The following is a 141,004-nucleotide window of genomic DNA, read 5'->3' as shown; positions in this document are numbered from 1 at the left end:
GTGTCAATCTATGTGCAACCACTTAATGTTCTCATGGAGTATTGCTGAGAAATAAAAACTTGTAATTCAACAATAGCCAAAATGTTTTTTTGTTTGTTTGTTTTTTCATTCAATGTCTGTTGTACAGATTGTTTGTGTAAGAACAAAATGCAAGAACAAATGTTGAAAATAATCAGTTCACGGGTCCAATGTTAAAATAAAATATTCAAGTATAATTATGAATTCTTTCCTTTACAATTACAAACAAATCCAGTGAATTAAATGCATGTATAAAACACATTCATTTATTCACATTATATTAAAAACGTGGAGATTAGCAGAAATAAATTAATGCAACCTCTTATTTACATGAGGTAAACAAAGCTGCTTGGTTTATATTTTTATGTATGTAATTGTAGACCTATACATATTTTAAAGTTGTATTGCATACATGACCCATTTCAAATGTTTACATGCTTTTCTTCTTTTTGTTGTTAACAGCTCCCACTCACTGTGGTGGAGCAGATATGGAATATTGTTCTTGTAAATACTTTCCAGCATTTCAATATTTTTTTTCAGTAATAAATATGCATGCAAATTACAGCAAAAGTGCAACAGTTACTGTACTGTGTTTGGCAGTGGTCAAAAAGGAATTAAACAGTGAATATTCAATCAATTGCTTCTTCTAATCTAAGAGATGTGGATTTGGACAGCAATTAAATCACCACACAAGGGATTTTTACACGGGTGGTGGGAAAAACACTGAAATTCTGAAATTATTACATCCTCATGAGAACCAATTACTGTCCGAATCTGGCTATTGGGTGGAACCAAACATACACCATTTTTCATACATCTCCATTTTTGCATCCAGGCCTTTTGTAATTACAGACTGGGCAGCATCAGATGCATCTTCAGTGTTAGCTGCTCTGATTTATTCAGTTTTCTGCCAGCTCCTCCAGGTAACTGAAGAATAAAATAAAAGATCAATCAATAATACAGAAATTGTGTACTGATTTAAAAATGTACTTGACTAAAACTAGTAAAAATTTTAGTTTTATTTTTTAGGTTAAAACTAGGGAATGGAAAGCATAAATGCCTCAGCTACACATAATTGCTTCATCACCAGCCGCCATCTTGCACAACTCATATGTATGCATGACTTTTCATTGGTCAGCTTTGATTTCATACGTAATATATGCGTAAGTGACTGTGGAGAATTTGAACGGACAAAAGGGGCTTGGTGTTAGACAGTCTTTGACCATCCCATTTAATTATTCAATTAAATCACATTTCATTTGAAGCTTGGAGACTGTAAATAGTAATTAAGTTTTATTTTTGATATTTGTTGTCTTCTTACAAACAGCTGCAAGTTTGTGGTTTTACGCATCAAATCCTTTGTGCCAGTCTCCTATGGAAATGGCGGAGAACAAAAAGGAATAGATCACCATTACAATTATAATTAATATTATGTAATTTAAAAATAATAATAATAATAATATTTAAACATTACTATTACATAAACACAAAGTGCTCGTCCCCAGTCCGGCTCTGTGTCGATCTATCCAGAGCCACTAAAAAAAATCTGCCTAAACACAACATGTGCTAAAATGCTATCAACACTATCATATTATATTATGTTAAATAATCAAATAATAGCAAATGCATGTCTCTCTCTCTGTGTGTGTATAGAAACCTTTTAAATCACACTAAGATTGTATTTTTTACTTGTAAATCACATTTGTCACTGTTTATTAATTAACTGTTTTTAATACTAGTATAATGGTTTCTACACCCAAATACATTAAAGTTTCTGTCTTTATTTGTAATTCTTAATATTTTCACCACACCATTGGACAACATTTATTTAAATATGTATTTCACCAAGAAATCAACTCTGAACTCCTCTGGCATTTACATTTTCTGTGCACTTCTGTATATTTTAGACAGCAGCGTGATGACAAGACTTTTATTTTGGTTTAGTGCTATGATGTCATAAGACCGCGCCACTCTTCTGCATCTTTTGTGGTTCAGCTGAAGAAAGGTTTGTGTTTTTAAGCATTTAACGTGTTTAAATCAATGCAAAAAAGTTCGGGCAATTTCATAGTTTTACAAACAATGTAAAATGGCTTAATTATGTATGAAGTAAACATTGTGATACTTTATCTAACATGAATAAACGTTATTTTTATGAGTAAACAGTACTCACACATGAATAACAGAGAAGCTGTGTCTCATTTTGCTCCCTATGTAGTCAATCAGTTTATCATAAAGACATAAGTTCGCTCACTGGCAAGTAGTGATGAGAGAAACTGAGTTTTATGAAATTTAATTAAATTAATTGAATCGATTGCTTCGCAAAATGATTCATTGATTCGAAGCACAAATACAACAAATGCGATGATGACTGTTACAAACCAGTAGACTTTGTTTTGGTGAAAACGTAATCTATTAAATATAATAGTATTAAATGAGCAGACATTAATAAAAATAATAATAATAACAACAACAACAATTAGTACGCTTCAAATAATGTGAACTTCAAGCATCAACAGAACACAGCATATAGACTAAAAATCTTGATTACAAAAAGCCAGAGTATTGGTTATAAATGAAAATTGTTAACAATATTTTTTAATGTCCACACATGTTTGTGCACGAAATATACCAGGGATAGGCAGCGTTGGTCCTGGAGAGCTGCTACCCTGCAGAGTTTAGCTCCAATCCTAATCAAACACACCAGAACATGCCAATCAAGGTCTTCAGAATTACTAGGGCAACAGTCATGGGAATTTTTTATTAAAAAAAAAAAAATGTTTAGGGTTGGCGCTAAACTCTGCCAGACATTGGCACTCGAGGACCGATGATGCCTATCCCTGAAATAGACACGGCTTTTCTGCACTTTTATTTTGCACGTCAACTCTGGTGTTCGGCGGAGATGAGGACTGTTTTTCCCCTAAAACTTTGATGCGCATCTTCTAAGATGTCAACATAAAACATGTTATTGCAAAACAATAAGGAAAAAAAGCATTACATGCAAAATTTTAAATCATAACGTAAATTTATGTAGTCACCAGTGGCAATCTCAGCAAAAACTTCACTTGCAAGATTTTTGTTCGCAAGTGTGACCATTTTAGTCACAGTTTGGTGCCCTGTACGGGGAATGTTCTTATTTGGTTCCAAATAAGACTTTTCTTTGCTCACAGACTTGTTCCACTTTGGTCACAGCTGATTGGTCCAGTTTTGGTTTGCGATCTCTAATCCAGGATAAAACCTGCTCCAGAGCAGGGTAGCCGTGTAGCCTAAGTTACCATGGTGACGAAACCAGCTCAAAACCAACCAATCTTCTTGAGCCCAAAAACTCAAGTTTGCTCAAACTAAATGCAGATTTACCTGGATAAAAACTGAAACCAGCTTCGTGTTACAGGCCACTGGTCATTTAAGGCTATTAACTACCACTCTGACTGGCTCACATTGCAGTGCAGTAACTAGGGAGCAGATTGAGACGCACCCAGAAATTGTTTGCATTTATTTTTTTGTTTGCTTAATTTTTCTCATCTTAAATTATGGAAGCCCGTTTCCGCCACTGATTAAAAATAAAAATTTAAAAAAAAGGTTACTGTGACTTTTCTCACAATTCTGACTTTTTCCCCACAGAATTGTGAGATATAAACTCGCAATTGCGAGTTATAAAGTCAGAATTATGATTTATAAAGTCACAGTTGCGAGATAAAAACTCAGTTAAATAGAGTTTATTGCAAGACTGATATGTTCTCAGAATTGCGAGTTTATATCACGCAATTATGAGAAAAAAAGTCATAATTGTGAGATAAAAAGTCGCAATTACCTTTTTTTATTTATTATTCAGTAGCGGAAACGGGCTTCCATATTAAACAGGACAAAGTGTTCAAACACAGAAAAACTCCTGCTGAAGTGACTGATCCATGTGACAAACTATTATAAAAATGGCATTTATTAAAGAGGAGAGTGAAGACGTGAAGATTGAAGAAACATTCAGAGTCAAACATGAAGATACTGACGAACAAACAGGTTGGTTTTTATTCTGAAAACTGAACTCACTCATTTGGTCCTTATGAAAATGTCCAGCTCTACAGAAATTAATGATATTTCTGAAGAATGTCATGAGCGTCCTAATTGAAGTTGTTATATTGGAGTGGGTCCTCATGCTGACCAGACAAATAGGCCTTTCTCACACTTCCGCGTTTGAAGAGCGGAAGTTTAAAATAGTAGCTTAAAAAAAATCTTCTGCTGCAGCGTCGATCAATGGCTGTGCCCATAGCACGGGATTGTTGTGATTTATTTATGTGAAATTCAGCACAGATACATCTTCTAAAAACACCAAACAATCATTAATTGAGTATTGTGAAACCAAGCCAGATGGTTTCATGATATTCCGATGTATATTTCGTGACGCAAGCCATACTGTATGTGAACGCGCAATACTTTAGAGTCTGAGCACTTTATTTTATTACAGAACTGCTAGAAAACAATACAAACAGCATATCACATTATAGAGCATTTCAATTAACCGAACCTTAAAATATTTATTACGACTAAAGACTGTTTTAAATTATTAAATTTAAAGGTTTTGGTGAAACGTATTGCATTAAACAATTATACTTACATATTTCATGCACTTACTTTACGATGCAATCCTCAATAATTACATAAAATTAAAGCCGTTCAAATAAAAGGAATATTTCCAGGCCATAGAGTATTATTCAAAATAAGTACATTGATTATCTTTAATAACAACTCATATCCTGCGTGGTTGAGTGCAATGATTGAACACCATTATACTGTATACAAAACGGGAGGTTAAATCACAATAAAAATATTGCGAGAATAAACATAATATTAAAAATAAATTTAAATCAGCCCGATTATTCCTCTAGGAGTAATTTGAGTAGTATACTGCTATTCATTAATGTCTTGTAAGAATTACAGAACTTCAGACACTTTAATATTCTGAACGGACAATACACACAACGCATATTCAAATACAGACCTCTGTTTCCACATCTCAATCAATCGTGTGGATCTTACAGTCTGATGGATCTGATCTGTGGATCTGATGACAGGCAACAGCGCTGACAATCACATTGATCAGATAATGTTAAACATTAAATTGAAGGATGACCTACAAGGTAGGGCAGAAGTATAAATGAATTGATGAAATATTGACCTTTATTGCTAAATCCAACTAAATTAGATTAGTTTTCTTCACAAAACCAGCATCTGTCTATTGACAATAGTGCAGGTGGAAATTCCTTTACGCTAATAATCAGAGCATATACAGTGGGTACAGAAAGTATTCAGACCCCCTTCAATTTTTCACTTTTTTTATATTGCAGCCATTTGCTAAAATCATTTAAGTTCTTTTTTTTTTTTTCCTCAATGTACACACAGCACCCCATATTGACAGAAAAACACAATTGTTGACATTTTTACAGATTTATTAAAAAAAGAAAAACTGAAATATCACATGGTCCTAAGTATTCAGACCCTTTGCTCAGTATTTAGTAGAAGCACCCTTTTGATCTAATACAGCCATGAGTCTTTTTGGGAAAGATGCAACAAGTTTTTCACACCTGGATTTGGGGATCCTCTGCCATTCCTCCTTGCAGATCCTCTCCAGTTCTGTCAGGTTGGATGGTAAACATTGGTGGACAGCTTTAGGTCTCTCCAGAGATGCTCAATTGGGTTTAAGTCAGGACTCTGGCTGGGCCATTCAAGAACAGTCACGGAGTTGTTGTGAAGCCACTCCTTCGTTATTTTAGCTGTGTGCTTAGGGTCATTGTCTTGTTGGAAGATAAACCTTCGGCCCAGTCTGAGGTCCTGAGCACTCTGGAGAAGTTTTTGTCCAGGATATTCCTGTACTTGGCCGCATTCATCTTTCCCTCGATTGCAACCAGTCGCCCTGTCCCTGCAGCTGAAAAACACCCCGACAGCATGATGCTGCCACCACCATGCTTCACTGTTGGGACTGTATTGGACAGGTGATGAGCAGTGCCTGGTTTTCTCCACAAATACCGCTTAGAATTAAGGCCAAAAAGTTCTATTTTGGTCTCATCAGACCAGAGAATCTTATTTCTCACCATCTTGGAGTCCTCCATGCGGGCTTTCATGTGTCTTGCACTGAGGAGAGGCTTCCGTCGGGCCACTCTGCCATAAAGCCCCGACTGGTGGAGGGCTGCAGTGATGGTTGACTTTCTACAACTTTCTCCCATCTCCCGACTGCATCTCTGGAGCTCAGCCACAGTGATCTTTGGGTTCTTCTTTACCTCTCTCACCAAGGCTCTTCTCCCCGATAGCTCAGTTTGGCGGACGGCCAGCTCTAGGAAGGGTTCTGGTCGTCCCAAACGTCTTCCATTTAAGGATTATGGAGGCCACTGTGCTCTTAGGAACCTTAAGTGCAGCAGAAATTTTTTTGTAACCTTGGCCAGATCTGTGCCTTGCCACAATTCTGTCTCTGAGCTCTTCAGGCAGTTCCTTTGACCTCATGATTCTCATTTGCTCTGACATGCACTGTGAGCTGTAAGGTTTTATATAGACAGGTGTGTGGCTTTCCTAATCAAGTCCAATCAGTATAATCAAACACAGCTGGACTCAAATGAAGGTGTAGAACCATCTCAAGGATGATCAGAAGAAATGGACAGCACCTGAGTTAAATATATGAGTGTCACAGCAAAGGTTCTGAATACTTAGGACCATGTGATATTTCAGTTTTTCTTTTTAAATAAATCTGCAAAAATGTCAACAATTCTGTTTTTCTGTCAATATGGGGTGCTGTGTGTACATTAATGAGGGAAAAAAATGATTTTAGCAAATGGCTGCAATATAACAAAGAGTGAAACATAAAAAATACTTTCTGAATACTTTCCGTACCCCCTGTAATTGGTCATATAATCTAATTTATAATAATCTAATATAATTTCACAACAACAAAATAATACCTGATACGGTACACAGAACTCAAGGAGAATTAATAAAAAGTCTTGGAACAGTAGTTAGTTGTTCTCAGAGTAATGTCTCTGCCGAACTGCAGAACTAGACAGCTTATATCTCCAATCACAAGATTGCGAGGGCGAATCAGCAGATGAAGATTCTCATAGGCGCTGATTATCAACAGGTGGCACTCTTTACTCATCCTAAGAGAGCGGGAACACAATAGAGACAAGAAGCAAGTGCACAGCGAGTACAATAATACACACAATACATGTTAAGTCGTAACATTATGTTAGGATTGTTGTAAGTCCACACTTTTCCAAAGCCTATTAAATGTAAAAAAATTATGACTAATGTTGAACGGCTATAATTAATGACTAAAATAGGGGGAAATGTATTTAACCCTTGTGTTCAAATCCCTAAAACACTTGTGGTGTTCTCAGTAAAAAAGAACCAGCCTACAAAAAAAATTGCTTATATATCTGTTGTTATTCTATATTATTACCAAATATTGGTATCAATCTTTTTGTCAACTTGTTTTCTTTCAATTACGACTGGTTTTGTATTTGTTTTTGGAACTGATCATAGGCCTCATTAATCTGAGCATATGTACTGAAGTTTTTCAGTGAAAAAAACATTAAAAAGCACTATAAAAATATTATTTGGACAGTTTTACATTTAGTCATTTTGCAGACGCTTTTATCCAAAGCGACTTACAATTGGGGAATACATAGAGTGATTCATCTTGAAGAGGCAATCCAACAAACGAAGTGCTTGTAACACCAAGTCTCAGGCATTGTTTAAATAAGTACAAGCTAGCAAGGGAAGGAATAAATAAAGAGAAAGAGATGGGTTTTTTTAAATGTAGGATGAAGTCGAGTAGTAAAGAGAGGTGTTTTGTCATGAAATGTAAAAATAGATAGAGCTCTAATGATAATGTCCCTCATGGTCAGCATGTACTCGGAGAAAAGCAGGGGACCTAATACTGAGCCCTGATGCACTCCATACTATTATTTGCAGTTGGATAGATTTAAGACCTAAACTGTGCTAGTGCTTATCGACAAATTTAAAGCTGCAGTCTGTAACTTTTGGTGCTTTAGCTGTTAATAAACAGAACTACATGTGTCTTGCGGAAGAACATTGTAGCCGCAGCTACTTCTCTCTGTTTATGTCTATGACGAGTCACACAGGTACTGGGCTACTCGGCAGCGGTTCCTATCAGAACCAGTCTAAAATAGTCTGAATATAAAAGCTTATTATAGGTGTGCTGTAGTGATTCAGGATAAGCCAAAAACATGGTTTGGAAAATGGCTTCATGATATAGTCACTTATTATATAATTTTTGTAAATCATAAATACAAAAATAATAATACAGTAATAATAATTCATTTCTGGTCCTGTGGACCCACCGCTCTGCACATTTTGTATGTCTCCCTTGTCTGATACACTGAGTTCATGGAGCTCTCACCTAATGAACTGGAGATCTGAGTCAGGTGTATCAAAATGGAGACAGAGTGGTTGGTTCCAAAGACCAGAAGTGACTGAAGTATAATAACCTAGTCTTGTTGGAAAATCAAAAATTTATCTTGGCTTTGAAGTCTGTTGCTTTAAACCAGTAAACTGCCACTAACTTGTATTTGTCCTTTTTTTTTTTTTTTGCTTTAGACCTGATGGCACCGAAGGAAGAGATGCAAGAACTTACAAAGATAGAAGAGAAAGTTGAATATGAAAGACTTGATTTCATGATTGCGGGAAAATCCATACAGACTGAAACAACTTCATCACCAAAAAAAGTTCAGAGGACCGAATCTAACATTTACTTCACCTGCCATCAGTGTGGAAAGAGTTTCAACAAAAAATATAACCTTCAAATACACATGAATGTTCACATTGGAGAGAAGCCTTTCACATGCCATCAGTGTGGACAGAGATTCGCACGTAAACAAAACCTTCAACGCCACATAAATAGTCACACTGGAGAGAAGCCGTTCACATGTGATCAGTGTGGAAAGAGTTTCAGACAGAAAGTATCCCTTCATTTACACACAAAGAGAGAACACTCAGGAGAGAATGCTTTTAAATGTCATCGGTGTGGAGAGAGTTTCACTTGTAAAGTAAACCTCAAAACTCATATGAGACTTCACACTCCAGAGAAGCCTTTTACCTGCAAACTGTGTGGGAATAGCTTCTCATGCAAAGCGTCTCTTAAGATTCACATGGTCGTTCACACTGGAGAGAAATTGTTTCCATGTGATCAGTGTGGAAAGTGTTTCAGACATAAATCAACCCTTAATTCTCACATGAAAGGTCACACTGGACAGAGTCCTTACACCTGCAAACTGTGTGGGAAGAGCATCTCAAATAAATCAACCCTTAATGATCACATGAGAAGTCACACAGGAGAGAAGCCCTTCACCTGCAAACTGTGTGGGAAGAGCTTCTCACAAAAAGGAAATCTTACGGCTCACATGAAATCTCACACAGGAGAGAAGCCTTTTGTGTGTGCTCAGTGTGGAAAATGTTTTACACGTGAAACATCCCTTGCTAATCACATGAGGCTTCATTCAACAGAGAACTCTTTTAATGGTCATCAGTGTGAACAGAGATTCCCAGACAAGAGACGCCTTAACTGGAATGAAAAAATTCATTCTCGAGAGTCATCTTTCACGTGCCATGACTGTGGAAAGAGTTTCAGATTGAAAGGAAACCTCAAGGTTCACATGAGAATCCACACTGGAGAGAAACCTTTCACCTGCACTCACTGCGGAAAGAGTTTCAGTCAGAACGTAAGCCTGCAGATTCACAGGAGGCTTCACACTGGAGAGAAACCTTTTACCTGCAATGTGTGTGGGAAGAGCTTCACATATAAAGCACACTATAATTCCCACATGAGAAGTCACACTGGAGAGAAGCCTTTTACCTGCAAACTGTGTGGGAATAGCTTCACACGCAAAGAATCTCTCAAGAGTCACATGGTCATTCACACTGGAGAGAAGCCGTTTCCATGTGATCAGTGTGGAAAGTGTTTCAGACGTAAAGCAACCCTTGATTCACACATGAAAGGTCACACTGGAGAGAGTCCTTAAGGCCCCAATATGCATCAAACAAAATTCGTTTTTCGTTTGGGGGCAAAAAGAAGTTCAAAAAGGCTGAGCGATGGTATACTGTTTTTGAACATTCCAACACCCCCGCGCTGCTGGAGGCGGAGTTCAGAGTCAATTATCATGTTTGCAATACAAGAGAACCATTCCATTTTCCATAATCAGTCCTTTAAGTGCGAGTGGCTCATAGCCTGAAAACTTTAGCATGATGTGCAAAAAAATATGAGTCATCTCAATAACACAATCCTGTTTGTTACTTTATTTTATTAGTGTTCATTAATTTGATTAAACTGGATAAATTATTACACCTTTTTATATTTTATGTGGTGTCATGATTTGATAAAAACACTCGTTTTTTGGCATTTCATTTATTGTATACCTTTTAAATTTGCTTATTGAAAGAACAGCAGTAGCAGTATTGTGTAACATTTATTTGAAACACATGTATTTGGTACTTGCTACCTCTTTTCGTGGTTTTGGAAAACTTGTCTCAGATGTTTCTCTACGTTGCTTTTTGCATAACTGGGTCGTCGACACCAAGCTTCGTTGCAATTTCTTTCTAGGAATTAAATGCTTTCTCTGAATCTTTAAAGTCCGTCCGCGAGTGATCGTACAGGTGTGGATGTATCTGTGGCAGCTCAGCTATTCAACACGGTGTATTTATGTTGCTAGTGACTTGGAGATGTTGTTCTCCTGCTTGACCTCCGTTGAATGAGAAATGAACCGTCGCACGTCAAAGGCGGCGGAGTTCCAGAACACACCCACCGACTGCGTAATCGCCACGGACCAATGCTAGCTCAAAGGTGTTTTGGAGCCAAAACGAACTCCCCCAGAATGTTCGCTTTGGTGAGCTGTTTCGAACTGCCGAAACTAACTCTAAACAAAATTCGTTTCAGCCCGATTTTGTTCGGAATTAAGTCATATAAGTTCGTTCTTCAATTTCGTTTGACACCTGCAAACTGTGGGAAGAGCTTCTCAAATAAATCAACCCTTAATGCCCACATGAGTATTCAATCAGGAGAGAAGCCCTTCAACTGCAAACTGTGTGAAAACTCGTATAGGAGAGAAGCTTTTTGTGTGTGTTCAGTGTGTGAAACAGGCCTTACTAACCACATGGGGTTTCATTCAAGAGAGAACTGTTTTAATTGTCATCAGTGTGTGGACAGAGATTCCCAGACAAGAGACACCTTACCTGGCATGAAAGAATTCATTCTCGAAAGACTTTCACGTGCCATGACTGTGGAAAAAGTTTCAGATTTAAAGGAAAGTTTAATGTTCACATGAGAATCCACACTGGAGAGAAACCCTTCACCTGCACTCACTGTGGAAAGAGTTTCAGTCAGAAGATAACTCTTCAGATTCATTCGAGGCTTCACACTGGAGAGAAACCTTTCACGTGTCTTCAGTGTAAGAGGAGCTTCACATATAAAAGAGACCTGAACCGTCATTTGCAAACACATGGAAAGAAACTGCAGTGCTCTGCGAGTAGAAAGAGGCCTAGAAAAAGGAGCAGTTTGAAAAATCAAAAGCATGTTCGCTCTGGAGGAAGGCAGTTTAATTGTGATCAGTGTAATAAAACATTTCTTTTGCGTTTTAAATGGCTCTGCAGTAGGGGTGGGCGATATGGCAAAAATATCATATCACGATTTTTTTTACTTTTTTTTTTAAATATCACGATTTTATCACGATTCATTGTCATGTTGGTTTTACTATTTTGTCTGAGCAGTACGGCCAAACTAATTTCCCTATTATAAAGTCAAGGTAACAAAATAAAAGAATGGAGGATATTTAGGCCAAAGTGGGCGAAGATAAAAATCTTTGTCATTATTTTATATTTGTTATTACAAAAATAAGAACAAAGATACACATAATACACAAATAAAGTAAACAGTGTTTTATTTTCAGGTAAAATAGGTGTATTTAGCAGGAGCATTCAAGAAATTGAATGAAAAAATATAACAATAAAACATTATGTAGATTGATTTCTATTAAAGTAACTGTATTATTATTTTTTTTTCCGGTCAAGAGTAGCGAGGTTTTTTTTTCTCTCTTTGTGTTTTGTTGTTTTAACATTAAAAATAAAAATTCTGTCATCTGTCTGTCGATTCTGTCATAGTGTTTTATATTTATACCATCATTTACAAAATTAGTTTTAAACCTGAATGAGATTCTTCCTTCTGCTAAACATAAATGCTATTTTGAAGAGTGTGTAAAACCAAACAGTTGCTGGTCCACAGTGACTTCCACAGTATTTTTTTTTTCCTACTATCAAAGTCAATGTGGACCAGCAACTGTTTGGTTACCCACATTCTTCAAAATATTTTCTTTTGTGTTCAGCACTATTAATACAGGTTTGGGACAATGTGAGTGAGTAAATAATGACCCTTTAATGACAGTCCGGCTGCATGTTTAGTACTGTCCCTTTAAGTTTAAGACCTGCACGCATCTAATATACAGATGCGCATCCGTTTTCTCTCAACTGTTTACTTTCATTTTAGACATAACCATCTGAGTCTATATGTAAACCTTGTGTGTTTTGACAGTATTAGCTCAAAAGATAACTTGGTTGAGTAATCAGGTGCTGTTAGACAGGCTTTTTAGTTTGCGCGCTTTGGGTGTAACGTTGCAGGCTCAAAAAAAGGCACGTCAGACCAGCGCGCGAATGAAAAACTTAACCAGCAAGGCTTTAAAACACACGCAAATTATAGGGGTGTGCCATACTGCAAATTTTGGTATCGATCCGATACCAAGTAAATACAGGGCAAGTATCGTCGATACCGATACTTTTTCCTTTTTAATAACATACATTTAAATGACCAATTACACTTTGAAAATTAACAATAACTTATGCTGATATGACAAAAATATTACATTCACCTTAAAGCTATGTGGATATTATTTGTAATATAATTACAAATTATATTACAAATAATATAAATAATACAAATAATATATTATTTTTGCTGCTTGCTTGGTATTGCAAACTGGTGTTTCTTAACATATTATTTTAATGAATTGTCTTAATTATAAACACACACGGTGGATAGCACAAACTATTTTACCGTTTATTGCACTGTTATTTTTCTCATGATTTCCCTACCGTGCCTAATGAATTGGAAGTCTCGCACATTCAGTCTATGAAAAAAGCTTACTTCCACAATGAAAAAGGTGAATAAGTTTGGTGCTGTTGCCACAGTAGCGAATTTCTACCGTTCCATTTCTCGCTGTTGCCAATAATTTCCGCTTGCGCTTGGAGCCGCTGAGTCACGTAATGGCATAACAAAACACTAAAGCAGGGGAGGAGCAGTAATGTTTGCATAGGAGACGTGAAAAGAGCGTTATATAAACACACAGACATGTCTATTCTTTGTTGAATGTATTAGTTTTTTACAATCGCTATGACAATTTTTTCAATACTTTTAACAATTTTCCTAAACAATTGACACACAATTGACAAAACAGTTAATTTCATGCTCAAAATCACACATTGCAAACTAAACTCCAACACTAATTTTCAAATTACAATAATATACTAACACAATACATTACATCTACCAAAACACTGCAAACATGTCTCAAAATCGAATTATTAGTCCAAAACACTAACACATGTTCTCTTCCAACAGTAACATTTAATCAATCATAGCACAATATCATAAAAACACTAACATCAAATGGAATTACAGAAACTGCATTGTTTTAGGTGTCAGGTCTGACCATATACAATAGAGTATATTGCATTGATCATAGGTTGTGTTTTACAGTACAGTTTCTTTTTCTATTTGGGTTTATTTTGCTGCAGAAATTTTATACAAAAATTGAATGACCCAACTCAGAGTAGCTTTATAGAATTATAATTTTATAAATGGATTTATAGCTTTATAGAAACGGTTTATGTGGGAAAAAAGAGGCCGAAACAGAATTGCTGCAGTAAAGACTTTATTTGTATTAGAAAAACAAGAATGCAAGAAAACAAAATGTGCAAGATAGCTGTCATTTACTGTTTTATATGAATATACAAACAAAAAAACCCACCGAAGAATTAAAACATAATAATAATAATAAATGTAATCTAATCGGCCCGGTCTTCTGCGTTTGGCCACATGTTCTCATCCACATCACATCTGATATCTTCTCTGGCAAGGCATCTTGGGAATAATCTTTTGGTATGCCTTGTCCACCCCTGGCAGTGTTCAGCTGTGATGTCTTGGCATGCAGCATCCATTGCATCCAGGAGGGACATTTGGTCCTGTGGACGATGGTCGAAAACCTTCCATCTCCAGGCTGAGAAAAACTCCTCAATGGGGTTGAGGAAAGGGGAGTAAGGGGCAACGAAAAGGGACATCATCCTCAGATGGGTATCAAACCAGGCTGTGACTGCACGGGAATGGTGGAATGCCACATTGTCCCATGTGATCACATATATTGACAGGTCTCCCACCGGTCCCCTTTCTACCTCTGGCACAAGTCTATCGTGCAAGTCTTCTAAAAACAGGAGAAGGCGGTCGGTGTTGTATGGGCCAATCACACATTTATTCAGGAGTGCACCATTGATGGAGATTGCAGCGCACATGGTGATGTTGGCTCCTCTCTGGCCCGGCGCGGTAACTGTGGCCCTTTTGCCAATTATGTTTCTTCCACGCCGACGCCTTTTCGCCAAGTTGAAGCCAGCCTCATCGTAGATCATTTCATGAGGGACTTGATTGGCCTCCAACTCCATGACTCTCTGAAAGTAATCAGACACGGTGTGTAAATGATTTACTGTATGTCCTACTGTACTCCAGGTTTATAGAGAGGTTTACTGCAAAACACACCATGTAGTGTACAGTAATGACTGTATTGCATAACCTTACTTGGACGTATTGGCGACGGAGTTCTTTGATGCGCTCACTGTTCCTTTCAAAAGGAACTTTGATTAGTTGTTTCATTCGCACTCTGTGTTTAGCTAGAGTCCGAGAAATGGATGTTATGCTGATTACTGCAGTGTTCCCAAAGACAAGATTGTCTTCTACAACTCTCGATTGAATGTCCTTCAATTTAACTTCATTGTCAGCAATCACCATGTTGACAATTGCAAGTTCCTGTTCTTCATTTAGGAGCTTACCTCTGCCCCCTGAGGAAGGTAGACGTTGAAGACAGGAGGCATACAGTCACTGTAATACATGGTAAAATTTACACTTTGCAGTTGGAGAAGCTCTCATACAATATCCTACCTGTTGGTTTCTCGAAAAATCCAAACAATGGATGACACTGTGTCCCGGCTGAGATTTGGCTGTACTCGTTCACCAGCCTCTCTGTATGATAGCCCATGGTTTATGACATGATCTATTATAGTAGCTCTTATTTCATCAGTACTTGTCTTCCTCTCCCTTGTCCCACTCCTCTCCCTTGTCCTGGTATTCGTCTTCCTCTCCTTCGTGTGGGCATTTTTCTTTTTTTTGTGTGTTGCTCTGTATTGTTCCTTTTCCACACAAAATCAACCCAAAGTGATCCTCTTTTACTTTATACCATATGCCCATGTAATTGGAAGAACCTCAACACCTGAGTGTGTTTCCTGTATGGGAATCAGCTGTAATGTATATATTTGCATAACTTTCGATCAGCTGTTTCTCATTAACAATGAAATAAAATACAGGGGACATATTTGTATTTCAATTCACAATATGAACTGACTTTACCCTATAATTTAGTTTTAGAACATGATGTTATCTGTTCTGACATACAGTGTGAAAGCATTAGAAAATTTGCCAGTAAAATTACGTTGTTTTGGTCTTGGTTGAGCTTGTGTGTAAAAGAAATTCAAGCATTTTACATTTGTGTTAATTGTATGCATTTTGTGTCAAAGCAACAAGAAATGTGTTAATTGTATAGCCTACACAGACGGATGTTGTGCTAACGGTGTTAAGAGTTTAGGAAAATTGTTAAAAGTATTGGAAAAATTGTCATAGCGATTGTAAAAAACTGTAAGCAATATATTAAGTGTAGAGGAGAGAAAATTAACCTAAAGTATCGATCTAATCAGGCTAGTATCGATCCGATATCGATACCAACGTTGGTATCGATATTAGGATCGATCCACCCACCCCTAATTATGTACTTTAGGGATTGCGAATAAGTGCAGTGTTCCGTGAGTGTAACTCTACCGCTGAGTTAACACTGATGTGAATGTATGTCGCGCTGTACAGTATATTGATACGGCGGCGCCAGAACTGTAACTGATAGAATGCGTGCTGTAGCATGATACTACGATATTTCTTCAAAAGCAGATCATGGAGACATTTTTATCGTCCACGATCAAAAATCGTCATATCGCATACCCCTACACTGCAGTTTAAAATGGCACCAGAAAATATGTATCTGTGTACAATTAAAGCTATGTTCACACCGTAGCTCAATGTGGCCGAAATTGTCTACCTTCACCAATAGCATTTATCACCTCTTTATGTGTCTTTTTTTTCCCCCATCTTATACATATGAACTGCTGTCACACCTGACATCTGCTTTGTCATAGTTCAGTTGTTCTCAAAATTTTGGTTTGTCCCCAGACACACCTTTGTGAATATGAAATTCATCTTTGAAACTTTGCAGATTTTTACATTTACCAATTTCATCATTATAAGTGTTATTATTTTAAGATCAGTTGATGAATTGTAAAGTTCATTAGCTATGAAACTCAATTCATAAGAAAGCAGGGAAGGATAGCTGGGAAGGATTTGCATGAAGGTATGATATTCATTCTATTCAGGAGCAGTTTTCACATTTCATTAACAGTTCATGTTAGTATTGTATATTCACCATGGTAACTGTTGTTTCCATAACTCAAAAAACCATGTTATTTTCACTTTGTGTCATTTTGTATGGGTTTAAATGACTGTGGTGGCTCATACCAACTTAATTTTATTAACAAAAACTAGTTTGGGACTGCTATTTTATAGCCTTACCTTATAGGCTGTGTATTCAATATTAGTCATATTCTTAACAGTCTTAACTTAATTTTTGTGAAATAAATTTGCTTTGTTTTTTTTGTTTTTTTAACAAATATATATTTGATTATGTTTCCTTTGCAAGGAAGTGGAGCCTGATATTGGTGTAGCTGTCTGCAGTGTAGGCTACTTTAAAGGGATAGTTCACTCAAAAATGAAAATTTTATGTTTATCTTCTTCCCTTCAGGGCATCCAAGATGTAGGTGACTGTTTCTTCAGTAGAACACAAACAAAGATTTTTAACTCAAACCGTTGCAGTCTGTCAGGCATATAATGGCAGTCAATGGCACCCACGGCTTTGAGAGACAAAAAAAACATATACAGATGAAACCAAATTAAACCCTGCGGCTCATTACGATACATTGAGGTCTTAAGACACGAAACGATCGGTCTGTGCAAGAAACTGAACAGTATTTATATTGTTTTTTACCTCTGATCCCCCGCAATGTCCAACAGAGTGCGTTCACAACATCCGGCGCGTGACACGTCAAGTCAGTCAAATTATTTTTTACTTTGTTTATTGAGTTTTTCTTTTTCACCCAACGAACATAAAGATACTGATAAACACAGGGTATAAGACTCTGACTTTCTCCGTCTTCTTTGGAGCTCCTATGAAATAACAAGAGAGAAAATACTATCAAGTTCAACAGTATGATGAATAAATATTAATGGTAACACTTTACAATAAGATGTCATTTGTTAACATTAGTTAATGTATTAACTAACATAAATGAACAATGAACAATACATTTATTACACAATTTATTAATCTTTGTTAATGTTAGTTAATAAAAATAGTCGTTCATTGTTCATATTAGTTCACAGTGCATTAATGTTTACAAACACAACTTGTGATTTTAATAATTCATTAGTAAATGCTGAAATTAACATGAACTAAGATTAATAAATGCTGCAGAAGTATTGTTCGTTCTTATTTCATGTTAAGTAATGTAGTTAACTAATGAACCTTATTGTAAAGTATTGCCATATTAACATCTAAACTGATACTTTAACCTGTTAACTAGTATACCCGTATTTTAAGCTCTTTAACCTATAGTTGCGCCAGTGCCACTGAAGTCATGCAGTGTTAATGTGAGTGTTAATCTAGAACGGCTGCAGATGAGGCATTAAGTGCATGGCACTGCGACCAACTTACCATTTTACAGATTTTATTATAGCAATGTGGTCGCTCAGTTTTTCAAGATCAGTTTTAATCGTGTAACTGTTAATAACAGATTTGAACAAAGAAATGAAGTGTTACTACGCACAGGCCGTATTGATTGCAAATACAAAAATAAGACAAGTAAAGAAAACGCGGTACTTATTGAAATAATCACCCTTTACTTAAATATATGAACACAGAAAACCTCTGTTAACAGGTTAGTGTAACATTTCCCATTCTATGACTAATAAAATAATTTTAACTTACTCTGTATAAATGTACATGGCTTTCCTCAGAGTAGCTGCGTCTTCTTGTTTGACAGGTATCAGGGTTAAGGTGCAATAGTGCCACCTGGAGGTCAACCAGGTACTGGTGCTGGAGTATTTACATGTGGTGTTATCATAAAAGTCCTGTTCATTTTAAATATTGCGGTTATCGCCAATACCGCACTAAATTAACACAATATCGATAATTGTTGCTTTGAATATCACGGTTATCGTCAATACCGGTATATTGCGACACCCCCAGTGGATAGCCTGGCTTTGTCATGTCAATGAGGGTGTGTCCAAGCTCATCTTTGAACATGGACAGACTGGGAAGGCTTGGGATGTATGTTTCTGTGTTCTCTTCTGTTTCAGGCTGTGTGTTGCTTTGCCGAAATGGCAACATATCAGAAGGTGTAGCCTCCAGTACCACTGTGCTGTCCAGTGGGGAGCAGTTTCCACTGGTTTTGATGGCATGTCTCGCATGTCTTGCTACCATTCTTTTGAATGCTGTCTTAACCCCCTGGGGTCGACAAACGCATATATGCGTTTTGAGGCAGATTTTCCTGATAAGGCCGAAATGAGCTTGAATTACTCTGTCGTTTTTGATCGTACAGATAAGAGCAATACACCATTCGAATCTGTAAGGGGTCTACTTTTATTTGTATACACTCATAATAACAACTAAACTTTGTGCTTCTGAAGAATAAAGAAAACAAACAGGGTGCGCTCTCTGTCTTCTCCGTCTCCGCGAACTGTTTTTAGAAACGCGTCACTAAAATGAACTGTAACTCAGCAAATACTTCACACAGAGACATGGGAGTTATATCTATAGAAAGCTTGAAGTGTCTACTTTGAAATGAAGCAAGTCTTATCGAAAACAAACATTCTGTGATGAAGTAATCCTTATAAAACCAACACGATGTTCAGTCTGTCCCGTCTGACTCATTATCTCTAATGTGACCCCGCCCCCGCTGTTCATATGTAAATAGCCACGTGGTAAGTGCGCGCGTGCAAACGCCCAACACAAACAAAGAGGAGGTCCTTCATCGCGGCTACTGTTCGTTTCTGGAAGAAGACGCGCTGAGTAAAGGCAGGATTTCCCTCGAAAGAAGAACACGATTTCATATAGCAGAGGAGATGAGTAAGTAATGTTTATTTTTTACATTAGTTACCGTGTTATTGTGACATAAACTTGAACAGATCTACTAACATTTAGCTGGGTTTTCCCCCAAACGACAACATGATGAATGCTACGCCTCTAAGAATGATTAGACCATGTTTATTATTAATACTCTGTTCACAAATAGATTTTAATAGCGTGCTAAACAATAATAATTAGTTTCTCAGATATAAAATATAATTTTTTATAGTACAAAGTACATCCTTTTATTGTACAAAGCATGCTTGAGTCTGTGGCTACAGAATCATATCATAGGCTACTATAAAATCATACATACTAGACTATATGACTACAAAATCATAGTTGGGTTTTTTCCCAAACTATAATTCCTGACTACAATGTTTGAAATCGTGTAAAACATTTTGAATATGATAGGCAATTCATTGTATTTAAATTTCTTACAGCGCGATGATGTTTTCATGCTCTATATAAAACAATAAAAGTAATATGAGTGTACACTGTAACATGATGAATGCTACGAGTCTAAGTATGTTTAGTACATGTTTATTATTAATAGCCTACTCTGTTCAGAAATAGATTTGAATAACGTGCTAAACAATAATAATTAGTTTCTCAGATATAAGATTTCTTTCTCTTTTTTATGATAGTGATATATATGATATTTATGATATATATACAGATGTTCCTGATATTAACATGCTCACAAATGTTTTTTTTGTTTGTATTTTATTGAATCAGATACCAGCACCAGATGAATCCTGATGTCTCTTCAAACTGTTTTCCTCTGAGAGCGCTGCACCAACATCAGATGTTCAACTACACTGATATTCTATGTCAAAACAAGCTCCTTTTCTACTGATTGTTTTTTTTTTTCTTCTTGAATCCATGGAAAGAAGTAGAAACACTTAAATAACACACGTAAATATCAGGTATGATTTACTTGTTTCACTTGTTGAACAGAATCTGCTGCAGGAATGACTCAAAGTCTGTTCACATCTCTGTGGTTAGATCAGTGTGCACAATAATGTGTCTTTGACCTTCATTATGTATGTTTTGATTATACTGTGTTGTAAATAAAATACAAATAATTTAAAAAACCCTTTTTTTCAATCTCCTCACATTCTCTCTTACCTGCCTCACAGTCACACTGATGGGCCATTAGGGGCCATTAGGGGAGGGCCCTTTGTCCCTCAGGTGAGACTCACTTAATATTCATGGCCATTGCCACTCCCTCGCATATAGACCCTCGATCACAAAACATGTCTTGAAAATTTGAAATCAATATATTGTTTTCTGTGAATGAGTAAGCAGAATGATTTTCACATAATTTTGAAGTAAATATTCTAGCCTACAAGACTGATTACTCAAAAGTCTTGTTCAGGACTATTTAGTGTGGGTTTTATGGCCTTATTTCAGCTACATTTTTTTCCCCAAAACTTACAAACCACGCATAATGTTTTTTTTCTAAAAAATGCAAACATGTACATCCATCTTGGTCACATATTATTGTAGCACAGTTTGTGCTGAATACAAAAAAAATTACATGTTGGTCAATAGTATGTTTTAAGTAGCTGAAATAAGCACAAATATCAGGGCATGTCAAAACATCTCAAGGGCCCCAAAATGACCTCAGACCCCAGAGGGTTAAAGGAGCCAGGTATTAATGGATGACCCCTTGTGGCAACAGGCAATAAAACGTCCTTTCTTGGCTTTCTGGTGGCAATAAAGAGTTTCAAACAATTATATGACACATACGTGAGACCACCAACATCACAGTTACAGTACCTTGAGCTGTTTTTCGCTGCCATTCGCTCAACTAACGGATGTAAGAAAAGCAAGGCAGTTTAACCCTCTGGGGGTTAAACCAATATTGTAATTGTACGCTTCCATTGAGAAGGCCATGTTGGTTCGCTTATTAGCTTGCCTGAGTGGACTTTTAAATCCCTTGGCAATAGGATTTCTGGAGATCATCATATTAAAAAGCCGGTCAAAAATATCCAGGAATTTGCATGTTGGCTCACAGCCAGCAAACTGGGGGAGCTGCAGGTGTTGCTCACAGAGCCTGAGAGCATCTGCCACACTGGCGTTAATGGTCTGTGCAGCAAGTTTTACCATCATTTTTTGACTGTGCCAATCTATGTGAGCTGATCTAAGTTTGTTGCCTAGATGCAACCCTTCGTCTTTTTGCAGACTGTGTAAAGATTTGATATATTCCCATTTTATGCTGTTTCCACAGGGATCTACAATAATCCCACAGGGCCCCAAGGTGTTGCGTACCAGCTTCAGCATATGGCAGACATCCAAGATGACGTGAATCATTCGATGGCTATTTGATGGATCTGGGAAACTGGGGTTGAGTGTTGTGGGTTGGGTCTGCCCCAAGGTCCTTGAGCATAGAAAAATGTGTTGATGGACCATCACACGTAAGGGACACCACCCTGACACCCAGATCAGACAATCTGAGAATGCATTGGCGCACCATAGTAGCCCTTTCTGAACCAGTCGTTCTGTAGTCAGAAAATATGCCACTGGAGCTTTTGCAGTGGTCGTGAATGCAGACAGCCATTAATACCAGTACCTCTGTAGCTATTGGTATGTTGTCACTTTGTCACTTATTTTTTGTGCCAATGTCTACATAGCCAAGCATTCTCTTCCCATCCCACTCGATGTGCTTCATAATGGCCATTTCATCAATCATTAGAGCACAGAATGTCTCCTGTCCCTTGGCCTGTGCTGCAGAAGCTTTAATTTGGAGAGAGGCTAGTACCTCTTCACTGAATCCAGGATCTCCTCCGTTGCTACTGTACCATCTCCTTATCATAGATGGGTGACAGTGGAGTGCACAGACTCCGGAGGGGTAGGGGCGAAATGGCGTTACGAGGGCACAATCGCAGACCAGGGGGAGGGGGTGTATGGGTTTGTTCCCCCTCTGCAAGGGGTGGGAAATTTGGCAAAAATATCACGATTTTCGAAATATCACAATTTTATAACGATTCTTTGTCATGTTGGTTTTACTATTCTGCAAGTTGTCTGAGCAGTATAGCCAAACTAATTGACCTATTATAAAGACAAAGGCTTTCAAAGTAACAAAATATAAAAAAGTATGGCGGATATTTAGGCCAAAGTGGGTGAAGATAAAATTCTTTGTCATTATTTTATCTTTGTTATTAAAAAATGAAAAAAAAAAGATACACATTACAAATACAAATAATATACAAATAAAATAAAGTGTTTTATTTTCAGGTAGGCTACAATAGGTGTATTTAGCAGGAGCATTCAAGAAACTGTATGAAGAAATATAAAAATAAAACACTATATTGATCGTTTCCTATTAAAGCATCTGTATTAAAGTTTTTCAGTCAAGAGTAGTGAATGACTTTTCTCTTTGTGTTTGGTGTTTTATTAACATTAAAGTAATAATTCACCCAAAAATTAAAATAGGCTAGTGTTTTATTTTTATACCATCTATTACTCACTCAAAAGTTGTTGTAAACCTGAATGAGTTTCCTCCTCCTGCTAAACATAAATGCTATTTTGAAGAATGTGGAAAACCAAACAGTTGCTGGTCCACAGAGACTTCCATAGTATTTTTTTTTTTTCCCCTACTATCAAAGTCAGTGTGGACCAGCAACTGTTTGGTTACCCAGATTCTTCAAAATATCTTCTTTTGTGTTCAGCACAAGAAATAAATTAATACAGGTTTGGCAACATGTGAGTGAATAAATAATGACAGAAATTAAATTTTAGGGCGAACTTTCCTTTTAATTACAGTCGGCAGCATGTTTAGTAGCCTACTGTCCCTTTAAGACCTGCATGCATCTAATATACAGGCACGCATCCATGATGGGTGAGGCAACCCTAAGTCAAAGGTCTCCCTGACATAATTGTAGGCCTTGACTGAATAAAATTGCAGAGTAAGCGCAAATGATTTAAGGGCTGGATGGTATTTTGGGTGATTGCTTTTCTGTCTCTTTAGCATTTCAAATGGCACATCAGGGCAGTTTTCAAGCATAAATGCCCCATTCTCTGTCAAGAACTGGGATGCCTTGAGGGACTGAATGATACTCTGAAGGTTTGATTTTTTTTTTTTTTTTTTCATTTCTCCTGTTCTTTTGCTGGTACTGTCTAGATTTATTTTTTAAAGGGGTCATTGGATGCCCATTTTTCAAGTTGATATGATTCTTTAGGGCCTTAATGAAAAGTCTATAACATACTTTGGTTAAACTTTCTCAATGGTAGTGTAAAAAACACCTTTTTTACCCTATCAAAGTCCATGTTGCTTTAAATGCTAATGAGCTCTGCTGACCCCGCCCCTCTCTTCCATGGGGTGGATGAGCAGACTGTAAACTTCAGCCGCGAAACTGGCTAATTAGCACATTATTAGGAAAGGCAGTTTGCAAAGATAATGAAAGTTTACCTCTTAGTAGCGTGTGTGTATGTGTTTGCGTATAGCAGAGACAGCGCGCATCAGAGAGCGCACGTCAGAGAGATTAAAGTGATATTGGTCTCGGGTCGGCATGAATGTGTCAGGGGGAAATAGTAAGGAGATATTTGAATTATTTATTAATAAACTAGTGTTTTCTGAGTCGGTGTCGCAAGGATGAAGTTGCCGATTCCAACTTGCCATCTCCTCATTAGACGTGCCTTTAAGAAATGCATCTGTACGGATTGAGATTATAATGAAAGAGTTTTTGTTTTCGATATGTTTTATTTTGTTAAGTACTAATTTAAAGCTTTATATAGATATATTTATCATGTCTGTGAGGCATGTATTCGCTGAGTTTCGATTCATTTTTGTGAAGCGCTCCTGTTCAAGACGAGACGGCAGAAAGCGCATCATGTTTGTTTTCTTTATTTTATCAAATCACAACGTTTTGTTAATATTGTGAGTGAACACAAAAATAAAAGTAGAGCCTTTACAGTTATGAATGATTAGTTACTCTTACCTTTATGAGCAAAAATTATAGCGTATCCACTGAAAAAATAGCTGGCGCTTCCAATCTCCGCACAAACTATTGGATACAGCGCACATTTATCTAGGTTTAATGTTTAGACATTGTTATATGCTTGAACTATTTTAGTATATCTATAGATTTCATTCTAGGCAAGTTGTGGTGATTTGAGAAGGCTAAATTGATCAAATATAGGCTATGATCAGCTCACTGTCTGGCGCTTGCCGCTTGGTCGTTACTTTAAAAAACAAAAACGTATATTTAACGAACAAAAAATGCTCAAAACGTTTTTCGAAATTAACTTAAGAAAAAAATATAATCAATATATATAACAAAATATAATCACCTTGCCATTACATACAAAACTTAACTATTTTAATAGCTGAAACAGTAGTATAAGCTGTTTTGGGAGAAGTGGGGAAAAAAAGACGGGCTAGGGCCTGAGTGTCTCGGGCCAGGCTAGGGCCTAAATTTGAGACCTGTGCAGGGCTCTACTTTCAATATTAAATTAAAAAAAACGAGTGAACGAATGATACACGGATTGTACAGTTGATCACACAACAACTTTTCCCCATTTTAGATGTGTTTTTGAGGATTTCATGCTGTACACTAATGCTGCCAATGTCTCTTTGCCATGGGGGGCGGAGTCAAAAGTATCAATTATTATATTATATTATATTATATTATTATTATTATTATTGTATCATATTCATTTATTATATTAATTTAAACCAGGGGTGGGGAACGTTGATCCCTGCAGAGTTTAGCTCCAACCCTAATCAAACACACTTGAACAGCTATATCTTTAGAATTTTATAATTCATTATCTTTTTGTCAATCCACTGGTTCACATTTACAACTGCGTGTTTTCTGCCTAAAAATAAGAGTCGTTTTTGGCTTTGGTCTAAACAGAGCAGAAGGGCTTATTGAAAAATGCAAATTCATTCTCTGCCAGCAGGTGGCGCTTTTCACCAGGAATATAGCCGTTTCCCCAGTAACTGCAGTAAACAAAGCAGCGCAGCACCTGACTTTGAAACTTGCAGCGCTCATATTTAATCAATTAAACCATAGCCTTTTGAAGTGTAAGCTATTCTCAATTTACATGTATATTTAGTTTTTTTCACCGGAACACCACCTGAGTCTTGTCCTCCCGTTTCTACCAGTGATCCTTGTTTCAACAGCATCACTGGGTTGTAGGTTGCCAAGTTGAGGGGACAAATGGGTTGAAATTTGTATGTGTCGATTGCGTGAGAACGATGCGTTTCATACAAGATCTGGCAACCGGACAAGCTTGGAATATGTTGACATGATTCATATAATGAGGTTTGGGCCACACAAATTACGGGAGTTTTACTGAAGGCGAATGTGGCAAACATATAAAATACGCCCAGTGGGATTTTTTTTTATAGAAAGATTGAAAATATGGGAGAAATATGGGGAAATATTTAAACAGGATGATAGCGGGATAGAATGGTAAAATACGGGAGAATCCCGGGGGAAACGGGAGGGGTGGCAGGTATGCCATTGGTAACAAACATGAGCCCAAGAACATCCTCCCTACAGTCAAGCACGTTGGTGGAAACTGCTAATAATCTTAATTCAAAGGCTAAACAATATTATTTTTCTTGCCCCATTTACAGATATTTTTGCTTGTTTTAAGCAAAAACTAACAAAATTGTGAAGACATAATTCATCTTGATTCAAGAATTTTTAGATACAGTATTGGCTTTTCAGAAAGCTTCTTCTTTTCTTCTGCTCGCATAACATGCTGCATATGCTTTTATTTTTAACTTCTGAAGATTATTATACTTAGATTTTGACTATTCTCTCAGAGTTTTAGCAGAAAATATTCAGTTTGGATTTTGTATTAATTTGCAATCTTCTTTTAATTTTAATATCTGACATTTTAATCATCTGTAATTGTTACCACTTATGATTTATGATAATTGTTTTTAATAAAATATAATTTCAAGGAAAGACTGCTTGGATCTCTCTTGCATCATATTGTATAATCACTACTTGTATTTTCTAGCATACTTCCAAATGCATCTTTATTTTCTAGCTAAGGTATATCAATAAATTTGTTAATGCTTTTCCTTGGAAAAAAACAATTGGAAGACAGATTTGTTAACTTTCAGTTTTCATGAAAATGATGTTTGTAAATCAATTTCCAGAAATCTGAGAGCTTACTAGGTAACATTATAATCACATTTTAGCACATATTCTATATTGCAAATTGTAATAAAGATAATCTGAGGAAATGTAAATCACAATTCATTAACATTTACAAGAAATAGTTTTAATCATTTTAATAAAGGATTTTCATTCAGACAGAATGACAGATTTTCATTCATTCATTTCACATGTAAGTTTGAATACTTTGTAAGTGTGAAACGTTTGGAAGTTTTGGGCTTTTGATAGCTCTGCAATTTCATCACTTCAGTTCATCCTCTACCGTATTATATTTGTTTTCTAATGTGAAATGATATATATATATATATATATATATATATATTTATTAAAAAAAAAAAAAAAAAGACTTTTATTTTGGTGTGGCGGTGTGACTTCATAAGGCTGCGCCACGCGCCCGCATCTGCAATTCGGCTGAAGAAAGGTGTGTGTGTGCGCGTTTATAACTATTTACAGTGTTTAAATCAACTGAGCATGTTTAGAGAATTGTATATAAAACGGTGAAATTAATTATTAACTAGTGCAACATTGCTATGCTTTATCTACTGATATTAATGAAGGATAGACTATTTTATGCGTGTAAAACGCACGAGTAACAAACTGCGTTTCATTTCGCTCCCTCTGTAATGAATCAGTTTATTTTAAACACGAGGTTCGAGTCAACTGAATCAATTGCTTCGCAAAATGATTCACTGTTTTGAATCGCTCGAATCTTCTGCCCAAAACAGTGTAAATACAACGAGAACAATACACAGGTGTAATGACAGCTTTTACAAAACAACTGCAAATGTTTTCATGAAAGTGTAATCTAATTAAATATAAGTATAATATGTCGTTTCATTAAATTGAATGCTAGTTGTTTTTTGTCATAGCAGGTCATTTACTCTCACTCTCTTACTAGTGTGCTGACTACTGAACTAAGGAGCTGACTGAGACACGCTTGAGAGATTTAGTTTGCTTTTCTTTTGGCATTTGAAAATGCAGTTTGTATTTGATTTTTCTTTCTGTTTATTCTCGTCTTAAACACAGATAACCTCAGCTGAGATCCACGTGACACACTGTTATAAAGATGGCGTTTATTAAAGAGGAGAGTGAAGACGTGGAGATTGAGGAAACATTCAGAGTCAAACATGAAGATAGTGAGGAACAAACAAAGATGGTGTTTATTAAAGAGGAGAGTGAAGACGCATTCAGAGTCAAACATGAAGATACTGAGGAACAAACAGGTTGGTTTTCATTCTCAGAGCTGAACTCACTCCTTTGATCCTTATTAAAATGTCCAGCTCCACAGAAAACTACCCAGGTGAAAAACAAGTACACTTCCATAATGTACTTAAAGTGCTCATACTCACGGTGTCTCAAAATAGCACAGTTGAGTACACTTAGATAATCTTAAGAAGCACTAAAGGATCATTTTTAGTGTATTAAGTACAAAATTAATGCGCGAAAATAGAGCACTTTAAGTACATTATGGAAGTGTACTTGTTTTTCACCTGGGTAGTGTTAGTGGCAAGTGGCTTTGTTTCCCTATTATGTAAAATCCACTTTTACATGGTGTTTGGACATAAATGTGTTGGCAGTGTGTGAACACAACCACCCTTCATTGATAAAATTCCACCCACTCCTTATTTTTTCATCCACATTAAACCAAACCAGTCTCACTAGGCCTGGCGTTTTGATTCTCTAAGCAAGATGATAGGGCTTGGATGAGGATGAGGATGCAGCCTTCCGTTTGAGAAGCTACCATTCGCCTCCCTCATGGTAGCTAAAACCTGGAATTACGAGCGTTGTGAGATAAGAGATTATTCAAATTTTTATATCTTTATTACCATTCGCCTCTCTTATGCTCTAAAAGTGATTAGAAATCTGATTTGTTTCCTGATTCGTTCTTTCGGATGGATATACTTTTAATGAACCAGTTAAAAAAAATAAAAAATGATTCTGAGGTTATTTTACGGTGGAACTGTCTTATGTTGTTCACAATTTTGAGCGCTGCACGACAGAATAGACCATGACGTGATCGAGGGTCTTAATCTTATTTCCATCTAAAATATATTTTTTTAAACATTTCTATCAGCCAATGATAATTCTAAAAGAAAACGTCACGAGTATAGATCAGTGGTCGAGAGCGCATCTGATTGACGGATAAACCACGAGCTCTATCAGTGTTATTGTTAATGTTCTGCTTATTTTGTTTCAGTGTACAGTTTGTTAATTTTGTACAAAGCATACAGTTAAGTAAACTTCATCATTCAACTGAACTGTGCACGTTTATTTTAGACACTTCTTGTCTTGTTCAATTCATGCAATAAATGCATGTCCCTGCTGAGCTGTGGGCTATGACTAATTTCAAGGGCAAAGCAGACAAAATTACAATTTATGTATCGTCATTTTTTACAAATAAAGCTTCATATTATGAGAAGGATACTTTCTACGACCTTTTTATCCTGCAGTCATGGCAAGATTAGGTTCCTTCAATCTAAAAAACAAGAATCGAAAACAACCGTGAGGAATCAATACTTGGAATTGAATCCCATCGATTCCAGAACCAGGAATTAGAATCGGACTCAATTCCAAAAATTTCGGAATTGAACAGCCCTACAAGATGACATCACATTGCAAAGGACAGCCCTGCATTGCTATAGTTTCCGCCCTCAGCGATTGAACACTGTCCTCCATGTTCTCTGCGCTTGAGCAGCTGTAATATAAACAACGAACAGACTGAACATGAGTCTTAATTTTTTACCAACATCTGAGCTGCTGAGAACGCAGTGGATTAGTTCTATTTTTGAAGGTAATGAGCCTCAAAACCTACCTAAATACGTTTGTCTGCGCAAGTCATTTCACTCCGGACTGCTTTGTGAATGTCATGTCGTTATATGCTTAGCTAACGTTTTAGCTGTATTTGTGTGTACGTTTTCAAAGAGTTTTTATTGATCAGCTGTAACATTGCGCTGTTTTGCCCCCACTTTCGGTGTGTTTGGCTTCTCATGTGTACGACTGAACACCGGTGCCCTTGCTCTCAGTCATGTTGCTTCTACCTGCTGTTTATTGTTGTAGGTATGTAAAGCAGAGATGTATACGCAAACTTCTGGAGACGGGGCGGGAAGATGCAGCTCATTTGCATTTTAAAGAGATGCACACTAAAACAGCTATTTTGCAGACACGCCCCAAAAAGACATTTTCCAGATGTTATAAAAAATGATCTGTGGGGTATTTTGAGCTGAAACTTCACAGACACATTCTGGGGACACCCAAGACCAATATTACATCTTGTAAAAAGGAGCATAATAGGTGCCCTTTGATACAAGAAAACTGCTTAATATATTTAATATTTTTAAGAGACTCGTTTTCTTTTGAGAACTTCTTGCCAGGTTGTGGATAAATATAGAGCTGAGTTTCATCAGCATAATGACAGCGCCTTTCAAGGGAAGCATATACAAGGAGAAAAGAAGAGGAGTGAATACTGGTCAGATAGAGAGGAACTAAACTATGCTAATTCTTGTCCACAAATACCAGCATAACTTTCAAGCTCTTCAAGAAAAGTTTTGGTATATGAAAATCTAATAGCACTAGAATAAAGACGTGCTCATTTAAAATGAGGATTTCTGTGTTATGATGGGACTTTTTTATGCTGCCTTTATACAATATAAGTATATTCGTGATATCACAAACAGTGGAAAACAATGCTGTAGTCCAAATGAGCCGTTCGTTGTAGTTCTTGAAATGGGATTTAAAAAAAAAAACGAAATATCTCCCTTTGGAGTGGACTTTGAGATTTGTAACTTTGTAGATCTGTTTATGCCCAAACATACACACTACTGTACACACTGACTAAAATTCAAAAAGTGAAAAAGCATAATAGGACCCTTTTAAGGACTACCGTGGAGAGCTGAATCCTGAACTTTTTGATATGTGGCATTTTTACACAGAAATAACTGAACAGATCTCTGTTCAAAAGTTACGATGTCACAAACTTAATAAGGTTGACCCGACATTGATTCAGAGACCGTATCTTAGCCACACTTTGATCAATCGAAACGAAACTTGGCAAGCTTCATCAACACTATGATCTGAGGGTCCATGCCAAAGTGCGCCACCTACTGGTCATGAGATATTAAAAATTGACATTTTTGCTTGTAACTTTTGAACAATTAGTCAGACAATCATAATCTGATTGGTGATTGGCCATCATGCTATCATGATTTGTGTTTGTGGATTTCTTGGGTCATGCCAAATCCGGGAATATCAATTTTGCCAGGATTGGTTGAAACATGTCCGCCATTTTGAAATTTGTTATAAATTGCAATATCTTTTAAACCCTTTGACATATCGCCACAAAAATCGGTAGGCATCATCAACACCATGTACCAGAGGTACCTAAGAAGTTTGAACACAGCGCCACCTAGTGTTCCAGAGATAACAACTTTTGCTAAAACGTTTATAACTTTTGAAAAAATATTGTCAATTTTGTTATTTATATCCTTTCATTTCCTGGATTATGCTGATTCTGACTATCTCGTTTGTCATTTTCCATGAATGTCCCTGTCTGCCATATTTAAGTAAATGAAAAACAGTTTTTCCACTACTCCTCCAACAAATTTTGTCCAAAATCGAATCAGATGATCTTTGGACTACGCCACACCTGACTGAATGAATTTTTTAATTTAGCAACCGTTCTTGAGAAATACCACTCCGAAGTAGACGGTGCCTTTGTTTGATGACATGTTAGTTAGCTTAGCATGCTAAAAGCACTGAGCTAGAGGCTCATGCACATTCACCAGGCTGCTGCTGAGTAGAGGTTTCAATGTCTTACACCATGCATCCCAAACTCTTCATGTCATGGGTTTTGAAACTCAAGTGTGACACATGCCCAGACTGCAAGAGGTACTGTGGCGAGAAATGATGCAGAAGTTGGTTCTTTAATTAAAAATTATTAATTACTGAATTTATTCTCAAAAGCAAAAGGAGCCCCTACCACGTATTGAGTACATATACAGTAAATGAACATACTTTCCAGAAGGCCAACAATTCACTAAAAATGTTTTTTTTATTGGTCTTATGAAGTATTCTAATTTGTTGAGATGGGTTTTTGTTAAATGTGAGCCAAAATCATCACAATTAAAAGAACCAAAGACTTAAACTACTTCAGTCTGTGTGCATTTAATTTATTTAATACACAAAGTTTCACAATTTGAGTTGAGTTACTGAAATAAATTAACTTTTCCACAACATTCTAATTTGAGATGCACCTGTACATTTACAAATTATACTCTGTCAAGATTGTTTTAAGTTCACTATTTTTAATCCTTATAAATCCTTATAAATCTTTTTTAAGCCTAATAAATGTAAAAAATCATGGTTTTCAATTATACTTTAATGCTGAATGGCTATAATTAATGGATAAATTTGAAGGGAAAATGCATTTAATAAAGACACCAGTTGCTGTATTTGTATCAATGAAACTGGCCTTCATTATTAATAGGCTACTAGGTAAAGAGATACCATTAAACAATATATTTTAAATACACAAACTTTATTTCTAAATTATTTGGAGATTCAATGTGAAATCACAATGTAAATATGCAATTAATTACTGAAAATGTGCAATTCATTAATTTTTTGTAATTGATTGACAGCACTACTGTCAATTGGATGTCTGTTGCTTTGTGCCATTAAACTTGTATTTGTCTCTTTTCATCTCAGACCCGATGGCACTGAAAGAAGAGAGTCAAGAACTGAATGAAACCGAAGAGAAAGATCAAAATGAGAAACCGCATGATTTCAAACCTGGAGAAAAGTCAATTGATTGCTCACAGAATGAAAAGAATTCAACACCGACAAAATCTCAAAAAAAGCAAACTACAACCTTCAATTCCCACGAGAGACCTTACACCTGGCAACAGTGTGGAGAAATTTTCAATCGAAAAGAAAGCCTTAAAGTCCACATGAAAATTCACATTGAAAAGAAACCGCTCACATGCTCTCAGTGTGGAAGGAGTTTCACACGGAAAAGTCACCTTAGTATCCACATGAGAAGTCATACTGGAGAGAAACCTTATACCTGCAAACTGTGTGGGAAGAGTTTCAGACGAAATGGAGATCTTAAGACTCACATGACAGTACACACTGGAGAGAGACCTGTATGTATTCAGTGTGGAAAGAGTTTCACACAGAAAAAAAACCTTAAAGTTCACATGAGAATTCACACTGGAGAGAAGCCTTACACCTGCAAGCTGTGTGGAAAGAGTTTCATACGAAGTGGAGGTCTTAAGACTCACATGAGAGATCATACTGGAGTGAAGCCTCACACCTGCAAACTGTGTGGAAAGAGTTTCACACGTCAAGAAAACTTTAAGAGTCACATGAGAATTCACACTGGAGAGAGACCGTTCATATGTGTTCAGTGTGGAAAGAGTTTCATATATAAAGAAAGCCTTAATTATCACATGTGGATTCATTCAAGAGAAAAGAGTTTTAAATGTCAACAGTGTGAAAGGAGTTTCACAGACACAAATCACCTTCAGGATCATGTTAAAATTCACATCGGAGAGAAGCCGTTCATGTGCCATTACTGTGGAAAGAGTTTAAAAAACAATGCAAGACTTGAGAATCACATAAGAGTTCACACTGGAGAGAAACCTTTCACCTGCCCTCAGTGTGGAAAGTGCTTCACAGTAAAAAGGAACCTAAGGATTCATGAGAATTCTCACAGGAGAGAGATTCACATATCTAAACAAACTGAAACCTCATTTGCAAACTCATTCTGTTAAGAAATTGCAGTTTCGGAGTGACAAGTCGTTTGAAAAAAGGAGTGATTTCTTGGATTACCCCCTTCTCATTTCTTCAGAAATGTACAGGAATGGTATTACATTAAAAGTAATATCCCAATTTTGAAACTTATAAATCCCCTGAGCATCTTTATCTTTGTATGACATCTGAACTCAATTTGAAGGGTCTTATTTCTAGATTTGTTGTATATTTCAATAACGCAAGGGTTCCTCCTACACAACATTTGAAGATGTCCTGGGAGAAAGACCTCCAGCATAGATATTTCAGAAGACACTTGGACCGAGACCCTTCAAGGCATTAGGTCGTGTTCCATCAGCTCTTAACTTTCAGCTCAATAGGGCCCAAGCACCAGTGGTGCGAGGACCCTCTTGGAATTGCTGTTTCTTCTTCCTCTCCAAAGTGAATCACATTTTTGAGGGCCTAAATAAGCTCCGAAACTTTGCACACTGGCAGAAATTTACATCTGAAAGGTGTTTCAGAATTGGGAGTGGCAAAATGGCTCGATAGCGCCACCTATAAAATTTCAACGAAGTGCCCCTCTCGCTACGTTTCATGTATGTGTACGAAATTCGGTAAATACATGTAATGTCCCTACACCTACAGCGAAGTCCTAAACGCGAAAGAAAGTCAGCCATTTTGAATTTCCTCTATGATTTTTTTGAAGTTCTTGCCATTTTCAGGCCTCGTACTTTAACAAACTCCTCCTACAGCTTTAATCGGATCATCTTCAAATTTTGTGAGTGTGATCATAAGGCGTTTGCAATGTTAAATTGTGAAGATCTTGAGTTTTCGTCAAAGGTTGTGTCCCTGGCAGCCTGACAAATTTTGGTTTTTCGCCATGAAACAGGAAGTCGTTGTAACTCAGGCAAACAATGTCCAGTCTGCCCCAAACTTCACACGTTTGAGAAGAGTCCTGGCCTGAACACATCCCCATGCCCATATTAAGTTATAATCATAGCACCACATACTGGCAACAGGAAGTGACATGTTTAACACTGTTATGAACTCCTTGCAACATATTGAAAAGTGCCAGCAATTGTAAATAGGCTAGCAACATGCTAACACCTGTTAGCAACGCTTAGCTATTTTACTGTGCTGCTAATAGTGCATCACAGCGCTAAACATGTCGCTTCCTGTTGTCAGTAGGTGGTGCTATGACAAACCGAATATGAGCATGTAGATGTGTTCAGGCCAGGACTCTTATCAAACATGTTAAGTTTGGGGCAGATTAGAGATTGCATGCCTGAGTTACAGTAACTACCTCTTTCATTGTGTTAATGGCAGTGTTTTTTTAGTTCTGTTTATGCATTTTAAGTGCATTTTCTGTATGCGTGTGTATATAAATTTGTATGTGCAATGTGATCTCCTGAGAATTCATATGTATTTTATGTAAAATATGGTTCTATAAAACATACATTTACTTGTATGTTTTAGTGTCTGTGCAAACAGTACTGCCGTATTTACAGCATTAAACGTACATTACTGACATCACCAAAAATGTCAAGTTTTGTGTTCAACTTAGAAATGAATCCTTGTGCTTATTTGAATCATTAATGGAACTTCATTTAAGGTTACAACATTTCAGAAAACACTTTCCTGTCTGAAACAGTCCTCTCAGACCAAATCCTGTGTTTACACCCCATCTAGGGTGAAGGTGCATCATGAAAGAGAGTATGACACAAAAGCGATTGAGTAATATTTTACTGAACATCGTAGATTTACAGTGCAGTTGGGTAATCTAGATTCAGAGGCCCGTTTCAGAAAGGAGGTTAAGGGAAAACTCTTGAGTACGTTAACCCTGAAATGAGGGAAACTCTGGGTTTTTTATTTTTTATTAGTTTATTTAACAGGGACAATGTAAAGCAAGTAACATTGCTACAATTTCAAGCAGCCGATGCTCCACATATAGGCTTCTAGCCAAAGGCTAATTTGCAGCCCCAGTCCCTGGTTAGGCTTTTTTAACAACAGCAAAACAATAATCACACAAAAAAAAAAAAAAAAAACTGAGACTGTGTACGACCATCAGTGTTCACAAACCTGCTTTTGTTTGAACCACTTTTTCAAATTTCTTTGAAAAATGTTCAACTCTGTTTGCATTTTTAGTTCAGCTGGCAGGCTGTTCCAAAGCAGTATACCTTGAACTGAAAATGTGGATTGCACAAATTTAGTATTTCTCTTTGGTACTGTACAATTCTGATTAGTTGCACCTCTTGTAGTGATCCCCTTACTACTCTGTTTTGATATTAATTGGCATATAATTTTTGGAGCAAGATTATTTACACATTTAAAAACCATTTTCATAAGAGACAGTTTTATAAAATTTTCAAAACTAAGCAAACTATATTTTTGTAAAATATTACAATGATGCCATCTATTTGGTTTCTTATCCATAATTTTTAGTGTTTGTTTATAACAGGTTTTATAGTCAGTTGAGAAACCTGACTCCAAACAGTCACACAATAAGATAAATGTGAAAAGACCATTGCATGCATGTATAACTTTGCTGCTTTTAGAGATATATAGGGTCGAATCATGTAAAAACAATTCAAATTTGTTCTGATTGTACTACACAGCCTCTTTACATGCATATCAAATTTCAAATGAGAATCTAAAATAACACCTAAATATTTAAAATAGTTAACTGTCTCTATTGCCTTTTTATTGATCTTAATTATAAAACCACTCATTCCCTTCCTTCTAATTGAAAAACACATTGAGACAGTTTTTGAACAGCTCAAGGACAAACAGTTGTTTTGCAGCCAATGTGACACACCAGTCAATTCATCTGTTAATATTTCTGCAGCCAAGCGTGGAGTCTGTGCCGATACATAAATGACTGTGTCATCTGCATATAGCTGACATTTAGTTTGCTTGCAACAATTTGGTAAATCATTGACATATAAGGAAAACAACAATGGACCCAAAATTGACCCTTGAGGGAGACCCATCTCATTATTTTGTAAAGCTGATCTTGAATTATTTATTTTAACACACTGATCTCGAGATTCTAAATATGATCTAAACCAATTTATTGCCTGTGAATTTCATGATTCACAGTATCAAATGCATGTTTGAGATCTAAAAACACTGCGCCTACTACATTGCCATTATCTAAAGCTCCCTTAATAAATTCTGTGAGAAAGCAGTTTGCCATTTCTGTCGAATACTTAGGCCTAAAACCAAACTGTTTAGAGTGAAGTAGATCATGTTTTTCTAAATAGTTGATAAGTTGTTCAGCTACCAACTTTTCCAAAATTTTAGAGATTGCAGGAAGTATAGAAATTGGTCTATAATTCTGAACCTCATCAACTGATCCTGCCTTAAAAATTGGGGTTATAATAGAAGTTTTCCAATTTGAGGGGAATTTACTTTCTCTAATAGATAAATTTATCAAATTTACCAAGGGCTTTAGCAAACAAGCATTATATTTTTTAACGGATGCGGTTATTCTTTAATTATTCAATTGATTAATAATTTGAAATATCTTGTCTTCATCAACCTCAGAGATATAAAAGGATGAGGGTGTGTCATTTATTGCATTTTGAGGTAATTGTATAGGTTCAAAACATATAGCAAGCTCTTCCACAGACTGGGTAAAATATCTATTAAATTCATTGGCAATTTCAGTGCTATCGGTATTAGTCTTCCATTTATGTGCAGCTCCAACAATGGTCTTCTTTGTATGCCCTCTCGTTTAGAAAGTTTGTTAATGCACTTCCAGAGAGATGAGCTATTTCCTCCTGATTCTGCAATCAATTGCTCAAAATATGCAGTTTTCGCCTTCCTCATTTCACTAACTACTTTATTTCTTAACGATTTAAAACTTAAGATATCTGTCTGTGTTTTTGTAAGCAAAGACTTTTTCAAAGCAATATCTCTCTTTTTCATTAGTTGAAGAACATCTGAATTTAACCATGGCAGGGATGCACTATTTTGTCTACATTTTAACGGTTGTGTATACTTGTGAATAATTTTTTCAATGGTTCTCATCACAATTTCACAGTTTTTGTCCAGGTCGCCAATTTGTAATGCATCATCCCAATTAATATTTTTTACTTCATTTTTTACTTCAAGTTTGAAGAAAATTACTCTGCAAACGTTTCTTTGTTAATTTTCTAACAACCAGGATCATGTTATGGTCGGACAAACCTGTCAGAATATTATATGTTTTTATTATCCTTTCAGGTTGGACCTTTTATTAACTGGTTAAATTTATGTTTTGCTGTAATTGATTTCAATTTTTGCTTACTACGTTTGTCTAACCAATTTATGTTAAAATCTCCAAATAAAACTGTCAGTATGACAATTTAAAAACTTCAACATTTCCTCTAAATTATAATAAAAAGAAGTATCATGTGAGGGTGGATTATATAGAATCACAACATTAAAATACATTTTTGGGGACATTATAACATTTAACGCCAAACATTCTAATCCAGCAATATCTAGTTTTACCTCAGCACATTTAAAAGTATCCTTAATATAAACCATGACTCCCCCTCCTCTTCGTGATGGTCTATCCTTTCTATAACAACTATAACCAGGAACATCAAACATGCATGTTGGTGTATTGGTAGACAACCAAGTTTCACTCAATGCTAAAAAGTCCAGGTTTGAGTTCATAAGCAGATGCTCAACTTGATCCCTCTTTGATATAATACTTCGGATATTCAGCTGGCCCTCTAAAATACCCTTTGGTTTGAGTTTTGAATCCCAAATCACTCTGGCATGGTTCACAGTCTAAAATAATTTAAACTGTTTCTGTGCAGCATGGTTGATGGCTCTTTTTGTCTTTGAGTTTTCAAAAAGTACCTGTGGTTTGTTTGTTTGCTTTACTCCAGACGACACATTATATAGTTTACAGATAAGGGATGGTTTAAACTCACCAAAATACTCTGAATCAAGGACAGAACTATTACAGAGCTCTGATGTTTCAAGTATGGGCACATCCTGTAAGATAACATCTCCCAGCTTGCACCCTGAAGGTCCACTGATCTCTGCACCACGGTTCACACTCCAGCTTGGATTACACTCAGTCAATCCACTTACTGGTTCAGTTATATGTTGGTTTGTTGATGGTCCTGGGTTCATCTGTATATCACCGCTAAGCAGGAGAAGAATCAGAAGAACCTTTAGACTATACCATTTGCTTCTCTTGACATACTGATGACTTTCTTTTCCTTGATGATGATTATTTTGCCAGCAGATAGAATAAATAATGTGGTATCCTTGGCTGAAGAAGTTCAGTTTTGGTCTATCAACCATGGGCATGAGTTTAACAGATGTAATCTGTTTCATTTCCAGTAGCACTGACAGCAAAGCCACATGGACTTATCAGGAACCACAAACAGAGCAGCCATATGCAGCAAGACTCATTATCCCTCTTTCCAACGTTTAAAATCCATCCTTGGCTGAAGATTTCTTTAGTGTTGATGAGAAATTGTTGAAAAATAAAAAATGATTGCAGAAAAAGGTTACACAAAGGGGCAAGTGTGGAGCCTAACAAACCACCCCTGCACCCGGCAGCCATCTTGGATTTTGGCCTTTTTGGCCAATTAGAATTCTTGGATTTTGGCCTTTTTGGCCAATTAGAATTTTTGAATTTGGCCAAATTCAAGCCCGTTTCTAAAGAGAGGTAATTTATACACTGAGTCAGTTACCATGGTAACCTAACCTGGTTAGGAAGAGGTTTTCTTCATTACATCCAGTTTCTTTCGGTCTCCTACCCCTTTTTAAAGGGTAAGCAATGTTTAAAAGGGTCATGACAGTTCCTTGAGGATTACTTATGTTAATTAAGTTTTTTGCACACAAAAAAAAATGTGTGGGAAATGATTTTCAACCCTCATTCTGAACCTCTCTCTATAATTACCTGTTCCAAAAACACTCTAGGCTGTGTTTCCCAAAAGCATCATAAGCTTAAGTACACCGTAGACCCATTGAAACCAATGGAGCTATGGTTAACTTAGATTTACAGTATTGTTCAAAATAATAGCAGTACAATGTGACTAACCAGAATAATCAAGGTTTTTAGTATATTTTTTATTGCTACGTGGCAAACAAGTTACCAGTAGGTGCAGTAGATTCTCAGAAAACAAACAAGACCCAGCATTCATGATATGCACGCTCTTAAGGCTGTGCAATTGGGCAATTAGTTGAAAGGGGTGTGTTCAAAAAAATAGCAGTGTCTGCCTTTGACTGTACAAACTCAAAACTATTTTGTACAAACGTTTTTGTTTCTAGGATTTAGCAATCCTGTGAATCACTAAAGTAATATTTAGTTGTATGACCACAGTTTTTTAAAACTGCTTCACATCTGTGTGGCATGGAGTCATCCAACTTGTGGCACCTCTCAGCTGTTATTCCACTCCATGATTCTTTAACAACATTCCACAATTCATTCACATTTCTTGGTTTTGCTTCAGAAACAGCATTTTTGATATCACCCCACAAGTTCTCGATTGGATTAAGGTCCGGAGATTGGGCTGGCCACTCCAGAACATTAATTTTGTTGGTTTGGAACCAAGACTTTGCTCGTTTACTAGTGTGTTTGGGGTCATTGTCTTGTTGAAACAACCATTTCAAGGGCATGTCCTCTTCAGCATAGGGCAACATGACCTCTTCAAGTATTTTAACATATGCAAACTGATCCATGATCCTTGGTATGCGATAAATAGGCCCAACACCATAGTAGGAGAAACATGCCCATATCATGATGCTTGCACCACCATGCTTCACTGTCTTCACGGTGTACTGTGGCTTGAATTCAGAGTTTGGGGTCGTCTCACAAACTGCCTGTGGCCCTTGGACCCAAAAGAACAATTTTACTCTCATCAGTCCACAAAATGTTCCTCCATTTCTCTTTAGGCCAGTTGATGTGTTCTTTGGCAAATTGTAACCTCTTCTGCACATGCCTTTTTTAACAGAGGGACTTTGCGGGGGATTCTTGAAAATAGATTAGCTTCACACAGACGTCTTCTAACTGTCACAGTACTTACAGGTAACTCCAGACTGTCTTTGATCATCCTGGAGGTGATCATTGGCTGAGCCTTTGCCATTCTGGTTATTCTTGATCCATTTTGATGGTTGTCTTCCGTTTTCTTCCACGTTTCTCTGGTTTTGCTCTCCATTTTAAGGCATTGGAGATCATTTTAGCTGAACAGCCTATAAGTTTTGCACCTCTTTATAGGTTTTCCCTCTCCAATCAACTTTTTAATCAAAGTACGCTGTTCTTCTGAACAATGTCTTGAACGACCCATTTTCCTCAGGCTTTCAAATGCATGTTTAGCAAGTGCTGGCTTCATCCTTAAATAGGGGCCACCTGATTCACACCTGTTTCTTCACAAAATTGATGACCTCAGTGATTGAATGCCACACTGCTATTTTTTTGAACACACCCCTTTCAACTAATTCAACTAATTGCCCAATTGCACAGCCTTAAGAGGGTCCATATCATGAATGCTGGGTCTTGTTTGTTTTCTGAGAATCTACTGCACCTACTGGTAACTTGTTTGCCACGTAGCAATAAAAAATATACTAAAAACCTTGATTATTCTGGTTAGTCACATTGTACTGCTATTATTTTGAACAATACTGTACGATGCTTTTGGGAAATGCAGCCCAGGTTGCTGTTAAATATTAAACTTATTTAAAATTTTGTAATGTAATTGTTAAATTGATAGTTAACATAAAACTTTAAACTTTGCCATCATTCACTCACCCTAATGTTCCAAAGCCACGAGGCTTGCTTTCTTCCATGAACAACAAAATGGAGATATTACACATAATTATTGCTTTCAATACTACAATTGTCTGTGAATTATGCCAAACAATATAATGGTCGACAAATTTTCCTCTTTTACTCAGGTTTAATGGGAAAGAATGTGGATTTTGTGTCTCACAGGAAGACTTGGACCAGTTTTCCATTGAACCTACTCTTAGTACATGTGGTGATGAACAGCTTCAGGCAAACTTTGTGAACTACATGTACCTGGGAGACTGCTGTGGAGAGCCACAGTAGTCAACATTTGAAGTGGATCAAAAAAAGTTCATCAAAGTTGTCCTAAGACAAGTACGGGTATTGTTTTGGATTTAGGACAACTTTGATTAAAGGTTTTGATCCACTTCAAATGTTGACTACTGAAAGTGTCTGAATTCTACTATTCTTTGACCTTTGTGGGTTACTTCTAAATTCAGAGGCAGCTGAGAGATGAGCTCCTCAGTAGTTTCTTGAAAAAGCTCAGTCGATCCATTAAAATCACTTTTGAAGAAGAGCAGCTCCACATTGACGTTTGACACAATGATGACTATCTCCTCCACGGTGGTTGTTCAGTAACCTGGAACAGAATAAATAGGCTACAAATCAGTATCAGGCTACTATAGAAACAATTTAATTAAAGAGAGTCCATTTCACAAAGTCATATTTTGGTTGGCACTTTTTACACAGACTTCCTGCGCAACAAAGAATGCAGCTCTACTGAGTAAGCTAAAGGTATGACGGAAGAAATACATTTTCATGTTTAGAGGACTAGATGATTGTTCCTAGTTACTTATTTCACTGTAGTGTTATTATTGGTTGCTGTTCAAGATGTTCTGACTTGACATTAAAGGGGACAAAAAAATCACTTTTATAAGGTGTTTGAACCACAGCTGTGGGCTTGTTCAGTTCCTCTCTGTGCTTGTCACCAAGACGTTTTACGATTTGCGATAGAGGGTTCCTACCTGAGCATACTAACCTCTTCAGCTGGTGCAGGAAATTTTCAAAGGGAAAAGCACTACACTCATCTAGCCCACCATACACGTGTATCAGAAGCAAGATGAACCATAGAGTACACATTGTAAACAAGGAACTCATCCCCATACAACTTTCTTCCTTGCTCTACAAAGCGAACCAAAAGAAGCATACTCTTTCACAAGATGTGGGCACACTAGGATGGCCAATGCCACACTGAACAGCATGAAATGCTCGTACAGTTCATCAGAGAGAACACCTTTCAGCAATATTTTGCCTGTGTAAAGCGCAAACTGTCACAGTTCAGTAGCTTTCCACCGGTCAATTTCTTCTAGACCACATGGCTTCCTTGCAAAAAGGCCTGGCATGAATGATCTCAAACCAAGAAGCCTGGCACTGATCTCCCTCACTTGGCCTGATGCCAACCTTGTTCTAAGCTGTCCACGCAACCACAAAACAATCTGTTTTCGCATTACTCCAATACAGCACTGATGCATGTAATCTGCAGGAAATTGCTGAATAATGTCTATTTGAAGCATGCAAAAAGGAGACACCCCAGATGATCACAAAGTGATTCAGACCCCTGACTCTAGCAGTTCCCTTTACTTCAATTACAAAGGCTTCTTCACTATTGTTCTTCTTGCTGTTGTTGACGCTCAAAATCGGTTCCAGATAGTGGATGTTGAGGCTTATGGCCGCAGTAGTTATGGTGGTACATTGGCTGTTTCATCATTTGGAAGAGCTCACTGGTGCAGAACCTTTGGTGAAGCCTTTCCCCTCAGATTCCACATGATGTGTCCACATCCTGGTCAGAACAGTGGGAGAGAGAAAAGCCTGTATAACTACAGGCCTGCCCAGGCCAGGCGAATGGTGGAGTGCTTGTTTGGTATACTGGTGACACAATGGCGGCTGTACAGAAGAGTGCTAGGAGTGACTCTGGAAATGGCTACCTGAATCCTCCACAACCTTCTGAGGGTAGATCAGGCAGAGGACCATCCACAAGCACCATCATTAGAACCTGACTCCAGTGCGAGAGCAATGGGAGATCTCCACAGGATGAGCAGCAACAACTCCTCTTGAGAAGCTATCACCATCAGAGAGAAATTCACCAATACTTCTCATCCGCCGAGGGTGCAATGCCATGGCAGAACATTATTTGATGTTACATTATATGAAAAACCAAAGAATAAACTAAAATGTATTATGCTACTTAATAAACTAATTACATTCTAATACAACTTGCCTTATTTTTGAATTATAATTTTTTGATCAGATCAGATTTTTTGATTTGTTTTAAAAACATTCACATGTATTAATCAATATTATAAAAATGCACTTTACTGAAAACAAAGTAAAAATAACAATAGCACAATAATAATTAGAATAAGGACATGAGTTTGAGAGTTTTTCTGCAGAGAAAGTCTTTTAAATGTTGAAACGAGACTCAAGAAATCGAGTTCTTGAGGTATACTCAGGTTATTTAAAATGCTTTTCAGGAATTCAGAGGTCTGGCCTGTACTTCTCTTACTCTTCTGCAATGATGAGCTGCTCCTCCATTTTTCTGTGGAATGACCACAAGCCACTTTTCTGTCACATCATGTGAGGGTAGTGTAACAAAGTTAAAAGAGAAGTGGATCACAATGTTGCATCACATTCACAAAGCATGCCACAAAGAGGAAGGAAATATCTGAGTGCAGTACCATAACTTTGCTGAGACAAAGAGGTAGTGGTCACTACCCATTCTACCTTACCGCACAACATCACAAACAGACATCTTTATAACCAAAATATTTTCACAACATCAAAACACGCAAGATAGCCTAACTATATCAAACGTACCCTTCTTATAGTCAGCTCAGCTGCATCGTATTCATTAATTGTACAGTTCGTGTATGTGTGATTGTATTGAGGTTCTACTGCTAATCATTTGCATGCACTTTTCTGTGCATGCACTGTCTGGCTAACAGCTCACTATAAAATAAAACATATTATCAGATGCGAAGAAATGCAGAAAATTACACCATTTTTAAGAAAACAGACAGACACTGCCAAATCAAGGGGGAGATAGTGGGCTCGAGGTATGATATGACCCATGACAGACCAGTAAATGAGAAGTGGGTTAATTTATCAATATGTTGTTTTTTCTTTCACATTTCACATTCTTGTTTTATGTTACAAGTTGGTCACAGAGCTTCACAATTAATTTTTAAAAGATCATCTCGATTTAAACACCCACTCAATCTTATTTCTAGAAGACAATGATTTGTCTGTTAAATCATAACATAACATTTGCTTTTGTATTACTGCTACAGCTGTTTACTGTTGTTGTTTTTTTCCTTTACAGAACTAATCTGCAGATCATTTTAAAGAAACTTGTCAGCAAAGTGGACTTCGCTAGCTGTCCCACCAGCAATCAAATAAATGTGTGAATGGACAGAATTTTGAATGGGAGTATTCAAGCATTCAAGTGATGCTGATTTGACACTGGTGCAAAATTAGATATTGTTTTTGTTGACGATGAGGGTGTGTCTAAGGGGGCTGCAGATGACGGAGGACCTTCCATGGAATACTTCCAGTTACTAATGAAAGCCATACAGCATTCTAAAATCGTTGAAGGGCCTGAACAAAGTAGGCACTTGACCCTTGAGACACATGGTAAGTTTTTAAAAATTAAAATTGAGGATTATTGCTTACCAAAAAATATTATGCAGATTTGTATTTTGCGTATGTGTGTGTGAGAGTGTTTTCAGCTTTTCATACTGGGCTATATTCATTAATTGGTGTGATGATATCCGTCTGCATCATTCATGGTGGTGTTGGCCCACACTTCTTTTCCGAACGCCTTTTCATGCAGCTGTGTGGGGAAAAAACACAACCTGCTACCTTGGAAGAAGGTGGAGATTATTCCTTCAAAGAGAAACTAGCCAAGGTAATCTGTTAATTGAATTTCCTGTTTATTTACTCATCCAGCAGCAATCCAAGATGTTGCTCATCTTTCAAGAACTCGCTGGTCCTTCCCAGCGTTCATCTGTTATTGCAGTGCTAGAAAACTACAGTGCTGTCTTAACGTGTCTTGAGGAAATTGGAACACCTTTTGCAGTAGGCCTCAGGATGAAGTTGTGCAAGTTTTCTGTCAGCGACATTTCTTTTTCACAAGGCCAGGATCATTTGGATCTATTCTCACAACACCGCGTATAAACCGAACTTGGACAAGGTTTGAAAACTTTTATTTATTACTTTATGATGTTATTATTGCTCCTAGGAATTGTTGTATTGTATTGTTATGATTAACAGATTTAAATGGAAATTAAATACTGAGAATTTAGCAGATGTTGAATCTGTTTCCAAATTTCAGAGCAATAAATGTTGCAGAAGTGATAGATGGAAAACTAGTTTCCAAAAGCATTGTTGTTGTAAAGTTTTCTAAAGCTGAGGCCAATTTCCCGGGCATCGTTCAGAAACTTCAAGCTGACCCAAGGGCTTCAGAATCTCCTGTCCTGCTGGATTCCAACTGGAACGACATAATGCATTCAGAAGGAACACGAGATAACAAATGAACACTGATAATTTGTATTAAATTACAATGTCATTTGCTTAATAATTCTGTTACTAACATAGTAGACGCATGCGCAGAAACAAACTGTCACTCATTGTTTAGATCGCTTCCGCGCATCCGTCTTCTATGCCAGAGCATATTATCAACATGCTCAGGACAGTTGGACAGTGAGGTGGATCAGAGGTAAAAAATTATATGAATACTGTTCAGTTTCTTGCACAGACCAATTGTTTCGTGTCTTAAGACCTCAATATATTGTCACGAGCTGCAGGGTTTAATTTGGTTTTGTCTGTAAGTTTTTTTTTTGTTTTTTTTTACTCAAAGCCATGGGTCCCATTGACTGCCATTATACAGGTGCATCTCAATGAATTAGAATGTTGTGAAAAAATTCATTTTTTCTTGTAAGTTATTTCAAAAAGTGGAACTTTCATGTATTTTAGATTCATTGCATGTAAAGTAAAACATTTCAAAATAAAAAAAATTGTTTTAATTTTGATGATTAGAGCTTACAGCTCATGAAAGTAATAAATCAGTATCTCAAAATATTAGAATATTTACATTTGAGTTTCAATTAATGACCATCCCTACAGTATAAATTCTGGGTATCTCTTGTTCTTTGAAACCACAATAATGGAGAAGACTGCTGACTTGGCAATGATCCAGAAGACGAACACTGACGCCCTCCACAAAGAGAGTAAGTCACAGAGGGTCATTACTGAAAGGTGTGGCTGTTTACAGAGTGCTGTATCAAAGCATATTAAATGCAAAGTTGACTGGAAGGAAGAATTTGGGTAGAAAAAGGTGCACAAGCAACAGGGATGACTGCAAGCTTGAGAATGCTGTCAAGCAAAGCTGATTCAAACACTTGTGAGAGCTTCACAAGGAGAGAACTGAAGCTGGAGTCAGTGCATCAAGAGTCACCACGCTCAGACATCTTCAGGAAAAGGGCTACCAAGCCACTTCTGAACCAGAGACAACGTCAGAAGCCTCTTACCTGGGCTGTGGAGAAAAAGAACTGGACTGTTGCTCAGTGGTCCAAAGTCCTCATTCCAGATGAAAGTAAATTTTGCATTTCATTTGGAAATCAAAGTCCCAGAGTGTGAAGGAAGAGTGGAGAGGCACAGAATCCATGTTGCTTGAAGTCCAGTGTGAAGTTTCCACAGTCAGTGATGATTTGGGCTGCCATGTCATCTGCTGGTGTTGGTCCACTGTGTTTTCTGATGTCCACAGTCAACGCAGCCATCTACCAGGAAATTTTAGAGCACTTCATGCTTCCTTCTGTTGACAAGCTTTATGGAGATGCAAACTCACCTGACCTGAACCCCATAGAGAATCTATGGGGTATTGTCAAGAGGAAGATGAGAGACACAGTCCCAACAATGCAGATGAGCTGAAGGCCACTGCCAAAGAAACTTGGGCTTCCATACCACCTCAGCAGTGCCACAAACTGATCACCTCCATGACACGCCTCTACCAAGTATTGAGTACATATACAGTAAATGAACATACTTTCCAGAAGGCCAACAATTCACTAAAAATGTTTTTTTTATTGGTCTTATGAAGTATTCTAATTTGTTGAGATTTGTCTAATTTGGTGGGTTTTTGTTAAATGTGAGCCTAAATCATCACAATTAAAAGAACCAAAGACTTAAACTACTTCAGTCTGTGTGCATTGAATTTATTTAATACATGAGTTTCACAATTTGAGATGAATTACTGAAATAAATGAACTTTTCCACGACATTCTAATTTATTGAGATGCACCTGTATGAATGATAGACCGCAACGGTTTGAGTTAAAAATCTTTATGTTCTACTGAAGAAACAAAGTCACCTACATTTTGGATGCCCTGGGGGTAAGCAGACAAACATCAAATTTTCATTTTTGGGTGAACTATCCCTTTAAGATATGATTTTGTAAGATAGGATAAGAATCCCAAATCAAGTTAAGATTTGCTTCTGTTAATCGAATTTGCGAAAAATCCTAATTTAACACATCATATCTTAAGTTAAGACCTAAAAATTCTGTAATACGCCCCCTGGTGAGCAAATGAGAGGGTCCTCGCTGCAGCCTGCAGCAAGATGACGTACTGGATCAGATCCAATATGACACGCATGCTCAATGTTGTATATTGATGATGTTCTAACCTGTGTAGTAGTAGTACTAATGGATAGTAATAAGTAATGATTGGTTAATAAGTAATTATTTACACAAATGTGATGCTTAAGTTTTCCTAGTTTAACTAACAACTAACAATGTGTTTCTTGCAAAATAGTTAAAATTTCACATTTTAAATCACATGATTTTAGAGCTTTTAAACCTAAATTGGATGGATTGATAGCATAAGGTCATTGTCAAGTATTATTTTTAATGCGTGTATGTGGAACATTTTAAAATAAAGCCATTTTATTCTATTCAGGTCATATTTGCTGTTGAGTGGAAGCAAAAATGAGTCAAGTAAATGTCTCTATGTAATTTTAATCTTAAAGGTACAATACAATAAGGTCTGTAAACAAATTAAAATACCAGTACACATTCAAGGGAAAATGCAAAAATAATAACAGCACCAAGAAATCTTGTAAGATGTCAAAATAAAAAAAGTGTGCTTAATGATATTTTGTCTGGTAAGAATTTCTTCTTTAATGGCTATACTCATTTTTCTACAGTGATCTGTACATAGGGTTCCTCTTCAATTTACTGATCAGTGTCAGCAAGACGTACATACATGGAGAAAAAGAAAAAACCCACAACATTACACATGAATTTAAGTTCAGTATATAAACTGATCACAGCATTTAGATCAAGCAGTTGTCAGTCAAGTGACCATTTATATTTAAATATAGCACAACAAACTAGTTGTCCTTGGGGCTATAGTGATTGCCGTCACAGATGAAGCAGTCTGCTGAGCAGTAACCTTCAAACTCTTTGATCAAGTAAAATCCACGAAGGATTCCTTTCCTTGCATCTCCAATATAGCCTGGCGGGAAGTCTTTAAATAAGTCCCCACACCAAAGGCAATTGGTCAGTTTATATGGCACTCGATACATCTCCTTGTAGTCACTGGAGGATGCACTCCAGTTGACAACACCTATTGTAAGAAAGAGATTTAAAGTATGAAAAAGTTCTGAGCAAAGCTTAATGCATTTGCTGTTTAAACATAGTGTGTAATGTAGAATAAAAAACTGTCTATTTGTAAAAATATAAAAATAACTAAATGAAATAACTTACTGTCAAGCAGGCAAAATGAGCCTCTTTTCTGAATGATGCCTCGCAAACAACATCATGGAAAAGCCAGCACGTCAGATACAGAAAGCCACATCTTCTTTGACCACATTCATTAGGATATGCCTCAGGTGTCAGGTGGCATCTGTAGAAGAAAAAAAAGAAAAATAGTAATATTAGTCGATATAAAATACTTGTCAAAAAAAAGTATACATTAAACATCTTAAAAAAACCTAAAAAAAAAAGGTAAATATAGGGAATAGGGAAAAATCCCACCTTACTTACGTAATCTGGTTCTATTTCCAGTTCTCCTTAGAAAGAAAGAAAAAGAAACGTGCATCAATCATGGAATAATTATGGAAAAAGGAACTTAGATTATCATTAGATTAGTTGTTGCTGTCACAAATCCTGTCCATGAACTTCCATTCACCCTCCACCAGAAGTCACTTGCTCACCGTCCAGCTGCTCGTCCAGAGTCACAGCACGTCTCAGCTGTTCACGTCACAGCAGCACGTCACAGCTGTTCATCCAGAGTCACAGCAGCACGTCTCTGCTGACCTTCCAGAGTCGGGTCACGTCTCCGCTGACCTTCCAGAGTCACGTCACGTCTCCGCTGGCCGTCCAGAGTCTCGTCACGTCTCCGCTGGCCGTCCAGAGTCACAGCCCGTCACGGCTGATCTCCAGAGTCAAACTCACTCACTCTAACCCCCCTGTTCTTATGCATATTCCCCTGTCCGAGGCACTTCCCCTGATGGGAATCGCTTTGTGTTGCGTTTGGGCTGCGTACACCACCGCAGAACTGCCCGAGGTGGCGGCGCCCGCTGTAGCTTCTCCAGAGGTGGCGGTCCATGCTGCAGAACCTCCAGAAGCGGCAGGGCTCACCTCAGCCCCTTGTATGGTGGTAGCGCCCAGTAATGTACTCTCAACCTGTTGTGTTGCGGTCGAAGAGACCATTACCATGTCCTGAGTTTACTGCTGTAGAACCTCCAGAGGTGGCGGCAACTGCTGCAGAACCTCCAGAGGTGGCGTTAACTGCTGCAGAACCTCCAGAGGTGTCAGTGGTATCCGTCTGTGAACTCTCGTTCTGTCCTGTCACGGCTATGGAGGCCGTCAATGAACTCTCGTTCTGTCCTGTCACGGCTATGGAGACTAATTACGAACTTCCTGTGTTCCCTGCCTCGGTCCTTGGGTTCGTGCATGTTCTCTCTCCTTTTTATGTCTCAGTTCTCCCTAGGTCCCAGGCTCTGCTGTGGGTTCCTGATCCGTCGTGGTGGGCTCCTGCTCTATCTGCTCCACCATGGTGCTCTTCAGGTCCGTCTGCTCCGCTCTGGTGGTCTTCTGCTCCACCTGTTCCGTCTGCTCCGCTGTGGTGGTCTGCTGTCTGGCTCTGGTGGTCTTCTGCTCTGCCCTGGTGGGCTCCTGCTCTGTCTGCACCGCCGTGGAGATTTTCTGCTCCGCCCTGGTGGGCTCCAGTCCCGTCGACTCCGCCCTGGTGGGCTCCAGTCCCATCTGCTCCGCCCTGGTGGGCTCCAGGCCCGGCCACTCCACCCTAGTGGGCTCTAGTTTCGTTGACGCCGCCCTGGCTTCCTGCTCTGCCGGCTCTGCTTTGGTCCCCGGCCACTCCACTTCCACATGGACCTGGCCCTCCGTCCCTCCCCCTGTTTCTCCTCCGCTCCACCACCCTCGGGGCTGGCTATGTCACGAATCCTGTCCATGAACTTCCATTCACCCTCCACCATTCACCACATCGACTCTTACACTGCACAGATAGTTACACTTACACTGAACTTCAGTTCCCACAATCCATTGCACTCATTACACTCAGCTGCAGCCAATCACATGCTTACACCCGAGTCTGATCACACAGCTGATTCCCATTTCACCCCCTACTTAAGCCATGGACTTTCTCTGCCTCACTGCCAAGTATTATATGCATTATCGCTGCCCTACAGAAACCTGTTATGGCGCTTTTCCACTGCGTGGTACGACTCGGCTCGGCACGGTTCAGATCGGCACGGCACGGCTCAGTTCGACTCAGTTTGCGTTTCCACTGCAGTTTAGTACCGCTTTAGAGTGGGCGGATTATTCACGTGTCGTTATAGTTGCACCGCCTCTACTGCTGTGACTCCTGAAAAACATTTTAATTCCGCATCGCTGGATCCGCTCGTCAGCTATCAACGAGAGGACAGTCTGTACTTCCCCAACAGACAACGAAACTGCCATTTTTTTGGTTGTTAAAAGAAAGGTGTGCTCATTCAAAACAGTTGTGTTCAATCCTTCGCTGGCTGCTGATTTAAATCTAGCGGGTCTGTTGTGTCTCGTGCCGCAAGTTCAATGACGCAGGCAGTGATCAGCAGAGTTTACACGTCACGTTTTGGTAACGGTACGGTTCGCTTGGAACCTCGGCCGAGGTGGGACTAAAAAAAGTACCAGGTACCAGGTACTGTTCCCAGTGGAAAACCCCCCAAAAGTGAGCCGTACTGAACCGTACCGTGCCGTACCATGCAGTGAAAAAGCGCCATTAGTTTTTCTAGCCTTGCCTAAGTCGGATTGTGTTTACCCCTGCCTGGACTATCACTTACGTTTGGATTACCTCTCGTCAAGCCCCTTTTGTGACTGTTCACTGTTGTATGACCCACGCCCGTTTTGGACTAGTCTTTGCATTACCTCTGATATACCTGTCTGCCATTGTTTGACCCTGCCTGTTATGACCACGTCTCTCTTCAATAAAAGCTTGCACATGGATCCACACATTTCACGTCTCGTCAGCCCCGTAACAGTTGCAAACCTATTTTAGTTAAAGTTACACCTGTGTTCCTTGTTTTGCGCCTTTTTCTGAGTAGCTGTCTTTCAGCATCTGATCTTCAATTATAAATAAATAAATAAAAACCGTGTAAACTACACAGACTGTCTAGAAAGAATTTACTCCACACAGGGAAAAACAAAATCACCATAAAATACCAAATACTGTGCAAATTATTCATCCTTGATCCCTTTGCGTCCAATCCACATTCTTTGCACAGCTTCCTCACTGCATCAACCAAAATGATCGCAAAACATAATTAGACATTGTAAATTTGTTCATACCTTAAGATTAAAGAGCTCATCACCTAACCTTTCCTCTGTGATGTCAAGATCTGGAACATCACAGGACTTTGTTTTTTGTAGTTTTGCATGCTCAGTGTTTAGAACAATGTCTGACTTTCGGGTATTAGGTCCAATCCACGGAGCCCAGCAATCATAACTTGGGCGAACTACAAAAGGATTTTTCCTTCCACCTTAAGAGAAATACAGAGTGTATAAGTACATTAAAGAAAATTAGTTCCTTTAGTTACACAGACCTAAATAATATTACACATGAAATAACTTAATCCCCGGCCAATCATCTCCATCGTTATGGATTCCCAAAAAGAGACAATGTTTGTATCGTTTACACCCCAAATCCTTTTTTGAACATGGATGGGAATTGATGGTGAACTGAAAGATTTTGCCACTGCAAAAATTCCATGCTTACTGTCAATGCACTGGCAAAGTAAATGTCGTTGTAATGTGATGGCCTCTTTAACCTTGGTGTGCTTTCTTTTAATGTGAACACATAAGTTATTTTTATTTAATTCCATATTACAGTAATCACATCTGATTCTGTTCTTCACTGGAGGATGATTTACTGTTGGTTGCTCTGGTGGAACATGGACAGAGGAAATAGTCGAAGATGGAAATACTTGGGTGGACGCAGAAAGAGAAAATGGAGCTTCGGAAAGAGGGCAAGTTGTCCCAGGCTGCAAAGGTTGACATAAGGGACTTGTCCAAGACTGTGTCGTTGGTGGAGACTGAAACACTGACGTAACTGTAGATGAAGACGTACGGATAGACATGGGGCATGACAGTGGAGGCACCTGTGTAATGACATGAGAAGTCTGTGCCGAAATAGTAGGAAGTGGAGCAGTGGAGATTGAACTTTCTGGCCAGGAATACCCAACTTTGTTTTACATTTTTGAAGATGAGTAATTAACTGCACTTTTCTTAGTACTGTAGCAGGACAGTAACAGCAGTGAAAATGTGCATTTTCTCTACAGTGTAAACTGCACTTAACAATCACAAAATCTGAAAGAAGAAAAAAAAGTAACAAAAGCATTTATAATCTGATCAAATTGTATAAAGCAACATAATATTAGTAGAGGTGAACTCATACTCACCATCATGGTGTACTGCCAATTTTAGATGATTCTCTACATGGTTATCAATGGACAGATGTGATGTGGTTTTGTACGTCTCACTAAAAGGACAGTGATACTGGTTACAGCACCGTGTGCACCTTGAGACTACTGGGCAACTGCCCTTTTTAAAGACATTCATCTAAAACAAGACAATAGCAAATAAGTATTCATTAGCCTAGCAAAATCAGGTTAATTTTACATTAGCCCCACAGTCTGTCCACATGTTATTATGTACTGAAGTATACGATTAAAATGAGAATCCCTGTGCGCAACATAAAAGTCATGTCAGCTAAACACTAAGCGGCACGTTTATACCGCTTCGGATAACACTACATACTATAAATGTTGAAACAACAAAACAGTAAATAAAGATTCCAAAGATTAATTACCTACCGACATACAATCACTGTCGTTAATTAATCCATCGTTTTTCTGCAAATTCTTCTCGGAAGACCAAAGAACGTGTGATCGTTCACCAACTCTCTACTGCGAATGCGTCTATGACGTCACCAAAACACACCACCGCGCATGCACGTAACAACGTCCAGTACCTATTGGATCTGATCCAGTACGTCATCAGCGAAAACATGGCGAATGAGAAGAAAAGTGGACACGGAAAATCGATGATTCAAATGTGAATGGACTCAACAGTTTTGAGCGAGTGAGTGAGTGATACTATCTTTGTTATGGAGTACACGTGTTGATTCGCAGTGAGTTCACAGTTTTAACATACAAGTTTGCTTTAATTTATTTTCAAGATCTGAAGTAAAATATCTACTGTTGCTTTCACTATGGCTATAAACCTCAGGCAAAATAATATTCAAACTCCCATTAGACACTTTTAACATTGAATAAAGCACATAATCATTACCTGAGATTATCACTGTCATATTTTGTATGCTATTCCTGCCGCGACATCGTAGAAATAAAAACTTCGAATTTCATGTTGCTTATTGTCATGTGTCGCTGTCGAGGGGCGTTAGGACAAAGGTTACATAGAAAATATATTTTTTATTCGCGTTGCGTCTGGTTGGGACACATGGTGTTACAATTTGATCCCCCCGACCCAGCCAGTGTCTCTTATTGTCAGTGTCTCAATACAATTCAGCCAGTCAGGCAAACTTAGAACGATTTTTAGGTTTGTGGCAAAATCTACATCTGGCTACTGTACATTACTGAAGCCTTTGCATCCAACAAGATGGACAGTGTGTACACCAGCCATCAATTCTGTCCTCACTCACCCAGTATGAGGCTGTCTTGAGGAAATAGCATCATCCAGCACACATGACACTGCCTCCAGAGCTAATGACCTTCGTGAGCGTTCCCAGAAAGGAAAAACTGTCCTTGGACTGCTGTTTGCACAGCACATCATGACAGGACTGGAAAACCTGAACACCTCACTGCCAAGAAGCATGCTGTGTGCAGTTGAGTGTGTGAAACAGCTTTCTGCACTAAAGAATAGATTAATGTTTCATACAGACATCTACAGGCATCTGAAGTAGTAACATCACTGGACCTAGAGGCGATAACACTGCCACATTTAAGAAGACTTCTTAATACAGCTGAAAAGAGTAATACTATGTGCAGTTTTTTTTCAGGTTCTTGATACAGTGACGATACCGTTGACACATTGATTTAGACAGGAGTGTCTGCACAACCTTGTCATGCTTGAAAATGTTCTACTCTACACACAAGTCAACAACATTGTTGGACTGTACCTTAAGCTGCAATCTCGGTCCCTATAGGTGCAGCTGACCATGTTACATGCAAATTATAAATACCAAAGTTGTGCAGAAGTGGTCAGTATTTTGAAGAACAGGGTCCCTGAGGCCGAGGCTCTTCAAGCAAGTGGAGACTCTGGTCAGCTTACTCCTTGTGGTTCCTGCATCATCAGCAGGCAGAGTGGTGAAGTCACGCAGTCCATGATGGACAGATCATTAAAGGTTGGTCTATGTGGTAATTCAGTACATCCAAACCCTCACTTATCATTCATCAACTTTACATGGCCACTCAATCTAATGTTGACCTAGAAAAACGTGCACTATTATAGTGTCTGCAGAGTGTGGAATCTGAATTGTAGCGTGCTCACTGCATGACAGATGGAGGCACTGGTGCAGTCACTTGCTCTTAAAATACTCCCTAATTTTTGGTCACACAAATAAGAGTACAGTCTTTACAGATTCATTGTTTATCCCGTTTTAGAGCATAGGTTCTGGTTGGCGCAAAATAAGTTTGTTGCATGTATGAATTAGATGAAGAATGACGATTTGTAGATCATGTTTTTCATTTAAAGCATCCTTTCTGCAAGTTATTTTCAATTACTTTCAAAAAGTGATAGGGACAGTATCAACCCTGGCAAAAAGTGGTGGGGACATACCCCACCCGCAAATTACACCCGCAAATTGTCTGAATGAAAGTTTGGAGGCACATCTGTGTGTTGCAGCATTAGATCACTACAGTAATGTGAACAGAGAGGCAGCTAAAATAAGGTGAGTAGCAACATAAACACCAATACTCCAAGGCTGCTCAGCAGTATGTGGTGACCCCACTGAAGGTGGACAAGGATGATAGATTCAGGAGGAACAATAGGTGTAAGTTAACATCCAAGTTAAACAGAGCAACACCCCGAGCTAAGATAATATCTAATTGGTCAACACACCAGTTGGGATGTGTTAGATCCTTCAAGGTATCTTGGAGAGGTGAGGTATCCAAGTTGCAATCTCTAGCTACTGGGGTGCCTCAGGGCTCAGTTCTTGGACCACTTCTCTTCTCTGTCTACATGGCAACACTAGGTTCTGTCATTCAGAAACATGGCTTTTCATATCACTGCTATGCTGATGACACTCAAATCTACTTCTCATTCTATCCTGATGGTCCTTCATCCAGCAAGAAATGTCTGTTAGGATCATCACCTTCAACTCAACCAAGCTAAGACAGAATTGCTTGTAGTTTCAGCAAACCTATCACTTCATCACAATTTCACCTTCCAGTTAGGCTCATCAACCATAACTCCTTAAAAACAGCCAGAATATTGGGAAGATCAGGCCCTTTCTTTCGGAACGTGCAACACAACTCCTTGTTCAAGCTCTTGTTCTGTCCAGACTTGACTATTGCAATGCTCTCTTGGCAGGTCTTCCAGCCAATTCCATGAAACCTCTACAATTAATCCAAAATGCAGCTGCAAGATTAATCTTTAATGAGCCGAAAAGAACACACATCACACCAATTTGCACTGGCTACCAATAGATGCTCGCATTAAATTCAAGGCATTAATGTTTGCCTACAAAACCACCACTAGCTCTGCACCGCTTTACCTAAATTCATTACTTCAGACTTATGTGCCCTCTAGAAGCTTGCGTTCTGCAAGTGAACGACGCATCGTACCACAAAATCACTTTCACTGACTTTTTCATTAACTCTTCCCTCCTGGTGGAATGACCTGCCCAACTCAATCCTAGCAGCTGAGTCCTTAGTCTTCTTCAAGAAACGGCTAAAAACACATCTCTTCCATCTACATTTGACCCTCCAACTCTAGCACTCTCTATTATAATTCTATTTTATCGATCTGTCGTCTTTTTATTTAAAAAAACACACACACTTGACCCTCTATCAATTGCATATTTATTCTCTAACTGCTAGCTTTTCTTGAAAATCTAACAGTAGCTTTCTTTTTTCTATTCTATCTACTTGTTTCTTTAAAAAACAAAAAAAAATCACTGTTTCTTTTTCTATATTCTATCTGCTTGTTTTCTTAAAAAAAAAAAAAAAAATCATTGCTACGTGTACTGCGTTAGGCTAACCGAGACTTGTCATAACACCTGCATGTTGTTGCTCTTTTGTTGGTTTTGATTGCTTCTATTGTCCTTATTTGTAAGTCACTTTGGATAAAAGTGTCTGCTAAATTACTAAATATAAATGTAATGTGATGTAAATTGATACATTTTTATAGGAAGTAATTTGAGGATGTGTCACCATCACCACCTACCAACAAAACCTCATTCACACCGTGAGCATGATATCATGTTATTGACGGAAGTAGAAGTTATCTATTTATTAGAATATACTTATAATATACTTTTTAAATAGGCCATTATAATAATGTAACTAAATTAATATTAAGTGTATAATAATTTTAGCATTTGTATTGTTTGTCAAGTATGTCTTGTCTTGTGTCCCCACTCATGGCCTGTGTAGCCAAGGTTTAAATCCCAGACTAAAATACGTTTAAACTGTTTTAACTGAAAGCAACTTGCACTGTTACCTTAAAATATGTCAGTCCCATTGTGCAAAATGCACACCAGTAATGTTATTTTTCAAAGGCATGTTTATAAAATCTACTTAAATGCTCTAATTTAGCTAAAGCCTAATCCTGGCTTAATCTAAGCCCTGTCTGTAAAACCTGCCATAGGTTGGCAGGACAGATCTCACTTAAAAGGATACTCCACCCCAAAATGAAAATTTTGTCATTAATCACTTACCCCCATGTCGTTCCAAACCCGTAAAAGCTTAATTCGTCTTCGGAACACAATTTAAAATATTTTGGATGAAAACCAGGAGGCTTGTGACTGTCCCATTGACTGCCAAGTAAATAACACTGTCAAGGCACAGAAAAGTATAAGTTTCATAATGCAATTGATGACCCCTTCAGAATTTCATGTATTAACATATAGTTCATCTTCGTATGATGCCATATACAATTTTGGGTGTTTCATTTTTAATTTTATGAAAGCTTCAAGTGCAGTTAAATATTTGTCATGCTATACGTGCAAACAGACGACGGTGTTGTTGGAGCCATGCTTGTTTGCCGTCAAACGGCTGACCACTGCCGTGTGTGTATCCTGTCGCAAAATGTAGCAAAAAGTCCTACAGGAATAGTGTGATTAAGGTGTGTACATACTATACTGCACTTTAATATTGCAACTAAAATAGAATACTCCACATGTCTTAATTCGATTTGTGTTTACTTCGAGTATGACTTTAACCGGATTAAGGTAATCAAAAATCTCTGTTTACATGGTAGAATCTTAATCAGAGTACTGTCTTAATCATGTTAAAATCGGAATATTGTTGTCCATGTAAACGTATTCAGTGATCCCAATCACCCGAGTTTTAATCACCGGCACCTGTCCCTCGTCTACACACTCATCAGCACTAGTATAAATGCACACACTTCTCAGTCTCTAGTTGTCTGATCTTAACTAACTCCCACAATGAGGACTGTCTCAGAATCTGAGCATCATACAAACTCCCAACCATTCTGGCAAATACACTCCAAAACAATCGTTTTCGGTCTATAATTCCTTGCAGAATGATAGAATGCCAGACTTTTCTGTTGAAGTATTCAAAGTGCTACTATTTTGGGGCTAAAATGGGTATGTGTGACCCACCAGTGGTGCCAACAGACTGCGGAAGCTTCTGCTGGTCAGGAAAACAAATGTAAAGGAAAACTAAAAAGATGGCCAACTGTTGGTTGCTAGCTTTCATTGTGCAATGGTAACTCTTTTCCTCACACACACACTCTGAAGTGTGAATCCTTAAGCGATCACATCCCACTACTCATTTGAGCGGCTGAAAGTCCAAATGGTTGGTCTGCCGAGCTGATTTTGCGACAGATTCATTATCAGAAAAACACATATAGCAAACATAATGTAATGCACTGTAGCAGTGATGGAGAGTGTGTTCAGGTCCTTTTAATTAAAAGTGCAACAACCACAGGCTCATCGTAAACTAGCCTACAGATGTTTTCACGAAATTACAGGCAGTAAATATAATCAGTCATTACCCACAAATAGTGTTGCGTTTCAAATATTATAGCATGCGAGGGATTTACATTCTCAAGATGTTCACAGTGCTTTTTAATATATTGAATCGACTTAGCATGAGACAGTACATGAGACAAATACATTGTAACGCACAACATAAAGTTTGCTTAGCTTACCCTCTTGCGCCATCGATTTTGTCCTGCCTTGTCTTGACTTGCAAGATTGTCTGTCTCGTCCCAGCTCCTTAAAGGGGTGGTGGATTGCAATTTAACGTTAGTTAGAGTGTAATGTTGATGTTTGAGCATAAACAATATCTGCAAAGTTACAACACTGAAAGTTCAATGCAAACGGAGACATCTTTTTAAATTGGCAGTTTAATGCCTACAAAAACAGCTGGTAGGGACTACAACGAGCTACTTCCCGGTTTGTGATGTCACAAACCTAGAAATTTAAACCCCGCGCCCGGAAACATTAAACAAAGGGGGCGAGACCATGCTGTGCTGCTTTAGAGTAGAGGAAGAGTTGTTGCCATACTGTCAAAACTAGGGGTGTACGAAAAAAATCTATTCATATATGAATCGCGATTCTGTCTTCTAACAATTCTAATGGATTCACAAGTTTCAAAATCAATGTTCTAAAACAGAGGTTCTTAATACTTTTCCTCGCCTCGCCCTGCTCTGCATCTCTCTCTCTGTTCATCAGCTCGTCAGCTCCAATAAACTGTTCCAATTATACACTTTGTGTATAGACAGACAGATATTTTTCACATAGCTATGAGAAGCGTTATAGATGGACACGCAATTCCATGCCAAACACACAGGGAAATCTAGGTCACGGGGCACAAATGAAGCACACACAAACACAACAGACTGTCCATGGGCATGACAATATCAGTGTATTACTGATGTTATTACAGTCCGTAGAAACATCACTGTTGTTTTTCATATACATATTTTAGTTTAAATCTTAAGATGTGACTGAATTTGAGTGAACATTAAAAAGTTACATTTAAATGTTAATGTGAAATATATATATACACAATGGTTTTTATTTTGAAGTTTATATTTTATTATTTTTGCATAACCTAATTAAAGTGCTATTCAAATAAAACCTGATAAAATGTCTAAACACAAGACTTGATGTTTAACAGACATATTGTAACATGGCTGCTTCAGAATAAGGGACGGCCACAAACATTTATTCAAACAAACAAGATAAACAAATCCAGGCAAGATAAATCCAAAGATAACAGATGGGATCATAACACATATTCAGATGTTCAAAATACACCATATGCATAAATATGTATCATAATGAGTCATTTAAAAATACTCTTCTCACAGATCCATTTAGATGAATAATCACATGGATAATCAGCCCATCCTGGTGAGTGAATTAGAGCACAGTCTTCCTCTTTTCCCTGGAAGCTATTCGGTTGTCCATCCTCCCAGAACCTGCATCAACAGATCAGCATTAGATGTTCAGAGCTGCTTTCTGTGTGATATGATACTGATTGTGAGAATCATTTATTAAATAATAATCAGTTCAGTTCAGTGATTTCTCACCCAGAGGTCACATCGCTGCCATCAACCCATTTCCATCTGCCCTCCACATGACTGTCAGTCAGACCAATCCAGACTAAATCACCACCAGAAATGTCCTTCACAAAATCCTGAGAAGTGAAACAATAACACAGTTTATAAAATGAGCACAGACCCATTTCAGCACATTATCTTTCATTTAAAACTAAACACCACAATTTCACACACACACACACACACACACACACACACACACTGACTTGTTCCTCTCTGTTGTTTATGATGATCAGATCTGCTCTTCTGTCTGTACAGTATCTTCTGCTCTCAGTCCAGCTCTTCTTCTCAGAGGAAATGAAGTAAAGACTGGATTGATGGCACTTCCATCCACCTACAAACACAACCAGATAAGCCATGAACTAAATTTTGATCCACACCAAGCTGAAGAGGTTATGATAGTTGTAGTAGTACTGTATATAATTATAGTTGTTTACAAGAGTCTGTTTATATCTTTATTAATCATTTGTCTTGTTGATTGCTAATATTTTTTCTTTGTCACTGGATCAGTTACTGTAATTATTATAGGACCGTTACTTTATTCACAATGCCATACAGAAACTTAATGCATTTATTCATGCTCTCTGTCCCATATGCAAATTCTTTGAACTGTAATGAAATGTTTATGCTCGATGATATGAAGCCACTTGTTGCAACATCTATTTAACTATTTACTCATCTGCTACAATAATGTAATGTTTTAAATTATCTAAATTATCTATTAATATTTATACCTACTTGACATCCCTAAATTATTATTAATCATTATATTCATGGAGCTAAAGCAAGTGCAATATGAGCATTAGTCACATGACCCCAACACAACAGATTCAGTACGGTCCACTTTAAAATCTGAGTCTGCTTTAGAGCAAGTTACCGTTTAGACTGAAGAACTGGCAAACACCAGCAGAAAACTTCTGAAGTTCACTTTTTTCTGATTTCAGCTGGTCTCTCTCTTCTGTGAGGTTCATATTGTTGGTTAGTAGTTGGTCTCTCTCTTCTGTGAGGTTGGTGATCTTAGTTAGTAGCTGTTGTCTCTCTTGTGTGTAGTCTGTGCTCTTTGAATGGATGAGGACACACAGCACTTTGGCTGCGGTCAGAAGAACACACAGCAGCGGCAAACACACCACAACTGCTCTGGAGCTCCTGCTCTTCACACCATCACTTCCTGAAGATTGTCAAACATGACTTTATTCTCTTTATTTATCCACTTAACACAGCAAATGAACACATGCAAACTGAGCAAATGTTTGGGATTTTAAGCAATTGATCAAATTTATGCTATTATGTCTGTGTGATGAAATATTAATTAATCTCAGTACCTGTGAGTTCAGATGACTGGATTTTCTTTGTGTGACTGTCTGTTGTCCTTTCTCCAAATTTACCTTCTGTAACAAAGGCATTTTCATAGATATCATTGATGCTTTTCCGATGTTCTCTGTTCATTTTCCCTTTTCTATATTTTTGTTCACTTTCTGCAGTTTCCGTGTCGTCAAGATGCCAACAATCTAGCACTAGTTTCTCTCCTGTAGCAGACTGTGTATTTCCTCTTCTGTGTTTCTGTAGACACTATTTATGCTGAGTGTATCCCATCATGCATCATGTTCTGGAAATAAATCGTGAGACTTTTTCCCGAGATCTCGCAAGAGGTCACGGAAACCTTTCCAATGCAAGTTAAATATTAATATAATAATTAGATATTACAAATAATTTGGTAGAAAAACAGTGTTTTTACGTTTTATTGGTGCAAAGATGAGTAGTGGTGATATTTATTTTGTACAACATTTGCAACTTCTTTTTATAATTTAATTACAGTTGTCATGTTTTAGGGACTACTGAACAGACATTTAGAAGTTGATTTATAATGCAAAGTATTTTAAATTAAAATAAAGCTATGTAAACATTTGCATTTTTACAACACTATAAGTGTGTCCCATAAGGTACTGAAAAGTTTGACACACACTTGTGGTCTTCACCCTCACTTGAACCAAACACACGAAATATGTCATATAAGTTGTCAAGTGCAAAGACTGCAAGTGTGGGAAAAGTCATGAGTATATTTCTGAGAAGTACAAGAACAGTAGACAAAGTATACTTCCCTATTTTTAGTTTAGAAGAAGTATACTAACAGCACTCTTGAATAAACGTCTCTTTCATAAGGGCACTTTTAAATTTGAGTCTGCTTTAAAGCAAGTTAAAGTTGTGGGTCATTCCTGTTAGAAAAGTCACTGTATGTCTCTATGATTTACTTACTCATATTTTCTCTAAAATAGCCACATATTTATAAGAAATTGCTTAAATTATACATATTAGGTCTACTTTATCACTTAAACAGAGATAATAGACAATATATATATATATATATATATATATATATATATATATATATATATTTTTTTTTTTTTTACACACGTTTTTATTGATACATGTGTTCAATTTTATCATGTCCTCAGTGCAAAGTAATCAACTTCCTCTAGAAATATAAACCATGAAATGATAAAAATCTCAAAATATTTTTAAATTGTTATGGACTAGGCTAAACTTCATCTAATCATACATATAAATCATGTGAAACTATTTTATTTTTTTTACAATTTTCTTCATTTACCGTGTCCCTAAAGTCATCTTCCACCCTGTTAGTGTGTACTCCCTCGCCTTCCAAAATAGACTACAATTCCACGGAGATCAATTTCAGGAAGTGATATTGTTTATTTTTTCCGCTGGAATTCAACTGTACAAATGGAGGCAAGTGTCAACTCTCACTCCTACTTTTTTTTTTTAAGTTTTTGAAATGTTCTCCTGCTTGTCACACTCTTAAAGTTCCACCCTGTTAGGCTATATTATGGAGAATGTTTGTCCGATCAAAAAAAAAAAAAAAACATATCTGACATAGTTATAAAAGTTATGTTCATCTGTAGAAAGTTAGAGAGCTAAATGTTGATCACTCAAAAAACTACAGCTAATTTAGCTCAAAATTTTTCTATACTGCAAATTAATCTACCTCCATAAAACTTTTGAGTGGTAATGTACATGAATACAATTGTATATATGTACACTACCGCTCAAAAGTTTTAGATCAGCAAGAATTTTTATGTTTTTAAAAGAAGTCTCTTCTGCTCACCAAGGCTTCATTTATTTGATCAAAAATACAGCAAAAACAGTAATATTGTGAAATATTTTTAAAGTTTAAAATAACTTTTCTATTTGAATACATTTTAAAATGCAATATTTCAGTGTTCATTACAGTCTTCAGTGTTACATGATCCTTCAGAAATCATTCTAATATGCTGATTTGTTGATATCAATGTTGAAAACAGTTGTGTACATCATTTATTTGATGAATAGAAAGTCTAAAAGAAAAGCATTTATCTGAAATAGAGAGCTTTTGTAGCATTATAAATGTATATACTGTCACTTTTGATCACTGTAATGCATCCTTGCTGAATAAAAGTATTAATTTCTTTCCAAAAAAAAAGAGAAAGAAATAAGGAAATACTTACTGACCCCAAAACTTTTGAACGGTAGTGATAATGTTACAAAAGCTTTCTATTTCAGTTAAATGCTGGTCTTTTGAACTTTATATTCATCAAATAATCCTGAAAAAAAAAAAAAAAATTGTACAAAACTGTTTTCAACATTGATAATAATAATAACAATAAATGTTCCTTGAGCAGCAAATCAGCATATTAGAATGATTTCTATAGGATCATGTGACACTGAAGACTGGAGTAATGATGCTGAAAATTCAGATTTGCCAACAGAAATAAATTGTATTTTAAAATGTATTCAAATAGAAAACAGTTATTTTAAATTGTAAAAATATTTCACAATATTAATGTTTTCGCTGTATTTTTGATCAAATAAACGAAGCCTTGGTGAGCAGAAGAGACTTATTTAAAAAACATTAAAAATCACAATGGCATCAATAAATTCTTCTGGCCAGGCCCAAGAAAAGACATCAGCTGGTATGCTGACAATCAGATAGTGTGCCTGACCAAAGAACCGCAGGCCCTCAATAAAAGGTCTTTACAGGTAGACCAGGCAACATGGCGGTACATAGAACAACAAATGTAACAAATATGTTCCTTCTTGTGATGGTTTTTGTGTTTTTGTTTGTTAATCTAGTTAGTCAAAATGAATTACAGCATCTTTATTTTTATCAATTATAAATTTAAAAAAAAAAAAAACATTTCTATGTCCTCTCTAATTTGTTATTATTTCTCTAGCCACCTAAACAGAGATTTGCTTTGCCACTTGTCATCATGATTGATTGTGATAAGGAACCACATAGCTGTTGTGTCCCTCCCCCAAAGGAAATCTGGATTTCATTTTTTTGTATTGTTTTGTATTGTTTTACAGTTCCATACATTACATATGGCAAACCATGCAGGACAATGACGGAAAGCTCATTTGCTGTTAGAACCTGTTAACAGTAGTGTTCCATCCTGTTATGCTCCATTCCACCCTGTTAGACAAGTAATTTTAAATAAAAATGTGAAAGCAACATTAAATGTTTGGCATACCTTTGTCTTATTTTGTGAGGTGAGGAGCATTACCAGCATATATATATGTTTTTGAGCAAAATTTTTATATTATTTACCATCCTGTTGGCAAAAATGGGCACAAAAAAGTACCTGTTCTTAATAATCAAGACACATTCTATTCATTAATAATTGTTTTGTTTCAAGAATAAAAAATATCATTATGGCATAAGGGACATATACTGTACTATCTTATTATTGCTCATTATTGTTTAACATTTACATTATTACAATTTTGTGATAACTATGTATATGTCCCTAACAGGGTGGAATACATTCACAGCGAATGTCTGAACAATTTACTCATAATATACCAATATACCGAGTATTAAGTCACCGAGCTTGACCAGTATGTGTTCCATATACTTAAACAAGTCACCATTTTGGTAGAATGCTAAAAACATGAAAAACGTATAATTTTTTTTCCAAAAATTGTGAAGCCAAAATGTTACCGGATACCAGGAATGGCCCTTGTATCAAACTTAAGGCCATAAAAGTTTTAAATACGTTAAATAGTATAAGAAATGTATTAATTATCATTTCTAGAGGTCTTACAGTTGGGGATGGAAAGACAAGAGTCGAGAAACGGCAGGATTAAACTTCAACAGGCAATGACGCAAAAAATGCGTCTTTATGTGAATGTATCTGAAGGGAATCGACTGTCCTCAGAAACGTGTCGTTGCCATTTTAATTTAATTTTACCTATAATTCCTGATAAAGCAGCGTTTATGAGTGCGGAGCTGCTTTGTGTACAGCGTTTCCGGGGAGACCGCAATATCTCAGCGCTCCTAAAGCACCACTTCGTGGCAGAGAATGAATTTGCATTTCCAATAAGCCTTTCTTGCTGTTTATGGTCAGATCAATGCAAATATCAACTCATGTTTTTACGCAGCAAACACACAGAGTTGTAAATGAGAAAGAAGTTAATGTGCCTTCTAAAAATCTAAACAATTAAGACAGTAATATTTATACGTTTTAAATTAACATAATTTATATGCTTGATTTATCCCTTTTCATAAAAATGGTCTATAGCCTGAAACACTGTTGTATAAGATTTATGTTTTTGTGAAAACCTGTATCTGAACTGTAAATCATGTCGTTTTATGGTTCAATACTGGATGTTACCATAGACATTGTCCAACCCCGCTCATTCTGTGTTCATTTTACTTGTGCAGCTCTTAAAATGGGTTAAAAATTCTGCAGATACCCTGTAAATGGTGAAATACAATTTCTTCCTTCATATTTGTTGATTTTTGTGTATTGAAAATATTTTTGATTGACATTTAAACTCCTATCTGATTTTCTATATTAAAAAAAAAAGGTAATTTTTTTATTTGGGCTAGTTAAATTCATTTTCAGGCTACCAAAATCTGAAGAGTACCTGCCCGAAGGGCTACCAGGGATTTTTAAATTTTGCGAGCCCTGTTAAATAATCTCAGTACCTTGAGGATTTTCTTTCTGTGACTGCTTGTGGTCCTTTTTACAAATTTACCTTCTGTAACAAAGTCATTTTCAGAGAGATCATTGATGCTTTTCTGATGTTCTCTGTTCATTTTCCCTTTTCTGTATTTGTGTTCACTTTCTGCAGTTTCCGTGTCGTCAAGATCCCAACAATCTAGCGCTAGTTTCTCTCCTGTAGTGGACTGTGCTTTTCCTTTTGAACAAAAAGCTGAAAAAAGACTATGAATAAATGTTGTTTATTTCTTTTTTTTTTTATTTCTTTTTTTTTTTATGAAACTTACCTACATTCAAGTGTTTAAAAAAAGAATGCATGAAACTAGAATAAAATGTTTTTGTTTACAAGCAGATCTGTAATTTTCACCATAGGTACACCTCAATTGTGAGAGACAGAATATATTTTTAAAAATCCAGAAAATCACGTATGTATATGTTACACACACTAAGTCCACACGTGTGTTTTTATGAAGATATAAGGTCCGTTTATTTCAAGAACACTTTCAAGTTTTATTTCAAGTTACACTCCGGGGAACATCAACAACACAAGTTTATCCACCTGTCTCTCGATTACTCTTTCGGGTTTTCTTAATCTTGCAATTCTACACATCTGTCTTCTACAGATCTCGTCTGCCAAGCTTCAGCATAAAAGAACAGAAACATTAAATATAAATCACAAGACCTAAAAGAATGCAGAAAAATTAAATAACTGTGTAATTGTTTCAACGCACTGACATTAAATCCAATAATACATTTGTGGGGGGTGGGATTTAACCCTTACATATATAATAATGTATGATTATTAAATAATTAACTTCCATTTTATTGCATGAAATAAGTATTTGATCACCTACCAACCAGCAAGAATTCTGGCTCTCACAGACCTGTTAGTTTGTCTTTATGCTGTCTTCACGTGCTATCGGAAATTTCCTATTTCCTACTTATGAAGTCGTGATTACGAGCTTGTCGTATTCAAGTGCTTTAATGTCGGAAAGGATAAAATGTAGCATCCCATTGGTTAACAATCATATAAACATTTACCGCGCTATGCATGTGTGGTGAAATGCAGTTAGTGTGGGGGGTTTGCCGCTGTTTGGTTGATCACGCCCCCTAGGTAATTGTGTGTTATTGCATCCTAGTTATGGGAATGTATATAAAGGGGGAGGCAAAATAGAAGGGTGTTACGTCATACTCAGCTGATCGTACTTTCGGCGTTGCGTTGCGTTGCACGAGGGGTATGTATTGGCATTTTTTCATCTAGGTTGTAGACTTTTTAATAGTGATTTTTAACTGTTGTTGTTGATATTAGTAATCCCTGCGACGCTGGCATTTGGTTCGGGCGCATGTTGCACCCATATTTGGGAAATCGCCGGTCCTCTGCTGTTGCGTTTCTCTGTATTTGAGAAACGCGGGTGCCGTCTGCTTGAGTGATTGCCGCTGCCTGTATGTGATCTATTGAAGTAGGGGCTGTTGGATAGATGATGTGGCTCCCATTATCCGGTATGTATGTACAACCCACTCTCCAGCCCGCATAAAAGGGTATTAGTTTGGGTTGTAACTTTTTCTGTGTCCTAGGTATTTAAATCATCCTGTGAGCGTGCCTGCTTTTGTGCTCCCGGTGCTGCATGGCCTATAGCTGTCACGAATCTGGTCTGCACTCCCGGTCACTCACCACTAGAGGTCACCTGCTCACCACATGGACTTTCACACCACACATCACATGGACTCCAATTCCCATCATCCCACTCTGATCACAGCTGTCACCAATATCTCATTGCACCAATCACATGCACACCTGATCACACAGCATCACCAATCACACACACTATTTCACCCTGGACATTCTCTCCCCAGTTGCCGAGTATTGTATGCATTTTCGCTGCTCTACGAAGTCCCGTTAGCTTTCCTTGCCTAGCCTAGCCTTGCCTTTGTTTTCCCGTGTTTGATTCTCGCCCGTGTTCCCTGGATTATCTCTCTGCCTTGCCCACTGGATTCTGTTCGCCGATCGTCGACCTTTGCTTGCCCTAGGATTACTCTTTGTTTTGTCTCTGCCATACCTGTTTGCCATTGTCTGACCCTGCCTGTACGACCACGTCTTTGCCCAATAAAGTCTGCAAATGGATCCGCACGCCTCTCGTCTCGTCAGCCCGTAACAGAATACTCGGCCGAACAAGGATCCAGCGGCTTTTCTGACGAACATTTACCAGGTATGGACACGGCGAGAATTTTGTTAGCCCTTAAACAAGGCTCGCGATCGCTGGAGAATTATATCCGCGAATTCTTAGCCATTGCAAATTACTCTGATCTACCGGACTGCCTGTTAATAGAGTTTTTTTGTGATGGCATTGTTCAGCCACTACAATCTGAGCTTAGACGCGAGGGTCCGCGTTCATCACTAGCTCAGTTTATGGACTATGCATTATTGACTGTTGGCTCTGTGTTTACTGTGGGTGTCGAGGAGGAACGCGACACCGCACTCTCTCGTTGGATAGCAGCCACACTGGAGCAGACACACAAAGTGGCCGCGACAGCGAAGCCCGTTCACAAAATGGCGGCCACAACAACACCCCGTCGTGTTCTAGTTGATGTTAAAGAGCCCAGTCAAGTCACCATTGATCTTCACAAATCAGGCCAAGTCAAAACTGATCTTCACAAGTCGAGACAAGTCACAGCTGATCTTCATGTATCAAGCCAAGACACAGCTGATCTTCACAAGCTAAGTCAAGTCACCGTTGATCGCCACGAATCAAGCCAAGTCAAAGCTGATCTTCATGTATCAAGCCAAGACACAGCTGATCTTCACAAGCTAAGTCAAGTCACCGTTGATCTTCATGTATCAAGCCAAGACACAGCTGATCTTCACAAGCTAAGTCAAGTCACCGTTGATCTTCACGAACCAAGCCAAGACACAGCTGATCTTCACAAGCTAAATCAAGTCACCGTTGATCGTCACGAATCAAGCCAAGTCAGAGCTGATCTTAAAGAGCCCAGTCCAATCACAGTTGGTCGTCATCAACTGAGTCACCTCTCAGCTGTCCGTCCAGAGTCACAGCACGTCACAGCTGTCCGTCCAGAGTCATGGCAGCACGTCACAGCTGCTCGTCCAGAGTCACGGCAGCACGGCACAGCTGCTCGTCCAGAGTCACGGCAGCACGGCACAGCTGCTCGTCCAGAGTCACGGCAGCACGACACAGCTGCTCGTCCAGAGTCACGGCAGCACGACACAGCTGCTCGTCCAGAGTCACGGCAGCACGGCACAGCTGCTCGTCCAGAGTCACGGCAGCACGGCACAGCTGCTCGTCCAGAGTCACGGCAGCACGACACAGCTGCTCGTCCAGAGTCACGGCAGCACGACACAGCTGCTCGTCCAGAGTCACGGCAGCACGACACAGCTGCTCGTCCAGAGTCACGGCAGCACGTCACAGCTGCTCGTCCAGAGTCACGGCAGCACGTCACAGCTGCTCGTCCAGAGTCACGGCAGCACGTCACAGCTGCTCGTCCAGAGTCACTTCATGTCTCAGCTGATCTCCTAAAGTCAAGTCACGTCACAGCTGCTCGTCCAGAATCACAGCAGCATGACACAGCTGCTCGTCCAGAGTCACTCCACATCTCAGCTGATCTCCTAAAGTCAAGTCACGGCACAGCTGCTCGTCCAGAGTCACAGCAGCATGGCACAGCTGCTCGTCCAGAGTCACAGCGTCACGTCTCCGCTGACCGTCCAGAGTCACAGCGTCACGTCTCCGCTGACCTTCCAGAGTCGGGTCACGTCCAGGCTGACACACTCAGATCATCAAGGTCAGTCTTTCGTTATCCCAGTCTGATATCCAGTGTGAGGGATTCACCGCTGGTGTCTGCACGCACAGCTGGTATCCCCAAACTCACTCACTCTAACCCTCCGTTTCTGAACTGATTCCCCTGTCTGAAACACTTCCCCTGATGGGGTTCGCATTTTGGTGTGTTTGGGCTGCATACACCACCACAGAACTCCCTGAAGTGATGGTGCCCGCTGCAGTTTCTCCAGAGGTGGCGGTACATGCTGCAGAACCTCCCGACGTGGCGGTGCTCACTTCGGCCCCTTGTATGGTGGTGGCGCCCAGTAATGTACTCTCAACCTGTTATGTGGCGGTCGAAGAGACCGTTACTACATTCTCCCTGTGTCCTGAGGTTACTGCTGTAGAACCTCCAGAGGTGGCGGCAGCTGCTGCAGAACCTCCAGAGGTGTCAGCAGTAGCTGTCAATGAACTCTCGTTCTGTCCTGTCACGGCTATGGAGGCCACCAATGAACTCCCGTTCTGTCCTGTCACGGCCATGGAGGCCGTCAATGAACTCTCGTTCTGTCCTGTCACGGCTATGGAGGCCACCAATGAACTCTCGTCCTGTCCTGTCACGGCTAGAGAGGCCGTCAATGAACTCTCGTTCTGTCCTGTCACGGCCATGGAGGCCGTCAATGAACTCTCGTTCTGTCCTGTCACGGCTATGGAGGCTGTCAATGAACTGTCGTTCTGTCCTGTCATGGCTATGAAGGCCGTCAATGAACTCTCGTCCTGTCCTGTCACGGCTATGAAGGCCGTCAATGAACTTTCTGTGTTCCCCACCTCAGTCCTTGTGTCTGTACATGTTCTGTCTCCTCCTTATGTCTCCATTCTCCCTAGGTCCCAGGCTCTGCTGTGGGTTCCTGATTCGTCGTGGTGGGCTCCTGCTCTATCTGCGCCACCGTGGTGGTCTTCGGGCCCGTCTGCCCCGCTCTGGTGGTCTTCTGCTCCACCTGTTCCACCCGCTCCGCTGTGGTGGTCCACTATCTGGCTCTGGTGGTCTTCTGCACCGCCGTGGAGACCTTCTGTCCCGTCTGGTCCGCCCTGGTGGGCTCAAGCTCCGTCGGGTCCGCCCTGGTGGGCTCAACCTCCGTCGGGTCCGCCCTGGTGGGCTCAACCTCCGTCGGGTCCGCCCTGGTGGGCTCAACCTCCGTCGGGTCCGCCCTGGTGGGCTCAACCTCCGTCGGGTCCGCCCTGGTGGGCTCGTGTTCTGTCGGGTGCGCCCTGGTGGACCTCAGTCCGTCTGCTGCGCCCGGTGGGCCTCAATTCCGTCCACTCTGCCCTGGCTTCCTGCTCAGCCTTGGTTCCCGGTCACTCCGCTTCCACAGGGACCTGGCCCTCCATCCCTCCCCCTGTTCCGCCTCCGCTCCACCTCCCTCCTGGATTATAGACTGTATGGAGCGTCTGGAAGCCGCTCTTTGGGGGGGGGGCTCTGTCACGAATCTGGTCTGCACTCCCGGTCACTCACCACTAGAGGTCACCTGCTCACCACATGGACTTTCACACCACACATCACATGGACTCCAATTCCCATCATCCCACTCTGATCACAGCTGTCACCAATATCTCATTGCACCAATCACATGCACACCTGATCACACAGCATCACCAATCACACACACTATTTCACCCTGGACATTCTCTCCCCAGTTGCCGAGTATTGTATGCATTTTCGCTGCTCTACGAAGTCCCGTTAGCTTTCCTTGCCTAGCCTAGCCTTGCCTTTGTTTTCCCGTGTTTGATTCTCGCCCGTGTTCCCTGGATTATCTCTCTGCCTTGCCCACTGGATTCTGTTCACGATCGTCGACCTTTGCTTGCCCTAGGATTACTCTTTGTTTTGTCTCTGCCATGCCTGTTTGCCATTGTCTGACCCTGCCTGTACGACCACGTCTTTGCCCAATAAAGTCTGCAAATGGATCCGCACGCCTCTCGTCTCGTCAGCCCCGTAACAATAGCAGGGACTACGGCATGGCTTGAAATTTCAACGCTGCTGTTTTGCTTCTATAAATTGTTAATCCAGTTGTTTCTCCTTAATATTGTATTATGTTGGCCTTTGTTGATTTTGTTTTGCTTTAATGCAAGTTTTTTTGGTTAATTATTTGGTTTGCATTCAATTAGTTGTTTTGCATTTGTTTTCTTTGCAGTCAATTTATTTGATTGGCTGCATTTGTTAACTTGTTTTGTTTGAATGGATGTTTGTATGTAATTATTTTGTTTGCATTTAAGGTTGTTATAGTATTCATGTTTGTTTTGTAGTTAATCATTTGGTTTGGTATTTAATTATTTTTTTCCTTTGTTTTGTGGCAACAAGTCTGCATTTTGGCGTTTGTTGTGCTTTAATTGTTTGTCTAATTTTCTTTCTTTTGTTGTATTTGGGGGGAGCAGGGGCTTGGAGAAGGCAGGCTGGCTGTTCCCGTGCAGAAATATCCCTCTTTTCCAAAGTGGTGTGGCTTTGCAGTGAATTTCCTTGGGTGTAAGTGTGGTCTTGTACACGTGTGGGTTTTCAGTAGTGCGGGCTCTATTGAAGCCCGGTGTCTAGCCGCCTCCCTATTGCGAAGCTCCTGCTCTTCTGGCTTTTTGTTGTTTTGTATGATTTTCACGGCAGTTCTTGTATCTGCTGTGTATAGTTTTCCCTTTTTCCTTATTGAATAAGATTCATTTTAATTGAGAAATTGTTTAATAAAGATTTGTTATTTTTTATACAAGGTATTCACGTCTCTGGGTCATTTTGTGAGAGGGGGCGAACCTGTGGGGTTTCCCGGGTGTTAATTTCCCGGGTGGCGTAGTCATGATTGTGTGATTTAGTAGCAAAGTTTCAATGTTTAGTAATTCTTTTAACCCTTTGTAATCTTACATTGCCACTGGTCACACATGCAGTTCGCTGACAATTCTGGAATTTCGGCCAAATACACGCTTATTTCACTGCTTATAAAACATACAATATGCTTCGAATGATCGTTCACATCTAGCCTATAAATCCACTACTTTAGCGACAAGACAAAGGGATAGTTGTTGTGAGAACAGCATTGACAGCAGCAATGGTCGTCTTCTCCACCATGTTTAAAGTTTATGACCTGCCCAACTCGGAAATCAAAATTATTTCCGAATTTCCCAGTAGTAAATATGACTTGAGAGGCCGTTCACGTCCAATTTCCGATTAGGAAACTCGTATTTACGATAATTCCGATAGCACGTGAAGGCAGCATTAAGAAGCCCTCCTATCCTCCACTCATTACCTGTATTAATTGCACCTGTTTGAACTTGTTACCTGTATAAAAGACACCTGTTCACACACTCAATCAATCAAACTCCAACCTCTCCACTATGGGCAAGACCAAAGAGCTGTCTAAAGACACTAGGGACAAAATTGTAGACCTGCACATGGCTGGGATGGGCTACAGGACAATAGGCAAACAGCTTGGTGAGAAGGCAACAACTGTTGGTGCAATTATTAGAAAATGGAAGAAATTCAAGATGATAGTCAATCTCCCTGGGGCTCCATGCAAGATCTCACCTCGTGGAGTATCAATGATCCTGAGAAAGGTGAAGGATCAGCCTAGAACTTCACGGGAGGACCTGGTCAATAACCTGAAGAGAGCTGGGACCATAGTCTCAATGGTTACCATTAGTAACACACTACACTGTCATGGATTAAAATCCTGCAGCACGCGCAAGGTCCCCCTGCTCAAGCTAGCACATGTCCAGGCCCGTCTGAAGTTTGCCAAAGACCATCTGGATGATCCAGAAGAGGCATGGGAGAAGGTCAATGTGGTCAGATGAGACCAAAATAGAACTTTGTGTTTGGAGGAAGAAGAGGGATGAGTTCAATCCCAAGGACACCATCCCAACCGTGAAGCATGGGGGTGGAAACATCATGCTTTGGGGGTGCTTTTCTGCAAAGGGGACAGGACGACCGCACCGTATTGAGGGGAGGATGGATGGGGCCATGTTTCGCGAGATTTTGGGCAAAAACCTCCTTCCTTCAGTAAGAGCACTGAAGATGGGTCGTGGCTGGGTCTTCCAGCATGACAATGACCCCAAACACACAGCAAGGGCAACTAAGGAGTGGCCCCATAAGAATCATTTCAAGGTCCTGGTGTGGCTGAGTCAGTCTCCAGACCTGAACCCAATAGAAAATCTATGGAGGGAGCTGAAACTCCGTGTTGCCCAGCGACAGCCCCAAATCCTGAAAGATCTGAAGAAGACCTGTGTGGAGGAGTGGGCCAAAATCCCTGCTGCAGTGTGTGCAAACCTAGTCAAGAACTACAGGAAACGGCTGACCTCTGTAATTGTAAACTGGTTTCTGTACCAAATACTTATTTCATGCAATAAAATGGAAAATTATTTAAAAATCATACAATGTGATTTTTCTGGATTTTTTTTTTTTTTTAGATTCTGTCTCTCACAGTTGAGGTGTACCTACGATGAAAATCTCTCCATACGGATCGCTCCATTCTTTGGGGAAAGAGGGAAAACTTGAAAAATTGGCAGTGTATCAAATACTTATTTGCCCCACTGTAGAGTGAAGCGCGTGAACAGTTGCTGGGCAGATTTCTCTATTCTGGTTGCATTGGTCTATGGGGATTGGACGATGACGTATTGATGGCGTCATCGACTAGGGTGTGTATATATGGCGAAGGAAACAGACTTTGAATCAGAAAGATTGTCTGACTGCTTGCAGTAGCATCTTGGTTGGTGATTCAATAACACAATTGTTATGACCTTCAAGAAAAATAGAAATAATTAATAATATAATAAGAGTAAATTCAAGCCTTGCCTGAAGAAGATACATCATGTATCGAAATGTCGCGATATAGGCTTGAGCACAGAATAATTTGCTTTCCTGAATATTATTGATTCTATTATTTTATTTTATTTTGATTTATTTTCTTTTGATTAGCTTGTACAAATACATAAGTATCAGTTCACTTCATGTTACCACAGAAAAATCCCCCAAAAAGTTAAAAGACCCCAAAAAATACAAAAATAATACACAATTGTTGATTATATCAATATATAATTTATAAGCCGTTTCACGACCCCTGGAGTTTTATTGAACGATCTCGTGAATTCCCATATGAGGTTTATGGACACGAAGAATCATTCTCAGCTTACAGTAAAGGTGGGCACAGGATAACTCGACCAGAAAATAGTGCAAATCCTCCCTTTCGCCAGTCACGAGATCAACGTCCTTTAAATCAGGGGAGATTTAAACCCACACGAGGGAGAGTGTCTTTTGGAGACAACAGGATCATTTACCCCACGGAAGATGAGGAAATTGCTGAAAGAAGACACAGAAATGCACCATATTTTCCTCGGAAACGGACGGGATTCTTCAACACAAAATAGGGTCCAAAAAGTACAAAATCACTTTCCCTCGAAAAAAAGAATGGGACAAAAAGCTCATTCTAATGTGCAGAAAAAATCTGAATACTCTCCTGCTTCTACATTTCGAAACACCATCAAGAACATGTACCATCTGATTCGATCGGTCCATCACCTCAATAATATTATATGGAAAAATATTGCAAATTAATATATTTACATAGTCTGATATCTAAATGTAGACAATTTACATATAAAGGAAATAAATATGTAAATATTTCCGATAAATATATATTTACATATAGTTAATATATTAAAAGCGGCCAAAATCAAATATTTAAATATATTTCAAAATATATTTACAATCACTGATGAACACATTCGGTTTTAATTACTAAAAATTACTTCAATGGTTGACTTGTGATATCATGCTATTTTTGGCTTGTTTCACCAAGTGCAGTGTAAAAGGCACACATCGGATACGGGTCACTTTTAAAAGAAATGTAAGCACGTCATCCAAAAATCGGATCTAGTCACAAAATCGGAATTGGTTATCAAGACCTGCAGTGTAAATGCAGCCTAAGTATACAAAAACCTGTAGTTCTCTTGTAAGATTTGTTTTGTTTGGATGATTCTAGAGACCTTCATGATTATGTAGATGTATATATGGCAACAAAAAATACTTTTTAGTAACATGAAAAATGATCTTTCTTTGGGTTTTGCCTTTTCCATGCTTCCTGAAAATAGGAGTAGGAAGTTGACAGCCTCATGTGACAAGAAGGAAGTGAATACCTTTTTTTCCCTTGAAATCCTTTATTTGGTTGTTAGCTTGCATGTCACTGAGACATCAAACATGGATAACATCTAGAAAAATACTGACAAAAGGAAAATGACAACTATCAACTGCGGCAACTATAGTTTCCGGTGAGCCAGTGTGACAGAATTTGACTGAACATTAAAAAGTAAAATTTTAAAGGTTAATATGAAAGTTGAAATATACAGGTGCTGGTCATATAATTAGAATATCATCAAAAAGTTGATTAATTTCACTAATTCCATTCAAAAAGTGAAACTTGTATATTATATTCATTCATTACACAGACTGATATATTTCAAATGTTTATTTCTTTTCATTTTGATGATTAGAGCTTACAGCTCATGAAAGTCATAAGTATCTCAAAATATTAGAATATTTACATTTGAGTTTGAATAAATGACCATCCCTACAGTATAAATTCTGGGTATCTCTTGTTCTTTGAAACCAAAATAATGGGGAAGACTGCTGACTTGGCAATGATCCAGAAGACGAACATTGACACCCTCCACAAAGAGAGTAAGTCACAGAGGGTCATTACTGAAAGGTGTGGCTGTTTACAGAGTGCTGTATCAAAGCATATTAAATGCAAAGTTGACTGGAAGGAAGAATTTGGGTAGGAAAAGGTGCATAAGCAACAGGGATGACCGCAAGCTTGAGAATACAGTCAAGCAAAGCCGATTCAAACACTTGGGAGAGCTTCACAAGGAGAGAACTGAAGCTGAGTCACCAAGAGGCATCAAGAGTCACCACGCTCAGACGTCTTCAGGAAAAGGGCTACCAAGCCACTTCTGAACCAGAGACAACGTCAGAAGCATCTTACCTGGGCTGTGGAGAAAAAGAACTGGACTGTTGCTCAGTGGTCCAAAGTCCTCTTTTCAGATGAAAGTAAATTTTACATTTCATTTGGAAATCAAGGTCCCAGAGTCTGAAGGAAGAGTGGAGAGGCACAGAATCCATGTTGCTTGAAGTCCAATGTGAAGTTTCCACAGTCAGTGATGATTTGGGCTGCCATGTCATCTGCTGGTGTTGGTCCACTGTGTTTTCTGATGTCCACAGTCAAAGCAGCCATCTACCAGGAAATTTTAGAGCACTTCATGCTTCCTTCTATTGACAAGCTTTATGGAGATGCTGATTTAATTTTCCAGCAGGACTGGGCACCTGCCCACACTGCCAAAGGTACCAAAAGCTGGTTCAATGACCATAGTGTTACTGTGCTTGACTCGCCTGACCTGAACCCCATAGAGAATCTATGGGGTATTGTCAAGAGGAAGATGAGAGACACCAGACCCAACAATGCAGATGAGCTGAAGGCCACTATCAGAGCAACCTGGGCTCTCATAACACCTGAGCAGTGCCACAGACTGATCGACTCCATGCCACGCCGCATTGCTGCAGTAATTCAGGCAAAAGGAGCCCTAACTAAGTATTGAGTGCTGTACATGCTCATACTTTTCAGTTGGCCAAGATTTCTAAAAATCCTTTCTTTGTATTGGTCTTAAGTAATATTCTAATATTTTGAGATACTGATTTTTGACTTTCATGAGCTGTAAGCTCTAATCATCAAAATGAAAATAAATAAACATTTGAAATATATCAGTCTGTGTGTAATGAATGAATATAATATACAAGTTTCACTTTTTGAATGGAATTAGTGAAATAAATCAACTTTTGATGATATTCTAATTATATGACCAGCACCTGTGTGTGTGTGTATATATATATATATATATATATATATATATATATATATATATATATATATATATATATATATATATATATATATATATATATAGCTTTCATTTTCAGGTCAACCATATATTGATGAAAAAAAATAAATAAAGTTTGAATAAGGAAAGCAATAACTTTGCCATAGTATCCTTTCAAATGTTAAAGTTGCCACAGTCATTGTCATGTGCTACCCCCGCCCCTGGAAAAAAGTTCAGACTCGGGATTTTTTTTTTTTTTTGCTTTAACCCCTGATATCCTTAAACACACCCCTCCAACCATTAGATTGCTATGAGTGAGAGACAGAGAGGAGGAGCGCAAAAATAAAATCCCACCTGTAGGAGTCATATTTTTTTTGTGATTAAGCCTGATTTATTTATTATTTTGTATCTCAAACGTTATGAGTGGTGTATATGAGGAAATTTTATGTTAATTCTTGGACTAAACTGTCATGTGAATTTAGTTGCTCCTCCTCCTTTACGCGTCACTATGGCACGAAAGTGCAGGTCATAATAGTCAAGCAGCATTGTTTGGGGGGACAGAGTTAGATGGTGGAGAGCAACAGTTTCTTCAGTCACATGCAATGGTACCGCATTTCACATTCTTGGAAGTTTTATTTTGTAATCTTGTTTGGAAAGTAAACCAGAGATTGTGATCAATAAACCACAGGGTTTTATTGTTACAACCGCATCTCTGGGCGTACTTTATGGACATGTGCATAGACGGGAGAGACTCCTCCTCTAACCTCAAGGGGCTAAAGAAAGTTTTTTAAGACTAGCCATTATACCGCCCTTTGTTCAATATTCCGTTTCAGCTGGAAATACGTCACTACACTGAAATAAAGTCAGCAGCAACTTCCAGTTCACACAGGCTTTAATCACATTATTACCGTCGTGTAAGACTTTTTGCCACATTTTGCGACAGGATACACACATGGCAGTGATCAACCGTTTGACGGCAAATAAAAGAGAATAGCTTCAATAATGCCGTCTGGTTGCCACGTATAGCATGACAAATAATTATCTGCACTTTCGCAGCTTTCATAAAAATTAAAAGTGAAACACCCAAAACTTTATATGGCACCATAACGAAGACGAACTATATGTTTATACGTGAAATTCTTTAGGGGACGTCGGATGGTGTCGCAACCGTACTGTATTAAAGCTTTAGGATAAAAACTTATATTAAAAGCTAACAGAAGCAGTAGAATTTACAAATAACAGCGTATCTAAAAGTATGAGACAACAACAAACAAAAACATACCATTAAAAGCAGTGCTTGCACAGGTTCTGCGCGATCCTCTTCACTGATATCCTCTGCATCTCAATCGGGCTCAAATTGATAAGCAATATAGACGACACCATTGTTTATTATGCCATGGTCTGTCTGAATACTCTATTCTGATTGGCTGGCAGGTGTTGATTTAAATTTGTTTAACCGCACAGGTAGTTCCAGGTCAGTTTAATCACGTTCTATATTAATGTGCTTCCTATAAACATTGGTAACCATAGTAACATACAGTTACGGTTGAATAGTAATACATACGAAAATAACCGTCATTTTTATCGTTTCGGTCAAATATTGCAGCGCAAATATTGTTAACATCTTTAATGTGTGAATGCTGGGAAATGACCATGGCATAAACGGGATAATCAACAGCTAGCTGTGCATTAAACGATTTGAATGCACTTCGCGGAGGCAACTGCTAGTGCGCTGCGCGTCGGGTGGTTCTTTGCCTCCACGTCGTGCATTCAAATCGTTTAATGCACAGCTAGCCGTTGATTATCCCTTACCAATACAACCGGAGCACATGCCGCTGAGCTGAGGGGCGGGACGTTTAGACGCACACTAGAGGCAGTTTAGCCAATCACAACACACTGTGCCAGCTAACCATCAGAGCCCATCGCTTATTTCTGAGGGAAGGGGTTCATAAAAGCAGGAAACGATCAGCGCGTTTATCAGAGAAGGGACAGAGTGGTGTAGAATAAAGGTAAATTATGTGAAAAATTAGTTTTTTTTTTGTTTTGTTTTGAAAACAAAGCATTAACACGTTAGACTGCATCCCTTAAACATAATCAAGCCTAGAAAAAAAGTCAACCACCCCTTTAACATTTCCCAAATTTGCCTGTATTCTTTGACTGTTTTTCCTTGCAGCCTTTGCTCAAAGAAAGCATTTCTACTTCTTGTGACAAACAGCCACATGCTGAGAAGGAAAAACAAGATCTGCTGTATGTCCTCCACTGTTGGTTTTGCTGCTTTTTTCTTCGCGTGCGAATGACGTCGATTGCTACTTTCTGACATACACCACACCTATAAAGTAAGGGTACTGTTGGCAGTGGAAACGCAAGCCAGATCAGGGTTTGCTGTCCCGAATCGTACGGTACTGTACTGCTCTGTGGAAACGAGCCACTAACAAAACAAGAGCTAGACCTTGGGCACACTGATAACACCCGCACAAAAACAGGGACTAAGCAGAACACACACATGCTCGCACACATCTTAGGTATTTTGATTGGATGCCTAAGACATTGTTTATGTTGTTGTATGAATCTATTGTATAAATATGACTCATCTTCCTTAATAAACTTATGTGATTGGTGACATAGACTGCACACACATTCATATCAAGGCCCCACCAGGCCCCAATGAAGGGGATTTTGTGAACCGAAAAGGGGTTCACAGTATAAATGTGCAGGTGAGTTACTATCACAATTCTTAATATTTTAGATGGGTAATATATACACAGTGTATTCCTTAAGTATGCAGTTGATTGACTACAATGTCTTAGATGGTGTGTGACTTGATGCGTCATATCACAAATGTGGAAGCCAAATGGCCAGGATCTGTGCATGACTCGTGGTAAGGAAGATAGGCTCACTGTATTACACACACACACACACACACACACACACACACACACTTATTGTGGGCCTAACAGAACTGCATTTTACCATTGTACAGGTGATTACGACGGGATCCTGGTTGGAGACAGGGGCTATGCCTGTAGGCAGTATTTTATGACCCCAACCCTGGACAACAAACCCGTTACAATGCAGCTCTAGCCAGGACAAGGGCACGCATTGAAATGACCTTTGGGCAACTAAAGGGAAGATTTCAGTGTCTGAAAAGTCTGAGGGTTGCACCTGATGGGGCATGTGACATTATTGTCGCATGTGCTGTATTACATAACATTGCCACCATTAGAAAGGAGAGGACCCCTGTGGTGGAAGTGCAGCCTGATGATGACCTCCAGCCAGTGCACTTGGATCAACCTAGTGGCAGAGCTGCACGGGACAGGATTGTGGAACACCATTTTTGAGAAGAACTTAAAAAATATATATATATATAGTTATGCAAGGTCAGCAGTACTGTTCTGTGAAATGGTGTTTTAGTACTTGCTCTAAAGTTCCTTTTGCAGCAACTCTATTTGTAGTGCAGTTTTCTTCTTCATTAGCTGTTGGAGCTCTATTTCTCCCCTCAGTTTTTGTTTTTTTAAATCCAAATATTCAACCTTATGCTGCAGGCTACGTTTATAGAGGGAACAGATGTGCCATTTGCAGAGAAAATAAATTGGACTCAACACATGCCACAAAAAAACAAAACATAAATACTAAACTGATATGCAACACTGTCCACCTCTGTATCACTTCTCAATGCAGACTCCCTCTCTGCAGGCCTCTGTGCAGACTCCTGCAACTCAAATTGCTGTCAAAAACAAAGTACATTAGTTGATACAAATTTATAGGGTGTATTATATAGTGTGTTTTTATGTATAGTTATGCACTTACAGGTACTTCCTCCAAAGGACACTCATCCGAGAGGGTCTCTTCACTGTCCTGTGCAATGAAAATAAATGGTATCATGGCAAAGTGATAGTGTCTCCACTATTGAAGAAAAAAAAAAAAAAAAAACAACTTTCATCACAATGAGGTACACAGGAAAAGACATTTTTTCCTTTACTCAAATTAGGTTTAACTGCCTTCCTTTCATGTCAATGCAATTCAGCACTACTCAAGATTTACCAGTTGAAGAGTGTAGCTGACATTTGGATTACACCAAATGCAAGGTAGCTACCAATTATTTTACAGTAGTCTATACAAAGAGAATTAAAAGCCTCTTTACCAGTAATGAAATTGCCAACCCTCTCTCCTGGCTTTTGCAGCCTTTGAGGTGTTCCATGGCATTTTTATTAATTCTGGAATTCGCCATAGCCCTCCACATCAAGAGCTCTTGTTCTGCCGCTGAGGAAAAAGTGGGCACACTCTTTGGCCATCGTGGGCAACCAATAACAGCGTTGCTGATCAGTGTTTCTACTATCGATACATATCCCCTTTTAAACCAGCGCATGAACGCACAATGATCTCAGATAACTCAATCCAGCCATACTAATCATCAACAACAGGTGCGTTCGAAGAACCTAATTAGCCAGATAACGAGTAGCTGGATCATATCATCTCGCATGTGTCTTTTGATCTCAGATGTAATAAGCAATGTACGAAGAACGGGCCCCAGTTCATTATCAATCCATGGTGCCCTCGTATTCTTCACTGTGTGTTTTTTCATAGGTGCATGTTTATCCACCAAAGAATAAAACAGTCTTTCAAAAGCTGCTAATGCATCATCAGGATGACCTTCCTTGTAAACGTCAGCCCAACATATATTATTTACATCTTCACAAAATCATTTCTGACAAAATTTCCTATATGACCTTTTGTAAATTACTTTTGGTCTTCCTTTAGGGACCTTTGCTTTTCTAGTAATTGCTATTATATTATGATCACTACACCCAATAGGAACAGATACACCCTTAGAACACATTTCCACAGCATTTGTATAAATATGGTCTATACAAGTAAATGTTCTCTCACCAAGACTATACATGAATTCTTGTTGGTTGATTAATAACTTGTGTTAAATTACATGCATTAATTACATTCACCACTTTAGTCTTTAAGGAACAAACCTGAGACATCCTATTAATATTTAAGTCACCCATCAAGTAAATTTAATTTCCAATATCACATACATTATCAATCATATCACATAATTCACTTAAATAACAACTATTTGCACATGGTGTTCTGTAGCAACAACCAACAAATAATGATTTAACAAATGGCAACTGTACTTGTAGCCACAGAGCCTCTACATCTACAGGCATTCAATCTTGTCTTATTTTTACTGGAATATGATTTTGAATATATATGGCAACCCCTCCACCATATTTATTTCTATCTTTCCTGTAAATATTATAACCATTTATATTTACTACATCATCTGAGAAAGTTTGATCAAGATGTGTCTCTGTTACTGCCAAAGCATGAATATTATTTGTAATCAAAACATCAGATATTTCAACAAGTTTATTCCTAAGGCTACAAATATTAATATGAGCTAATTTTAATCCTTTCCTTGGTAGCTTGATTGATGCTGACATGATTTAGAAAGAGAAAATTCGTAATTTCATCCAATTTCATAAAGCTAACTTAAGACAGCCATAAACCTACTTTGATTTCTCATTGCTATCATTTTTAACTTTTGATGCTGGATATGTGATTAATTTATCATAACGAAGATAGGCTATCTCTCCCCTCTCTCTTGCAGCTCTCAATTCTGGCATAAGCTCTTTCCTCCTTAAACGCACATGTTCCAGGAAATCTTCATGTTTATGACAATATGAGGAGCATTATGCACTTTCTGTTTGCATATATCACAACCAAAAATAAGAAATACATTGATATAAATAAATAATTCTCTTTCTTATATTGAGGTGTGATTTGGCACTACATGGGATGTAAATGAGCAACTGTATTGATCTGATGTGTTTGAATCTATTGTGTTTGTAACTGATGGGTCATATAATATGAAAGCTGCTCTTCACCTTCACCCATACCATCCTCTTCATGTGGATCTACAGCACCAGATGCCCTGGAAAATAATTAACATGAATTACAATGTAATGTTTATTTAAGGAAACCAGCAGAGCTTTCTGTAGAGTTCAGTAGGTGTCGCTGCATAGGCACTTAAAAATATGTGAAATACTCTATTTTTGGTATTGAAAAGATTATATTTATTCTTATTTTAAGTATATTTTAATGTGTTTTTAATTGCTATATCTTCTACTGATTCTTGAAAGATCATCGTTATACATTTTATTCATATTAAAAGGAATTTTAGACTAAAATGAGCTGTATATGTCAGCATTTTTAATATTAGGAGGAAAAAAACACTGATTCTTATATGCATTTACTTAAATGCATGTATGAACACATGCACTAGCTATTTTTAACATATGCTTTCTGCACCTAAACATTACAGCTGTGACTTTTAGACAGAATCTCACATCCCTTCATGAGTTCTTAACTATTTTCAGGACATCATGCATTTAGTTATGTATTTCACCAAGAACTGAACTATGAATTTCTCTGCTATATACGTATTTTGTGATTTTGAACGGGACTTTTATTTTGGTCTGGTGATGAGACGTCAGAAGGCTGCGCCGCGCTCGCGCGTCTGTTGTGATTCGGCTGAAGAAAGGTTTGTGTTTTTAAGCATTTAAAGTGTCGAAACAAAATGTTCAAGCGGTTTTGTAGTTTTTACAAGCGGTGTAAAGTGGCATAATTCTATTGAATTACTCTTATAATACTTTAGGTGACATTTATGAATGTTAGTTTGTGTAAATAAAGTGATCCGCACGTGAGTAAAAGCTGCGTCTCGCTTCGCTCTCTTTGCATGCATCAGTTCATCAGTGATGAGAGAAACTGAGCTTTTCGAAACTCCGAGTTAATGGAATCAATTGCATCACAAAACGATTCAGTGATTCAAAGCTCTGGAATCACCGCTCGCTGAACCTGCTGCTCAAAACAGTGTAAATGCAACTAGAACAACACAAACATGTGTAATGATAAAGCAAGGTTTTTTTTTTATTAAAGTGGAACCTGTTAAACCTAAACTCAGTATGTAAATCATGAATTCCTAAATAACTATCTGTATAGTCTGTGTGTGTTTCTTTATTAATATGCATCTCTAATTTTGAGCTGTTTTGTTTTTTCAGGCCAAAGTCCGTTCACTGACTACACTTGACACTGTTATAAAGATGGCTTTTATTAAAGAGGAGAGTGAAGACATAAGGATTGACGAAACATTCAGAGTCAAACAGGAAGAAATAGAGGAACAAACAGGTTGGTTTTCATTCTCAAAGATGAACTCACTCATTTGATCCTTATTAAAATGTCCAGCTCTACAGAAATGAATGATGTTTTTGAAGAATGTCATATGATTGTCCAAATTGAAGTGGTTTTATGTGAAGCGGTTTCATTGAGATCGGACAAATGCTAATGCTGGCTTCTAGTGAACCTGAGAAGATCCTACTTTCAAGTTGGGCATTTGTTATTATTGGGAAAAACACTGTGCAATTCCTAGACAAATATTTTGTGTAACATTAAACCTGATATCAATTTCTGAATTGAAAACCATTAGTTTCTATCAGATAATTACGCAACAGTGGCTTATCTGTACTGCACCAAAATATTCATCCACTTGAAAACAAAAACATATTGAATTAATCTTTCATTTAAATCATCAATGTGTTCATCATTATTTAACATTTTTCCAAATTACTAGACTATGCCAAGTTAAAGCAAAGTAGTTATATGTAAGGGATAATCAACGGCTAGCCGTGCATTAAAGGACTTTAATGCACGACGTGGAGGCTAAGAACCACCCGACGCGGTTGATAGCCGTTGATTATCCCGCTTATTCCATGGTCAATTGGTCATTTGCCAAGTTATAGACAAGTTAAAACTTGTATTGCTCTTTGCAGCGCAATATTTGACCGAATGGGTAAAAATTACAGTTATTTTCGTCAGTTATGTTCGTTAGCGCTAGCGTTTTGCCTGCTTCAAATCTGAAACAGAGATGAAATAGTGCGGTAAGACTACATTTATTTGAATGAATTATAGCATGTATTTCAATTAATTATCGATCGATCGAGAGAGAGCGATAACAGTTGTGTGTACCTGCTTGCTGCGTCTCCGCGTTTCTCTACAAACAATGAACGTTACTTCAAAAACAGCAATTTTTATCACCTCATTGCTGGGGAATATAATGTAGTTTTTTTTAAGATCTTTTATTTTAGTAATAAAAATCGCAGGAAAGCGTTGACAAGTTGTGTGTTGCAGCCCAATCTGCGATCTCCGACCTCTCTCTCTCTCTGTGTGTGTGTGTGTGTGTGTGTGTGTGTGTGTGTGTGTGTGTGTGTGAGAGTGAGTAATGCATGTTGGTTAGTGTGCATCAATTAAAGCAGCGCATTAATATGGAACGCTGATTAAACTGACTTTAACTACCTGTGCATTAAATGGTTATACTGCATACCTGCCAGCCAAACAGAATCCAGTATTCAGACAGACCATGGAATAATAATATTTAGTGCATGGCTTTGGCAGACAGGTTGGCTATTGTTAGAATCAACTGTATTTGGGTGGCTCTCCAATGTATTAAGATTGTCACATTGAATCAGTGTTGCCAACTTCTTTAGATGGGAAAGTAGCTAAAGCCAGTTTGAAAAGTCGCTAAATGTTGCAAGATGACGTCACACGCTAATTAGCATATTCATGACGTCATCACGTCATATTGCCTTTTACATTTGTTTGTCTCTCTGTGCTCATACTGTATTTTAATGCAGCTAAATTCTCACTAAAACTGTTTTCCTTTTATATATTTTACTGTTTCTGTTGTCAGTCAACGGGATAAATATGAAATAGTGACTGAAACGCAGCACTTTAAGAATATATAACCAGCTCTCACTTCCAAGAAGTTAGTATGCACAAAAATCCTAATTTATAATTGAGCCGTCGTCAGATGAAATCAAATAAAATACACAAGATAAGACAAGACAAAGACAATTCCTGTTCTGTGATTTCGGCTATATTTGCATGTAAAATTAGAGAAGCAACATAATATCTGTTCGTCCCAATGTCTTTTTGGGGGTAGCCTATAAAGTAAGAAATTAAAGCATATTCAGCTGTAAAATAAACAAATATTATACCAAAAATAACATCTATGATAAGTTAACATTAGTGTTATCAATAGATTTAAAAAATAACTAATTAATCACACATTTTTTATGTAATTAATTGCAATTTAATTGCATACTAATATATTTCTTATCATAATTTCACATTGAATCTCCAAATTAATGTAGAAACAACATAAAGATGGTATATTTTAAATACGGTTTAATGGCATCTTTTACTAAGTAGCCTACTATTACAGGTCTGCGCCTATTATATCAGTGTGCCCTTTTCTCAAATAATGCTGCTTACCTTTTCTGTTTTGTCTGTTTTCCAAGTTGTTGTTATATAATCTATAAAGAAATATCATTTTACTTGTTTGTAACTCAGACCGCTGACTCGTGAGATAACGCACTTAATATAGCGCTGGATGGATCTAATCTCCGTCTCCAGCAAAGTCCCTTTTTAAATAGTCTTTGATCTCCAGAACATTTGCGCGTATTTTCTCAATTTACTTTAATTTATCATGATGTCGTGATTCGTAATTTCCCCTTGAATCAGCACAACATGATAAATTACTTCAAAATGACAACATTTATGTCCAGATGCACATTTTTCCAAGAATACATTAAACAATTCTCAGTCCGGTTGAAGCATATTAAACTCAACACAACAGCGTAATCCCGATAGAACAGGAACAAAGCAACAGAGTCATCTCTTGTTTAATATGCGTTTCCCAGGGCACATTATACAACGTACATTTAGCCTACTCCATCACATTAATGCAAAGGAGAGCAAGTAGAAAATTCAACAATACTTTAATAATAATAATAATGATAGCGAAAAAAAATCACATGGAGAATCATAATGCACAGCCAGCACCAAACGGACAGAATGGCAAAGCTAACTGAACTGTCACCATTTAGAATTAAACAAACTTGTATTTGTGATGACCCGAGCTGACAAAACGGTTAACTGTGAAATGTTTGCGTTTTGTAGAGTACAGTACTGGCAGTTCAAGCATTTTCATAGGATATAATTTGTAAAAAAAAAAAAAAACGTATTCTCGAATTCATTCTTATTCAGTACGGACGCTGTTGTCACCGGAAAAACTTTTACCCTGCAAGCGTCACCGGAAGCCAGAAACGCGGAAGTGTGAAAAAGGCTAATTAATGAAGGCCAGCATCATTGATACCAATAATGTTATTGATATCTCTATTAAATTAATTTTCCAGGGTGGCCGCGGGTCCTTAAAAAGTCTTAAAATGTATTAAATAAAGTTTTGCTTAAAAAGGCCTTAAAAAGTCTTAAAATGTCTTAAATTCAGATTCAGTGGGTCTTAAATATCTTGGTCTCATTACATAAAGTTTCACCAGTCTGACGGACCCAGTGACGGTTTACAATCATTGGACAGACTGAAGATTATCCCCCCCCCCCCTCCCCCCCCTGTAGTTACTGCGTCATCAGAGAGAATTGCGGTAGCAGAATGCAGGTCGAATACCACCAGCTCGCTGACAAGCCTCCTAGCTGCTTTAAATGGGTTAATGCAAGTTTGCTGAAAAATTGCTTGAGGATTTTACTTGCCCGACAGAACAAATAGCCTGATTAAAACTTAAGTGACATTTTATTACATTCGGCGTAAACAGCGATTGATAATGGATAGTGTATTTCTGGTATCAATGTTGCGCTGTTGAGGCTTGTGCTGCCTGTCTCTGTGAGAGACTTATATGGAAAAATCAAATCAAATGAGCATAACAGCAAACATAAAGAAACTCACAGAACGAAAATAGCTCCAAACAAAGATCAGAAATATTGCACATTCTCCAAACAGCACTCGCATGTTTTTTCCTGAACGATTCAGTGCTTTGATTGAATCGGTTGAATTAATAAGTGACTTACCGCCACCTACATACTAAAGTATGCATTTTTCCACCATCATTTCTTATTTGTATATTCAAAAATTTTTATTTAAAACATTAATCTCATAACATTATTGCGGTTGTAAATTTGTAGTGCAAATTATTTAATTTGATTGCTAACAGCCCTGTTGTGTATATTAAATTTCTTCATCAGTTGTAAGAATTTGACATGAAAGATGACGCATACATTTAATGAGGTTAAAAAATATTGGACTTTATGGAGGTAAATATTAAAAACATGCAGATTTAAATATGTAAAAGCTAAATAGAAAACTGATGAAAATATTGCTTCATTTACACCACCAAAAATATTGCTGATGCGGAGCTTTTGAGGGGATATTTTGTATGGGATATTGTCTGCAGATAGTTCTCTATATATCGTAATAATAAATAGAATTTTTGACAGCGCTGATATTTTGTTTTCTTTTTAAATTTAAAAACACATTAAATATTACATTTACATATGTAATATAATGTGTATTTCCTTCACAGGTTTGGTCTTAAATTTTTCATAAGGTGGTATTAAAAAGGTCTTAAGTCTTAAATTTAACTTGTTCATATCTGTAGACACCCTGTTTTCCCTCAATTTTAGCCATTAATTATAGCCATACAACATTACAGTATAATTGAAAGCCATTATTTTTAACACTTAATAGGCTCTGAAAAATTACAACTTTTGATTTAAGTGAACTTGAAACCGTCTTCACAAACTATAAATTGTATATGTATATAAATTAATATTTATTCAAACTACAAAAGTTAATCAGCGACTAGTTTTGCAGATATCTCATAATCCCTTCACATGAGCGCTTGTCAACATTGCCGTCTATTGATGTTGCGGTTTCCGGTAAATTGAGTGTCTTCCTTTTCTTTTTCAGCTGTGAAACAACGGCCCGGGTCAGTGTTGCCACCTTGTGGACAAACTAATTAGAGCAAAAACAATTTGAGGCTTGTGTGCGACTTTTTCCCCGGACCGATTGAAGATGGTTGGCGGGCCAATTGAATAGCTCCCGCGGGCCGCCAATTGAATAGCCCTGGTCTAGACCTAAACTGAAAGAGCTTAAATCTCAGACAATGAAAGCTATTAAAAAGTTTAGAAGTCATACAGGAAAAAAACAATTCTAGGCCAAAATGTTTGTGTCTGATAAAAATGATGGATTTTTTCACAGTGGAAGGTTGCTTAAGTACTGAGGACTTTGCCATTCAAAGCTCAGTGTAATTAGCAGATTTTTAAAATTGACTACGTTTACATGCGCACGAATATTGCGATTATTTCCAATAATCAGAGTAAGGACTTAATCGCATTTTGATGTTTACATGTCAAGAGCAAAGCTCTTACTCCCGTGTAGCATCAGAACGAGTCAGACAAAACTAAGATTCGATCAGGACATCGAAACATGAGGAGCCGAAATTCCAGGAGAACATGACAACGTCGTAAAGATGCCTATCTCCGACCTCTGGAGCAAGCCTAACCAACAAGCCTCTCCCAGAACAGTTTGCAACATTAAGACAAAAGAACACTTATTGATAAGTGTTCAACGCAGGAAGGAGATCGTCACATTTGGGGTAAATAATCAAGATTAATGGTCAAAGAGATGGCCATCACATGTGTTCCACAAGAGAAATCACAAGCTTCTTTAGATTGACTCTTCCCCCACACATAGAAGACAAAGAACCAGACGGAAATCCTTCTGTCCAAAGAACATGTCTTTTGGTCTCCACAGATCTACACAGAGACTTTCTTTTTCATATGCATATAAAATCATCCTAAAAGGAACTTTTCTAGGCATAACACTATATTATGTATGTAACCACACATTAGACTATCATGTTTTAAGCACATATTATGTATGTCTTTCTAATAACTATTGAATGACTTTAAGGAAAAACCACCTAGTCTCGTTACTCATTTTATTCTTTTACTTTAGTTTCTTTTCTTTCCGTTGAGTCTCGTGTTCAAAAGTTAAGTTTGCCGCAAAGTCCAGCTCCGACTGCACCCGCTTCAAACTTCAACCAGCAACTGACTCCAAGACCATCCTCAGCCAACGCCCAACCATTGGCTTCCCAAGACATCACTTCAAAGACTACTGAACTTCCAGCCAATCACCAACTCGGGAAAACCCCTTTCCTGCAACGACGACGAAGACAGAAGGGAATCCCTGTAACACAAGGCAACGCAAGTAAAACAACTCCAGATTCTAACTGAACTGGTGCATTTAATATAAATTTTAGCCTCATTGAGAAACTCAATGCGAGGGTTAATTACGTGATTGATGGTTTGTTCAGGTCTATGCAATAGCACATATTGCTATAAACTTGGGATTTCACATTCTCATTCTCTAAACTCATCCTTTCTCTCTTTCTGCAACGTGTGAATGTGTGAATGCGTGTGTTCATGTTAGATTAGTTTGTCTTAGGTTTATATAAATAAAGTCTTATTTATATTCAAAAGAGAAGTATCTTGTGTTTTGTGCTTACAAGTTAATGTCTTAATCTGCCAATCTTGTTACTGTGCTTATTAATAGTGTGTTCACTATATTTTGGATTTTAATATCCAGTGCAGAGTTGATGTTATACGGCTCGTTCAGTGAATCGCTGCCGACTCAGTGATCAGCCGCAGAACAGTGATTCTGTTCAAATTACCTATAAAATCATAAATGATTCCCTTTGAGCTAAATTAAAATTATATTTATGTATCAAACCCTACACCCATTTACATGCAATTTCCATTATTCTTATTATTCGCTAAGAATTGTGGTTAATTTTTTCTGCCATTATTCACATACCCCACTGGACAGCACAAATGATGGACTCAGAAAGAGCAGTGTTACTGGTCGCTGTTTTAATCTATTTACGTCTAATGCATAATGATTTTGTATCGCTGTATTCCATGCTTTTTCGGCGCCATGATAGAAATATGATGGAATTTGTTTGCCTATACGCTGCCGTCGCATTCTGTTCGTCCTTTCTGGATGAGGGTAAGGAACAGAGCAACCTGATCTCACAGAATTCCGTGTAATGTTCACGGACTTAATTAACCCCGAATCTGTGGTGGCATCACGGAATCGCCGAAAATTCCGTGATGGGCTCACAGAAGGCATCAGCCGTGGTCCATGCACGGATTCACTGGTTTCCGTGCGTGGAGCACGGCTGATGCCTGTCACTGACTTACATTGGTATCACTTCTGTGAGCCCATCACAGAATTTTTTCTGTGAGTCCATCACGGAATTTTCGGCGATTCCGTGATGTCACCACAGATTCGGAGGTTAATTAAGTCCGTGAACATTACACGGAATTCTGTGAGATCATGTTGCACAGAGACTGCTGGCAGCTTGTTGTGTTTTCCTCAGAATGCGATGCTTTCTTCCCCTCCATCGTTTCTAATCTCCGTATTATTACAGGTGCGTGTCACGTTATTCATATATGTCACAAGCGCATGCGCACTTTGGTCAGAGCGGCAATACTGCGATTAAGGTGTTTACATGCCTGTGTATTCCGATTAAAATCGGCGTACACCGCCTATGTTAATACGATTATGCTTGCTGTGATTATGAGCTTAATCGTATTATTTAGATCAAAGTATTGCGTTTACATGAGGTAAAGCATAATCGCAATATCGCCAAAATCTCATTATAATCGCATTAAGAGGGTCCATGTAAACGCACTCATTGACTCTGCTCGAGAAGAGATAAGAAGCTTTGCCATGACGTGAGGAAATTAAAGTGTATTACTTGCATAAAACTGAAATAATGTCCCTCGGGAAGCACATACCAGGGGAAAAGCAGAGGACCCAATACTGAGCCCTGTGGCACTCCATACTTTGAAATGTCTATTTATTCACAGTTTCTGTACTATGATGGGGCTTAAATCATGAAAGATACTGTTACTGTATGCAAAAAAATGAACGGTTGACAGGAGACTTTTTTTTTTCTAACATTTTTAAATAAATAACAGATTTGAGATTGGGCTATAATTAAATTATCTTGCTTGAGGTTTGATTATTGCCAATTTTAAAGTTTTTCTGGAACATGTCGTGGAGAGAGTTAACAATAATGAGGAAAGGTTTTGTAATTACATTTAACACCTCTTTTAGTAGCTTAGTGTGTATAAGATCTAGTATACATGTTGGTTTTGATGTTTGTTGCTTTGAGCCATTAAAACTGGTTTTAACTTGCATTTGTCTTTTTTTGCTTTAGGCTTGATGTCACTGAAAAAGGAGAGTCAAGAACTCGATGAAAAGGAAGGTGAAGATCAGTATGAAAAACATGATTTCAAAATTGGAGAAAAATCATTTAGTTGCTCACAGACTGAAAAGAGAAAAAAAAGAGCTTATAAGACAAAAAATAGAAGTCAACTCACCTGCCAACAGTGTGGAAAAAGTTTCAAAAGATTTGGAAACCTTACTTCCCACATGAGAATTCACACTGGAGAAAAGCCTTACACATGTTCTCAATGTGGAATAAGTTTTGCTCTTAAAGAAACTCTTAGAATGCACATGAGAATTCACACTGGAGAGAAGCCTTATACCTGCAAACTGTGTGGAACGAGCTTCAATCGAAAAACAAGCCTTAAAAACCACATGAGAATTCATACTGGAGAGAAGCCTTACACATGCTCTCAATGTAAAAGGAGTTTTGCACATAAACAAAACTTTGATGTCCACATGAGAATTCACTCTGGGGAGAAACCTTACATATGCAAACAGTGTGGAAAGAGATTCATTCGTAACTCCAATCTTAAAAACCACATGAGAATTCACAGTGGAGAGAAACCTTACGCCTGTACTCAATGTGGAAAAAGTTTTACATATAAACAACACCTTAATGTCCACATGAGAATTCATACTGGAGAGAAACCTTTCACCTGCCAACAATGTGGAAAGAGTTTTACTGAACAAGCAAACCTAAATGTTCACATGAGAATTCACACTGGAGAAAGCCCTTTCACCTGCCAACAGTGTGGGAAGTGTTTCACTCAAAAAGGAAACCTTAAAAAACACATGAACATTCACACTGGTAAGAAGCCGTTTACACGTGATCACGATTTCGGACATAAAGTAACACTTTGATGTGTATGATCACACCAGTGTGATTAAAGCGTTCATTGTGCCATATGATTAACTGCTAAATTCACGTCTGCTTTCAGGCTTTGGCTGGTTCTGGACCAGATGCGCTTAGTGCCTTTCATATTTCATAACTAAACATTTTTAGCAAATTTCTTAAAAAGTGTAAATATTTGTATGAACGTCAAAAAGGTCAATATCAAAAGTATCATTATTTTGTGTACCAGAAGCTGGTTTAAGTACAGAACATCTCATCCTCATGGCCTGAACCAGCTTTGCCAGCTCTTGCTGTGAGATGTTACTCCACTATGGTCACATGTGATCTGGCATTATAAGGACGATCAGCTGTCCTTCCTGTCTTTATGTGCAGTATTTACAAACGTTAACAATATGGTGATTGGAGGACGCCTTGATCATAACTGTTTTTTTTTTTTTTTTGTGGCAACGGAGATGAAATGTAAAGGCAGAATTTTTGTGTTTGGAAGTACAACCATTTGATCTGTTTTGCCAGTTAACTATCAGCTATTGGCAAAAATACATGCAGATGGTTTTTATGGGTTGCGTCCGTTGCTGGAGCAGCTCAGAAGGTCCACTGTCATTATACAGTACAAGAGCGGCTTGTAGCGGTGGTTTCACTGACTACTCCTGCTGCTTGTTTTGACATGTGACACTGCTCTCTGCACAGACCGGGACACTACAGATGTCGATTTAAAACATCAACAATGAAACCGTACGTATACAGAACACTACTACACGTTGTCATATGATTATAAAGTAATTAATTTGTTAGAAAGGACAGCAGTATTTTTGCTGTCAAGGCTGAGAGGATGCAAACATTAGCAGCACCTCCAACGGTTAAAACAATGTGACCAAAACACACCTAAGTCCAACCAAAATGTTTAAAGGGTTAGTTTACCCCAAAATGAAAATTCTGTCATTAATTACTCACCCTCATGTCGTTCCAAACCCGTAAGACCTTCATTCATCTTCGGAACACAAGTTAAGATATTTTTGATGGAATCTGAGAGCCTTCTGTCCCTCCCACAGACAGCAATGCAACTGTAATGTTCCCAGGTAAAACAGTCCATGTGACATCAGTGGTTCAACTACAATTTTGCGAAGCTACGAGAATACTCATTGTGCGCAAAGAAAACAAAAACAACATAATTTGTTTAACAGTTTTCCCCGGAGTTATGTCTTCTGTCATTTTGGAGAGTATCCAAGAACGTAATCAGCGCTGTTTACTTTCAGGGGGAAAATTTGTCATAATGGTTTTGATGCGATAGTCCCGGGTTCGAATCCGCCTTTTGGCAAACTTTTTTCCTCCCTTTTCAAATTTCAAATCAGATCAGAAAAGCATTTATTTTTAATAAGAATGAAGGAAATAATCAAAAAGTTGAAAATAAAGTATCGGGTAGGTGTAGGGAGGGCTTTTGGCCCAATAAGGTGGCATTCATTTAACAATTTGAATTAAAATTTACACTCAATAAGTTATTGTATACTGTTATATAATGTTTTACAATACTGAGGTGCAGATAATGTTTGCGATTAGTATAAATGAACCCATGCCCATTGCTCCAGCCTGCAGTTATTCCTGCTTGTAGAATTCTGTTGTCCTATAAACATACCCTAAATGAATTGATACCTGTTGTCTTGTGCCATTAAGCTGCTATTTTAAACTTTTATTTGTTTGTTTTTTCACCTTAGACATAATGGCATTGAAAGAGGAGAAAGAAATACTTGATGAAACTGAAGAGGAAGATCAATATGAGAATCTTAAAGTCCACATAAGAATTCACAATGGAAAAAAACCTTTCACCTGCCAACAGTGTGGAAAAAGTTTCCCGCAAAAAAGAAATCTTAACAGGCACATGGAAATTCACTCTGGGGAGAAGCCTTTTTCCTGCCAACTGTGTAGAAAAAGCTTAACTTGTAAAATAGATCTTGAAAGGCACATGAGCATTCATACTGGAGAGAGTCCCTTCACCTGCCAACAGTGTGGAAAATGTTTCACTCAAAAAGGAACTCTTAACAGGCACATGGGAATTCACACTGGAGAGAAGCCGTTTTCCTGCCAACTGTGTAGACAAAGCTTAACTCGTAAAATAGATCTTCAAAGGCACATGAGAATTCACACTGGAGAAAAGCCTTACACCTGCTGTCAGTGTGGAAAAAGATTCTGTCAACATGGCAACCTTATAGTCCACATGAGAATACACAATGGAGAAAATCCCTACACCTGCCAACAATGTGGAAGAAGTTTCAATCATAAAGGAAGCTTTAACAGGCACATGAGAACTCACACTGGAGAGAAACCTTTTCCATGAATTTACTTTTGTAACACTATCTGCACCTTGGTATTTCAGCATAAATAAAAGTATATGGACTTGTCTTACATTAATGTAGACATGTATTAATTCATTAAAGGGGACCTATTGGGTATTTTCAAACATGGTTCTGAGTGTGGTTTGCGTGATTTTTGGCCCGTTTGTGGACACTCCAATCAATCTCAGACCCCACAGAAGCAAATTTAACCGAGACCAACTCGGGAGGTTGTCTTTTTGGCAGAAGGTATGGTTCGCTAAAAACATGGTTTGTGAATGAAAATCGGCCCGGGCTCACTTGATTTGTGAATTCCGATGTAGTTTGGTCATCAGATGACTCTGTACAAATCAGCTGTTCATAATGGCTGCTGCTTCTGGCAGATCTCTACAAACTATTTGCTCACAACGTACAATCACTTATTTTAATTTCAACCGCTTCCAAACTGCAAGAGAGATACAGCTGTGGTGCCTTGCCAGTTTAACGATTTTAGCAATCCTATAAGATCACTGCATGTCACACTGTGCGACATGGAACTAATAAACTTGGCTACGACGTGTGTGTGTGTAGACGGTACGATGATGACAACTGTTGACTCGTATGATACGATGCACGTTACTAGAAGAATACAAAATCATCAGCATGCGCTAGTGGTAAACAAAAAGAGCATGTTAAATTCATCTCCACTCTCCACGCCGTCTGGTGCATGAGGCAGCAGCAAGGGTCCTCCACTTCGATCGGGAAAGGTCTGCAAGCTGAGATATGAACACGGGCGCAACTGCGCTACATGTCGACGCGCTGCCCATGAGGCTGTTGGCGCCGACAACCAGTTTAAACTTTTTGATATAGGCTACAGTTTTACCAGCAGGCACATCCCAGCTGGGGTACTGAATTACACTTAGCATCTATTGTGTTTAAACTGTCAAAAACACCCATGGTTCACAAAAACACAGTTGAATTTGTCTCAATCAAATCTCCCCATGAAACCAAACTTGCAAAAAAACAGATGCCATGCAACAAAACAGTTTCTAATCTGAAGAGAAGATCTCAAAGAAAACCATTTTCACAACTTTCCCTTCACCCATCCTTAAGCCCCCAGCCCATTCTCCTGGGCGTATGGCCGGGGTCACTGAAAGTTGATTTTGGCCCTGTTTACACTTGGTTTGGACATTTTAATAGCGTGGAATGTTTATTAACCAAATTTGTCAAAGATGTTGTCTTACCAATCAAAACTATTAATTTCTAATTCAAACAGACTTTCTTTACATGTCAGTATACCAAACCTAATTCTATCTGCTCTTTGAATTTTAAATTGTTATTGTAGTTTCGTCAGTTTACTGACTGCCAGTACCATATTATGGTCTGATAAACCTGTAATTAAATTATGTTTTTATGATCTGCTCTTTTCAATTGATGAAGATGAAGTCTATTAGAGTTCTAGTAAATCTAAATTTAGATGTGATGGTATAATAGGTGTTGTTTCCCATTTTTATCAGCCCAATTTATATTATATTATTATCTGCATAAAATGTAGTTTCAATGGAATCGTCAAACATTTATAATAATTTTTTTAATTTCCTCAAGAATATATAATAACTTGTAGATAGACAGATAGGTAGATATAAACACACACACACGAGTGTATAATTCACCAGTTCACAATAACTATGTATTTTAATACGTATTTCACTAAGAATAAAATATCTCTGACCTGTTTAATTAATCGTATGTGTTTTCTTTATGTAAATGCTTATTAAATAATTTGAGTTGATGCAGAGGCAGCAGCGCGTGCACAGGATTTTTATTTTGATTTGGTTATATGACATCATAAAGCGGCGTCCCTGCGTCTGTGTTTCAGCTGAAGAAAGGTTTGTGGTTTTAAATTTTTTTTAAGTGTTTAAATCGATACAACGCGGTCTGTCTACTTTATAGTTTTTACGAGCGTTGTAAAGTTAATTTATCAATACTGAATGTGACATTGTAATAGTTTATCTGACATTATGAAGGTTATTGTGAGTAAAGCGCGTCCACGCGAGAAACAGAAGATGTGCGTCTCATTTCGCTCCCTGTTATACTGAATCATATTATCATAAACACGGAGTCATTCAGTGATGGAGAAACGGATCTTTTCAAAACTCCAAGTCAATTGAATCAATGCTTCACAAATGATTCACTGTTTTGAATCGCTCGAATCACGTGCTGCTTAAAAACACAAACACGTGTGATGAACTTTTACAAACAATAGCAATATTAAAATATTAAAACTAAATGGTAATTGTCTGTAATTTGTTCTTTTATTCACTTGGTTCAGTTATTTATTGTTTTTTTTTATTTTTTGCCATTTAGTACATATAAGTCCATTAACTATCACTCTGACTGACTACTGAACTAGGAGCTGACTGAGACACAGAAATTTAGTTTGCATTTATTTTCTTTCTGTTATTCTCATCTTAAACAGGAGAAAGTGTTCAAACACAGAAAAACTGCTGAAGCGACTGAGATCCACGCGACACACTGTTATAAAGATGGCGTTTATTAAAGAGGAGAGTGAAGACCTGAAGATTGAAGAAACATTCAGAGTCAAACATGAAGATACTGAGACACAAACAAGTAAGTATTTGTGTATCTTAATCATTTATTTCCATATACAAGCAACATAATTTAAATTACATCAGTTTTACAAAGAGCAGATTAACAAAGCATGAATAACATGATATCCACCTTATGGCGCTTTTCCATTGCATGGTACGGATTGGTACGCCTCACTTTTAGGGGGTTTTCTACTGTGTACATTACCTAGTACCTGGTACTTTTTTAGTACCACCCGTACTGATACAAAAATGTGACGTGTAAAGATCACTGATTGGTCAAGAGAGAATTGTCACAGCCTTGCTTTAAACCAGGGCTCACAGAGTGGTTTAAACCACTTGTGGGTAACAGAGTGGGACAAGGTAGGTCGCACAAAGTCAATTGGCTGCAGCTAAATTTGCGTTTCACTGATGCACACACTCACACAGTTCAGTCTAGGGCTGCACAATATAGGGCGGCATTTACATGGCTCTCTGGAACAACGTCGCGCAACCCCATCATTTCACCAACAAAGAGAAGTTATCAGAAATCTAATCAGAAATAAATCACTGGAACTAATGCGATCATGATAAAAGCGGCCGTGTCATTGCATGTTTTACTGTTTGCTTAAATATTTAAAGCCAAAGCATCGATGTTTTACAACAATAAGTGCTACATTGAATAATTATTTTGTGTCAGGATAGATAATTAATTAGTCACAGAAATGAAGTGATATTTACCATTATTTCACAAAAGAAAGAGACACGCATAGCTACTTCAGTCGCGTCTGTTTCTGTAGTCACAGTTTAGGTCTACATGACATTTAGAAAGAATGGTCATTTCTTATAATTTTTCCATCAAAAATACAACCATGAGTAGCTTTAGAACTCTCTCCAGTCCCAATATATTATGTTTTCAGTCAGAAGAACAAAGGGAGCTTCGAACAAAAACTTGTTTATGATTTAATGACATATGCTGGAGCTAAATATGAACATCAGGTATAAAGAGAGATTATTGAATGATATTGTAATAGCTATTATATAGGGGTAGTTGTAACCTGAAGGTTGCTGGTTCGATTCTCGCACCGGCAGGAATTGAAGGTGGGAATTGTGAATAAACAGCACTCTCTCCACCTTCGATACCATGACTAAGGGGCCCTTGAGCAAGGCACCGAACCCCTAATTGCTCCCCGGGTGCTGGAGCAAGGCTGCCCACTGCTCCGGGGGTGTGTGGGTGTGTGTGTGTGTAAGAAATTGTATTCACACTCATGCTCCTAAATACATTTTCCAGTTTGTACACATCTATTTTTAGTTGCAAATGCAATTGAAATGCTCTTATAACACACAAAAAGAAGTCATTATGAAAGATTCATTGTGCATATATTTATTGTGTTATAACAGCGCTTTGCGAGATTGTGATGAACTGAGATGTCAGCTTTACTGATTATAAAGGGAGGGCTCTTTGCTCGTATTTTGTCATTCCAAACCATGCATGCAGCAGCCCATGCTTGCTTAATATATGCTTAAATAACAAATATTTTATCTGGAGTGTTAATGCAGGGATGTTGTGGAACTTACGGGATGTTACAGAACTTAATATTTCATGTAAATTTCATAGATGTACTGAAAAAAATCTATATAGGCTACTTTTATGAGGGCTTTTGTGGGTGGGAGCAGGATAAAAAATATGAATGTTGCAGGTGGGAGCAGGACAAGATAACTTTTCTTTCCGTCCCACACAGGTTTTTATTGTACAGTTCAAATGTGTTCTGACCTGTAGGGCTGCCCCCAGTAGTAGACCAAATGTTAGTCAATGAGAAGAGGCTGACCAAATTGTAATTAGTCGGTTAGTCACAGAAAGAAAAAAAACTTCACTGGAAATGGCAAAGTGGCAGTCTGTGAGACACCCAAACCATCTCCATATAAGGGCTTTCCACATTATTAGTCTGAGAGATGTCTTTTGTGGTTTCAGTTTTTCCTACATTTGTTTGTAAATTTAGAAGAAACTGTAGTATATAAACTAAAAAAATAATTTGTTTGCAGGGTTCCCACGGGGCCTTGAAATCCTTGAAAGTTTGTGAATCTGATAAGAAAGTTTTTGAAAATAAACAAACATAGATACAGGTCCTTGAAAATTCCATATTATTCCCTCCGGTCCGCTAATGTGTTATTTCGCCAACACTTTGTGCACACTAGCTTGTTTGATTTACGTTGCACATTTATGCGTTACGTTAAGTGTTTCCTATGTGAGGTACTTTGTGTTGTTTGTTGCTATGACGTTCACACACACCCGAAACTACTAAGATGGTACCTCAACATTTCACAGACACACCGTGAAACATTGCAAAAATAGGCTGAAACGTGATGACTGGAAAATGCAAGTTTCAAGATATTTGGCTCACCAAAGAAGATTACAAAGAATGGCTTGCCAGAGATCCAAAGGATGTAATGTTGAATTGCTTTGCTTGTTAAGATAATGTAAAGCCACGAGGCAAGAAAAACTTAAAAGCATATTCATATATCTTAAAACTTCTGGTTACATGAGCCTAAGCTCTTTTCAATAAAATCCATGCAAAAGTTAATATCAGATCATTTTAGAATACAGTGTAGTATGTACCAAATATTATTCAATTTTATGCAGAACAGAAATACGACAAATATCAGATTTCTGTCATATGGCCAAAAATAAATGCAAAAAAAAAAAAAAATTGCTTTTTTGCATAGCTGTGTTTGACACATGAAAACTGTAACAATGTATCTTACAAGATGAGGCGATGTAATCTTTGCTCTCACTTGAAATGTGTCCCCACATTAAGTCCTTGAATTTGAGGGTATTGGACCTGGAAAGTCCTTGAAAGGTCCTTGAATTTGAAGTTAACCAAGGTGTGGAAACCCTGTGTTTGTGAAAATGTTTGTACCCTGATTTCACACAAGTTTGCAAGTACTTTTGTTAATCAAATGAAACCCAGTGTCTTTCAAGGGAAACATAGCAAGCATAAAAAGCAGAAGACCTAATACTGAGCCCTGTGGCACTCCATATATGTGTTTGATGAGATGTTTCTACATTTACACAAGCAAAGTGGTAGCGGTCAGTTATATGAGACATAAACCATGCTAATTATTGTCCACAAATGCCAAAATAATTCCAGCACAGATTCTAATGAAAATGGAAAGTTTGAGATCTGTCTATAACTGACCAGTTCTCCTGTGTCATGCTTTTTCATAAGGGGTTTGATAACTGCCAGCTTATTTGGGACATTTCCTAAAGAAAGCAAAGATTATAGGCAACATCCTTTTAAGTAGCTTAATGAGTAGTATTTAGTATACACATTGTTGGTTTTGCTGGTACATGTCTAAATGTATTAATGTCTGTTGCTTTGTGGAGTTAACTTGTATTGGTCTTTTTTTTTTTTGCTTTAGGCCCAATACCGCTGAAAGAGGAGGGTCAAGAACTGAATATAATGGAAGACAAAGTTCAGCATGAGAAACATGATTTCACTGGCAAAAATAGTTGCTCACAGATTAAAAAGACCACACCAAAAAAAGATCAAAAGACAGGAGCTGGAAGTCATTTAACCTGTCAACAGTGTGGAAAGAGTTTTGCTAACAAAGGAAACCTTGAAGTCCATATGAAAATTCACACTGGAGAAAAGCCTTACACATGCCCTCAGTGTGAAAAAAGTTTCATTAATCAAGGCGACCTTAAAAAGCACATGATGAGAATTCATTCTGTGAAGCAGTCTTTCACGTGCTCTCAGTGTGGATCTAATTTTAGACGTAGAATATCTCTTACTAACCAAATGAGGACTCACGCAAGATCACAGTTTTATATGTCGTTAGCGTGGAAGGAGTTTCTCGGACAGGAAACATTGTAAGAATCATGTAATCATGTAACTCATCGAAGCCTTTCAATTTCCATCACTGTGTAGAAATTTGCTCAGACGAAAGCAAACCTTAATATTCACATGAGAATTCACAGTGAAGAGAAGCCTTTCACTTGCTATCACTGAGAAGAGTCCCAGATCGAAAGAAAACTTCACATAAGGCGTCACACTGAAGAGGAGACATTCACTTGTCTTAAAGCAATAGTTCACCAAAAAAATGAAAACTCTCATTTACACTCAAGTTGTTCCAAACCTGTATGAGTTTCTTTCTTTTGTTTATGACCCTCTAATTGGATGTAACCAGGTGCACTGATTTCTCACCTGAAGACAGGCATCTTTTGAAATAGTCCACAGACGCTGGAAAGTGTTTGTTTTTGTGTAATTGAGATAGTGAATCTGTGTGTAGTAGAAAAAGTTAGCAAGTAGTTACATTCTGGTGTAGAGTGATTTTATTTCTTTTTTCTCTCTAGTTCTTGTTTGATTAATTTCTTTTTTCAAGAAGCTGGCAGACATGTATGGAGGAGGAGAGGATTACTATATCTGTTTTCTGTGCAAATGTTTTCTTGTCATGTGATTCTCTTTAAATGACTTAAAGACATTCATTAGTTGCACTGATCGTGAATTGGTCAAGGAGCAGTATAATACAGTTCAGGGTTAACGTTTGCCCAGTATTCTGTGTATTTTGTTATGCAAATTTAGATAGTTCCAATGTGTGTAATAACATAGGTATAAATTATATAGAGCGATATCACGTGGCTATGAGTATGATTTTGCATTTATACTACAGTTCAACGGCACAAGTGTAAATAAATAAGAATTGAGTGTCTTCAAAATGATTTTGTATGCAGAACTACATCCTTCTGCCACAGACTCAAATCTCAAAGCTTATTACTGTATTAAAAGTTCACTGTATTATGTAGAATATTATAAAATGGTTAGTTCCAGTCCTTTATTGTGATTGGTTAATAGCTGTGTTTAAAAAAAAAAAAAAAAAATTAAAGTATGGCTTTAAAAAAAACAAAACTCTTTCTCCTTATTTATTCCTTCCCTTGCTAGCTTGTACTTATTTAAACAATGCCTGAGACTTGGTGTTACAAGCACTTCGTTTGTCGGATTGCCAAGATGAATCGCTTTATGTATTCCCCAAATTGTAAGTCGCTTTGGATAAAAGCGTCTGCAAAATGACTAAATGTAAATGGCTATGACCGATTCACCCAACTGTTCTGTGAATCACTGCGCAATACATAGCATCAAAACTGTTCCATGTATTATATTAGCAAGATTAACTGTTTATTATTTATATAATGAATCATGAGTGACCCCTGCTGGTGTTATGTTGCATTGTTCACCATCCACCGCACCGCACCGCACCGTTGTGTGGTAACTGTTTTATAAAAGCAATAATGTACTCGAGGCATGCTGTATTGTCAATAAGTCACGGCTGAAGGGGTTGCAGTAACCTCCGTGAAGTTGGCACCCCATAAAAAGAAATAATCACCAAAACTATGCCATTTGTTCGTGCTGATTTGTGCCGCAAAAACAAACGTTTATGTTGGTTTGGTGTTTGAGATATTAAACATTATTTTTTTTGACCGTGTGACATCACTCTCCACCCCATGTTGCCCAAATCACTCCAAATCAGCGCAGTTCGTTTTGTGCCGTTAAGACAAACGCTGTATCTATTTTCCTTCTTTAGATATAACCAAAATGTTTTCGGGAGCTGTGACATCACTCTGCACCCCAGTTCGTCTAAGTCTCTCCAAACCGGTGTCATTCGTTTGTGTCCGATTTGTGCCATTAAAAGAAACGCTGTAACTGACTGTTTCTTTTATATAGCGAAAATAAACCTTTTTACGAACAGTGACGTCACTCTCCACCCCATACAATCTAAATTGTTACAAAATGGTGTCATTCATTTGTGCTGGATTTGTGTCGTTTAAATGAACATCAAATATATTTCCCCTTCTTAGAAATAAACAGAATTCGAGGCAGTGACGTCACTCTCCACCCCATGCCGTCCAAATCTCTCCAAACCGGTGCAGTTCGTTTGTGCTCGTGTTTTAATCTCCTTTGTTATCATTATTCACCTTTCTTTCTTAGTCTGACTTTATCTGATGGATTAATCTAGTTTAGTTTACTGTGTTAACATCTGTTTGCTTGATTGATAGCCTATGAAGCCTTATTAAAGTGTCGCCTGGTAGGTTTGTTTTAAATGTTTGCCTATTGCTTTACACACAATGCTAAAATGATAAAATAATATATATCATCAATGACAACAATTACTGTGGTGAATGTACAAATTTAAATTAATTTCGAAGAACAATGGAAGTGTTTAAACTGATATGTCAATTAAAGAACAGATCAACTAGAAAAAAAATGAAATGTACAAATAACAATTACTGAAGAAAAAGAATTTGTGTTCAATCATGGAACTGGTAAAATGGGCATAAGGTGAAAAGAAATGAATGTTTTGCTATGGACTATTCTCGTAATATGAACTAATTTCTTCAGAGACCAGTCCAAGAGATTCATTATCCAAATATTTTAGTCCTCCTTTGTGAACAGTATGACATGGGGTTGTGTTTTGGTTTTTGCAGAGACTGTTGTGACACGGTCACAGAGGTCATCATATTTCTCCCAGCCAAGAGAGGTTCTTCTGCAGTAAGCCACGTAATGTCCAAGAGATTCCCTTGTAGGTCCTGGAGTGAATGCGAAGACCCCTCTCAGAGTGAACAAATGGTTGCCCATCTCCATGGTCACAGGGATTTCGAACAGTGGATGGTTTGTATCTGCACTTGTTTCAATGCACAGTAGTGGTCCAGTGATGCAGCTGTGTGTGACTGAGCCATTGCAGAGGAATTTCATTGATGAAATATCTTTTGTTTTCCAGCTATCTTGGGGTGATTTCAGTGGCTTCAGACACTTGGACCTGTTGAGGTGTAGTGCATCTTCCAGTGCTGCTTGGAGACTCTTCAGTCCACCAGTCTGTAAAATATCTGCATTGACTGGTAGGAGTGAGATGGTTCTTGAAGATTTTGTATTTCGACTGTAGTTTGGAGAAGAGCATTCAGTCGTAATTGTTGCGCTTGCTACTTGTTTCATTGTTGATGTGATTATGTTGGCAACATTGCAATCTGCATTGACCTGCCTCACACCTGATTTCAGGTGAACACATTGAAATATTTCCAGCAGCATTTTTGCCCTCTTTGCGTAAGCATCTCTTCCAGCTCCTTTTGTGACAATGGTCTTCACCAAATCAAATATTTCATTTTTTTTGTGCTCTTTGTCAAGATAATGGCAGAATGATCCACTGTCACAGAAAGCAGAGCAAAGGCACTGGTATTCTTTACACTTACAAGCATTTTGTCAACTGCAATGGGTGTTTTAGCCTGGTAATTGCCATTCTTCAAGACATACATTTTTGTCTTTTCAGGTTTATGTCTGCATGTAACCACTCAGGGTCAGGTAGGACAGTCGGTTTTTGGAGGGACACCAGTTTTCAACAGGGTCTTCTTCTACGGATTGTTGCTTAACCTCTGCATCCTGCTCACTGCGACCAGGTTTTGGCTCAGTCTCCTGTGTCTTTGTCTCAGTGTGCTCTGTTTTCTTCACTGGTGCAGATGAAAGCCTCATGTTGCCCTCAAGAAACTCAAGGTGGCGTATGACAAACCGGTCCATTCGTATGGGGAGGCTTTCATGTTTTGAAATGTGGAACCATCACAGCAGTCCGAAGAGAGAGGTAGCATGCCATTCTTATTAAGTTAAGTCGTGGCGTATTGTCAAGTATGCTGACCCATACTCGAAATGGTGCTCTGCATTTAACCCATCCAAGTGCACACACACAGCAGTGAGTAGTGAACACACACACACAGTGAACACAGCCTTGCTCCAGCGCCCGGGGAGCAATTAGGGGTTCGGTGCCTTGCTCAAGGGCCCCTTAGTCATGGTATCGAAGGTGGAGAGAGTGCTGTTCATTCACAATCCCCACCTTCAATTCCTGCCGGCTCGAGAATCAAACCGGCAACCTTCAGGTTACAAGCTCGACTCCCTAACCATTAGGCCACGACTAGTTCTGGAAGGAAATGCAGATCGTCTCTGTCACCATGATGTCCCGCAATCTTATGAATGTTTTCACAGATTTCACAGATGTTTTTTGATCTGTGTGCAATGCCTCCTCAACTCCAGTTACCTCTGTTGAATGGTCATCTTTGTTGACACATGGCAGAACTCCCTCTGCAAATCGTCTCTTCAGTTGAGCTTTGCAAGTTTCTGAGACAACAGGTAAACCTTTTTCATAATTTCCTTCTGATTCGCTGAAGGCATCAACTGAAATTTAATGAATCAGCTCCCTTGCTTCTTCCAGTGAGTCAAGATTGTAAAAGTTGTGCCATAGCTCATAGATAGAACTCTCTAACTCTGTTTCCTTTTTGTCTTAAGCATTCCCACCAGCTGATGAGCTTAATGCAGTGTGCCACATCTACTCTGATGAAGGTGGAAGCTGTGAGTCTTCAGGCTTCTTCGTCAGCACTCCAAAGCACTGATTGATGTAGGTTTTCAGGTCTGGGTAAGGAGTGAAGGCCTTAACCAATTCTCCAAGCAAAGTCAAGGAGAAATCACAGACTGCTTCTTTGGGTGCAGCAGCACCTGCACGTTGCACTACTGGAATATGATCTCCTTGTGAACATGCCCAGAATTGCCACAGGGTTTTCTCTATCTTTTCACAATTGAACCTGTTGCATCAAAACTCACAATGGAACCAGAGTACTTGGATTTCATTTGATAAACTTGCATCTGGGATGGGGCCCAGTAATGGCAAAAAAAAAAAAAATCTATCAAGGCCTATGTCATGAATGCTTTCATTGTGAGGTACACTGTATTTTACTGTACTTGTTTTCGACCTTCCCAGAGCTCTTCAGATACACGTGTTCTCAGATCTCCCGATAACTTGCGTTTTGCTTTGCCAGTATGGAGATTGTCATCAACATTGTGGATTGTACATTTAAGCACAACTGGTTCATTAGCTGCTGGCATCTCAGCTGTTATAGACAGTTGTGCATCACATTCTGTGCAGTTCCCAATTATGTCGATGTAGTGAGATGCAACATTTGGAAAATTTTTGCTCTCCTGAATCTGAGTGCGCATGAGGTTTTGATATTTTTCCATATCTCCTCTTACAAGACGTGTCCATGCCCCACGTTTCAGGATGGTGTATTCCCTTTTACATGTGTTGAGTGATTTGTCATTGTAAGCAACCTTTTCAGGCCAGATTTCTGTCCATCTTTGATGAGAGACTGACCTCAAACTCAATATCATAACATTGCCTTTGCTGATGTGTCTGCCTTTGACTCCGGTGAATGTAAATCTGCCAAGCTTTCTTGTGAGCTCTCAGGGTTTGGATCTTGATCTTGGACATTTGTATTGATGGCGCATAGCTCAAAGATTTGCCAGATATTGTGCCCGTTTGTCTTGACAAAAGTATAAAAATTCTTTGCTGAAACTTTGTTGTTCAGTTGTTGGCTTAAATCTGCCCACACCTTCTCTGAGAGGACCGCTATATTCTGTCCTATAATAATCTGTTCCTTTGCAGCACTGATGACTTTGATGTCATCACTTTCACAAGCTGGTTTCCTTGGCATCTGATTAAAACAGGAATTATTTTTTGATGTAATGCCAAATGAGTTATTTTATGTGTAAGTATGTTATAATCATGCAAGTTTCATCTGTCATCCATTCTGTATTTGCCATGTTTAAATATTGTTAAGTATGACTAGTAGATGTCATTTGATAGCTTTGAAGAACAGACTTAATTTTAATTATTTAAATAAAATTTATAACAATTATTTTCTGTTAATCTATCCATCCAATAATATGGATCATATCAATTCAGTGAGTTCAGAGGAAAAAAAAAAAAAGATTAGCCAGAGTAAGCTGTACTAAGAATCATTTTGAGAACTAAATCGGACAATTCATGAAAAAGTAGGATTGATGACATGATTTTATTGCCATAAAATGTGCATTGCTGTGCATATAAGCCTCTTTTATGTCATGGCATAATGACCAGTGGAGGATAATTAGGACAAGCACATAAGAGATTTTCTTGATTTCCAAAATTAATTAAAAAAAAAGTTTGACTTGTCTTGTATTTAAAATATCCTGTAAATTGTATTGTGCTGTACACATGCTTTTAAGTATATATATATATATATATATATATATATATATATATATATATTTTTTTTTTTTTTAATAAAGTAAAATAAAATAAAAAAATTCTAAGAGCACATGCTTACCTTGTTCCTCAGGTTTTTTCCTGTTTTGTTTTCCCACATTTCTTTCTTTCTTTATTCTCCAATGCTCTGTGATCTTACTTTTGACCTGCAATGTACTGTAACCTCTCTGGCTGTACTAATACAGTGTAAAAGGACTGATTCTGGATTTTGTCCAATAAAAATGGGGAAAAGAAATAATTGTGCAAGTTTCCTTAACACTTTTAACAGTCGGTAGACATTTAATGTGTTTCTGGCCCCTTAAAAACATTTGACCATATCAAGTACAGATCTAAAACACTAAATTCCACTGTTAAAGGGAAAAAAAACAAAAACAGAAAATAGTAAAAACCAGCACCGCGCGAGCAACTAAAGAGTGTGACAGGTATGTAGACGAGATGGATGGAGAACGGCTTGCGTGATGACACTTCTCCTTCAGAGATTTTATAATTTCTCAAAAAGTGAATGAGTTATTGTGTTTCTTTCCATGGCACAAACCAGCACAAACGAATGACACCTTTTAGGAGCGATTTAGACGATATGGGGTGGAGAGTTAACAGTCCTTAACAAATTTTTCCCCCATTATATTTAAGAAGGGCTCGGAGATACCAGGTTTGTTTTAGTAGCACAAAATCAGTACAAACGAATGGCATAGTTTTGGTGATTATTTCTTTTTATGGGGTGCCAACTTCACAGAGGTGTTGCAGGGTCTCCGCTTTGCACCATGCTTAACAACAACAACCTTCAGCCATGATTTATTCACAATACAGCGCAAACTCAAGTACCTTATTGCTTACTTATGAGAGAGAAATGGACTGCACAAGCATGATTACCCGCATCTGATACAGCAGTGTTTTGGTTAGAAACAGTTTGACTGTGACCTAACAATTTTGAACTTAAGAGAATTAAGTAAAAATAAATGAGAAGTATCCGGCATCCAGATAAATCCAAAACATCGAATCTGGCCCTCTTCACAAAAAGATTTGGACACCATGGCTGGAAATAGTACTTTATTCAAATATTCACTTTTCTGGTCACATTTATCACAGCCGTAGTCGCAGAGCACAGCTTTGTGCCTTGTATCAATGCTTTTGCTGGAGAATCACACACGATGCAGAGAAAATGAATAGTGAAATTTCTCTCCCTATATTGAAGGCCAGTAGACATCAGGGCCCATATTCATTCAAATTCTTAGTGTAGTGTTGCTCATAGTGGCAAAATTCTAAGAAAATTCTTAGAAAAGTGGGCGTTTCCCCCTGCAATTAAAAAGTTCCTAGTAATAAAATTTATTCAAAAAGCATCTTAACCCTTACAAGAGCTCTTAAGATCAAAAAAAGTTTACGCTGGTTTCACACCACATGCATCAGCAAAGTGGCAACACTGGCTTTTGTACAGCATTTTCTATAATGGTAAGTTCGCATTGCTTCATTTCCATTTCAAATACATTTAAGAGAGAAGACTTTAAAAAAAGCTAAAAAAAAAAAAAGCTTATTTTACCTTTTGTTTCTTCTTTTTGTTGCCTTTGTTTTCCGTGTAGTGCCAGTTGTTGATAGAAGGAAGGTCATTGCTCTATGTGTGTTGTTACGAAGACTACGAAAAAGGATGAGACGCAGACTTTGGGTTCGCTCCATGATCTTGTCACTGAGCTGTCTCTTGACCCTGACCGACACCTAAACTACTTCAGGATGAGTTCAGAGCAAATGGATCACATTCTTTCCCTTATTGGAGGACAACCAACAAAAACAAACAACAAACTACAGGCAGTCCATTGAACCCAAGCAGCGACTTGAGGTAAGATCAACATGTTAGATATAAATTCTAGTGTAAATATGAATGTATGCATTTGTAAATATTTATAATGTAAATATTAATGTCTTATTTTTGTTTGCCGAAATGAATGTAAGTTAAAACATTGCACAAGTTCTAAACTGCAAAGAAATAACTTTGACTAGGGTGCATCAAGTAAAAACGGTTTATTAAATCCAAAGTTCTGGCATGAAACTCTAGATGGCACAGTCTGATAGGTCGAACTCAATCTGACGTAGTGGCATCATCAAATGGCACAGCTGATTGGTTCATTTTGTATCAGCAGCCAATGATCTTGCTGCTCAACATTCATATACTTGGCTAGTGCTTGCTGTAGCAGTTGCAGCGCACTTCAGAAACCCTCCACCTTCCCCAGCTCCACCTGTATAGATCTGCTATGGGGTTATTTCATATGTTACATGTGCAGAAGCAGTATTTTTTACATGCTCACAGCAGCATGTCTGGATGTATTGGCAGTAGCAAGTCTCTTTACTTGATTTGCTGCAGCAGTGTAGCAGATCTATTCTGCCAAGAACAAATACATTGTCATGTACATTACCATGCAAATCAACCAAAGAGTTGTCATGACAGAAATAATTTTATCAAATATCACAACAAAGTCATGCAGAAAGTTATAAAAAAACATGCATGTTTAACTATACGGTTATATGCACAATAGAACAAAAGTTCGCTTGTAGTTGGGGAAACTGTTCTTCTCTGTTGTCTGTGTTGACTGTCAGTCATTCGTGCTTGAACCCTGGGATGTATGGGGGGGTAGGGGTGTTGCATCTGTGAGCTGTTATTAGTGGTGTGGAGGTAGCCAAACTTTTACCTGCCAGTAAGGGTGTTGCAGGCTACAGGAGCTACAGATTAATTAATGTACACTACCAGTCAAAAGTTTCTGAACGGTAAGATTTTTAATGTTTTTTTTTTAATGAAGTCTCTTCTGCTCACCAAGCCTACATTTATTTGATCCAAAGTACAGCAAAAAGTGTAATATTCTGAAATATTTTTATTATTTAAAATAACTGCTTTCTATTTGAATATATTTTAAAATGTAATTTATTCCTGTGATTTCAAATCTGAATTTTAGCATCATTACTCCAGTCACATGATCCAAATCATTCTAATATTCTGATTTGCTGCTCAAACATTTATTATTATTATTATGTTGAAAACAGCTGAGTAGAAATTTTCAGGTTTCTTTGAATAGAAAGTTCAGAAGAACAGCATTTATCTGAAATAGAAATATTTTGTAACATTGTAAATATCTTTATCATCACTTTCGATCAATTTAAAGCATCCTTGCTAAATAAAAGTATTAATTAAGCACTAGGTACAAAAAATAGTTCCTCTCAGGACCTTTTGGACAAAAATGTCCCTATTGAAACCCATTACAACTGCAAATTTTAATCACAGTGCTGTTTAACTGTAAAATGATGAAATTTTTGTTAATAGGCTTTCATTCTGTTGGCAAGGCTTCAAAATGTAATTTTTTACTGTTTTTTTTACCAGATGGTGCCATTTTTTTCAGGTTTGGTCTATAAAGGGTATATAAAGCAAATACTCACTTTATTCCTGTTTTCTGCTACTGCATATTATAGAGCCAATTGGATAAATAATGCAACTATAATTGTGTGGGTGTGCTGGTACGGATGTCAGAGTGTGGTTTGTATGCGTGTCATAAAAAAATTGTGTGTGTGTGTCACAAATCCAGTTCATAATCTTCCGTCCACTCGCCACCAGAGGTCGCCCTTCCTTCATATTGACTCATACACCACACAGACTGTTACATGTCACTCTGGACTACAGTTCCCATCATTCATTGCACTGATTGCACATACACAGCTGTATGCACTGATCACACAACTGCCACCAATCACCAGAGGTGGGTAGAGTATCCAAAATCTGTACTCAATTAAAAGTACAAGTACTTATGGAAATATTTACTCAAGTAAGAGTAAAAGTAACAATCTTAATAGTTACTTGAGTAAGAGTAAAAAAGTATCCGATGAAAAAACTACTCAAGTACCTAGTTACTAGTTACTTCTAATCTGATTTATATGAAGCGAAAAACCCTGAATTTCACTGAGCTTTCACACACCTCTCCTTGAAAGTCTCTTTGTTCTGCTTATATAAAACATAGGTTGAAGTAAAGTAGCCTATCTCAGTCCTGTGATGGGCACATTAACAACACATAACCTGTCATTTGCAATAAAATCTCAAAGACACCCAGATGTTTTTCTAAGTGTTAACTGTTTTTATTTTCACATTCACAACACAAACTTGTCAGCATCTGCATTTAAACAAGCTAACAGAGAACAAAAGAGAAGGTGTGTGAGCAGAGTGTGTTTGTGTTATTATGTTTGAGTATGAACTTGTTTATGTGTGTTTGCGCTTCAGTATGTGAACAGTCGTATGTTCTTTCTTGAACAATCAGTTTTACAGAATTTTGCTGTTGAACTTCAGCAGTAATTGGCTCTCAAGATATTTACAATGCAGTCTTGATCTTTTAGCTGTGAGCAGGAGTCCGGCATAAAAGTCTCTCACAGGCTGCAGATGCTGGGATGGCTGTATTTACTTTTAGAGCCAAATTCTTGACTTTTGGAAAGGAGTGTAACAGATCCATACCTCCAGCTGATGAACATGAAAGGTACCTCTCCAGCTCTCCTGTTTCTGAGTGGCCTGTTTTCATGGATGCAAAGAAGTCCTCTTCATCTGAAGGGCTGCTGTAGCAGAGGGCATCATTTTCCACGTTGAGCTCCAGTTGGTCTTTTATGTAGTCTAGTCCTGTGCTGAGACAGATTTACACACTTTACCTGCATAATCCTACATTTTGCAATATATTTCCTATATTTTATTGACACTATTCACAGTCCAGACCTTATAACTTATTACACTGTAACTCACCACTAATAAAACAAAAACAGAGAGAAGGTCTTATCTCAAGGTCAAATAAATAACATGTGAATTGACACATGAATTAACAGATACATTACCTGTTGTCAAAATGCTCTGGTCTGTTGTCCAGGCAGTTCTGAACTTTGGAAGCAGTATAGCTGCAGCAATAAGCTCTGGTTCCTACATGAACTCTCCAAAACGTTTGAGGATACCTCCATGTAGGGCCTTAAGGAGGGGTTGACAGACTTTACAGGTTGACTCTACCAACTGCAGGACAAGCTGAAGAAGTTGAAGTGTTGGCAGCAGAAAACCCATATGAACTGAAGATTCCCCTTGGAGTAGGTTGAGGGCCATTGCAACTGGCTTCATTACAATAGAGTACTCAGCCAAAAATCCCAATTCAGCTGTATTCAGCCTGTACCATAAAACACAAATGGTTAATAATAATAATAATAATAAAGGAAGATCAGCTGTGTCATAATATACACTCCCACCAAACCACTAAATCCAACCTGGTCTTACAACTTACATTTTTATCTTTAATGCTGTGCATACGTTTCGGATTGCATGCTCTCCTTGTTCCCTCTGGATACGCACCAACCTTTCTACAGCCAGAAACAGTGAGTTCCACCGTGTCTGATTGGGTCGCAGAAACTGCAGTTTGCACTCACGTTCCACAGTTTCAAATGCCAAGGCTGACCTGCTGGTTTTGTTCCACAGTGCACTGCATTTTGCAAAAGCTGACCGTGATAGTCTCTTATATGTATCACTTCCAGCTTCTGCCGCTGAAGCATCAACAGTAGCAACAAGATTAAGGAGATGGCATGCACATTTTTGATGTCTGGGAAGTTGGTATTCCAGGCCACAGTCCTCATCTAAAATACCAAAAAGGTCTTGGTACTCCATCTCCGATTCACTTTCGTCAGATTCTTCCTCAAGTATGAAGTCTTCCTCCTCCTGTGCATCCTGAGCATCATCTTTTTTGTCCTCCCCATATATTCGAAAGGCCTTCAGAAAGTTTGAGCCACTATCTGTAGTTGTCCTTGTAATCTTTCCTCTGATTTTGTACTCTTTATGTATTTCCTTTAAAGCAGCAGCAATTACATCGAATGTGTGTGATCCTGTCATACGTCTGCAAGCCAAGGCTGCTGAACATCTCTCTAAAGACGTACTGTCTATCCAGTGGCAGGTGACCCCCAAGTAACTGCGCTGCCTGGCTGACCAGCAGTCTGCAGTTGTAGCAACGTACTCAGCATTGTTTAATTTTTGGATAAGTGCACTCTTCATATTTTCAAATGTATCCTGCACTTTGAGACGCAGCGTTTTTCTTGTCATGACTGTGCACTGAGGTTGCAAGGTTTCAATAATTTTCCTAAATTATGGTAATTCTACAATAGAAAATGGCTGGCTTCCTTCACATACAAAATTGATCAGCAGCTTGTCAATCACTGCCTGTGTTACCTTCGTTGCAGGGCTGGAAAAGGCACTCATGATCTTTCGATTCTTTTTTGAATGAGGTTCATCAACCGTGACTGAGTCTAATGCTCGTTTTCTTGACTTGATTAGTTCTTCATAAACTTTCAGCTTGTTTGGGTGAATCCTCTGATGAAATAATAATATTTGCATATTAGGTTACATTTGGTTTTATTATACACTATGAATACACAACTTGAATCACCAATCAATTGTTAATTATGCATCCACGGGCACTTTGCACGGGCACTTTGCACTTTGCACTTTGCACAAATAGCAATAAAATAGGCTTTTATATATATATATATATATATATATATATATATATATATATATAAATGTTATGTGATTAATGGTTAAACGGTGTGAATGAATAATGTGCTGGGCTAACCAGCTGTTCCTTTTAAGAGCAGTTCCTTTAAAACCATTTATTTACTTTATTCTTACATTTATAAGTACATGCATTCTTTAGTTAGGAATAAAATAAAATATAATCCCGTTTTTATTTTGTATGTGTTCTTCACTTTAGTGAGGTGTCAAAAAAAAAAAATACCTTTACAGTGTGTGAAGTGTAGTATTACAATAAGGTCAAAGTGCCCATAGTTACCAAATTGCCATTAATGGTTCAAATAGGCATAATTTTGACACTTACCGCTACGTGTTTTTTCAGGTTGGAGCTGGAATTCTTGTACGCTGCGATGTCAGTTCGTTTTGGTGTACACAGCATGCATCGCATTATGAAACTATTCTTTTTGACATCTTGGAGTGAAAACATAGACTGAACTTGAGGCCACGGGTGATATGCCTTTGATAACTCGCACACGTCTTCCTCTGCTTCAGCCATCATCTTCCAACTAAACGTGCGCTAAACTTAAGCGGGAGATGCGTAGCAGACTCTCGCGAAGCAGCCTCTCCAACGTCTCGCGAGACTTGCAAACAAGTCATATAAACTAATTATTTAAAAAAGCACGTTTATTACCATTTGACAGTAACGGAGGAATGCCGCAAAATGTAGCGAAGTAAAAGTAAAGTTTTTTCACTAAAAATGTACTTGAGTAAGAGTAAAAGTACACATCTTTAAATATACTCTAAAAGTACAAGTTACCCAAAAAATGTACTCAAGTAAATGTAACGAAGTAAATGTAATTCGTTACTACCCACCTCTGGTTGCAGTAACACTTTACAATAACAGTACATGAATTATCATGTACTAATACCTTAATTAATAATTACTTGACTATGAACTAATGAAGAGTTAAGACATGTATTAATCAAGAACTAATGAAGAACTAACTTAACTACGACATGAGTCATATGAATTACCGCATGAATAACACCACCTTAATTACATGTTAGTTCCTGCATGTTAGTTAATGTATTAATTAACACTTTGGGGTAAACTAAATCAAACATGCTCTAGAAGAAAGATTCATGAAAATGGCACACTGCAAAATTGTTTATAAATTTTCCACCTGCAGCTCTGTCACAAACATCAGTGAATGACAGTGGATTTCTTGCAATATTTACGTTTAACCAACTCATCCAACGCACAATGATGCATTCATAATTAAAAACAACTTCATCTCATCCTGTTTTGAGTGATTCCACTGCTGCCCTCCTACAATAATGTATTCATTAATTTTCCAAATTAAAATCAGTGTTAGCAGAGATGATGGTTATGTTATGGATTGGTTTACTGTCTTTATATCATAATAATGCACTGAAATCAGACGTTTGTCTTGTGTTCTTGCTCTTCTTTTGGGCCACTATTGCTCCTTCAAAATGTTAACCTTCCTCCTACCGTTCAGTTCCTTCTCCCTCCAAATGCAGCCACATGACCTCTGCTCTTTTTACAAACCACCAAAAAACACCAAATATCTGATTTAGATGAGCTGAATATGTATAAAACGTGTAATTTATAACTTTTTAAAGATGTGCCCCTCCAAGACAAGTCATGACATGATACATTGACAACTCATGAATTCATGTTAAGTTAATGATGAGTTAATAATATTGTGCCCCCATGTCATGACAAAACTTAAAATATTTACGTATCTTTTATATCATTAAGATATTCTTATCAATGCATTTTTATCATTTTATCAATAAGTGATTTAGACATTTAGACCTCTTAACCTACCCATTTTATAAACATGCAAGAAAATAACCATTTTAGTAACAATATAGCATTAAAAAAGTTTTTATAATCGCTAATCCCACTCCTACATCTACACCTAAACATAGCTATTTCTGTACAGTAGAAGAAAAACATGACAGACAGATAAAAGCAATTACAATAATTTATTTACAATAGTCTAACCTTGAGGTCATAAACGCATGAATTAGTATTTCTGCATTTGACGTTGAGAGCATAGGTCGCAATTTAGATATGTTTTTGAGATGGAAAAACGCAGTTTTACAGATGCTAGAAACATGGCTTTCAAATGAAAGATTGATATCTTCATTTGAGCATAATTTATGTTGTTAATCGCTGAAAATATTAACCAGATTATTTTCCTGATCCTCTCGCTCTCAGTGAACTCGTGAAGGTGCGCGCGTGCTGCTAGCATCATTCAAATACACACCTCACCAGAAACACGGCATGTCGCAATCTGTGACGAAGGCACGCGAGAGCCAATGAGCGTTCGATTATCCTGCCGTAAAACCTGTCGTTTGAAGCTGCAACATTTGAATTTGTAACGAACCCGTCAGTCAGCGCGGGCTTTGCTGTTTATGGTCGCTGGACTCGCTGCTTGAGATGGAGATGAAGATCGCGTCAGTCACAGCATGTTGGAGAAAACGCATTTTGTGGCCCATGGCAAATAAAGTAAACATTTCATGACAAGTAAAGGTTAAACGATTTCAGATGTTATTTATTTTAAGGTTTAAAGTTAAGTCTTGTTTAACTTGTAGGCCTATTATTGGAAACGAGCCGGCAGCAGAAATCACACAATAAAACGAAATGTTATCATTTCATATAAAGTAAACAATTTAATGATGCAATTGGAAACAAGGTAATTGATATGACAACTAATAATAAAATTAATTCCGCGATTTCAATATTCATAAGGATTCATTTTTGTCAATATGTAAGTATTTGTACATTTAGATGCTGAAAATACGTTAGTATTGTACGTTTTAGTGCCTGTAAAAACGTAAGTAAATGTACGTTTTATAGAACCACATTTTACGTAAAATACATATGAATTATCATGAGATCACGCTGGACTTTACTTGACTGTACACATTAATAAATCATTAACAACTCATAGACTAACTAACATAAACATTAATTCATGATTTGTTAATGTATCATAATGTCATGACTTTACTTGGGGGGGCACAATATCATTAACTCATCATTAATTACTTATAACTTAACATGAATTCATGAGTTGTCAATGTATCATGTCATGACTTGTCTTGGAGGGGCACATCTTTAAAAGTTATAAATTACACATGTTTTATACATATTCAGCTCATCTAAATCAGATATTTGGTGTTTTTTGGTGGTTTGTAAAAAAGTGGAAGAGCAGAGGTCATGTGACTGCATTTGGATGGAGAAGGAACTGAACGGTAGGAGGAAGGTTAACATTTTGAAGGAGCAATAGTGGCCCAAAAGAAGAGCAAGAACACAAGACAAACGTCTGATTTCAGTGCATTATTATGATATAAAGACAGTAAACCAATCCATAACATAACCATCATCTCTGCTAACACTGATTTTAATTTGGAAAATTGCATCTGCTTAATGAATACATTATTGTAGGAGGGCAGCAATGGAATCACTCAAAACAGGATGAGATGAAGTTGTTTTTAATTATGAATGCATCATTGTGCGTTGGATGAGTTGGTTAAACGTAAATATTGCAAAAAATCCACTGTCATTCACTGATGTTTGTGACATAGCTGCAGGTGGAAAATTTATAAACAATTTTGCAGTGTGCCATTTTCATGAATCTTTCTTCTAGAGCATGTTTGATTTAGTTTACCCCAAAGTGTTAATTAATACATTAACTAACATGCAGGAACTAACATGTAATTAAGGTGGTGTTATTCATGCGGTAATTCATATGACTCATGTCGTAGTTAAGTTAGTTCTTGATTAATACATGTCTCAACTCTTCATTAGTTCATAGTCAAGTAATTATTAATTAAGGTATTAGTACATGATAATTCATGTACTGTTATTGTAAAGTGTTACCAAAGTTGCTAATGTCTTTGATACTCAGTAAAACCACAAAGTACTCAAAGATACTTAAGTACAGTAATTAGTTACTTTACACCTCTGGGGGGTGTACATGACTGGTGCTTGGCTCTGACTGATCTGAAAGAGGAAAAAAATAAAGTAAAATGAACACAACTCTGCGTCTGTATCATTAATAAAGACAGACAAAATTAAAGAGTAGCATTAGATTTTTAAAAAACTACTTTTTTTTTACCACTTATGCCCGAGATTGAAGAAGACCGATGAGCGCAGCAACGCTCTTCAGTTGGTGTCAAAACAAGGCTGGGGTCTGGCTGGTCTCATTGATAGCGACAGTAGAAATGTTGTATTAATCTCATGAATTGTCATGTGTAGCTTGAAGCTAATTGTAATATCTTTGTTACTCGTATACGATTATATTTCATTGTGTATTTTATCAAATCACAGAAGTTTGTAAGAAACTGATTAATTTTCCAAAAAGATTTTTAATTATAGTAATATAATGTACCACATGCTGATCAGAGGGATGTAATTCCAGAGTCAAGTAAAGCCACAACTTACACAACAGTGTTCAGATCATCTTTTTTCCTGACAAAATCAATATAATGCAATATTTCTATCTGCTGAATGTAAGCTTTTCCATATTCCAAGCTTGCCTGCTGGACTGGGGACATCACATGCATGTGCGAGTCGTGAAAATTATGGAAATAAATCTAGGAATTATTTGATTGTTGGATTTTAAATCAGCGGGATTGAGGTATCAAAAGTAACTAAGCTGTTTTATGGATGGTAACTGTAATATCATTACTGAAATCTTATTAGTAATATCAGATTAGTAAGATCAGAGTTTCTATCTCTTGGTCGGAGAAGTTCCTGTTTTTGGCCGGGTTATGTTTTTCCATGTCATAAACTCTTGGGGTGAGGCTTCTAAAACGTGAATATTTAAGGGCGTGATATTCAAATGACGACTGTTTTCAGCCACAACATTTATCAACATACGATCATTCGTACGATGGGATTGGCTGCATACGAATGTTTCATGAATCACACGTGAACCTTGTCGTAAGTTAATTTGTGTGCTCGGATCTGCGCTTGTTTCTTTGAGAGCTGATCACATTTATCAATCTAACAATGTAATGTAAACACAATCTAGTCAGTGGCCGTTTCTCAATATGCGTTCTTGTCTGTACTTGTGTTCTTGTGGACTTGTGAAACGTCATCAGTCGTCGCCCAAGTACTGTTCCAATTCAAAGTTCACATCGAGCCAAGTACAGTTCAAATCCCCGGATGTGTTCTTGCTCCGCCTCCTTTATCAAGGATGCATCCAGAGGTGACTTATGTGAACTTATGTGAACTTAAGGCAGCCTGATATCCCAGAATCCATTTCGCACCAACGGTCGAGCAGCAATGGCGGAGGAGAGAACGCACAACTGTAAGTTATATTTTCAAAATACTATTGTTGTTGTGTCATGAAATGTAGTTTTAAGATTTTTTGAGTCGAGAATATGGTTGTTTTAACTTTTAAATCTGCAGTCAGTTTATAAAGTTAGCGCCTATTTGTAAATTTGCTCTGATGATTTCGGAGATCCAAGGTCAGTCAGCGCTCATGTAATTTACTTCGTCAAGAACAGCCGTGCCTCGGCAAGTTCTCCTGATCTTTGCCGATGCCTCTTACATCTCTGTAGTGGTTATATTAGATACACCAAATAAAAATTGAGTTTGGGCTTTGGGTAAATCTACGGGACAATCTTTGGTCTCGAATCCATTATTTCTTCCCAGCAAAATTGTTTTGGCTGAGGGCAAAGTTAACTTTCCTTACTATATATTTTTATGCAACATAAATGTTGTACTAGAGCGCTGTGTTGTACATTTGACCGAATTGTTTCTTGTGTTTATCCATTTTTTTTTGTACCAGCTTCTTTTAAAATTGTTCATTAAAAATAACATTTAATTAATATTTTAATCAAGGGACTGCTGAAGAAACTTTGGCTTTAATTGAATGGCGGGCAGCCAACGAGAACTTGTTCACCGGGAGGCACAATTCCTCCAAAAGTGGATAGGAGTGAGTATTGTTTTTTGAGTGATTGTATCATTGCATGTATGTCTGGGAAGGTTTGGAGCCAGATATGGGCTATCTTCAAATGAAAGGGATAGGCCTAGTTCCTTTCATTTTCAGAACACAAATTAAGAGACTTTTTATGAAATCGGAGAGTTTTCTGACCCTCCATCGGCAGCAAGGGAACTACAACATTCAAGGCATAGAAATGTAGTAAGGACATCGTTAAAACAGTCCATGTGATATCAGTGGTTCAATCATAGTTTTATGAAGCTATGAGAATACTTTTTGTGTGCAAAGAAAACAAAAATAACGATATGGTAATGGCAGAAAATGGTGATTGGAGGAGAAGAATTTATGAATAAAGTTGTTATTTTTGTTTTCTTTGTGCACAAAAAGTATTCTCATAGCTTCATAAAAGTACGATTGAACCACTGAAATCACATGGACTGTTTTAACGATGTCCTTACTACATTTCCAGGCTTGGGAACATTTCAGTTGCTTTTGGATTTCATCAAAAATATCTTAATCTGTGTTCTGAAGATGAACAAAGGTCTTACTGGTTCGGAACAACATGAGGGTGAGTAATTATTAATGACAGAATTTTAGTTTTTGGGTGATTTAATCCTTTAATGTTACGTGTCAGGGTGTCACTGTTTTTGTTTTGTTCAGGTACTTTATTTCCACTTCTGGTCTGGCCATTACTGTCAAACAGGCCAAAAAGAAATGGAACAATCTGGAGGACAAATACAAGGTAATTCCTGTTTCTCTGCTTTCTGTTATAAAATGAAAGAGCCTTCCTGAGATTGATGTAAATACTAACATTGGCAACACTGACCAATCAGAATCAAGCATTTCATAGGGCTGTGTAATACGATAATAATAATGTATGGCTTCTTATGGCTTCCATAATAAATGCAACAGTATGTTTCACTTAATTTTCAGGAGCTTAGGGACCCACCCACGGGAAAAGGGGTAGAGGCTGGTAGTGTGACTGCTGCTACCTGACAGTGGTACACTGCAATGGATGCTGCACTCAATTAGTCCGCCCCTGGTTGTGGCATCAAGCCTGACTGCCACTACAGGTGGCTCGGTCAGCACACCAGCTTCTACCCCCTCTGAAGAACCCAGGAGCAGCCAGCAGTCCAGAAAGAGGCACAGGGACAGCCAGGCTCTTCTAGAGTTTTTAAAAGAACAAGCAGAGAGGGAAGAAGAAAGGGAGAGACAAGCAGTGGAGAGAGAAAGGGCAGCAGCAGCCAGAGCAGACTGTTATCTGTCTCTGTTTGAAAAATTAGTTAATAAATTCTAAATAAATGAGCAGTTTCTAATTCAAGCCAGGCAGTTTATTCTTGAAAGCAACTGTCTATTCTATAGATTTACATCAAAACACAAATAATTATATACAATTATTTACAGTCATGGTTAAACTTAAAATTATCCAGAAGAAATACTAACATCAACATATTAACATATACATATATCTATTCATAGCTATCTTACTAAACAATTTTCAGTCTAATGTTTTAACTTCTCTCAAATTTCTACTGAACATGTACATCTGGATAGATTTCCTGTCTAGATGTAGTCATGTTCACCCAGACATGCAGGCAGTTCTTCAGGGGAAGAGAGCTGAGCAGCAAGTCGTCCTCGCAGATGGTTCCCTGACAGGTTCCTCTCATCAGCTACTACATGGGTGTCATCCTCGCTGTCATCTTGTTCCTGATACTCTTCCTCTTCCTCCAGGATATCACCTGCTGCCACACAAATGTTGTGGAGGATGCAGCAGGCACCAATCACCTTTGGAGCGAACAGAGGACAGATCTCCAGGGCCCTTAAGAAAATGGCACGCCAGCGCGTCTTTAGCATTGCAAAGGTACGCTCAATAATGTACCTTGCCTTTGCATTGTGCCTGGGCTTGGACTTCAACTTGGCCTGTTAATCAAGATTCATATAGAAAATGTATAGTCACGAAAGTAACAGTTTGCTGTATCTTATGTGTGTGTGTGTGTGTGTGTGTGTGTGTGTGTGTGTGTGAGAGAGAGAGGAGAATGTTCATTCTTGTTTATTGTGTTCGTTTTGTTTTAGAATTTTGTGTCTGCCCAGCGGTCCCGACAACGTAAAAATTAAAAAAATAAATAAATAAATGATGTTTATCTTAAAGTGTAAAAATGCAAAGAAGATTTCTTTGAGGGGTAGAGTTGGGTTAGGGGATAGAAAATACTGTTTGGCCAGTAACAAAAACACAACAATACTCAAGTCAAAATTCCCACAATTCACAAAAACTTAACGAATGTGTGTCTCTCTAATGAGACAAAAAGAGTGATCTTACTTGCGACAGGCTGGCGGTATGGGGTCACAATTGCAACTGGATGCTGCAGGCATGGATATCCGCCATCTCCCAGCAGAAAGTATCCAGCTGGTGGATACAGAGCCTGCCGATACATGGGTGATCTGCGCAGGACAAGAGCATCATGTACAGATCCTGGATTGCCAATTTACACGTCTATGAATACACCACTGGCATCACAGATGCCCTGTAGTATTATAGAAGGAAATTTTTTTCTGTTTATGTAGCATTTTTTTTGTGGCTCTGCAGGAGGAAGTATCCTGACATGGCACCCATCGATGGCACCAGCAGCAGAGCGAAATGCCTCAAGCCAGCCCCCACTCCCTCCATCTCCTCTGGTTTGGGGAAATAAATGACTCTGTGGAGGATGGTCATTATTTTCTCTACGACATTGCGGACAGTCCTGCAAACTGTCGCTAGTGGCATGTGAAAGATGTCAACAGTTACCCTGTAGGACGCCCCACAGGCAAGCCAGTATACTGTAACCAGCACTTCAATTTCATGGCTCCATCCATGGGCTTTTTGCCGGGGCAGCATCTGGACCATCATGTTGATGCTGTTCCTCGAGAGCCTGAAGGCTGATTTTAAATCCTCTCCTGAAAAAAACTTCACCAGGACAGGTACCTGGTCACTAATTTGAGCATACCTATGAAAGGTATTTTGTTCCTGTTAAAAAAATATATGTATTTTCAGAATAGTTTTTATCATTGTTATATTATGTATTAATAGCCTTTTTCTTACTATTTAATATTTATTCAGCTATATTCTAATCATGTTGTCTGCAATTAATTGAAGACATTTAATCTGTTTGGTGAGGTACTTGTTTCTGTTTTTATTGATAAGCATTGTAGTCAAAAAGTTATTGTAGCCTATATGAATACTGAATCATAGACACGAAATGTCCTTTTGTGTTAATGCATTAAAGTGATGTTTGTGCACCTAACTGTACAAAGCCTTTCCAATTGAGGATCAACCTCTTGATGTTTGAGCACCAAAAGGACAAACAAAAGGTGTGTAATGTGAGCTCATTTATTTCAACATTTAACTAACTGTCAGACCTCCCTTGTACTTGTTATTTTATTTGGTACATCTAGATAAATCTAATGAGAACTGATTCAACATCCCAGCAATAGTTGATATCTCAGGTGAAAAACGTGCACAATGTACTTAAAGTTATCTATTTTCACGCACTAATTTTGTACTTAATATACTAAAAATGATTCTTTAGTACTTAAGATAAGATCATCAAGTGGACTCAACTGTGATGTAGTACACTTGAACCCATCTTTCATACACTAGTAAACTCAATTTTATTATTACTATTATTATTATTACTTTTTATTTAGATATAGGCTACCAAGTAAATGGTCAGGACCACATAAATACATGGACAGGGTGTGCAGAAAAGCATAACGATTAGACAAACGTACAAAGCCAGAGAGACATGTAAGTAAGGCACGCCTCTTCATCATCCTCCACCGCATCCTGGCTCTTCTTTGGCGGATTTGCCTCCTTATTTGGGCAGCCTCCTCTTCAGCTTCTTGGTAAAGTAAACCAACTGCAATGGCAATTGTTACCTGTTCCATTTTGATTTTGGTTTTTAAGTTTAGTATCACAACGTCCACAACGGTTTTCCCCACTTTTTAAAATTTTAATTAACGAAAAGAGGCAGTTATTTTACGTCATATTTCATTTTATTATAAATATACATTGAAGATAATCAGATTATGCATGTGTTGCCTAAACACATTAACATGTTTAATAGTAAAAAAAAAAAATTGTTAAAATGTACAAAAATCGAGAGCTGAGTGACATAATCAAGTACGCAGCTGCAGAATTACCGGACTTGCATCCTCACGTCCTCGAGAGTTTGCACTCCTGAGTCGAACTTGCAAAGTCCGAACTACCGAGGACGCAAGTCCGAACTTTGCGTACTTTGTATTGAGAAACGGCCATTGTGTCTGCATTTGTAGGTCAGCGTCACGCAAAACCCCGCCTCCTCTCTCCCTAACGGTCACAAGAAAGACAGAGAACAACAGGCTGTGGAGCACTAGTGAGACTTGTAGCCTTATCTCTTTGATTTGTAAAATGTCCCGTGACTGAAAATGCTTTTCAAAAGAAAACCCACCACTTCAGGTTGACTTTGCACCAAGCCATTCTCTGCAGACTTATTTAAATATTGCGCGGAAAAGACAGGTCCGATTGGTTATCCAAAGAGAGAAGTCAGCTGATGTTGCCAAGTGTAAACGCACCATGTTCTGATTGACTGATGATCTGATCTGCTTGATCGGATCATGGTGATCGCATTTTAATGCCAAGTGTAAACGCAGCCTTTGTCATCATGGCCTGAAGTTATTTGTACTGGTTCTACTAAGCTGAATTCTTTCCTGTAATACTGCAGCCTTTGGTGGTGTGTCGTTAAGGTGCCGCTATTTGTATGTAGTGTGCCCTGGAAGGGGCTTTGTTCATATACATGTTTTCCTAGATTTTGTAAAGCCTCGTCAGGCACACCATATTCCTGGAGTCTTCTTGAAAACAAATCCATAGTAAACTCATGCTGTATGTCCTGTAGTACTTTCATTTCACTTCATTTAGTTTGTAGATGCTGGGACTAGATGCTTTGCATGCAAGCCAAGAAACAAAAGAGTCATGTTTTAAGTGTATTTATCTTGGGCTGACCCTAGGTCAGAGTCTCCATCTTGCTGCACTGTTTGGACTTTACTATCAATGTCTGATCCATTATCAGAATCAGCAGGTGCATACTCTGTTGTCTCACGAATATGACTTTGAGCAATGTTTGTAACATCCCACTGCTTGTGATATCTTGATAAATGAGATTTAAAAGAGGATATGACTTTGAAAGTCTTTGCACATCCATTGTAAGGACATGTCACTTCAAGATTCTCTTGCAAATGACACTTAAGGTGAGCTACAAGACCTTTTATATTTCGAGAGTCGGACTTGTAACACAAAGGTTGCGGGTTCGAGTCTCAGGTCTGGCAGGGATTGTAGGTGGGGGGCTTGAATGTCCAGCGCTCTCTCTACCTTCAATACCACGACTGAGGTGCCCTTAGCAAGGCACCGAACTCCCAACTGCTCGACAGGAAATTCCAATTATGGGATACCATACTTGGCCCCACGTCACTTCCTTTATTTTCCTTTCGGAAAATTGCCAGTACGTGGCAGCAAGCCACTGTCTTGAGGAGTCTTTGAGTCATTTATTCAATCGACTCTTTCAAAACGGTTGATTCATTCAGGAACGACGTAATAAACTGTTTTTATGAATGGATCAGTGGATGACTCGCCCAATTTGTTCAAAAACGCTAATTCATTCAGTAAGGAAACGCTGTATGTTGCTAGAGATGCACAACATGGCTTTTTTTAACCATTTTCGTGAAGTAGAGCAAAAGACAATATTCATTGTCTCTACAATTTAATCCACTTATATTTACTTCTTGTTTATTGAAATGTTGCTCTGACACGAAGAAAAGTCTGCCACAGACCATGCTAACAAAACATATTTTCAATTCAATTAAGCTTTATTAGCATGACTGTGTAACACAATGTTGCCAAAGCATTAACATTCATATATAAAACAATAACAAATAAATAAGATCCATCTAAACAGATGAAAAGAGAAAGTGAGTCAGTTTAGAGTTAACCATGTTTAAGACCTAACATTGTGAGTGGCTAACACAAATTTTGCAGCTAGTGCAGCTGTGTTGTCATTTTCTCCAAGTAAGAAAGGCTTTTTCTCAGTATCACTAAGGCCCCGTTTACACTAGTGCATTTTCTTTTAAAAGCGCATAACTTTTTCTACGGTTACGCCTATCGTTTACACTACTCCGGCGTTTTCGAGGTTGAAAACGGAGACTTGAAAACGCTGCAGACCCCGTTTTAGTTTGAAAACTCCGGGATTGCGTTTCAGTGTAAACGGATCAAAACAGAAACTTTTGAAAACGATGGCGTGGCTGCCCACATTCGCTCTGCGTATCCTTGATGACCGTGTAAACAATAACATCATGCTCATTATTGTACCCATAGATATGTATAGGTAGATTCCCCATTCAACTGCTCCAATCTACCTTTACATATCTATGGTTGTACCAGCATGAATGGTCATGTGACATGCGTTTTCATTTGTGTAGTCTAGACAGAGATCGTTTCTGAAACGCCAATGTAAACGGGGATCGTTTTCATTCTAAAATGCCGTTTTAAAATGAAAACGCACTAGTGTAAATGGGGCCTAAATTCAATAAATGATGGAATCGGTGCTTCAAATCTGGGGAGAATTGTGATTATTTAGGTCAAATCAGCAGAAAGTGTTTCTCGTCCCCTATTTGCTGTAGATTACAGTGTCTACAAATCCTCTGCTCTTGCTCTGTCCATGTCTTCCTTTCTCCATTTCTAAATCATGGTTACTTAATCTGTATTTGGAGAGGATTTGTCTTTCTTTAAATGGTTTAATCAATAAATAATTGGTGAATTCAGTGGTTCTGTTTAGGGTTGAGTAACACTGGAGTGTATTTTGAAGGTCAAATTGTGGTTTTAGTGGTTCATCATGAGTGTCTTTTAGATTTTTGTCAATTTCTTTAACAATGGCTTTGGGGTTGTAGCTGTAGTCAGTGAGGAGTTGGGTTTTATGGACTAGCTGAAGAGTGAGCGGATGAGATTCTGGTGAGGTTTCTTTGGCGAGGAGGGCTTTATATTGGATTGAATCAGGATCAGATCGATGGAGGTGATGCCAGAACTGAACACATCTCTTCTGGATCTCAATCTTCAGTGAGTATACGCCTAAATCAGCTATGCAGGCATCATTGGACGTGCCTCTGTGGACCCCTAAAATTTTTTGACAATTTCTAGTTGTAGTTTTTCTATTGTAGTTTTATCCCATTTTTTTTAATTTAGTGCTGGTCCCCAAATTTCACATCCATTTAAAAGAACTGGTTTTATTATTTGAGTTATATAATTTAATCCAAGTTTTAATGGGTTATTTTAATGGACCACATCATGACTTTATTGCATAAAAATGCAGTTCTGTGATTGTTGATTTTCACCGCACATTTACTGTTGGTGAACAGAGACTGTATAATATTAAAGGTTTTTCCACCAATACCAATTTTTAGGAGTTTGTACAGTAAACCATCATGCCAAATTGAGTCGAATGCTTTTTTAAAAATCGACAAAACATGCAAATATTTTTCTTTGTTTGTCCTTGATGTTTTTATTCATTAGTTTATGAAGAGAGTAGGGGTGGCACGGTACATTGTATTCGTCCCGAACCGTCACGGTACGGGCGTCTCAGTTCGGTTCATGAGGCCTTACGACGAATGCAGGCAATTCACCTCCAATCCAGAAGGGGGCGCTCGCAGTAATGCAACGCTGTTTGATAACCGCTAGCAGAAGAACAGCGAATGCCATGAGTTGCGCACTTGAAAACAAAGCCCCCTAGACAATGACCATGTGCTGATTCTGAACGCGTCTCTCACATAGACTGACAAGGGAGTATACTTTAAAGGCTTGCGCACTCAACTGTTTGCGAAATGGAGCTTTGTGCTCGTGTATCCTATCTCTCTCATTCGGCACAAATCCAAATATTCCATAGTATTTCCATATTTGCGATGTAAAGTATCTGAATGCTAAGCTATTATTTATTATGTAAATTATAGGCTTTGTACTTCAGTCGCGTTCCAACGGTGACACAGAGGCGCGCGCGCTGATGTTTGTCTCACTGTATTTTATTTTGATAAAGTACCAACTGTGCTGTCAAGTTAGCAATGCTGGAACCGATGTGTTTTTTGTGTGTGTGTGGCGCGATCACTTCAACTGTTTTCTTATACCAGCAGAATCAACTTTAAACACTTATTGTCTTATTAATAATCACTGTATAAAGGTCTGCTTTTATTTGTGTACACTCACAATGAAAACAAAACAGATTTTATATATATAACATGTAATAATATTTAGTATTTTCACATCTAGATGGGAAAAATTGTAATTTGCACTACTGTCTGTTCAAAATAAATGAAAAGAAACTGAGCATAGTAGATTTCTTTTTTTTTTTTCCTGTTGTACCGAAATTGTATCGAACCGTGACATCTGTGTACCGTGCCACCCCTAGAAGAGAGTAGATGTGGTCAGATGTGGGTTGTTTTGGTAGAAAACCAATGGGCTCTATGCACGCATTTGGCACAAGGCCATCCTTCAGTTTCTGGTTCGGGAGATTTAAAGCAGAGGTAAACTGGATTATGGCAGAGTCATCAAAGTTTACACATTGTTTGCTGGAGTTGCACAAATTTACAGTCAATGATGTGCGAAGAATTGTCCGGATGTGCACTACAACGCCACAGAGCAAACTTGAGAAAGGTTTCAAGTTGTATGTGTCTTCTTACCTCTGCAATTATGAAGGTAAAGTTCAGCTAGCCTGAACTAGTAGGGCTAATATTGTGCTGTTATTTTTACGATCCGTCCATCTGCAGGCTACTCTCACCTTAGTAGAAATTTTTATATCAAATGTATAAACTACATTCAGATACAGGGTAGCAGACATTGTAGACATTGGCATGCTTTGTTTAGACTGTAACACTGTAAACAAATGGGAGTTAGTTTTAAAATAATCAGAATAATGATATAAAATGTAGTTTTACCTGATGCGATGGCTGCAGATGCAGAAAGCATTTCACTTACTTGGCTCACTCGTGTTCTACCTCAAACGGTTGTTGTCTTTACCTGTTACAAGCATAGACACATATGGTTCCAACTTTGTTGCTGATATACTTGATGACTCTGCTTTTTAAAAACCCATTAATACTTTTTTGTTTATGTGCATCTCAGATGACATTACGTGATTCGGAGCCAGTTGTGCTGGTTAACAGCTCTTGCTCTTGTGTCACTGAATGTGGAATGTCTCCCTGCTAAAAAAAAACAATAGAAGCCCAATAGAAATCATCACAGAAATTCCAATGGTTTCCATTAAAATACCATTATAAACCATTAGCTTTTTGTAGTGTGTTTTGGGCATTTTCCCAATAGGATTTAACATCCCACCAATAGAATCCATAACATACCAGTAGACACCATTATAGTTTCCATTAAAACCAATAGAATTCCCATTATAACCATTAAAACCATTACATTTTCTATTGTGTTTTGGGCAGGGTTCCATTGTTTTTTTCAGCAGGGCTGTTGTCCCTACTATGCTTTCAAGCACCAAAATGGAACAGAAGTGGCATAAACCACAAACAATGGTTTGGATCAATTAAATATCTGGCACAATGTTTATTTGGATACTGTATATTCTTTTGCGGTCCACTTTATTTTTCAACGCAGATGTAATCCATTTTCTGTGAATGTGCGAGGCATACAGTTCTTTAGCCGCTGTAGGGAAATAATGAGAAGGAAACCAACGTTCAGTAAATGATAAAACTGTTTGCACTACAAACCAGTGTGTTCATATTTGTGTTTTGAAGATGAACGAAGGTCTCACAGGTTTGAAACAACATGAGGGTGAGTAATTAATGACAGAAGTTTCATTTTTGGGTGAACTAACCCTTTAATGCCATCTAATGAAGCCGGGACCAGTGGATGCCATGGTGGTTTTAGTTTAAAAATTAAAATTCTAAATTATGCACAATATACAAAATAATAATCTGATCTGATGAAAATAAAGAAAATCATAGATAATACCATGGTGTGGCCATTGAATGTTTGTACAGTCCTAGATATATAAATATAGACAGGGCTGTGTGGATTTTACCATGTGAGCCATATGACAAAATAACACAGTAATGTACACATGGATACTTTTAATAAAAATAATTGCAGTAACAGTATCAGTTAAGTAATCTAAAACGTAAAACAGGAGTAGGAAACAACTTCCAAATCAATACAATCAACCAACCAAGCAAGCAAAACAGACAGACGAATAAATAAATTACATCTCATTGAATTATAACTATGAATATAAATAAATAAATATATTACATTGAACTATAGAATAAATAATTAAATATATTACGTCTCACTGAATTATAACTATGAATATGGCACAAGATATGTTGAGGAAGCTGAGGGTGCCACAATATTTTAATGTGGAGCATTCCAGCTACCAAACAGTGGTGGTCCTGTGTGGTAACTAGGCACACCTGGCCCATGATAATACTATAATCGTGATATGAAATTTTCGTTCCATACCTAGTCACAATGGAGAGAGATGACAAAATGTTAAGCTTCTAACAAAGTTTCTAACCATCGTACAACTGGAAAATTCCTGACTAAAACATTTTTAATATACTCTAATGAACCCACAGGTCCCAGCTCATTACATGAGATATGTTGGGCAATCTTTGGGTCCATCATTGAGATTATACCTTGAGCTGCAGTCTCGGAGAGGTGAGGCGAACCAAAAGTCACAGAAGCCAACGTTTCTTCATTATCTAAAAACTAAACAAGACAAAAACCCAATGGTATCAACTACAAGCAAAAAAACTTCATACATGTTTGAAATAACAGTAGGCTGTTATCTAAATGTATAAAAAAAACCTATTTTAAATATTTCACCAATACAACTGCAAAATCCGCAACACAGAATACAACAATTTCAGTAGCCTTGGGAGCCAATTTTAACAGTACCTTGCAATGTGGAAACATTAGGGAGTTGCTTTGATCCGGTATCCATATCGTCTATGTCATGTATTAAATTACATTGTAAGAATGTTATTAAATATTATTACACATACACCAAGTAGATTTAACAACATGTAAATGATGCATACCACCAATTTCATCCAGAGATTTTCCTTGTATATCCTTCACACTTCCCTTCTCCATAGCCATAAGCAGCTTTGAGATCTTAGCCAGCTGAATTGTTGATTGGGGCAGTCGATAGTACTCCCTATGCACCCTAATGTCATGGCCGAGAAAATCGGCCAGCTGGTCCAGTTCATTATCTTTCAAGTTCATGACTTGGCTTACTGTGGCGATCTGAGGTTTTGAGGATCTTCGGCTCCACAAGCATCTGCAAATTGACCAAACTGCCCTCTGTAGTGACCATCACTACAAGGAATAGCGAAGAGGTAATTGTTTTTTCAGTTATTCCACACTCTTTCCTCTTACTAATGAGGAGTGACAGGTTAGCAGTCATATCAGAAGTCAGGATCACAGCAACCTTTCGTCCTTTTTTCCCCCTCAGTTCCACTCTGGCGAATTGTTTGCAAAGTCTCTTCTCAACTTCTGTAAGCCCAGTGCTTATGTCATCGTTTAGTTGGGACATGTCACGATCTTCAAAACTTTTTACAGTCATCCGTGCCACTTCACCTTCCCTCCTCCTATTAAACAAAATGACTTGACAGCAGGGGCGGATCTAGGATTTTTTTAAAGGCAGGGGCCACAGTAGGGCCACAGTTTACAGAGGGGGGCCAAGTATAATGTACAATTTTTTTTCATTATTCAATTGCTGCTGGCACTAGCAGATTTCTGTAACGACACACTGAAGATGGAGTTAGAGAATGATGCAGGTTTATTGATAATAAACAGAGATGAGTACAGGCCAGTAAGCAGACAACACAAAAGTTAAGGAGTACACAGGTAACTATCCTCAGACACAGGAGTATGGCTGGACTGGAGTAACAGGTAAGTCTTTATAATACACAGGAGAAAAACCCACTGGAGTAACAGGTAAGTCTATAATACAACGGAGAAAAAAGAAACAATAGTTGAAGTAACAGGTAAGTCCGTCCTATCTTAAAAAAGAACAATTCTCCGTTTTTTGTGACTGACGTCGAAACGTTTGAGAAATTCATTCATATCCATTGTCTTTGCCCTCCTAGATTCAATATTCAATACTCCAAGGTGATTCAAGCGGTCATCCCCCATTGTTGTTCTCAGGTGGTTTTTAATTAAGCTAAGAGCTGAAAAGCTTCGTTCACATAAGGCACTACTGACTGGTATTACAATAGCAATCTGGCCAAGCCTAAAAAGCTCATGGAATACCTCCTTGAATGGTTCTACAAATTTGACAAACTCGAGGAGGGTCGTCAGCCTTTTCATTCCACTATTTTCTTTCCTCTCCAACACTCTCTTGATTTGATGTAACTCATGTGCTAAATCGTCAACATTTGAATCAAAAATATCAGCAAAAGCAAAAAGATCTTCTTCACGTAAAAAGATGCTGCTTTGTGGATGAAGGGCTTGGATTCCTTTCATTATTTTACAATTTAGTTTAGAGAAACGTCTTTGGAGTTCACCCATCATGGAGTCGAGTACTGGATAGAACACATGTTCCTGAAAGCTTTCCTTATCATCATGATCTATTCTACGCTCACCAGTTGGTGTCGTGACTAAATATCCACCTAGCCTCCTATTACTCATTGACTGCCTTTCTCAGCCTTTTCCATAGTGACATCACAATTCACAGCAATTTTCTCAACCTCTGCCCATAAAACCTCAAAAAAAGCATCAGTCCTATAATGCTGCAAAGTGTCAAGTAATGCATCGACAAGACTCACAGCTGATGCTAGGTCCAATGAGGGGGACTGCAGTATGTCAGACAAGAACTTGGACTGGACCAGTACTTTACTAAAAGTAACCAGAAGCCCAATGAAATTTAAGTCAATTTGGCCAAGTAAACCACGGGCATCTACTGGGCATCGATCCCCATTACTCTCAATTCCAATCTCCTGAAGGACACGGACTACTGCAGGGAGTCTGTCTAACAGGTTGTGACATGCCGCATACTTACAAGCCCACCTAGTATCACTTAATCTTGGAATTTCACGAGACTGGCCACCATACATTTCTCTTTGAATTTCAAGCCATTTGGTGTGTACGTATGATCCAGACATGAAGCAGTGAAGTGATATTCTAGTCCATGTCTTTCAAGGCAATTTATTATCAAGCTGGTTAGGCCTGCAGCATCTAAGCTGTCAGCCCTTCTAAAGTCAAGAAAGCTTTCATGTATCATCCCATTATAGTAATACCTGATAACCAGCGATACTTGCTCCTTCTTTTGAAGGTCTTTTGTTTCATCAGCAATTATGCTGAAAACCTCACTTTCTCTAACTTCTTTTATTATGTCAGCTTGAACCATTTCTGCCAGGCATTCGAGTATTTCATTTTGTATACCTTTGCTTGTGTACTTGGCATTGCCATAAGCATTCATGCGCTTCTCTATTAGGGGATCATGTTTAGCAATCTGCTCTAAAATGGCTAAAAAGTTGCCCTTGTTATTTGAGTCATCAGACTCTCTGTGACCTCTTTGGGCGATAATCTGGGTGGTCTGATTTAGAATGACCTTTAAAGCCACCTTCCTTGCACACAAGACGTTTTTCCAGTTAGAAAAGCCTGTTTCTGATGTGAATATGGATGATGGAGCACTTGGAAGGGAGTAGTGCCTGCAGGCATAGTAAAAAACAGAGTCTTTACTAATAGAGTATTCTATCCATGAGTTGTCCATATACCATGAAGCATTGAATGCTCTCTTTCTATTCCCATGCTGTGTCTTGGGGAAGACCTTGAGTTGAGGCTGCATAGGACCCTCTGCTCTGGACTGGGAAATGTCTGGAGAGAAGCAAATAAAATAAGACTTGTGACTCCTACTTAAGGGTGAATGCCCTTCAATTACATAATATAACCAATAATCATAACTAGACATGCCAGTATTCAGAAATGTATATTGTTTATAACAGTATATTGTGGTACTAAACCAACATTATTGTTATTGCGGGTACTTGAAATACCATGAATAATTCTACAACACTGGGTGTTTGCTGTGTAAAGGCTGAACAAAAATGCAGATACTCTCTGACACTGTTAGCAACCGAACACATTCTTTCTGTTTCTAACACCCAATTGTCACTGTCAGGGATGCATAGACTCACAGAGCAAGAAGTTCACAGCAAAGGCAGAGCAATGACTGACCAAGATGGAGTTGGAGAGACAAGGTTGTCCATTGTTGTTTCGGATTTCTGTCTCCCTCGCTACGTCGTAATCACGTCACTACTAGAGCAATCTCCTGATTGGTTAATGCGGCGCGAATTTTCGCCAAAGTTCAGATTTTTCAATTCGCGCGAACCGCGCCGCAAGATGTCTATTCGCGTCTTTGCATTGACAACATGTAAATCACTCGCGCTTAACGCTTCATTCGCGTCTGGTGTGAATGCACCTTAAAGAGGTTGGAGGCCAGGCAGGACTGGCTGAGATGAGGGGACTTGGAAGCTGGACAGGATTCATAGATGGATGAATGTGCAGGAGAACAACTAATGTAAGTATATTTCACCAGGTTACTGAGAGTCTGGTGATGAATGATGAAGACAGGAATACAAAATGAAGAACAACGCAGGTCAATAACGGGAGGTAAGGAGACAACACTGGAGACAATGAAAGATCACTTGAGTATCTTTGGAAGACATTAGAATATGTTTGGAGATCACAAGGAACAGGTAAGTAAATGTGTAGCTTCCCATTCATAGGCCAGACACTGAGCGAATGGTGAAGGTGGCTTCTGTAGAGGTGCTGATTGTGGTGATGATAAGGGACAGATGCTGGTCATTAGTGCTCTGAGGATTGGGCAGACTGGAGTGGGGGATCATGGGAAGTGTACTCCATAGCAAAGAGTGAATGTGATTGTCACGAATCCAGTCTGCACTTCCATTCACCCTCCACCAGAGGTCACTCGCTCACCACATGGACTTCACACCATACATAACACTGGACTTCATTTCCCATCATCCAACACTGATCACAGCTGTCACCAATCACTCATTGCACTAATCACACGCACACCTGATCCCACGCACACACTGATCACACACCTTATATAACCCTGGACTTTGTTTCCCTCGTTGCCGAGTATTGTTTGTGTTTACCGCTCCCCTAGCTGTAGCAACTCTCTGAGCCCTTGTTAGTTTTCCTAGTTTCCCCTACCTGTCTTGGATTGTGTTTTCCCGTGTTTGATTTCTAGCCCGTGTTCCCTGGATTATTCTCTCTGCCTTGCCCACTGGATACTGTTCGCCGATCATCGACCTTTGCTTGCCCTAGGATTACTCTTTGTCTTGTCCCTGCCATACCTGTTTGCCATTGCTCGACCCTGCCTGTATTTATGACTATGCCTATCAATAAAAGCTTGCACTTGGATCCGAATGTCTCACGTCTCGTCAGCCATGTTACAGTGATAATCTCAGAGATTAAAGGAATTTATATAGGATTTGCATGTTTTCAAACAGCCATTCAGATTTTTACACATGTAAATGCTATGGTGTTTATCAAACAACACCAAATAAAGGCTGAAACATGCCAGCCAAGAAAAGATTTTTAGATACTGGTTGAAAATATTCAGACTCGTTGTTTTTATTGTATATTGTTGTTGTTTTCACTTTAACCTATTTTGAGTTTTATTTTTTGTATTTGAAAAAAAGTTATTAAACTTGCTATTTATAGGACAACACTTAAGTTTGTATATCTATTCAACATGTTTTTGTAATGCAATTTCATATAACAATATAGATAATACAGTATACTGTAATTAAAGCTTCAACAATTATCAATTTTCACGATATGAAAATTTGATGCCATTACATGCTTAATTATGGAATGAAAAAAAGGCATACCATCAGGTCCTAGGGGAGCAGAATAATTCTTTGGCTGGACAGAATCCTCTGCTCTGCACTTGAAAATGTCTGGAAAAAAACAACTGGAAAAAAAACCTTTGTGGTGGCTACCTAATACACTTTCATAAACCCACTGTCATTAAGACATGCAAACTGTCTAATCATTAATCCAAATGTCTATGATTTGGATTATATTCGATACAACTGCAGTATGAAAACAGCAGCATACCATCAGGTCCTACTGGGAGGGAAGAACTGTTTGGGGACTCTGGTTCTGGTGATGGTGGATCATGATCCCCGTCACTGACACTCTGGCTGTCTTCTTCTGAACCTTCACCATCCAAGTTTGCAGCTGAAAGACAACACATACATTATATACAGGTGCTGGTCATATAATTAGAATATCATCAAAAAGTTGATTTATTTCACTAATTCCATTCAAAAAGTGAAACTTGTATATTATATTCATTCATTACACACAGACTGATATATTTCAAATGTTTATTTCTTTTAATTTTGATGATTAGAGCTTACAGCTCATGAAAGTCAAAAATCAGTATCTCAAAATATTAGAATATTTACATTTGAGTTTGAATAAATGACCATCCCTACAGTATAAATTCTGGGTATCTCTTGTTCTTTGAAGCCACAATAATGGGGAAGACTGCTGACTTGGCAATGATCCAGAAGACGAACATTGACACCCTCCACAAAGAGGGTACGTCACAGAAGGTCATTACTGAAAGGTGTGGCTGTTTACAGAGTGCTGTATCAAAGCATATTAAATGCAAAGTTGACTGGAAGGAAGAATTTGGGTAGGAAAAGGTGCACAAGCAACAGGGATGACCGCAAGCTTGAGAATACAGTCAAGCAAAGCCGATTCAAACACTTGGGAGAGCTTCACAAGGAGAGAACTGAAGCTGGAGTCAGTGCATCAAGAGTCACCACGCTCAGACGTCTTCAGGAAAAGGACTACCAAGCCACTTCTGAACCAGAGACAACGTCAGAAGCATCTTAACTGGGCTGTGGAGAAAAAGAACTGGACTGTTGCTCAGTGGTCCAAAGTCCTCTTTTCAGATGAAAGTAAATTTTACATTTCATTTGGAAATCAAGGTCCCAGAGTCTGGAGGAAGAGTGGAGAGGCACAGAATCCATGTTGCTTGAAGTCCAGTGTGAAGTTTCCACGGTCTGTGATGATTTGGGCTGCCATGTCATCTGCTGGTGTTGGTCCACTGTGTTTTCTGAAGTCCACAGTCAACGCAGCCATCTACCAGGAGATTTTAGAGCACTTCATGCTTCCTTCTGTTGACAAAGCTTTATGGAGATGCTGATTTCATTTTCCAGCAGGACTTGGCACCTGCCCACACTGCCAAAGATACCAAAAGCTGGTTCAATGACCATAGTGTTACTGTGCTTGATTGGCCAGCAAACTCGCCTGACCTGAACAAGAGGAAGATGAGAGACACCAGACTTAACAATGCAGATGACATGAAGGCCACCATCAGAGCAACCTGGGCTCTCATAGCACCTGAGCAGTGCCACAGACTGATCGACTCCATGCCACGCCGCATTGCTGCAGTAATTCAGGCAAAAGGAGCCCCAACTAAGTATTGAGTGCTGTACATGCTCATACTTTTCATTTTCATACTTTTCAGTTGGCCAAGATTTCTAAAAATCCTTTCTTTGTATTGGTCTTAAGTAATATTCTAATATTTTGAGATACTGATTTTTGACTTTCATGAGCTGTAAGCTCTAATCATCACAATTAAAAGAAATAAACATTTGAAATATATCAGTCTGTGTGTAATGAATGAATATAATATACAAGTTTCACTTTTTGAATGGAATTAGTGAAATAAATCAACTTTTTGATTATATTCTAATTATATGACCAGCACCTGTACATACACACACACACACACACATATATACAATCCTGTGCAAAAGTCTTAGGCTGATGATACACAGGGGAATTTTGCTCAAAAAAAGTTGCCCGGCAAAATTTCTCAATGTTGCTTAGGCGCTTTCCTATTGAAAATGGGTAACACATTTCTATCTGGCTAATTTAGATCCGTCGTGGGCCCTGTGTCTCACATGGGTGCCTGTTGACAGCAGCATTACCCAAAGTTTCCCCGTGTATCATCAGCCCTTAGGCCACTAGTATTTTCACCAACAAAAAATAGTTTTAAGTCAGTTATTTCTTTCTTTTGCTGTAGTGTGTCAGTAGGAAATATCAGTTTATGTTTTCCAATTTTTTTTGCCATTAATTGTAATAATCCAGTGAGACTTTTATGCTCCACACAGAGATGTGATCATCATCAGTCTGTCCGGAATGACATGAAGAAACAGAACAAACTGTGACCGACTAAATCCAGAAGAACTGTGGAGAACAACGTCTCCAAGATGCTTCAAGAAACCTTCCTGCAAAGCTACTGTACTGTGAAAAGTTTTAGGCACTTGTATAAAAATGCTGTAAAGTGAGGACGCTGTCAAAAATAATGCCATAAATAGATTTTCTTTATCAATTAACTTCTATTAAATCAAATCAACATTCGGTGTGACCACCCTTTGCATTTAAAACAGCTTTTGTCCTTGGTACACTCGTGCATAGTTTTTCCAGGGAGCTTTGCAGGAAGGTTTCTTGAAGCATCTTGGAGACGTTGTTCTCCACAGTTCTTCTGGATTTAGTCGGTCTCAGTTTGTTCTGTTTCTTCATGTCATTCCAGACAGACCGGGTGATGATGATGATCAGATCTCTGTGTGGAGCACAAAAATCTCACTGGATTACTACAATTAATGGCAAAAATAATGTTTGGAAATATATATATTAATTATTATAATTAGAGCAAAGTTGTCAAATTACGAGAATAAAGTAGCAAATAAGAAGTTTATTTTTTTAATAAAGTTAATCATTTAGAGGGGAAAGAATGTATTACATGAAACAATGTGTGTGCCAAATCAGTCTAATTTATTTTTTACTTTTTACTCAAAATATTTTGATTTTACTCTTGTAATTGCTATTTATTCCTGTGTTTTTTGGATTATTTTGTTACGTGGCACTAAAATGCTGTCACACTTTATTTCTCACCCATCATTGTTTTAAATTGCAAATCTGAGTTTCACATGAACATAAAATTATTTTCACCGGTTGTCTTCATCTTGACGTGCCTAAATTTTGCTAACCTGTTGGAAATGGTTGGGAGCTGCATTGCTCCTTGATTCTCCCTCTCTATCCCTCTCTCACTGCTGTCACTCTCAGCGGCAGCCATAGGCTTCTTTTTATTC

The 141,004-nt window shown here is 38.1% G+C and overlaps 6 protein-coding genes and 1 long non-coding RNA gene across 20 annotated transcripts; 4 read left to right on the top strand and 3 right to left on the bottom strand.

Annotated features, from left to right (window-relative positions):
* The first annotated feature begins 1,975 nt into the window (after positions 1–1,975).
* LOC131538731 (gastrula zinc finger protein XlCGF26.1-like) lies at positions 1,976–11,328 on the top strand. The gene is made up of 3 exons (XM_058772802.1): positions 1,976–2,023; positions 3,848–4,029; positions 8,614–11,328. The coding sequence occupies exons 2-3, from the start codon at positions 3,945–3,947 to the stop codon at positions 10,032–10,034; spliced, it is 1,506 nt and encodes a 501-aa protein (XP_058628785.1). The 5' UTR covers positions 1,976–2,023; positions 3,848–3,944; the 3' UTR covers positions 10,035–11,328.
* Positions 11,329–13,758: 2,430 nt separating this feature from the next.
* Positions 13,759–15,270, bottom strand: LOC131538828 (uncharacterized). Its single transcript, XM_058772977.1, has 2 exons — positions 15,263–15,270; positions 13,759–14,775 (listed from the first exon to the last, which is right to left on the bottom strand). The coding sequence occupies exon 2, from the start codon at positions 14,767–14,769 to the stop codon at positions 14,122–14,124; it is 648 nt and encodes a 215-aa protein (XP_058628960.1). The 5' UTR covers positions 14,770–14,775; positions 15,263–15,270; the 3' UTR covers positions 13,759–14,121.
* An 11,861-nt stretch (positions 15,271–27,131) lies between these two features.
* LOC131538748 (gastrula zinc finger protein XlCGF8.2DB-like) lies at positions 27,132–35,140 on the top strand. Of its 2 annotated transcripts, XM_058772830.1 has the most exons (3): positions 27,132–27,167; positions 27,773–27,969; positions 32,450–35,134. In XM_058772830.1, exons 2-3 carry the CDS (start codon positions 27,813–27,815, stop codon positions 33,514–33,516), a joined length of 1,224 nt encoding a protein of 407 aa, XP_058628813.1. In that variant the 5' UTR covers positions 27,132–27,167; positions 27,773–27,812; the 3' UTR covers positions 33,517–35,134. The 2 variants fall into 2 exon arrangements, with proteins under 2 accessions (XP_058628813.1, XP_058628814.1); XM_058772831.1 differs by lacking the exons at positions 27,132–27,167; positions 27,773–27,969 and adding an exon at positions 28,213–29,537 and having other exon boundaries at positions 32,450–35,140.
* Positions 35,141–50,737: 15,597 nt separating this feature from the next.
* LOC131538811 (CD209 antigen-like protein C) lies at positions 50,738–62,951 on the bottom strand. Of its 5 annotated transcripts, XR_009270679.1 has the most exons (8): positions 61,938–62,951; positions 61,493–61,783; positions 60,822–60,949; positions 60,586–60,692; positions 60,362–60,474; positions 59,197–59,263; positions 52,152–52,319; positions 50,741–50,800 (listed from the first exon to the last, which is right to left on the bottom strand). XR_009270679.1 is itself a non-coding variant. In XM_058772948.1 (6 exons), coding segments are annotated over exons 1-6 (765 nt in total). In that variant the 5' UTR covers positions 62,062–62,951; the 3' UTR covers positions 58,611–59,261. The 5 variants fall into 5 exon arrangements, 2 of the variants coding, with proteins under 2 accessions (XP_058628931.1, XP_058628930.1); XR_009270677.1 differs by having other exon boundaries at positions 50,738–52,319; XR_009270678.1 differs by lacking the exon at positions 52,152–52,319 and having other exon boundaries at positions 50,742–50,800.
* Positions 62,952–84,600: 21,649 nt separating this feature from the next.
* Positions 84,601–104,187, top strand: LOC131538730 (gastrula zinc finger protein XlCGF8.2DB-like). 7 transcript variants are annotated; one of them, XR_009270655.1, is made up of 5 exons: positions 84,601–84,830; positions 85,348–85,474; positions 93,421–94,239; positions 99,067–99,218; positions 102,596–104,187. XR_009270655.1 is itself a non-coding variant. In XM_058772799.1 (5 exons), the coding sequence occupies exons 2-4, from the start codon at positions 85,390–85,392 to the stop codon at positions 95,010–95,012; spliced, it is 945 nt and encodes a 314-aa protein (XP_058628782.1). In that variant the 5' UTR covers positions 84,601–84,830; positions 85,348–85,389; the 3' UTR covers positions 95,013–95,016; positions 95,994–96,133. The 7 variants fall into 7 exon arrangements, 6 of the variants coding, with proteins under 6 accessions (XP_058628782.1, XP_058628784.1, XP_058628783.1 ...); XM_058772799.1 differs by lacking the exons at positions 99,067–99,218; positions 102,596–104,187 and adding exons at positions 94,972–95,016; positions 95,994–96,133; XM_058772801.1 differs by lacking the exon at positions 102,596–104,187 and having other exon boundaries at positions 99,067–102,589.
* Positions 104,188–107,536: 3,349 nt separating this feature from the next.
* On the bottom strand, positions 107,537–115,453 carry LOC131538472 (uncharacterized). The gene is made up of 5 exons (XM_058772346.1): positions 114,562–115,453; positions 114,217–114,447; positions 113,789–113,926; positions 107,947–108,337; positions 107,537–107,773 (listed from the first exon to the last, which is right to left on the bottom strand). Exons 1-5 carry the CDS (start codon positions 115,365–115,367, stop codon positions 107,537–107,539), a joined length of 1,803 nt encoding a protein of 600 aa, XP_058628329.1. The 5' UTR covers positions 115,368–115,453.
* A 4,704-nt stretch (positions 115,454–120,157) lies between these two features.
* On the top strand, positions 120,158–124,751 carry LOC131538842 (uncharacterized). Of its 3 annotated transcripts, none has more exons than XR_009270695.1 (6): positions 120,158–121,144; positions 121,681–121,774; positions 122,441–122,522; positions 122,714–123,436; positions 123,512–123,641; positions 124,365–124,751. It is a non-coding gene; the product is annotated as an uncharacterized LOC131538842 (long non-coding RNA). The 3 variants fall into 3 exon arrangements; XR_009270696.1 differs by adding an exon at positions 124,107–124,241 and having other exon boundaries at positions 122,714–123,641; XR_009270694.1 differs by having other exon boundaries at positions 122,714–123,641.
* The last annotated feature ends 16,253 nt before the right edge of the window (positions 124,752–141,004 follow it).

This window comes from Onychostoma macrolepis, chromosome 04 (assembly GCF_012432095.1).
Source record: "Onychostoma macrolepis isolate SWU-2019 chromosome 04, ASM1243209v1, whole genome shotgun sequence".
Taxonomy (NCBI): Eukaryota; Metazoa; Chordata; class Actinopteri; order Cypriniformes; family Cyprinidae; genus Onychostoma; species Onychostoma macrolepis.
This window is presented reverse-complemented; position numbering and strand designations above follow the sequence as displayed.

What these genes read in the sequence shown, in the direction of transcription:
- LOC131538472 (XM_058772346.1), bottom strand. Translation starts at nt 115,367, where the DNA reads ATGACAAGAAAAACGCTGCGTCTCAAAGTGCAGGATACATTTGAAAAT. An exon ending in AAACGTTTTGGAGAGTTCAT is followed by an intron (nt 113,927 to 114,216) that starts GTAGGAACCAGA and finishes AATCTGTCTCAG; the next exon opens with CACAGGACTAGACTACATAA. An exon ending in TCTGGGAAGGTCGAAAACAA is followed by an intron (nt 107,774 to 107,946) that starts GTACAGTAAAAT and finishes AATTGTGAAAAG; the next exon opens with ATAGAGAAAACCCTGTGGCA.
- LOC131538811 (XM_058772947.1), bottom strand. Translation starts at nt 62,061, where the DNA reads ATGAACAGAGAACATCGGAAAAGCATCAATGATATCTATGAAAATGCC. An exon ending in CCAGTCATCTGAACTCACAG is followed by an intron (nt 61,784 to 61,937) that starts GTACTGAGATTA and finishes GACAATCTTCAG; the next exon opens with GAAGTGATGGTGTGAAGAGC. An exon ending in TAAACAACAGAGAGGAACAA is followed by an intron (nt 60,693 to 60,821) that starts GTCAGTGTGTGT and finishes TTCACTTCTCAG; the next exon opens with GATTTTGTGAAGGACATTTC.
- LOC131538828 (XM_058772977.1), bottom strand. Translation starts at nt 14,769, where the DNA reads ATGGAGTTGGAGGCCAATCAAGTCCCTCATGAAATGATCTACGATGAG.
- LOC131538730 (XM_058772794.1), top strand. Translation starts at nt 85,390, where the DNA reads ATGGCTTTTATTAAAGAGGAGAGTGAAGACATAAGGATTGACGAAACA. An exon ending in AGAAATAGAGGAACAAACAG is followed by an intron (nt 85,475 to 93,420) that starts GTTGGTTTTCAT and finishes TTTTTGCTTTAG; the next exon opens with GCTTGATGTCACTGAAAAAG. An exon ending in ACACATGAACATTCACACTG is followed by an intron (nt 94,240 to 95,993) that starts GTAAGAAGCCGT and finishes TTTTCACCTTAG; the next exon opens with ACATAATGGCATTGAAAGAG.
- LOC131538748 (XM_058772830.1), top strand. Translation starts at nt 27,813, where the DNA reads ATGGCGTTTATTAAAGAGGAGAGTGAAGACGTGGAGATTGAGGAAACA. An exon ending in AGATACTGAGGAACAAACAG is followed by an intron (nt 27,970 to 32,449) that starts GTTGGTTTTCAT and finishes TTTTCATCTCAG; the next exon opens with ACCCGATGGCACTGAAAGAA.
- LOC131538731 (XM_058772802.1), top strand. Translation starts at nt 3,945, where the DNA reads ATGGCATTTATTAAAGAGGAGAGTGAAGACGTGAAGATTGAAGAAACA. An exon ending in AGATACTGACGAACAAACAG is followed by an intron (nt 4,030 to 8,613) that starts GTTGGTTTTTAT and finishes TTTTTGCTTTAG; the next exon opens with ACCTGATGGCACCGAAGGAA.